This window comes from Zophobas morio, unplaced genomic scaffold (assembly GCF_036711695.1).
Source record: "Zophobas morio isolate AGI-343-1 ecotype UQ-CSIRO unplaced genomic scaffold, CSIRO_AGI_Zmor_V1 ptg000023l, whole genome shotgun sequence".
NCBI lineage: Eukaryota > Metazoa > Arthropoda > Insecta > Coleoptera > Tenebrionidae > Zophobas > Zophobas morio.
In genome coordinates, this window is record NW_026972128.1 from 3,452,709 (window position 1) to 3,574,604 (window position 121,896).

The 121,896-nt window shown below is 34.1% G+C and overlaps 17 protein-coding genes across 18 annotated transcripts; 1 reads left to right on the plus strand and 16 right to left on the minus strand.

The window, feature by feature from the left end:
- Positions 1-3,719: 3,719 nt before the first annotated feature.
- Positions 3,720-4,860, minus strand: LOC135134561 (brachyurin-like). The gene is made up of 6 exons (XM_064063253.1): positions 4,757-4,860; positions 4,553-4,694; positions 4,344-4,498; positions 4,200-4,286; positions 3,991-4,139; positions 3,720-3,943 (listed from the first exon to the last, which is right to left on the minus strand). Exons 1-6 carry the CDS (start codon positions 4,851-4,853, stop codon positions 3,782-3,784), a joined length of 792 nt encoding a protein of 263 aa, XP_063919323.1. The 5' UTR covers positions 4,854-4,860; the 3' UTR covers positions 3,720-3,781.
- A 2,420-nt stretch (positions 4,861-7,280) lies between these two features.
- On the minus strand, positions 7,281-9,748 carry LOC135133986 (brachyurin-like). The gene is made up of 8 exons (XM_064062554.1): positions 9,615-9,748; positions 9,391-9,560; positions 8,247-8,462; positions 8,043-8,184; positions 7,838-7,992; positions 7,694-7,780; positions 7,490-7,638; positions 7,281-7,442 (listed from the first exon to the last, which is right to left on the minus strand). The coding sequence occupies exons 1-8, from the start codon at positions 9,746-9,748 to the stop codon at positions 7,281-7,283; spliced, it is 1,215 nt and encodes a 404-aa protein (XP_063918624.1).
- Positions 9,749-12,591: 2,843 nt separating this feature from the next.
- Positions 12,592-13,716, minus strand: LOC135134324 (brachyurin-like). The gene is made up of 6 exons (XM_064062965.1): positions 13,620-13,716; positions 13,416-13,557; positions 13,211-13,365; positions 13,067-13,153; positions 12,863-13,011; positions 12,592-12,815 (listed from the first exon to the last, which is right to left on the minus strand). Exons 1-6 carry the CDS (start codon positions 13,714-13,716, stop codon positions 12,654-12,656), a joined length of 792 nt encoding a protein of 263 aa, XP_063919035.1. The 3' UTR covers positions 12,592-12,653.
- Positions 13,717-17,876: 4,160 nt separating this feature from the next.
- LOC135134323 (chymotrypsin BI-like) lies at positions 17,877-18,984 on the minus strand. Its single transcript, XM_064062964.1, has 6 exons — positions 18,895-18,984; positions 18,689-18,830; positions 18,480-18,634; positions 18,334-18,420; positions 18,129-18,277; positions 17,877-18,074 (listed from the first exon to the last, which is right to left on the minus strand). The coding sequence occupies exons 1-6, from the start codon at positions 18,917-18,919 to the stop codon at positions 17,913-17,915; spliced, it is 720 nt and encodes a 239-aa protein (XP_063919034.1). The 5' UTR covers positions 18,920-18,984; the 3' UTR covers positions 17,877-17,912.
- Positions 18,985-23,883: 4,899 nt separating this feature from the next.
- Positions 23,884-27,689, minus strand: LOC135133987 (chymotrypsin BII-like). The gene is made up of 6 exons (XM_064062555.1): positions 27,678-27,689; positions 27,571-27,621; positions 24,445-24,598; positions 24,318-24,389; positions 24,108-24,256; positions 23,884-24,045 (listed from the first exon to the last, which is right to left on the minus strand). The coding sequence occupies exons 1-6, from the start codon at positions 27,687-27,689 to the stop codon at positions 23,884-23,886; spliced, it is 600 nt and encodes a 199-aa protein (XP_063918625.1).
- Positions 27,690-42,506: 14,817 nt separating this feature from the next.
- On the minus strand, positions 42,507-43,641 carry LOC135134165 (brachyurin-like). The gene is made up of 6 exons (XM_064062785.1): positions 43,545-43,641; positions 43,338-43,488; positions 43,131-43,285; positions 42,988-43,074; positions 42,786-42,934; positions 42,507-42,727 (listed from the first exon to the last, which is right to left on the minus strand). Exons 1-6 carry the CDS (start codon positions 43,639-43,641, stop codon positions 42,566-42,568), a joined length of 801 nt encoding a protein of 266 aa, XP_063918855.1. The 3' UTR covers positions 42,507-42,565.
- A 13,939-nt stretch (positions 43,642-57,580) lies between these two features.
- Positions 57,581-61,196, minus strand: LOC135133988 (phenoloxidase-activating factor 3-like). Its single transcript, XM_064062556.1, has 13 exons — positions 61,067-61,196; positions 60,838-60,991; positions 60,622-60,779; positions 60,465-60,551; positions 60,265-60,410; positions 60,059-60,211; positions 59,234-59,306; positions 58,580-58,684; positions 58,373-58,523; positions 58,166-58,320; positions 58,024-58,110; positions 57,823-57,965; positions 57,581-57,761 (listed from the first exon to the last, which is right to left on the minus strand). Exons 1-13 carry the CDS (start codon positions 61,155-61,157, stop codon positions 57,600-57,602), a joined length of 1,665 nt encoding a protein of 554 aa, XP_063918626.1. The 5' UTR covers positions 61,158-61,196; the 3' UTR covers positions 57,581-57,599.
- An 861-nt stretch (positions 61,197-62,057) lies between these two features.
- Positions 62,058-64,084, plus strand: LOC135134479 (brachyurin-like). Of its 2 annotated transcripts, XM_064063173.1 has the most exons (7): positions 62,058-62,160; positions 62,209-62,362; positions 62,421-62,578; positions 62,634-62,720; positions 62,773-62,876; positions 63,833-63,897; positions 63,953-64,084. In XM_064063173.1, the coding sequence occupies exons 1-6, from the start codon at positions 62,064-62,066 to the stop codon at positions 63,884-63,886; spliced, it is 654 nt and encodes a 217-aa protein (XP_063919243.1). In that variant the 5' UTR covers positions 62,058-62,063; the 3' UTR covers positions 63,887-63,897; positions 63,953-64,084. The 2 variants fall into 2 exon arrangements, with proteins under 2 accessions (XP_063919243.1, XP_063919242.1); XM_064063172.1 differs by lacking the exons at positions 63,833-63,897; positions 63,953-64,084 and adding an exon at positions 62,978-63,250 and having other exon boundaries at positions 62,773-62,921.
- Positions 64,085-68,881: 4,797 nt separating this feature from the next.
- On the minus strand, positions 68,882-69,657 carry LOC135133989 (chymotrypsin BI-like). The gene is made up of 3 exons (XM_064062557.1): positions 69,576-69,657; positions 69,400-69,521; positions 68,882-69,046 (listed from the first exon to the last, which is right to left on the minus strand). Exons 1-3 carry the CDS (start codon positions 69,655-69,657, stop codon positions 68,882-68,884), a joined length of 369 nt encoding a protein of 122 aa, XP_063918627.1.
- Positions 69,658-71,507: 1,850 nt separating this feature from the next.
- On the minus strand, positions 71,508-72,951 carry LOC135134504 (brachyurin-like). Its single transcript, XM_064063205.1, has 6 exons — positions 72,854-72,951; positions 72,623-72,773; positions 72,413-72,570; positions 72,268-72,354; positions 72,072-72,214; positions 71,508-71,729 (listed from the first exon to the last, which is right to left on the minus strand). The coding sequence occupies exons 1-6, from the start codon at positions 72,948-72,950 to the stop codon at positions 71,568-71,570; spliced, it is 798 nt and encodes a 265-aa protein (XP_063919275.1). The 5' UTR covers position 72,951; the 3' UTR covers positions 71,508-71,567.
- A 2,625-nt stretch (positions 72,952-75,576) lies between these two features.
- On the minus strand, positions 75,577-79,774 carry LOC135133990 (brachyurin-like). The gene is made up of 5 exons (XM_064062558.1): positions 79,536-79,774; positions 79,325-79,482; positions 79,185-79,271; positions 78,975-79,123; positions 75,577-75,738 (listed from the first exon to the last, which is right to left on the minus strand). The coding sequence occupies exons 1-5, from the start codon at positions 79,763-79,765 to the stop codon at positions 75,577-75,579; spliced, it is 786 nt and encodes a 261-aa protein (XP_063918628.1). The 5' UTR covers positions 79,766-79,774.
- A 446-nt stretch (positions 79,775-80,220) lies between these two features.
- Positions 80,221-81,417, minus strand: LOC135133991 (collagenase-like). Its single transcript, XM_064062559.1, has 6 exons — positions 81,318-81,417; positions 81,004-81,154; positions 80,793-80,950; positions 80,643-80,729; positions 80,448-80,593; positions 80,221-80,382 (listed from the first exon to the last, which is right to left on the minus strand). The coding sequence occupies exons 1-6, from the start codon at positions 81,415-81,417 to the stop codon at positions 80,221-80,223; spliced, it is 804 nt and encodes a 267-aa protein (XP_063918629.1).
- A 3,146-nt stretch (positions 81,418-84,563) lies between these two features.
- LOC135133992 (collagenase-like) lies at positions 84,564-85,810 on the minus strand. The gene is made up of 6 exons (XM_064062560.1): positions 85,711-85,810; positions 85,344-85,494; positions 85,136-85,293; positions 84,992-85,078; positions 84,781-84,929; positions 84,564-84,725 (listed from the first exon to the last, which is right to left on the minus strand). Exons 1-6 carry the CDS (start codon positions 85,808-85,810, stop codon positions 84,564-84,566), a joined length of 807 nt encoding a protein of 268 aa, XP_063918630.1.
- Positions 85,811-87,543: 1,733 nt separating this feature from the next.
- LOC135134503 (collagenase-like) lies at positions 87,544-88,917 on the minus strand. The gene is made up of 6 exons (XM_064063204.1): positions 88,780-88,917; positions 88,408-88,558; positions 88,197-88,354; positions 88,044-88,130; positions 87,840-87,985; positions 87,544-87,784 (listed from the first exon to the last, which is right to left on the minus strand). Exons 1-6 carry the CDS (start codon positions 88,877-88,879, stop codon positions 87,623-87,625), a joined length of 804 nt encoding a protein of 267 aa, XP_063919274.1. The 5' UTR covers positions 88,880-88,917; the 3' UTR covers positions 87,544-87,622.
- A 19,574-nt stretch (positions 88,918-108,491) lies between these two features.
- On the minus strand, positions 108,492-110,852 carry LOC135133995 (brachyurin-like). The gene is made up of 6 exons (XM_064062561.1): positions 110,756-110,852; positions 110,533-110,683; positions 110,322-110,479; positions 110,182-110,268; positions 109,974-110,119; positions 108,492-108,653 (listed from the first exon to the last, which is right to left on the minus strand). Exons 1-6 carry the CDS (start codon positions 110,850-110,852, stop codon positions 108,492-108,494), a joined length of 801 nt encoding a protein of 266 aa, XP_063918631.1.
- Positions 110,853-116,671: 5,819 nt separating this feature from the next.
- On the minus strand, positions 116,672-117,943 carry LOC135134201 (collagenase-like). The gene is made up of 7 exons (XM_064062827.1): positions 117,868-117,943; positions 117,700-117,806; positions 117,494-117,644; positions 117,277-117,437; positions 117,144-117,227; positions 116,938-117,092; positions 116,672-116,882 (listed from the first exon to the last, which is right to left on the minus strand). Exons 2-7 carry the CDS (start codon positions 117,782-117,784, stop codon positions 116,721-116,723), a joined length of 798 nt encoding a protein of 265 aa, XP_063918897.1. The 5' UTR covers positions 117,785-117,806; positions 117,868-117,943; the 3' UTR covers positions 116,672-116,720.
- On the minus strand, positions 117,898-119,276 carry LOC135134202 (collagenase-like). The gene is made up of 6 exons (XM_064062828.1): positions 119,095-119,276; positions 118,858-119,011; positions 118,646-118,806; positions 118,410-118,493; positions 118,210-118,358; positions 117,898-118,151 (listed from the first exon to the last, which is right to left on the minus strand). The coding sequence occupies exons 1-6, from the start codon at positions 119,177-119,179 to the stop codon at positions 117,990-117,992; spliced, it is 795 nt and encodes a 264-aa protein (XP_063918898.1). The 5' UTR covers positions 119,180-119,276; the 3' UTR covers positions 117,898-117,989.
- Between the last annotated feature and the right edge of the window lie 2,620 nt (positions 119,277-121,896).

Below are 121,896 nucleotides of genomic sequence, written 5' to 3' on the forward strand. Positions count from 1 at the left end.
AAATGCAAGCTCTCGCAGTTAGAAGAAAAACCTCAGCTATTTCTGTACTATATAAGGTTATACATTGTCTAGTTGATACGCCTGATTTGCTTGCCGATGTTAGAATTCATGTGCCGTCTAAAAATTTCAGAAGGTTCCAAACTTTTTATCTACCCAAATGCAGGACAAACTACATGAAGAAGACGCCGATATTTTTTATGTGCTGCTCTTATAACTCGCTAGAAGTCACCAACGACATCTTTCATGATAGTCACAAAGTCATGATCAACAAATTGCGACAATTAATTTAATTTAATGTTTTTTTTTCTGTCAATATTTTTGTTATTTTCATGTTTATATATATTATTTTTAATATTATTCTGTAACTGGGCATGGTCCCGTTGAATAATAAATTACTATTACTATTACTATTACTATTACAGCTGTGGGAAACTTCGATTTCATTTTAAATCTTGACTGTACATTTTAAGCTTGAAAAGTCTGACTCTTTAAAATAAATGATATATAATGGGCAATTCTGAATCAAACCTGTTAAATTTAAATGGGGTTAAATTGCAAATTTGCATTGTAACGAGTTAAATTCGTAAATCTGGTTCCCGTTTATTTTTTAACAACCTTTAAATTTTAATATGTTTGATTCAGAATTGACCCTATAAAGTGATTGTTGTTTTTTTATGCCTTACCAACTTCCTTCGTCAAGTTGTTGTAATTTCGCATACAATTCCAAAATGCTTTCAAATTTCTACTTCTTTTGAAATTCAGTGTCACGCTCTAATCTGGCAGCAATTGCAACCACCAGAATTTCAATCTTTTTTCAGAATTTTCTAGAAAGGAAGGGGGAGATAGGCCCACTTTGAAAGGAAATATTCCAGAAAATTGATGGATGGGGTAAAGCATATGCATAATAATATTTTATATTATTAAGGGTTGTACCACTGTAAGTTTGGTTAAATACCAGAAACATTCTAAAATTACAGTCTTATAAATATCAAGTTATAAATTAGAGTAAATAATAGATGCCACCTCTATTTACAAGCTCCAAGATTTCGTGTGTAGATAGATGTTGGATGTCGTAAATGTAAACATTATTATGTTATTATTGCAGACAAATATGTATTGCAGCAAAGAAGACTGTAGATCAGTTTATAGAAACTTTATTCATTAAATGTGTGACTAATTGATTAAATTTGCGAACTATTAACCTTAGTGCTGATGGTTTGAAATTTCTTGAACCATGATGTATTATAAATACAGCTTACGTGGTAATAAAATTTAGGGTGAACCTATACAAAAAGGCACCTCGCGATTTTGTACAAAACTCTGCTACAGCACTCACTGATCACGTTTCTCACCTTCAAATGTTGTGCAAATGCTTCCTTATGCCACAAAAAAAAGATTTAAATGTTCGCCCTATGGTTTCCACACTATTAGTTGCGCCAAATGTAGGCAACCAAATACAGATGCAAAATGATCCACGGAGTAAGATAAGAAGTTCCACGTTTAAGGATATGTTTGTATTGGAGTGCAGGGCGCGAAGCGCCCGTATGTCCATTAAAAACCCGACATTACACCCCCACGTGTTGGTGACTATAAAGAGTTAGGTTATGTTGGTATGTTGGTAACAGCTTCCCATTAGAGTGTACAAATGGGAAATTTAATATTTTTTTGTGGCAAAAGGAAGCATTTGCACAACATTTGAAGGTGAGGAACGTGATCAGCTGTGGTGATCAGGGGGTGCTCTAGAAGAGTTGTGTGCAAACAGTTTGTGCGAACCTTTTGTAAAGTTTTAGCAAATTTAGTAGTTTCACTTCTATAAACTGATTCTGTATGTAACAGTTATTGTCACCCTGCTTCAATGGTGGATGAACTAAAGAAACCGTCCAGACATCTCATGAAAATAGCTTGTTTCAAAGTCTGCTTCGCTAAAATGTAATTTGCACAGTGAAAGATAATATGCATTAACTGACAATCTGTATTTTAATAATTATCATCAACTACAATAACTGTAGACAGTGTTGGGCAGTATCTAGATACTTGTATCTAAATAAAGTATCTAGATATATTTTTGGATATCTACTATCTGTATCTAGATAAAATCGAATTTACGCACAAAATATCTGTATCTAGATAAAAAATTAATGGCGCAGATACAGATACATTTTTTTATTTCACTTGTTTTTCAGTAGTTATTAGTTGAATTATACTAGTAGTAATTTTTGATACTTCATGTTGGTGATTTTGGTCACATAAACAAAAATAGAGATAAGAGGTCCCCCAATAGTGTTCTGTCACGGATATTTTCATATTTTAAATACCATCATTTCCTACATTGTAGCCTTCAGTACTTATACTATAAATATAATCCTGAGGGGTAATAAATCTAAGCCATGGTAAGATGGTATTTTAAAAACCATAAACCACAATTTACTATTCACTGCGTTTTATGCTTGTCGGGACAATGTATTTTATCTGTGTACCTGAGCAACCCGGGTCCGGCGAAGCGATGGCCTATTTGCAGGAAAAATGAAAAAATTTTTCAGTCTTGAATAACTATGCTACAGTAAAATGTTTATTTTTTAAATTTAATACCACAATCTCTTCTTCTGCACCTGTGGAACGGATGTTTAGAAGCGGAAACCAAATTCTGACACCAAGAAAAAATAATTTTGGTGACAATACGTTCGAAATGTTGTTAATTTAAAAAAATTCATTAAACAATACATAAAAAAATACATAAACATGTTTTCAGTTATTTTATTCGCCAAAGCTTCAAAAAGTATCTGTTTTCTTGTATCTGTTATCTAGATACATTTCGAAAAAATACTACGACTTAGGAAAAGTAAATGTTAACGTCTTCTTTCTAATCACTACATTCTGTCTATCTAGAAGTAAGGGTAAGTGTCCATTGGAGAGCAACTCTACGAGAGAGTTCTGATTTTGATTTTATACCATCTTTAATCTTAAGTTGTCATTTCAAATTTCAGAGGTCTATTATTGCAATGAATTCAATTATTACGAAAAAAATACACGTAAAACATACTCATCCGAAATCACTGTCACACTTCGAAATGCGTTCGTAACTGTGGGAGTCGCTCACAAACTCGGAGAAACCAGGTAAAAACGATACGCTTACCCACGTTGAGGGCAGGCCCGACCATGGTTTTACGGGCTGATTTTGGAATTATTTCTCGCAAATGCCCTCTGAAGTGGACATGTGGCTTAATGGTTTCGTCTATTTTAAATTTAAATCAAAATTTCCAGTGTTTCCTAATTGCTGTTAACCTATAAATTGACAGGTGATGGTCTAAAATTGACTGACGGTTAACGGGTAAGTGGCGCCAAAGTGGCGAAATTTTGCGTTTTCTCAGAATCAAAAAAACAATGAAATTCAGGTCGAATGAGCAGGCCGTAGTTAATAGAAAAGAGGTCGTGTATAAAATAGTGATGTTGGCAACATCAACGCGTTCCTTGTACAGTTTGACAGTTACGGTCAAACAATTGTCAAATACAGTGTGAAATAGCAAATAGCTGCAAGCCAACATTATTATTTTAAAAATCAATTTGATACCCTACGAAAGACCTTTTTTTCATCATATGGTACTTCTGTTTAAAATACAGAACAAAGAATTCCTGGTATTTCTTTTCTGATGTTCTGAATTTTTGATATCCGAAAACCAAGGGAGGGCTTTTGAAATAGACTTGTAGTATAAGCAAATTAGTTTGAAAACTAAATATGTTTTTATTTATAGAATAACACATCTTTCAAAAATTAGTTTCAAATTTAAACTCCTGTATTTGTTTTGATCCATTCTCTGTAATACGCCGTCCTAGTATACCCAGAAGGAGTACCGGCTTCACACCCTGTGTCACCCACAAAACTGGCAATAGCTACATGAACTGGATCTGAATCGGCATTAATCACCACAGGACCACCACTATCACCCTAAACAACAACATTAGCTGAAAACACAATATGCAAAATGTACTTACACTGCAAGTGCTTTTAACTTGAGATACAGGAGAAGTAGCACAAACCATTTCAGGTCGAATTAAATCTTGTCCATACGTCTCTCCACATTTTTCGTTAGTTATGGTAACCAATTCCACGAAATTCAGGTATTGACTTATAAAAAGTGAATCTAATAAGAAAGCAAAATAATGATTGTGATACTAAAAACTGTCTTTTTGATTTTTCTAACCATCGCTGGTGAAACCCCAACCGCTGACCGTAACATCAACGTCGGCATTAAGTTCTTCAGAAGCCAAGTTGACAGCAGCGATATTTCCTACATCAAAATTTTACATATTAACTGTAGTATACGGTTACATCTTGTGGGTCTTACCACTCAGAGTCAAAGGTTTGTCAAGCTTGATTAATCCAATATCATTCGCGATTAGATCTCCGTCATAATCTTCGTGAAGGATAAATTGAGAGGCTGTTACAATTTCGCCGGCATCTATATCAGTGGATCCAATTACGACTTCAGCCGATTCAGCCCTGATAAATCAAATACATAATTGTTATAGTTTTGGATAATGTGCTCTGAGTTACCCGTCCACGCAATGCCCAGCAGTTAGGATCCATTCTTCACTGATTATACTGCCTCCGCAAAACCAAAAGCCGTTTACGTTCAACCCAACTTGCCAAGGAAATTGTCCTTCCGCGGCTTGCTCTCCGTTAATAATTCTGGGACCTGGGAATAATTTAATTATCATTTAATATCTATCTGCATAACAAAAACTGTAAAAGACTGACCATTAAGTTTAAAGGGCGGCACATTGTAAACACCTGCTGGGGAAGGCAAAGCCCAGACTGATGATGCCCACAAACAAAGAAAGGCAAAGCGAAACATTTTGCTTACTGACTGTTTCTTCATGATAGCCGACTATTTTATAGTAGCATTTTAAATGATTTTTGTACTTATCACATTACACGTTTTTTCTGTAGACATACTTGAGATGTATATCTAAGGGATTGAATTCAATTTAATAGACACACCGCATCCGGCGTGATTTTATTTAAAACGAGATAGTATCTATGATAACAATTTGGACAAATGATTATAAGAATCAAATTAGTTATGCAAGCTGCAAAGTTTATCTGCCTGATCAAGGCACTATATACGCATAAGTGCAGCAGTATTACTGCAAGTGGTTGGAATCTGGCATATTCTGCACGAGTGAAAAATTTGAGACGGTTCTACGAGTTCAGAATAGCCATTCCAACCCCGTTGCATACTATACTTTTTCTACGATTACAATAACTGTAAATTGTAATTACAATGTTGTAAAATCAATAATTATTGACATTAATTTTGCATTTTTTTTTATTATTTCCAAAATTTATTTTTACACTACAGTTTGAAAAAGGGAAATTTGGGGCCCTACACTCTTCAAAAATTTCCTGGAGTGATTTTATTCTAGAAGTACCTTCGTTTTGATTTTCATAAAATACGATTTTGGCTATAAAATAAGTCGTCTATGGCAATATATCTTACAGCAGTTTAAGCTTCTGCATGTTATTCAAGAAAGGTTTTATTCTTTATTTTTAGAATATTTTCACAAGATATTAAAAGTATAGTGTGACCATCTTTGCTCTTTCTGCAAATGATTCTTTTATATAAAACTTCACCACCTTTGACGGTTCCTATCCTCCGTATCGCTTTAATGAAGTAACATGTCCTGCATAAATATAAACGGACTACAAAATACCTGCATTAATCAAAAAAATTGCCGACGTGCGACGAAATGAATAAGGAGTATAACTTTGTTGGATTTTCCAATTTAAATAAGTTGCAATTTTTCTAGAAATTTTTCTGTAGGAGTTAATTCTTACATTTTGACGACTACACTTGCCCTTACGGGTCCGGCGAAGCGATGGCCTATTTGCAGGAAAAAAGAAAAGATTTTTTAGTCGTGAATAACTATGCAACAGTAAAATGTTTATTTTTTAAATTTAATACCACAATCTCTTCTTCGTCACCTGTGGAACGGGTGTTTAGTAGCGGAAACCAAATTCTGACACCAAGAAAAAATAATTTAGGTGACAATACGTTCGAAATATTGTTAATTTTAAAAAATTCATTAAACAATACATAAACATGTTTTCTGTTATTTTATTCGCCAAAGCTTCAAACAATATCTGTTTTCTTGTACCTGTTATCTACATACATTTCGAAAAAATCGAAAACAATCTGTATCTAGATATTTTTAAAAGTATCTGTCCCCAACACAGACTGTAGACCAATGTAGAACTTATGCTTTGGTTAGCAGAAGTTTCAAAAATCATTCTCTTTAGTGTGGCCAACCATTTTCTTTTTAAATAATTTTACGACTTAGGAAAAGTATATGTTAACGTCTTCTTTCTAATCACTACATTCTGTCTCTCTAGAAGTAAGGCTACGTGTCCATTAGAGAGCAACTCTACGAGAGAGTTCTGATTTTGATTTTATACCATCTATAATCTTAAGTTGTCATTTCAAATTTCAGAGGTCTATTATTGCAATGAATTCAATTATTACGAAAAAAATACACGTAAAAACATACTCATCCGAAATCACTGTCACACTTCGAAATGCGTTCGTAACTGTGGGAGTCGCTCACAAACTCGGAGAAACCAGGTAAAAACGATACGCTTACCCACGTTGAGGGCAGGCCCGACAGTGCTTTTACGGGCTGATTTTGGAATTATTTCTCGCAAACGCACTCTGAAGTGGACATGTAGCTTAATGGTTTCATCTATTATAAATTTAAATCAAAATTTCCAGTGTTTTCTAATTGTTGTTAACCTATAAATTGACAGTTGATGGTCTAAAATTGACTCACGGTTAACGGGTAAGTGGCGCCAAAGTGGCGAAATTTTGCGTTTTCTCAGAAAAAAAACAATGAAATTGAAGTCGAATGAGCAGGCCGTAGTTAATAGAGAAGAAGTCGTGTATAAAATAATGATGTTGGTAATATCAACGCGTTCCTTGTACAGTTTGACAGTTACGGTAAAATAATTGTCAAATACAGTGTCAAATAGCTACAAGCCAACATTATTATTTTAAAAAATCAATTTGATACCCTACGAAAGACATTTTTTTCATCATATGGTACTTCTGTTTAAAATACAGAACACAAAGAATTCCTGGTATTTCTTTTCTGATGTTCTGAATTTTTGATAACCGAAAACCAAGAGAGGGCTTTTGAAATAGACTTGTAGTATAAGCAAATTAGTTTGAAAACTAAATATGTTTTTATTTATAGAATAACACATCTTTCAAAAATTTGTTTCAAATTTAAACTCCTGTATTTGTTTTGATCCATTCTCTGTAATACGCCGTCCTAGTATACCCAGAAGGAGTACCGGCTTCACACCCTGTGTCACCCACAAAACTGGCAATAGCTACATGAACTGGATCTGAATCGGCATTAATCACCACAGGACCACCACTATCACCCTAAACAACAACATTAGCTGAAAACGCAATATGCAAAATGTACTTACACTGCAAGTGCTTTTAACTTGAGATACAGGAGAGGTAGCACAAACCATTTCAGGTCGAATTAAGTCTTGTCCATACGTCTCTCCACATTTTTCGTTAGTAATGGTAACCAATTCAACGAAATTCAGGTATTGGCTTATAAAAAGTGAATCTAAGAAAACAAAATAATGATTGTGATCTAAAAACTGTCTTTTTGATTTTCTAACCATCGCTGGTAAGACCCCAACCGCTGACCGTAACATCAACGTCGGCATTAAGTTCTTCAGAAGCCAAGTTGACTGCAGCGATATTTCCTACATCAAAATTTTACATATTAACTGTAGTATACGATTACATCTTGTGGGTCTTACCACTCAGAGTCAAAGGTTTGTCAAGCTTGATTAATCCAATATCATTCGCGATTAGATCTCCATCATAGTCTTCGTGAAGGATAAATTGAGAGGCTGTTACAGTTTCGCCGGCATCTATATCAGTGGATCCAATTACGACTTCAGCCGATTCAGCCCTGATAAATCAAATAATTGTTATAGTTTTGGATAATGTGCTCTGACTTACCCGTCGACGCAATGGCCAGCAGTTAGGATCCATTCTTCACTGATTATACTGCCTCCGCAAAACCAAAAGCCGTTTACGTTCAACCCAACTTGCCAAGGAAATTGTCCTTCCGCGGCTTGCTCTCCGTTAATAATTCTGGGACCTGGGAATAATTTAATTATCATTTGATACCTATCTGTATAACAAAAACTGTAAAAGACTAACCATTAAGTTTAAAGGGCGGCACCTTGTAAATACCTGCTGGGGAAGACAAAGCCCAGACTGATGATGCGCACAAATAAAGAAAGGCAAAGCGAAACATTTTGTTTACTGACTGTTTACTGTCTTCTGGATAGCCGACTCTTTTATAGTAGCATTTAAAGTGATTTTTGTACTTATCACATTTCACGTTTTTTCTGTAGACATACTTGAGATGTATATCTAAGGGATTGAATTCAATTTAATAGACACACCGCATCCGGCGTGATTTTATTTAAAACGAGATAGTATCTGTGATAACATTTTGGACAAATGATTATAAGAATCAAATTAGTTATGCAAGCTGCAAAGTTCATCTGCCTGATCAAGGCACTATATTCGCATAAGTGCGGCAGTATACTGCAAGTGGTTGGAATGTGGCATATTCTGCACGAGTAAAAAATTGGAGTCGGTCCTACGAGTTCAGAATAGCCATGCCAACCCCGTTGCATACTATACTTTTTCTTCGATTACAATAACTGTAAATTGTAATTACAATATTGTAAAATCAATTATTATTATTGACATTATTTTGCATTTTTTTTATTATTACCAAAATTTATTTTTACACTACAGTTTGAAAAAGAGAAATTTGGGGCCCTACACTCTTCAAAAATTTCCTGGAGTGATTTTATTCTAGAAGTACCTTCGTTTTGATTTTCATAAAATACGATTTTAGCTATAAAATAAGTCGTCTATGGCAATGTATTTTATAGCAGTTTAAGGTTCTGCATGTTATTCAAGAAAGGTTTTATTCTTTATTTTTACAATATTTTCACAAAATATTAAAAGTATAGTGTAACCATCTTTACTCTTTCTGCAAATGATTCTTCTATATAAAACTTCACCACCTTTGACGGTTCCTATCCTCCGTATCGCTTTAATGAAGTAACATGTCCTGCATAAATATAAACGCACTACACAATACCTGCATTAATCACAAAAATTGCCGACGTGCGACGAAATGAATATGGAGTATGTAGCGGAGCTTTCAAAGCGCTCCGCTAGTACCCTCTCGAGGGCGCTGTCCTCGGCAGCGCCGGTATCAACCCCACCAAGCTCACCCCCACTGGAACGCACCCCACCTGTAGCTACTTCATTGTGCAGGTACTCCCACGCATCTCAACCCTGCCTATAAAAGGGCCACCGTAACCACTTTTCAGGGAGATGGAACTCCACCAGCTCCACCTTAAGGGTTGCACTGTTTCGGTCCCCTTCTGGTCGTTTCCAGGGCTGCACTGTGTTACGGTCCCCTGCGCTGCTTCGAGATCTTCACCAGGGCTGCACTGTTTTACGGTCCCCTGCGCCGCTTCGATATTATCACCAGGGCTGCACTGTGTTACGGTCCCCTGCGCTGCTTCGAGATCATCACCAGGGCTGCACTGTGTTACGGTCCCCTGTGCCGCTTCGAGATTATCACCAGGGCTGCACTGTTTTACGGTCCCCCTGCGCCGCTTCAACGACGTCATCTCCAGGGTCGCACTCTCTAGGTCCCCTGTGCCGCATCGCCGACGTCGTCAACTCCAGGGTCGCACTCTCTAGGTCCCCTGTGCCGCACCGCCGACGTCGTCATCTCCAGGGTCGCACTCTCTAGGTCCCCTGTGCCGTATCGCCGACGTCGTCATCTCCAGGGTCGCACTGTCCAGGTCCCCTGTGCCGCATCGCCGACGTCGTCATCTCCAGGGTCGCACTTTCCAGGTGCCCTGTGCTACATACATCGCCGCCGTCATCCCCTACGACGCTCTGAGTCTCAGGAGCCACCACCATCCCCGACGAGAATTGCCACCACTCCGAGAACCCATACCCATATTTTGCTTTGTATTGTTTTCTTATTATCAATAAACCGCTGAGCTACCACAATCTGTCGCCCTACCGTGGGGCCTCGAACAAGGAAGGATACCACAAGTATAATTTTGTTGGATTTTCCAGTTTAAATAAGTTGCAATTTTTCTAGAAAGTTTTCCGTAGGAGTTAATTCTTACATTTTGACGACTACACTTGCCCTTACGGGTCCGGCGAAGCGATGGCCTATTTGCAGGAAAAAGGAAAAGATTTTTCAGTCTTGAATAACCATGCTACAGTAAAATGTTTATTTTTTAAATTTAATACCACAATCTTTCCTTCTGCACCTGTGGAACGGGTGTTTAGTAGCGGAAACCAAATTCTGACACCAAGAAAAAATAATTTAGGTGACAATACGTTCGAAATGTTGTTAATTTTAAAAAATTCATTAAACAATACATAAACATGTTTTCTGTTATTTTATTCGCCAAAGCTTCAAAAAATATATGTTTTCTTGTATCTGTTATCTAGATACATTTCGAAAAAATGGAAAACAATCTGTATCTAGATATTTTTAAAAGTATCTGTCCCCAATACAGACTGTAGACTAGGCTGACCCAAAAATTAAAAATGAAAAAATTATCTGTCCTACCTTCGGAACAGTTGCTAAATGAGTTAAAAAAACTCTATATAAAAGCACATGCATATAAAATAAGTTGTAAAGGTTGCTCAAAGAGAATAACCATAGTACGAATACCAAAAATATAGATTACTCTATTTCACATATTACACAGTTTAACAAATTATAAAACGGTATAATAAGTACAACTAAAGCAAACAGTTAATTGAATTATTCATCAATGTGTTTTTGTTGCAATTCGGATAGACTTTTCGATGAGCTTGTACCACTTGTAGTACGTTTTGTTTCTCACTTTCGTTTTTCGATAATGAAGTATTATATTCTTGTACAATCGCCACACCTCGCTCAGCACATTTACTACTTTTAGTTTACTGATACATTCAACATTTTGTTGATATTCATTATCACTTTCCCAATATAAAGGATCTATATTTAAAAAATTAGAACTTAACCCTAGCTTATCGAAGAAGCATTTTGTTTTTTCAGCGACAAAATAGTCAAGCGAAATTTTATTTGCCAGCATTTCAGATTGGTTAACTGTCGCTTTTTTCCTTGAGTTCTTTTGTGGTTTTGTAAGAGCTTTAACCATTAGATTTTTGTGAACCAAAGAAATTTCGCTATCAAATAATGCAAGTTCCACGAGTTCTTCCGCTAAATACATTTAAGATAAAAAAATACTGATAAATTTTTGTCATGTTTTTTATACAAGTTTTTTAATACGTGTTTTATGATTATACATTAATTCAATGGTTTTAAAATTTCAAACAGTTTGAGCGACCTTTTAGTGTTCAACAAATGTGTTACATTTTTTTCTGCAATTACGTATTAATCGAATGCACCCACTGAAGGGGTAGGAGCAATGTATTTTAAAAGTTTCGTTTTATGTCACGTCTGATAGGTCACCCTACTGTAGACCAATGTAGAGCTTATGCTTTGGTTAGCAGAAGTTTCAAAAATCATTCTCTTTAGCGTGGCCAACCATTTACTTTTTAAATAATTTTCCGACTTAGGAAAAATATATGTTAACGTCTTCTTTCTAATCACTACATTCTGTCTCTCTAGAAGTAAGGGTACGTGTCCATTAGAGAGCAACTCTACGAGAGAGTTCTGATTTTGATTTTATACCATCTTTAATCTTAAGTTGTCATTTCAAATTTCAGAGGTCTATTACTGCAATGAATTCAGTTATTACGAAAAAAATACACGTAAAACATACTCATCTGAAATCACTGTCACACTTCGAAATGCGTTCGTAACTGTGGGAGTCGCTCACAAACTCGGAGAAACCAGGTAAAAACGATACGCTTACCCACGTTGAGGGCAGGCCCGACAATGGTTTTACGGGCTGATTTTGGAATTATTTCTCGCAAACGCCCTCTGAAGTGGACATGTAGCTTAATGGTTTCATCTATTATAAATTTAAATCAAAATTTCCAGTGTTTCCTAATTGTTGTTAACCTATAAATTGACAGGTGATGGTCTAAAATTGACTGACGGTTAACGGGTAAGTGGCGCCAAAGTGGCGAAATTTTGCGTTTTCTCAGAATCAAAAAAACAATGAAATTCAGGTCGAATGAGTAGGCCGTAGTTAATAGACAAGAGGTCGTGTATAAAATAATGATGTTGGCAACATCAACGCGTTCCTTGTACAGTTTGACAGTTACGGTCAAACAATTGTCAAATACAGTGTCAAATAGCTACAAGCCAACATTATTATTTTAAAAATCAATTTGATACCCTACGAAAGACATTTTTTTCATCATATGGTACTTCTGTTTAAAATACAGAACATAAAGAATTCCTGGTATTTCTTTTCTGATGTTCTGAATTTTTGATTACCGAAAACCAAGAGAGGACTTTTGAAATAGACTTGTAGTATAAGCAAATTAGTTTGAAAACTAAATATGTTTTTATTTATAGAATAACACATCTTTCAAAAATTAGTTTCAAATTTAAACTCCTGTATTTGTTTTGATCCATTCTCTGTAATACGCCGTCCTAGTATACCCAGAAGGAGTACCGGCTTCACACCCTGAGTCACTCACAAAACTGGCAATAGCTACATGAACTGGATCTGAATCGGCATTAATCACCACAGGACCACCACTATCACCCTAAACAACAACATTAGCTCAAAACGCAATATGCAAAATGTACTTACACTGCAGGTGCTTTTAACTTGAGATACAGGAGAAGTAGCACAAACCATTTCAGGTCGAATTACGTCTTGTCCATACGTCTCTCCACATTTTTCGTTAGTAATGGTAACCAATTCAACGAAATTCAGGTATTGGCTTATAAAAAGTGAATCTAAGAAAACAAAATAATGATTGTGATCTAAAAACTGTCATTTTCATTTTCTAACCATCGCTGGTATGACCCCAACCGCTGACCGTAACATCAACGTCGGCATTAAGTTCTTCAGAGGCCAAGTTGACAGCAGCGATATTTCCTACACCAAAATTTTACATATTAACTATAGTATACGATTAGATCTTGTGGGTCTTACCACTCAGAGTCAAAGGCTTGTCAAGCTTGATTAATCCAATATCATTCGCGATTAGGTCTCCATCATAATCTTCGTGAAGGATAAATTGAGAGGCTGTTACAGTTTCGCCGGCATCTATATCAGTGGATCCAATTACGACTTCAGCCGATTCAGCCCTGATAAATCAAATAATTGTTATAATTTTGGTTAATGTGCTCTGACTTACCCGTCGACGCAATGCCCAGCAGTTAGGATCCATTCTTCGCTGATTATACTGCCTCCGCAAAACCAAAAGTCGTTTACGTTCAACCCAACTTGCCAAGGAAATTGTCCTTCCGCGGCTTGCTCTCCGTTAATAATTCTGGGACCTGGGAATAATTTAATTATCATTTAATACCTATCTGTATAACAAAAACCGTAAAAGACTAACCATTAAGTTTAAAGGGCGGCACCTTGTAAATACCTGCTGGGGAAGGCAAAGCCCAGACTGATGATGCGCACAAATAAAGAAAGGCAAAGCGAAACATTTTGCTTACTGACTGTTTCTTCTGGATAGCCGACTCTTTTATAGTAGCATTTTAAGTGATTTTTGTACTTATCACATTACACGTTTTTTCTGTAGACATACTTGAGATGTATATCTAAGGGCTTGAATTCAATTTAATAGACACACCGCATCCGGCGTGATTTTATTTAAAACGAGATAGTATCTATGATAACATTTTGGACAAATGATTATAAGAATCAAATTAGTTATGCAAGCTGCAAAGTTCATCTGCCTGATCAAGGCACTATATACGCATAAGTGCAGCAGTATACTGCAAGTGGTTGGAATGTGGCATATTCTGCACGAGTGAAAAATTGGAGACGGTCCTACGAGTTCAGAATAGCCATTCCAACCCCGTTGCATACTATACTTTTTCTTCGATTACAATAACTGTAAATTGTAATTACAATATTGTAAAATCAATAATTATGATTGACATTATTTTGCATTTTTTTTATTAGTACCAACATTTATTTTTACACTACAGTTTGAAAAAGAGAAATTTGGGGCCCTACACTCTTCAAAAATTTCCTGGAGTGATTTTATTCTAGAAGTACCTTCGTTTTGATTTTCATAAAATACGATTTTGGCTATAAAATAAGTCGTCTATGGCAATGTATCTTATAGCAGTTTAAGCTTCTGCATATGATTCAAGAAAGGTTTTATTCTTTATTTTTACAATATTTTCGCAAAATATTAAAAGTTTAGTGTGACCATCTTTATTTACTCTTTCTGCAAATGATTCTTCTATATAAAACTTCACCACCTTTGACGGTTCCCATCCTCCGTATTGCTTTAATGAAGTAACATGTCCTGCATAAACGTACTACACAACACCTGCATTAATCAAAAAAATTGCCGAAGTGCGACGAAAATAATAACGAGTATAATTTTGTTGGATTTTCCAGTTTAAGAAAAGTTGTAATTTTCCTAGAAATTTTTCCGAAGGAGTTAATTCTTACATTTTGTCAACTACACTTGCCCTTACGGTAATGTATAAAAAATCTTGAAGGTGAATCTCTTGGGCCTAAAGTTGCATAACGTCGATAGAGTTCGATGGGGTTACACCTTGGTGTAACCCCATCGACCTTAATTATATAGAATCTTCTTTCCTTATGAGTCCTACTATCAGGAATAGCAACATTCAGTACATTGCCACCATCCTTATGTTAATGAATTCCAAAACGCACAATACTATTGTTGCTGCAGGCCGCAGCAATTCCGAAGATTAAAGCAACCCAAACAATTCTATACTTATTACTTTTATTTATTATTTATTTTATAAATAAATATCATTTGCTTGCTCTAGAAATGTTGTTATTTCTTCTTATGACAGGACCTTCGGTTTTTTACAACGATAACCAACACTTAATTTCTTTAAATGGGGCCACAAGGAAGCTGGTGACAAGTTTTACAACCGTAAGCCTGTTATTAATTATCTTTTCAAAGACGTTCTACGTATCTTACTACGAACACTTACTGTCATATCAAGAAAAGCTAAAATGACATCTTCGGTAAGTTCCGCTATGCTTTTTTTATTCTTCCACTCTTGGAACGAAACATACACTTTTGAGATTTCACAGGTAATGAGTTAAGTGGAACATTTTCACGCATTTTTATACTGAAATTTGTTTCTTTTTCAAAAGTTTGTTGACATATTACTACTGCAGTAATCACTTACTTACTATGTACGTAACGTAATATTCACATACATTTACTAAAACTAGAAGCCAACATAATTGCGACAAGCGAAGAAAAAATAAATTATTACCTAAAAAATATGTAGCAATAAAAGCCTTCTATATTTTTCTGGATGCAAATGTTTCAGTATTTTCCCAAAATCGATTAAATCTATCAAAAAATTCATTCAATTTTAAAAAACACGAAAAGTTTATTATTCAATCATACTAACTATTCTGTTGAAAAATTTGTATCGTCTCCGAACTGCAACATTATGTAAATATTGTTAATGTTTGTCCATGTTTTTTATTAGTTACACTATATTTATATTAATTATTTATTTATAATTGAGAAATATTGTTATTATTATTGCTTTTTCTTACCTTGACTTGATAAAATTTGATCATCATAACACTCTGTATATGAAAATTTAATTTTAATTACACCATAACAAAGCGCCTACCTTTATCTATCTCTCACGAAAAACGTAACACAAATTTTAAGAATAAACCTACTGCGATTTTTATCACGCTTTTATTAGCTTGGGTTGTATGTATCTATGTATGTATGTAACGGAATCTTTGAGCTTAATTTTCATCGGTTTCTAAAAGTCTGATCATCTTGAAACTTTGCACACGTCTCAAGGATCGATGACAATGCAATAATTTGATAACAGTTTCCCATTATCCTTATTAGGACCGCCAGGATTTATAAATTCTTTTATGGATCCTGTGTAGTGGAGTAAAAGAGATAAAGCTAGCGCGCGATCTGCGCATGCCTGTAGTATCAGGTTTACTCTTCGTTGTAATTATAGTCTTGATTAAAATACAAATAACGGATATTAAATGAAAAAAACAAGAACGGACTTTTAATTAACTAAACGTGTGCAAAAATGGCTGATCGCATCTTAATTGTGTCAGTATATACCACGGTTATCTCTCTCCGTGTCGATTATACCGATCTATACCGATTATTTCTGTTTCAAGGACAATTTCTGCATAGCTTTGGTTTTACAGTAGGTAAAGAAGGAATTAATTATAATTAAAACATATCTAATCATGAATTCTCACCAACTTAAATAAAGATAACAAATTTTGATTCAGAAATACAAACATGGAGGAAAATTAACTATTTGGGGGGTAAAACTAACCACAATGATGAATTGTGTCCCGTTGGTCCGTGAGGGCGATTGATTTCGAACTCATTCCCGTTGATCGATCATACGGAGACCACTGAGTGGTTCTTTCTAGAAAAATCTAAATAAGTAATTAATTCCCCAATTTATGAATTTGTCGCAGACTAAAAAATGAAAAATAAATAATAGTTTAAAAAACTAAAAAAACACGCTTTTATTGCTAATCGAACTAAAAACGAGAAAATAATTTTTAATGACAGAGTTTAATATTACAGTAGTAGAAGATCAAACAATCAATCATAATAAATCACCTCAAATTAAAATTATAATAAAATTTAAGTTATTAACAGAATAATTCAATTCAGAGTAAAAAGCGTGGGGTGCATTTTACTGCGGTTCATAACTATCCTCTCATAGATAGTTGCCAATAGAATGATTGTAATATTTAAAATATCAAGCACCCCACGCTTTTTACTCTGAATTGAATTATTCTGTTAATAACTTAAATTTTATTATAATTTTAATTTGAGGTGATTTATTATGATTGATTGTTTGATCTTCTACTACTGTAATATTAAACTCTGTCATTAAAAATTATTTTCTAGTTTTTAGTTCGATTAGCAATAAAAGCGTGTTTTTTTAGTTTTTTAAACTATTATTTATTTTTTGTGAATCCTTCCATTCAAGAAAATTGGAGTAACGTGCCAACGTTGCATCAGAATTTCAAAAGTAAACTGTGCTTGCAAAACCTGAGAAAAGGTCAATCAAAATACGTAAAAAATATTAGGTGTTTCATTTAAAAAACTAAGTTGTATGTTACGTCTTTAAAACCGAATTTTGTGTAGTTAAAAATAATTTCCGAGTATAGTCTCGAAAGAAACTATGTATATTATTATTATTAATAACATTTTTATGTTTTAATGTTATTATGGATTGTCTTAAAATAAAAAGTCTTTTCTATAAAAGTTTAAAACAAATTTTTCCGAAATTGAAGACTATTATATCGACTAGCCAAATCGTTTTTACCTCGCCTCATATTTTTCAATAATCGTTATTTACAAACACGTTTTAATAAATGTTTACAAATACTGCAATCATAGAATAACCGGAGCTAATATTTAACAGAAGTTATGCGACTCAGTTCATGCAAAACATAATCACTTGTCAGTTATAATGCCAAAATTTACTAAGTTCCACTATCCTAAAACTGGTGATTGAAATGGAGAAAAACATTTGGATGATAAGTATCAACACCACTGCTTTTGCAATTATAATTATTAAATAGAGGTAGCACAAAAACAAATTATGCATATTAATGTGTTTATTCAGAGAATAGCAAATCTTTTAGAACATTTTTAATTTTAAACTCCAGTATTCGTTTTGATCCAGTCTCTGTAATACGCTGTCCTGGTATACCCAGAAGGACTACCGCTTTCGCATCCTGCATCGCTACCAAAACTGACTATAGCCACATGAACTGGATCTGAATCTGCATTGACAACCACTGGACCACCGCTGTCACCCTAAGCAACAACATTAGATGAAAAGACATTATGAAAAACGCAAAATATTCTTACACTGCAAGTGCTTTTAACTTCAGAAACAGGAGAATTAGCGCAAATCATTTCAGGTCGAATTGTTCCTTTTCCGTAAGTCTCTTCACATTCTTCGTTCGTAATAGTAACCAACTCAACGAAATTCAAATATTGGCTTATGAAAAGTGAATCTAAGAAAAGAAAATAATGATTACGATGATAAAAATTGTGTGTTTGATTTTCTGACCATCGCTGGTTAGACCCCAACCGCTGACCGTAATATCAAAATCGGCTTGAAGTTCGTCAGAAGCCAAGTTGATAGCAGCTACATTTCCTATATCAAAACTTTGCATAGTAAGTAAATAGTAACCGACCAGCTGTTTTAGGTCTTACCGCCCAGAGTCAAAGGTTTGTCAAGCTTGATTAATCCAATATCGTTCGCTGTTAGATCTTCATCATAATCTTCGTGAAGGATAAATTGAGATGCCGTTGAAGATTCACCGGATTGTATGTCAGTGGATCCAGTTATGACTTCAGCGGACCGAGCCCTGACAAAGCAAATAAGTTTTACGGCTTTTGATAATATGTCTACTTTGTGTTACCCGTCGACGCAATGTCCAGCAGTTAGAATCCATTCCTCGCTGATTATACTACCCCCGCAGAACCACATGCCGTCAATGTACAAACCAACTTGCCATGGAAACTGACCTTCTGCGGCTTGTTCTCCGTTAATAATTCTTGGACCTGAATAATTTAAATGTTAGTATTTATTATTACGTGTATAATAAAGATTTTGAATTACTACTACCTTTGACTTTAAAAGCCGACACCATCGAATGGCCTGTTGGGGAAGGCAAAGCCCAAATTGATGATGCCCACAAGCAAAGAAAAACAAATCGAAACATCTTGTTAACTAACTTTTTATTTGTATTGATTGAAGCTTTTATAGTACATTTTTTGTGTTCTTTGTACCTGTCATGTACACGTGTTTCTGTATGTACCTACTTGAGATGTATGTCTAGTGGATTCAATTCAGTTCGATAATCATCTCATATCCGGTGCGGTCAGGTTTGGCACAAAGTATAGATATATATTATAACTCTTTCTTTAAAGTGGTTAAAAAGCGAAAACTGAAATAATTATGATAAAATTGTGATAACAGTTTATCTTTACCCTTTAGTTATAAAATTTCCACTTGGTTCATAATAACTGTTCATAGATAAGTAGTTATTATTAAGGTTAACACAACACAATCGACGTTTCACATACAAGATTTAAGAAAATGTATATTATTATTATTTTTTAAGTGTCTTGTGAATTGCAACTCGAAGCAACTGACAATTTCCTCTCACGTCCATTAATTCGTGGCATTTGGATTCTAACTACTCATTTCAACATTCTCAAATAACTTCCACCACATATGAAATTGTTTAATATTAACTACAAAAATAACCTGTAGATTTATGTTCCCAAACGTAGTTAATAAACAAAATCTTGAATTATTTTTGGCTGCATGAGCAAACAAAACTTAAGAACTTCGTAATGCCGCAACAGAACATTTGGAAGGTTAAAATTAGCACAACCAAATGGCAATCACTAATAATTTAAATTCTAATCAATAAACTAAAGAACAACATAATTTTTCCATCAAGATGCTTCTGGATGTACATCACTGTCGAAAATGATTGAATCTTGTTTAGGTACTAGTTTTTGAGATAATTCTTTGAATTTCTCTTTCTCACTATTCAAAGTAATTTGGTCAGCGTTGCAAATACTATTAGACGTTTTCTTGATGAGTACCAGAGATTCTAGTTTTCCCCGTTTAACCATCAAACATGCGAGGGATAAACAAACTGGAGAGAGACGGAAATCCAAAACCGACATATCTGTATTCTCAACCTGGGAAACGTCAAGAAAACATTCAATCAGAGGTTTGTTTAATTATTTGAATACTCTGTAAGGAAACTAAGCCACACGATGTTATACACACAAAAGAAAAAAAAGGAACATTTTATTTTCTAAGTTACATGGCGTGTTAAAACTATGTGTTAAATCCAAAAACTTACTTAAAAATCACAAGATTTCTTCTCGTCCATTTATCTAATTGTGTACTCCACATCTGTACAAACGTCTGAAACAATATCCTTGAAAAGTCAAGACACGTTAAATTTAGCTAGCCAGTAAAAAAATTGGTCTAAAGAGTTTAGACAGTACTTCCCTCGCTGTCGGAAACTTGACGACTGCATGCCTATTATGTTTTTTTTTCTCATTACATTTTTGTAGTGGGAATTTAAAAAAAAATTGTGATGACGTCATCAACATTTTTGCAAGGACACGTATATCAGTTGGGATAGATGTAGTGTAATACTAAGAATAAAATTATTGTGTTCCCAAATTTTCGGGAAAATGAATTGGGTCGTTTTGAATATTGATTTCTTATAATCAATAAAATAACGAAACAATTTACTCACGTATACGGCGCCGGTGTGTAATATCTAGAGAGCGGATTTCTGTCGGGCTAGGCAAGGCCAAACTCGGTACGGCTCGCACGGGATGCGAATTCATGGCCGTTGCGGACTGCACTTCGTTTATTTGAGATTAGAATAACGTTGTTTCGTTGCACTCTGCTGTTAATTCCCGTTCTCATTTACTTAGCCGTTTGATTAATAAATCGTTAATTATATTTATGGAATCCAGCACGTCCCCCCCTATAATCGTGACGTAGCCCGACAGAAATCCGCTGTCTAGTAATATGAGGGGCAACTGAAAATCGTTTATGTATAAACATTCTTAATTTAAGATAACAAGCGTAACAGCATACGTGAGAGTCAAACAGAGAAACTGTAAACAAAACGACCATCGGTTTTATTGCTTCGACTTCCGCTTATTATATAAAACATTGGGTTTTATTTTAATTCTTGACGGTGAAATTCACAATTGATTGATTATAAACATGTCTATTCCACATTCGCGGAACCTAGTCAACGAACAAAACAAACGCACGTCTGTAATGTTAAAATAGATGTAAATAAGCGTGCTACCCTTATGTTTCAACCGAGTTTTTCCTTTAACAAATTTTGTGTCTACCAAATTGGGTTGGTTGGGGTGTAATACTAATAATAAGTGTTGCCTTTAATTTAATCAATAAAATAAATTGACTTCATTAATTTTTTTAAACCACCTCTTAAGAAAATCTAAAAAATATGAATGGAATGATAAATCACAAGTACAAACTCATCATATTTTTTGCATTTTAGATAGGATTTATTCCACAAACTTTTGAGCTGACGTCATCAAGTTTTTGGAGGGGATAAGCAAATATTTTTTGACTAAAGATTTATGATGCTCTTTATAGCCTTAAAACATCTGCAACATTTCAAAGCATTCTGGTTAGCAGATTAAAAATTAAATTTCAAAATGTTGTTTTATAATTTTGATTTTTTTTCCAAAAATCTGGACGTTTCGGGTGAAAAGTCGATTCGGAGTTGTAAACTACATGTGTAGGACTATGTTATTTTATACAATTGAAAACCCATTTACTATGTACAATTTTGAAGTGACGTCATCGCATTAGTGGTGGGGATGATTAGACAAATTTTGGTTAGCGTTTTACCATCTACATGATATTCTTAATATAAGTACAAAATTTCACAACAATCGGTCGAGTACTTTCGGAGATTATCTGTCTAATAAAAATCCGGGACGGCAGACGGACAGACGGACGGACAGACGGACGGACAGACGGACAGACGGACAGACGGACAGACGGACAGACGGACAGACGGACAGACGGACAGACAGACGGAAATGGGAGACCTATTTCTTCGTCTTCTAGGGGTCATGAAAGATCGAGAAAACGTAAAAGTAGAGAGTCGGCCGACGGACTCGATTACAATACTTCCTTTGCTTACGCTCGGGAAGTAAAAAGGAGTCTAGATAATGTCTTGTTTAAATTTGTTTTAATTCTACCAAGATGAACAAAATGTAATATCTTTGATTAAAAAAATGAAATAGCTCCCATTATTCTTTGGGTTGATATGGTGCAATACTATATTATAGCTACTCATTAATGTTTAAAGCGGGATCGTGCTTGACTCATTCAAGTCTAAAACTTGATACTATTCGGCTTTCTAATATTTCCTAAGTGTATGTATTGAGTTTAAAAAGATATGATCTCACATTTTTTTGACGCTTCATGGGTTATAAAAACATTAGTTTCCTGTTTTCGTCTATGTGTTGTCTACATGCCATCAATCTAGCAATTTAATCAGACAAATAATTTTCGAATCTGGTGACTACTGCATCATCTTCAGTAAACTTCGCGATCATCATTCAGAAGATCGAAATAAGTACATATTTTTACAGATACAATACCGAGTTTTTTCATTAACGGTTTCCAAATTAGTTGCAATTTCATGAAAAAATTAGTCATAGATATTCAAAGGCTTGAAATTTCACACAAAACTTTTGTGTTGTCTTGCTTCAAGACACACCTATAAAATTAAACAAATTCATACACACGATTAAATTTTCAAACAACTTGTATATATAAGGTTACGAAATATACCCATATACCGGCCCAATACGACGGAAGCGGATATCGCGATGGGTAAAACCTCGATCGCGACATATCTAGAAGGCAAGTATGGGTTTAAATAGAGGCCGGGCCGCCTTTGGGAATGACGCATTCAGTTAATGGGTGGAGTCCAGTAAATGTTAGACTAAAACTTCAAAGATTTTTCAGTAGAAACTGTTGTTCTATAATAGGTATACAAAACAAGAATGAGGAAAATCTAGAACACTTTTTTCGATCATTTTTTATATTACTCCGTTTATAGCAATTAATTATGTTGATTTCATGTTTATTGACGACATGATGGAAGAGTGATATAATCTCATTTTTGATAGCACAACAATACTTCCAATTACCAGTTCAGTTTTTTCTTAACATTTGAGGAACAAACGTTAAAATGGCTAGATATATTATTTTAAAGAATCAATTAGACAGTTTATAGTTAGGTAACAAAACTAAAAGTAACTGGATGGAAAATTCCCTAAAATTTAGACGAAGATCATGGAAACAGAAAATGTCATTTAGTTGATTGTAAAAATCCAATTTGTGTGTCGAAACACAAAGCTTTGCATTTGCGCTTGAATGTCAAATAATAATTAATAAAAAAAATCACAGGAAAAGTTCAACGACAAGAAACGATAATCGTCAACTTTATAAAGAAAAGTCTTAAACGATTCAACACATCATTTTTTCCTGTAGCGTTCAACTGACCACGGTTAATTTGAATACATACACAATGATCCTTGGGCACGATAGAGAGAGAAAACAGCATCTTTCGTCTCTCTTTTATTCTGAATACATTTTCTAGATATATGATTTCTAAAGTCCGCAGTTTAGGAGTAATAGATACCTGGGTTCCACTGATTGCGTGCTTCATATTTAAGATTTCCTTCTCTTAAAGAAAAAGTTTTAAACGATCAAAATTATTACTTATAACATTAATAATTTTTACAATTCTTCAATTAAATTTTGTAAACTAATAACTAACATTATTTGTTGTTTAACTCTGATGAATGATAACGCTACAAGTAGGTACCGAAACATGTCAACATGCTTGTAGTAACAAAAATTACAATTTCAGTGCCGTCGACCTTATTTGTCTATCGTTTATATAAATGCTTGCTGTCTAAAAATAAATATATTTGCTGGAAAAATAATGCATACACATATTTACGAGTACTGCTATATTTATAGACTGATACATCTTCGAAATTAGTTATATCTTTAAACTCCGGTTTTTGTTTTGATCCAGTCTCTATAATACGCCGTTCTGACGAACCCGGAAGGTGTCCCGGTTTCGCATACATCGTCGCCCATAAAACTGACAACAGCTACATGAACTGGATCTGAATCTGCATTAATCACCATTGGACCACCACTATCACCCTAAACAAAAAAAAAAAAGAAATCTTTGAAAAGGCAATACCAAAAATTCAAAATATACTTACATTACAAGTGCCTTTAACCTGAGATACAGGAGAAGTAGCACAAACCATTTCAGGCCGAATTACGTCTTGTCCATAGATCTCTCCACATTCTTCGTTCGTAATAGTGACCAGCTCAACGAAATTCAAATATTTTCTTATGAAAATCCCATCTATGATAACAAAAAAATGATAGTAATAAGACTAAAAATTGTGCGTTTGATTTTGTGACACCCCAGCCGCTGACCGTGACATTAACGTCACCATCAAGTTCTTCAGAAGCTAAGTTGACAGTACCGACATTCTCTACACAAAAATTCTACAAAATAGTGACTAGTGGACCAGCTCTTGTGAATTTTACCACCCAGGGTCAAAGGTGTTTCAAGCTTGATTAATCCAATATCATTCGCAAATATATCTTCATCGTAGCCTTCATGAAGGATAAATTGAGACGCCGTCACAGATTCACCAGCTTCAATGTCAGTGGATCCAAATACTACTTCTGCAGACTCAGCCTTGAAAAAAAAAAAGGTTTATGGTTTTAGGTAATGTATATTGTGTTACCCGGTGATGCAATGCCCAGCAGATGATTCTTCGCTGATTATAGTACCTCCGCAGAACCAAAAACCGTTTAGGTACAACCCAACTTGCCAAGGAAATTGACCTTCTGCAGCTTGTTCTCCATTAAAAATGCTGTGACCTGAAGAATTCAATTATTGATATACATAATACCAACGATTCATTTTAAAGGGCAGGACCCTGGAATAGCCTTTTGGCGAAGGCAAAGCCCAGATTGATGATGCGTACAAACAAAGAAAGACAAACCGAAACATTTTGCTTATTGATTGTTTCTTGGTGTTGACCGGCTCTTTTATAGTAGCGTTTAAAGTATTTTTGTACTTATCATATTGTATGTATTTTTGAAATACATATACTTGAGATGTATATCGGCGGGATTCGATTCAATTCAATAAACACATCACATCCGGCGTGATTTTATTTAAAACAAGATAGTTCGTATGATAACACTTTGTACAATTTGTTATGTATAAGAATGTAAACCAAAATAATTATATAAGTTGCAAAGTTCATCTACCTGATCAGAGTACTGTGGCTAATAGCTATACCGAAATAAGCGCAGCAATATCGTACAAATATATTGGTTTGGAGTTAATTTCATTAGTTTTTTTGTATAAATTTGTAATGGAGTTCCAATAAGTACCGAGAATGATGAAGCAAATTTTTGGGTTGACAATTCTGAATTATTGGCAACAATGTTAGCATGTCAGTTCACAGTTCACTTTTGACATAAGCGCGCTGAAAAACCAATGAGAAAGTGGCAGCTACTGAATTAGTCCCAAAATTTTAATTTCACATCAGTTAAGCCTTCGTAAAGTTTTAGATAATATGTCCCCAATGCCCAATCTGTTAAAAAAATCATCAGCATTAGTAGTCACTCGATATATGCTTCGTCAATTCAAAAATATGAAAAAGTTTCTTTTTAAATAATATTGTAAATATATAAACGTTTCTCTCTTTGTTCATAAAAGTTAAAAAAAATTGATTGGTACTAATAATTATTTTGTTCACCATCAAGAGTATTGGTTAATGCTACATGCAAAAATTTTTACAACCGTACTGGATGTTGAAGAACCTTGTTTAGGTGAATTATAACGGGATGGTGCAGCAGCACACACAACAGATTTAACACTGGCTTATTTACAACATTGTTATGTCACTCGAATTAAGCCTGAGGCTTAATCTAGAATAAGTTATACCACATTCACCTAATAGGTACTACAGCATAAGATTTTTCACTATTTGGCTATTTAAGAGATAGAATACATTTAAACAAGAATTTAATCACTTAGGAATACCAAAAACTTTTTTTAATTTTACATTGCTATCCTAACATAATTAAAGAAATATTGCTCAGCATTTTCAAAGTTATCAGATTTTGTACTGTTGGTTTTTAATAAAACTAAGGTTCTCTAAATGAAAAAAAGTTTATTGTCAACTTATGCAAAGAATTTACTGTACCAAGAAATAGGTATATTGCTTTATACATTGTTTGAACAAAATTGTCAGTTTTGAACTCAATGTTTTGCAGTTCATGTAATTAGACAGTTAGACAGAGTGAAAAAGGCTGAATAAAAGATATGCTGAATATGAGTCATGGAAGCTCTATATAAACATTCCGGATTTTGCGCTGTAATTACTAATTAAGGCATAGGTAAGGCGTGGAGTCCAACAGACAAAATTTTCAATCTGAAAGTACGACATCGCCAGGAATCATCAGATTTTTATAAATGATGGATACCAGTGTTTTAAACACTTCCTTCGTTCTTATGGGTCAATGTGAGTGAAAGTGTTAAGATATCATTTAATACAAAAATTTTAATGAAATCGACAAAAACAGAATAATGTCGTCAATGTACAAAGCCATAGCATGGTATAAATAATAAGTTTGCCACAGTAACACCTGACATAATACTTTCTAAAAGTTAAATTATATCTTTTTGGTTGAATTTAGATAATCAATAAATAACAGGAAACCCTGATAACATCGTGATGAAAGTTATTGACAAGTGAAAGAAAGAATGTGATGTACTTATGTGTATAAAAATAACCAGATAGTCTCTAATGCTTGGTAGTGCTAACCTTTATATACCGTGAGGTTTTTTTTTCTCTGAACATAGGATAATTAATGTATGTTGGGTTGCATATTCGTCCTCCAATGGATTGATTTCAACTTTTAAAAAACTGAACATAAGTTCACATAAGATTCGTAATAACTGAGGAGTAGGACATGTCAACGATGACATTTACAGTAACATTTTTGACGAAATTGTTTTAAAAAGGTCAATAATGTAAATTTTGTGTTCTTTAAACTTGTACTTATTACAATACCATCAATACAGTAGTGCCAAATGTCAATGGCAATATCTTTGACATATCCTAAATCTCGATTAGATTTTATGTTCAGTTTTTAAAAGTCCAAGTCAATCCATTATCACAGATTACGGATACCAGATAGTTCACTCAGCTGTCGGCACTTTGAAGTCGGTGTCCCGAGATTTCAAGCGGTATTCACGCTACTACGCACGCTCTACCAAAATTGGTTCGCAAGCTTTGAATTTAAAAGCGCGGCGGTCAGAGAAAAATTACAGCGACGATGCAAGGGATGAGGTTCTAAGTGAAGAAAAAACGAACAAAATACTTTTTTGGTTTACACAAAATGATTTATGATTATTACAAATGCTTAACATTTCACAATTTCCTCTGAAAAGAATTGCGGACACATGCATCGGCATTAAAAAATTTTAGAGCATAAAAAACACGGACTCTCGAATATAGTGCTAACAAGAAAGTGGTGTTAAAATTTTTGCATGGTGAATAAACGTAACCTCTTTAACTATACGGCTTAAAGGGTTACCGAAAGTTAGAAGAATTGGAGGGAATAGTTAATGAAATTTGCTGCGCTTGCCTTTCTGAACTTTGTTGTTAAACAGTTGACAAATAGTTTGTCCGTAAATGACTGAAACGAGTTTAAAGGAAAAGAAGGGAAAATGTTTTACTCTCTTATTCATTTACAAAATCAGGCATTATAGACAAGATATATTTACTAAACGATACTACAATACAGTTTAATGCAGGTAGGTATTTATTTAACTAATTTTCTGATTATTTTAAAACTTTTAAAAAATCCCTTCGTAACCAAAAAACGTAGAAATTAATCCTTGTATGTTATTTATTCCCTGAATTATTACCTAAACTTTTATTCTTATATCTGCTTCATTGTAAATATTATTTTGCGTGTTAATCTGTCGAACCAGTTTCAAAGAGATTTAAAAGTGCTGAACCAATTTTAGTGTCATGCGCACGGAAAAGTTGCGGACAGTTACGCCCACAAGTGAACCATCTGGTATCCGTAATCTGTGCCATTATAAGCAGGTATGCAACCAACTTAACATTAATTATTCTTGTAATGTTGTAATTATAGCCCCTAGAAATACATAGTACCGTCATCCATTGTTGTACGAGTGGAGCAAATGCAGTTGGTAACGCAAAAAATTCGCCTGGTTTGGAACCAAATTGTGTCAGCAGCAGGGAACAGCAGAGAGTTGACAGCGCGTAAACCGTTGTTGTCACGTGGTCTTGGGGTGGTCTTTTTGTTTAAAGTCAATTAATATAACTAATAATTATTAAATAAGATTTTATTGATTAAATTTTATATTTTATTCAAATTAAAACTCCATATTTTGTATATAAACTACAAACTTTAAATCCAACATAAAACCATTTTAAATTTCGCACTCTGTCAAATAGTGTTTATAATTCTTGTTTTTATTAAGTTTCCGCCAGGTTTGCTCCACGATGACGATACTATGTATTTTCTAGGCTATAGTTGTAATGTTCAGAAAAAAAAAACCCACGGTATAAAAGGCAATGTCCCAACTGACCTATCAACGCCCAGCTCAAACCGCTAATGCTAGAAAGTTGAAATTTGGAGAGAATGTTCATTTTATACTGGAGGCGTTGTTTAAGAAGGGATTTCTCGAAATTCAGCACCTAAGGGGGTGAAAAATGGTGGTAAAATTTGTATAGACCAATATTTCTACTGTTATGTTAATTTAAATTTTTACGTGAAACTTGGTATCAATGTTCTTCACACAAATAATGAAAGACGTATTTCAGTATTTTCTTAGATTCAACCCCTAAGAGGGTTAAAAGGGGTGCCTATGGGAAAAATATTTTTATGGTAATGTTTTCTTAAAACCTAGTATTAATGCTCTTCAATACAAACAATCAAACACGTATTTAGGCATTTTCGGAGATTCAGCCCCTAAAGGGGTGAAAAGTGGTGTGTAAGTTTGGGGGGCCAAGTTTGTATAGGAATAATATTTCTACTAAAGATTGGAATTTTTACCTGAAACTTGGCATTAATGCTAATGGCTAACTTTGTATAGGAAAAATATTTCAATTGTAATTTTAAATTTTTACGTGAAACTTGGTATTAATGATCTTCAACACAATTAATGAAACACGTGTTTAAGCATTTTCCGAGATTCAACCCCAAAAGGGGTGAAAAGTGGTGACGAAGTTTGCATGAGAAAATATTTCTACTGTAAATTTTTATTTGGAACTTGGATTAATACTCTTTAACACAAATAATGAATTACGTATTTCAGATTTTTTTAGAGATTCCACCCTTAACGAGATGAAAGGGGTGACAAAGTTTGTGTAAGGAAAAATATTTTTATGTCGAGTTTTACTGAAAACTTTGTATTAATGTCCTTCAACACATTGTTTTACTTGAAGCTTAGTAATAATGCTCTTCAACAAATCATCTACGCGAGTGAAGCCGCGGGCGAAAAGCTAGTTGGTTATATAATCAACAATATTATCTTGTTTTTTTTTTCAGAACAGACATTCATTTGTTATAGTTTTAACCTGACATTATTCGGTTTTTTATTATTAATTCCTAAGTTTAAACTAATATAATAATTATTCTACTAGAATAGTTTTGAGATATGTTTAATTTTATGGTTTGTTTTTCGACGTTCTACAACTTGTTTATGCCAATTTTCATGTATTTATCGTCTAAGTGCTGTCTGCATGTCCAAGCTTATATCCTGACTTTATGATTTAACAATTTCTAAAATTGGAGTGATTTTTGTTAAATTTTCAGATGGTTAAAAGCCAAAATATTTTCCTTCCTTCCTTCATCTTCGTTTGATTATGTACCCACATTTAGATCAATTTGCTAACTATCACAAAATAGCTATTTACGATGTTAGACCAGTAGCAGCATTTTTATGACAGCGCCAAAACTTTACTGTGTGTTTGGCAAGGCCAAAAAATGCTACCGGTCGTATATTGTACAAGATTTTTTTAGGATACTACAATTTCAAAAATTCATGAAAACAAAAATTTTATCGGATACGTCGCGTCGGTTTGGGTGGTGCATAAAGTGAAAATCATCGCATGTGTATTGCTTGTTGCTCAAGCGAAGGCAGCACCTAAACAATCAAATTTCTTCAATTTAATTTTTGCTTTAAAATGGATTTGTCCCAAAATCGCTAGATTGAATTTTCTACCAGGAAAATCTTCGGGAAGATATTTAAAAGAATACAAGACATTTTGTACTTGGCCGGAGAAAAATCACATTGTTGGTGTTGATGAACGGGTAATGCTTGCCTATTTTGAAGATAATTGTAAGAATTCAAGGGTGTGGTCGTACTTTTCCATAATAAGGAGCTACCTACAAATTCATGAAAAGGTGGACATGAAAAGGTAAATATTTATAATTGATTTTTGATAATAAATAACCAAAATTGACCTAGATATGGAGAATTATACCAATACATCAAGAGGAAAATGGTCGATCATACACCAAAAAAATCAAAGGTATTATCTTACAACGATGTAGTAAAATTTTTGAACGAAGCCAACGATGTCAACTACTTATTGATGAAGGTCTTTTCAATTATGGTATTTTTGGGGATGTCGAAGGGAAGAATTGGTTAATTTAACCATCGATGACGTAAGGGATTTACTATGTACATACAATTTTGAAGTGACAATGTGATTAAACAAATTTTGGTTAACGTTTTACCATCTACATGATATGCCTAATATAAATGCAAAATTTGACAGCAATCGGCCCAGTACTTTCGGAGATTATCTGTCTAATGAAAATCCGGAACGGCAGACAGACGGACAAACGAACAGACGGACAGACGGACAGACGGACAGACAGACAGAAACGGGAGACCTATTTCTTCGTCCTCTATGGGTCATGACAGGTCGAGAAAATGCAAAAATAGAGTCGGCCGACAGACTCGATTCCAATGCTTCCTTTGCTTACGGTCGGGAAGTAATACTCATCAGTTTTATTAAACTTAGAATTAAAGTTGTTTTTTAAATTTTAGTGCCTTTTTTCTCTGTGTGCTTTTAAAATATAATCAAAATTTTCGAATAGATAATCGCCTACGTCTCCTAGGATCAACAAATCCCTGAAGAACGCATTCATAATAAAAATTTTGGAGTTGTTGAACCATTTTTTTACAAAATTCTTCGTCATATGGAACGTATGTGATTTAAACCCCTTTGAGTGTCCAAATGGGAAAAATACAAGCTTTCCTTTTCGCTATGTGCAACTGGCCTTGCATTTGGTAATAATATACATGTTCCCTATTTATATATAATTTACCCTTTTTGTCCATTTTATAATAAAACGAGGCATTCTGCTTTAAAAAAACATGATAGTTAATTTTTGCATTTAATTTTGCAATGTGTAGATTTAAATTTTTAAGTTCGATTTTCTAAATATTTTCAACATTTACATCGCTACATAAAAATTGTATGTTGATTGTCTTTTGTTTTAAATTATATTGTCATCGAAATGTTTTTAAATGGCAACTTATTTATTTTTTTTTTCGAAAAATGAAAATTTTTAGAAAGTTTTTCTGTAGCTATTATATATGAACATACATTTTTGATTATGCTAGATTTTTTACCAAATAATGTATTAAATATAATACGAGTGTGGCGATTACAATTAAAAACGTTTTATCCACCAACTATGGAGTTCCTGTTGAAGAAAATGACAATGACCACTCTCAAACAAGAAATCATTTTAAAATTTTTATGTAAAAATTTGTATATCCAAAATACAAAATCTGTTTCTATTTTACTTGAAAGATGTAACGTGTGAGTCATAAAATCTTTCCCCTAAGTTAGCAATAAACATTCCCGAAAATGTGAAAATACAAACATCTTAATTTAATAAGAATTATAATAATGATATTCAGAACATTTTGTCGATTGTAGCTTACTAGTTAATTGTTTTGATCCTCTGTTTTGAGGGGATGAACTCACTCAAATCAAACTAATTTACTACGTGACATTCTTCCGATGTACAAACATAAACACTTCCAAGTTGTTTTTCTTATCGAGGATAACCCAAGGACGATATTTCATATGGCCGTGGCTAGGGGGAGGCTAGTGGATGCTCCCCTAGATCTATACAAGTTATAATTAACCAAATGTGAATTACAGCATCCAAAAACCGAAAAAATGTAGTATTTTATTCAATAAACGGAAGTCAGAGCAATAGAAAAGTCTGGACCGTCGGCATTCCAATTCGTAGAAAACATGTTTTAGTTTAGTTTGTGTTTCACCGTCACGTCTACAGGTAGATAAGTGTTATAGCTATTTGTCTTAAAATACAATTACTATACAGGGTGTTCCTTTTATCTGTTCACGCCTAACAATTTTTGCATAGGCAACATATTATACACCCCACAGACGACTTCGTCCAATTTAATTTTTAATAAGCAATAGGGATGTACCGACTAGTAGCCGATCGGTCGGCTTGTTTTATTATTATTAAAATAGTATATAAAATAATTAAACCCGGTTTACAGAACCTCAATTAAATATTTAATTGCCATTTAATTTTTAACACCGCGTTAAAGTACCATGTGACCGACTCTACGCCAATCAGACGTCGCTAATGGCCTTGTTAAATGCGCGATCAACTTAATCTCAGTTAAAATATTGTATAAACTGGCCCTAAATTGTGTATTCTTTATTTTTGTACTCAGTTACTATAAAAAAATTAAATGTTAATAAAACAAATATTTAAGGTAGTCAGAGAAATAGAAAAAAAAACACACTCTGTCGCATTTATAAACCGGTTTTAGCAAAGCCGAACAATCGGCCGACTAGTCGGTTTTTACTGGCCGAACAATCGCCTAGTCGGTTAGTCGGCCAGACCTACAGTCGGTACATCTCTAATAAGTAATCATAGCAATCACAAAAAAATGACAAAAATGTCAATGCTAAATAATGTCAAAATTGAAAAAATTAATACTCAATTTATTTTAAAATGCCCAGCTGACAAAAATGTAATACGAAAAAAGACATAATAGGCATGGAGCCGTCACGTTTCTAACAGCGAGGGAAATACTGTCTAAACTCTTTAGACCAATTTTTATGTATAATACTTATTTACATGCAGTTACATCCACGGTTATTGCAACGGCTGAAGTGAATAACTACATTATTATTATATTACTGCTAATTTGAGATACTGGAGAACTAGCACAAACCATTTCCAGTCGAATAACACCTTGTCCATAAGTCTGTTCACATTCTTCGATTATAATAATAGCAACTCAACAAAAAAGAATCTCTTAAAAATATTAGTACGTCTAGAAAAAAAAAACATCGTTATTTTGACGAAACAACAGTTTTGACAAACATTTACTAATAATCGTTAGTGAAACCCCAACATGTAAATTTTACAAAGCAGCTAGTAAACGATCAACTTTTATCAATCCATCCACCCAGGGGTAAGGGTTTATCGATAATTAGAAATCCAGGCAAAACTTCCTCTGACTTAGCCATGATACATGAATATTGAATTGTTAAAATTTGTGATGTTTATAATAAAGACTAAGAAATATTGACATGAAAGTTTAAAGAGGAATATCTTGGATAAGACATTGCCCAGACTGAGTGATTAATATGAGTGTAATATGTAATTATCATGATATCGCAACCAAGAAAACTTCAGCGATCCTAAATTTGTCCATCAGACACAAGATTGTATAGCACATTTGATTGTCATATAAATTATTTCTATATCCTACATCTAACTAGATTTCGGCAAATATGACGCACAGCAGTCAGTCCACCCTCCTAGTAGTCACTGTTTCCCTCCGACTACTACCTATTTAGAAAAATAAAAAACCCCCAAGTAGCCAACGATCTTGGTTTAATGATAAGAATTTTATTCAGATAATATTAAGTACGTAGAGAAGAATCATCTTAGCTGTGGTAAGGCAGCAACAGATTATATAGAACATAAAAATTTGATACACATCTTTCGTAAATTATTTCATACTACGTATATTATTAAGTATATCTCAATTGCCTTCGTATCTATTTAATAATATCGTGAGATATTAATTTCTCAGAAAATTTTAGGTTGTATAGTATGTTACTATCCGTCGGTATGAGTTCGCAGTAAAGAAATACGTGGTTGACTTAAATTAGCGTATATATTGAGTCAGTAACAAAACAAGCGTTCTTTACAAGTTATTCCTACGAACTAAAGGCACATATGTCTCGAGTGGCCAGATTGCCCCTCGAGGGTTGAGGGCGGTACGACCCGAGGCGAAACCCGATATCGGTCGAGTCTGCATGAGACGAAACATCCTCCCGCCCGGCCGTACACGTCCAAAAACAAAAAAAACAAAGGGTCTACATGGCTACGATTAATCTTACACGGTCACCGCACTGTCTTCCATGGGTAACACACACAGACGATTGACGGCGCGTTTTGTCACTCCGGTGCCTGTTTTGACAGTCACAACCCGCACAATGTTGTCACTTCCTGGATGCAATTCCACAATACGACCGAGTTTCCATTGTAGCGGTGCGATATTTTCGTTCTTAAGGACAACCATTGCTCCTACCTGAAGAGGGATCGGATTTTCGCGACGCCACTTAGTCCGCGTTTGGAGACTTGTTAGATATTCTCTCGTCCACCTTTCCCAGAAGAGTTGGCGAAGTTGTTCAACCCTTTGCCATCGAGAGAGGCGATTTTCCGGCAGATGTAAAAGGCTTGGCTCCGGTGGTGCCGTCAAGGATGTGCCGATTAGAAAGTGTCCCGGCGTCAGAGGGTCCAGATCGTCGGGGTCATTACTCATGGGAACAAGGGGACGTGAATTAAGTATAGCTTCAATAAGGGTTAGTAAGGTACTCATCTCTTCCACTGTAAGAACTGTGGTGCCCGCTACCCGTTTAAAGTGGTATTTAAATGACTTGACCGCCGCTTCCCATATTCCTCCAACGTATGGAGAATTCGGTGGAATAAACTTCCATGTAACCCCTTCGTCGGCCAAGTTGCTAACGACTCGTTTTTGAAAAACTGTTGATTCAAGTAACCTTTTGAGGTCTTGGGGCTCCCGATATCCGCCGACGAAGTTAGAACCATTGTCCGAATACATATGTGCAACTTTACCGCGTCGTGCCATCATACGTTTTAACGCATTTAAAAAACATTGAGCGGAATAGTCGCGTACGAGTTCTAAATGTATCGCTTTTGTAGCCAGACAGACGAATACGGCGATATAGGCTTTAAAGTTTCGTTTACCTCGCCCCGGACTTTCTTTAATTAATATTGGCCCACAATAATCGATGCCGCAGTTCTGAAAGGGCCTAGCAGGAGCTACTCTGTCGGCTGGCAAATTACCCATTAATTGTTCATAACTAATAGGTTTTACTCTTTGACACCTGATGCAATTATGGATTATTTTTCTTACAATACTTCTGCCAGAAAGTGGCCAAAACAACTGCCTCACCGCCGCCAACGTTGCCTGAGGTCCACCATGGAGAGTGTCCCCATGTGTGTCGCGTATTATTAACTTTGTAATTATGTGGCTTTTTGGTAGTACCACTTGATGTTTGGTCTTAAAGTCTAAGTTCGCGTTTCTTAGGCGGCCTCCCACTCTAAGGATCTCATTTTCGTCTAAAAAGACATTAAGCGGGGTTAATTTGCTGCGTTTGCTTTATACGTGTTTGTTTTTGAGGTCACTAATTTCTTGACCGAATTCTTGCTTCTGTATAAACTTAATGATATATTTTTCGGCAGTTTGAAGTTCATTTAGCTTTAATTCACCCGTTAATTTATCTGTTTTATGAGTGCAATTGTGTATAAATCGATAACAGTAAGCTAATACTCGTTTTAATTTTTTGTAAGTGCTAACTCGATGGAAAACGTTTAAATCTGGTTGTGTTTGAGACACTAGTGTTACATTGCGTCTTTCCGGCGGAAGTTCTGTTACATGATTAGGAGGCTTAGGCCAATGTGATGAATCTTTTAATAGAAAAGCTGGACCATGAAACCATATAATAAATTTTTCCCGATCACTAGGACACGTACCCCTTGTAATTATATCTGCAGGATTTTGTTGACTATTTACATAGTGCCATTGTTCCCTTTTTGTCATTTCTTGAATTGCCGCCACCCGGTGTGCGACAAAGGGCTCCCATCTTTTTGGCTCAGCTGCTATCCAAGATAGGGTTATCATAGAGTCTGACCACAAATAAATCTTCCCAATGCATACATCCAACGTATTAATAATCTTCACTGTAAGTTTTGCGAGAAGAACCGCCGCGCATAGTTCCAGTCGCGGAATTGTTGTTGGTTTAAGTGGAGCAACCCGAGATTTTGAACAAAGTAAATTTATTTGTCGTTGCTTGTTTTCACCAACGGCAACTACATAAATCGCGGCCCCATAAGCTTCTTTACTAGTGTCACAAAATCCATGTAACTCTAGAGTTTGAGGAGAAGAGTAATTAACACATCGCGGAATTACAAATTCGTCGATTCGGTGTAAATTTGCGCAAAAATGGTGAAAGGTTTCGCTTAATTCAGATGGTATCGGTTCATCCCAGTTTAATTTAAGTTGCCACAATTTTTGTAATAAGATCTTTGCTACTATTAACATTGGGCTTAAGAGGCCTAAAGGGTCAAAAATTTTAGCAATAATTGATAAAACGTTGCGTTTCGTGGCCACCTTAGGCAGTTTAATCGCGGCCAATTGGTATTTGAATAAGTCCCTTTGACAATTCCAAGTTAGATCTAGTGCTTTGGTTTCAAAATTACTGTCCAATCTAACAACTGCGGTATTATTTTCACTATCCTGGTTTGGTAAAAGCTTAGTTTCATTCGAGGCCCACTTGTAAAGTTCAAAACCTCCGCCCTTTAAAATATTGTTTAGGTCGTCACGTAACTTGATACCTTCGTCTACGTTATCCACCCCGACTAACAAATCATCCATGTAGAACGAATTCAAAATCGTTTTTGCAGCTTGTGGGTAGTCCGCACTTGCCTCGTATGCCAATTCTCGCAAACAACGCATTGCAAGAAACGGTGCGCAATTTAAACCATATGTTACCGTTTTTAGTCGAAATACTTGTATCGGTTCCGTCTGATCAAATCTATACGCGATACGAAGTAAATCCCGATCTTCAGGTCGTACCCATATTTGTCTAAACATTTTTGAAAGATCAGCTGATAGTACGTATTTGTGTAAGCGACATCTAACTATAATCGAGAACAACTCTGCTTGCAAATTAGGCCCTGTCATTAAGTTGTCGTTTAAGCTCTGCCCATTACTTGTCCGGGAACTAGCATTAAAAACAACTCGAGTTTTGGTGGTAAGACTCGTTTCTTTAATAACGGGATGGTGGGGTAAGTAAACACACTGAATGGAAGGATCGTCCGGAACTGTAACCCTTTCCATGTGATTTAACGCAAGATATTCCCCTAGAAATTTGTTATACTCGTCCCTTAAACCGTGGTTTCGTCCGAATTTACCTTCAAGGCTTTTAAATTGGTTTATTGCGGTTCTTTTTGATTGGCCAATATCCAGAGGTCTTGTTTTAACGGGAAGCGCTACTAAAAACCGACCATCTGGGTCCCTTTTAGTTGTGGTGACGAATGAAATTTCGCAGGCTTCGTCGTCAGTGGTGAAATTTACGTTATTATCCATGCCCTCCAATTCCCAGAATTTTGACATCTGGTGCTCCAGACTGTTGGTGCTTAAGAGGCAGGAATTTTCTCTTGGCCCTTGACACTGCAGACCCACAGCTGTTCTGTACATAAGTAATGTTGTTTTGTAATTTTATACGCCCTTCTCTCAAAATGTCGTAAAATAGTCCGGCTCCGATTAAAAGGTCTATTTCGCCCGATATATAAAATTCAGGATCCGCCAAAGTTAAATTATCCGGTATTCGCAATGGTGTAGGGTCAAATGTTTCGACTGGCAAATTATTGGTGATTTCTGGCAGTACCAAACAGCTGATTGTGTTTGAATAATTGTCACAAATTGATTTAATAAAGACCTTTGCAGCCCGAGTGAGAGTAGTACTAGTTTGCCCTATACCAGCAATAGACACCTGACATTTATTTAAATTTAGTTTTAACAGTCGGCATAATTTATCGGTGATAAAATTACTATCACTACCGATGTCCAAAAGCGCTCTAACTTTGTGAAGCTGGCCATTACCGTCCCTAATTTTAATTACGGCTGTGGAAAGCAACGTGAGTGACTTAAATTCAGTCGAACAGCTATGGTTATTTACACTTTGCGGTTCCCTTTTTTGTAAGTGTAGTAATGTGTGGTGCCTGCCATTACGCGTCGTGGCCCTCGCGTAAACAATTTAAGCAAAGTTTTAGCCTTTTTACTTCGTTAATGCGGTCTTGGATGCTAAGTTGTAAAAAAGCCGTACATTGTTGTACGAAACAATGGGATGATTGTTTACACTTTGGACATATCGTTAATTTACGTTTAACTTCGGGAAACTTAGATTTTGTGAAGTTGTACCGCGGGTTTTCCGAATTTACTTCGAAAGAGTTGCAAAATTCCATTGATTCAAGTGTTTGGCAACGCTGTGATATGAACGTCGTCATTTCCTTCAGCGTTGGCAGTTCATTGTTTTTTAATTTTGATTCCCATTCCCGTTTTGTCGCAAAGTCAAATTTTGTGGACACCAAATAAATAAGAACTGGATCCCAATTAGTTACATTTAAATTTTGAGCTTTTAGCGACTCTAAATTTGCATTTAACTGATCTAAAAGCGTCCGCAATGAATTTGGAGATTTGTTAACTTGTGTTAAATTAAAAAGGCCGTGGATGTGATTGTGAACAATTAAACGCTTACTATGATAACGCTCTTTGAGTAATCGCCAAGCAGTGTCATAACTTTGAGCGGATATAGATAAATTATCAATAATTCGCTTTGGTTCGTCCCCAAGGCAGGAACGCAAATAATGTAATTTTTTGATTTTTTCTAAGTTGGTGTTTTCATGAATAAGGGTACGGAAACTATCGTAAAAGGCCGTCCAACTTGTATATTCCCCGTCAAAATGAGGTAACTCGATAGTGGGCAATTTAATATCGGTAGAACTACTAGATGCCTTAATTGTGAACTTATCGATTAATTCTTCCGCCTTTGAACACAATTCGTAGTAGCGGTTTTCATATTCAAATCGCTCGTTTTCGTCTGGCTCGGCGGGATCGGCATCATTTTCAATTGTTAATAATTCAAGTTGATCTTGTGCTTCAGTAAACTGTTTTAATAGCGGTTTAAAATTGTCATAACGTAAACACAATACCCTAACTTGATCGGCAGATTTGATCGTATTCAAAAATTTATCAAAATTCGTGGTAGTCGTACGTACTTGTCTTTTTTTTGTTTTTAAACTGGCTTCCGTCATTTTGGAAGAGGTGAGTACGTCAAAGGAAATAAATGAAAAAGTAAGAAGACAGGAAGAATAATGACCACCGACCTGTCCTTTGTTGTGGCGTCCTGTGGTTTGGCGCGTGGACGAGGGTGGCTTCAGTGATTATGTGCAGCTTCCGCAGGGATGTCGTCACCACGGGGGGCTCGATCCGTCGGGCGTTCTGGGCGTCGTGGCGTTGAATGCTCGGCACCAGTACTTCTTTTGCTGCCGCGTCCTGGTTGGACGACTGGATGTGGCGGACGTCGATGTCCGTGTAAACTGCTGAAGAGGATGTCGTCACCGCAGAGGGCTCGATCCGTTGAACTTCCTGGGCGTCGTGGCGTCGTAAGCTCGGCACCAGTTGTTCCCTGTTTTGGCGTCCTGGTCTGACGCGTAGATGAGGATAGATCCGATGTCCGTGTGGAGTTCAAATGAGGATGTCGTCACCACCGAGGGCTCGATCCGTCGTATTTCCTGGGCGTCGTCGCGTCGTAAGCTCGGCACCAGTAATTCACTACACACGTCGTCGCGATCCGGCTCGAAGGACCATTTTTTGTTACTATCCGTCGGTATGAGTTCGCAGTAAAGAAATACGCAGTTGACTTAAATTAGCGTATATATTGAGACAGTAACAAAACAAGCGTTCTTTACAAGTTATTCCTACGAACTAAAGGCACATATGTCTCGAGTGGCCAGATTGCCCCTCGAGGGTTGAGGGCGGTACGACCCGAGGCGAAACCCGATATCGGTCGAGTCTGCATGAGACGAAACATAGTATATTATATATAATCTATAACTATCATAGTATATTAAGGGGCAATTCTGAATCAAACCTGTTAGATTTAAAGGGTGCTAAACTGCAAATTGCCATAGTAACGAGTTACACTTGTAAATCTGATTGGCTATTTATTTTTTAACAACCTTTAAATTTTAACATGCTTGATCCAGAATTGGACCTTATTTTAAGTTGTAGATTTTACTTGAACATAAGAGTACTTATGGTGCTTGCATTTAAAAGTGCGTGCTTTGAAATAACATTGATATGACAGTATAATTTCGTGCGCCTCTGATATAAACATCGATATTGTTTTACTACATAAATTAATTGTAGTGACGTTTTTTGGCGCTTCATAACCTAACGAAATGAAAATGTTAGTTTTAGATTCGTTTCCGCCTATCTATCATTAACTTCGACGTTACTCGAGCTAATTTATTGAACAGTTTCGTAGAAACAACCGTCCTTTTTTTCAGTAAAATTGCCGCTGTTGAAGAAAAAACTGGATGTCATTCCATCTTCCTATCGAGCACCTAGATTAAGGGAGATTTCGAGGAGTGATAATTCTGATCAGGTTCGATTACAATGACCGTCGAAAGAACGTAGCTTGTATACTGTGTATTTTTTGTTTAGTGTTTGTAACTCCCTTGCACGGGAAGGATTTTCTATGAAATGAATGGATAATTTCGACCGCTTGCTTCAAATTCAATGCTCTTTTTTAACGAAATTCAGGCAACAAGTTTTTGAAAAGAAATACGCCTAAAAGTAATTGACTGAGAAATTCTGGCAAAAATTTCCTTTACTGTGTCTGTTTTGAAGTACCAACAGTAATTTAAAAACAAATGTATTATATACAGCGTGTTATTAAAAGGTACGTACAAAATAAAATCGGCAATTGGTCTCGAAGTATGGGTGTTAAAAGTTAAAAAAAGTTCAGGTAAAAGTGTTCTCCTTTTAGAGATAAAAATTATTAAAATTTATGTCCAAATTCGTTGTACGCCTCTGATAAAAACATCATATCTCGTTTCTATAGCAACATTTAGTCTTGACAAAAGTTTTATTGTTACAGTTGCTAGGATTTATTAAAATAAATTAATTTTACCTATTTATCTTTCAGTAGCGTCTAAAAAGGTTGGATAAGGGTTAATTTTCCCCTTATAATTTTGATAACACAAAATAAGTTTTTCAGACTTCTTAAGACATCGCGAAGAACTGTCAGTTTTGTTGTACGTACCTTTCAATAACACCCTGTATATACCGGGTGTCTGGAAATTGGGGATCAACTCTTCAGTACGTTATGTACAGGGGTTTCAGGAGTTCCAAAAAAATAATAAAAAAAAACTATAATATAGATTACGAAAAAAACGTAATTTTATAAAAGTAAAATAGGCAACACTGCACTCACCTAATGTATGAATACCTTCGGCTTACTTTCTGATTTCTTAGTAACGATGGTGACTGAAATCCACATTTTATTGTTTTAGGGAAATAGCCATTACAACCAGTAATCATTAATTGTTGTGCATTATTATTAATAAAACAACCTGTCATTTTTTATTAATCAATAAACCAAAAAAAAACATTTAATAAGACATTTATAAATTATAAACACAAATAAAACCGACAAAAGAAAAATCCATTAAAGCATAACCAACTAAGCACTAAAGAAGATGTTCAAAATTTCTCGGTCCACAAAATTTTGGAGGTAAATCGTAATCTACATACACTCCCAACTCTGCCAATATCGCGATCATTCTTTTTCCGATCGTAGGCACAAGATGTAAGACATCTTCTTCTAACTTTGAAGTACGTGTGGTCCTAGAACGACCTCGATCATGAAACTGGGAATAAAAAGCAAGCTGCCTGTTTCCCTCAATCTTGCGTCTAGTTTCCTAATTTCATTTACTGTGGGATGCCTTCTTACCTGATAACACTCAGTATAAACTCGTACTGCAACAGTGGCATTCCCTTCGCATTCGTCAAAAGCCAGGTACACATCAGCATCCTCATTGATTGCGAACATTTTAAACGTAGAGTTTTGAAAACTTTGACAATTTTTGATACGGTGAACATTTTTAACTGCTTACTCGTTTTTTGCTGATTTGTACCTTCGCTTTATATCAGGTAAACATTGTTCTCGTTAGTTATTGTAATAATGAATGTGTAGTTTAGTTGTTAAACGTAGCAGAAGAACCAATTTTAAAATCATTGTAATTCCACCAAAATGTGAGAAGGAATGTTTTTACTGCTTTTCCCAGACTCATCAGGTGATTATTAAGACCGTAGCGGAGAGTGAATTCGCGATTTTCCAGATATCAGGCATAAAGAAAATGCACGTAAATTGTTCATGAATATTTCTGTTTATTGATAAAATAACACATTTTTAAAACTATTTTCACTTTACAATCCAGTATTTTCTTGGATCCAATCTCTGTAAACTGCCGTCCTGGTGTATCCAGAAGGAGCACCGCTTTCGCATCCTGCATCACTAACAAAACTGACTACTGCTACGTGAACTGGATTTGAACCTGCATTAATCACCACTGGGCCGCCACTGTCACCCTAAAAATAATCATTATAATAAAATCAACCTTAAACATTAAAAAATGTATATACTTACGCTACAGGTGCTTTTGACTTGAGATGAGGGAGAATTAGCACAAACCATTTCAGGTCGAATCGAGCCCTGTCCATAATAATTTTCACATTCTGTGCTCGAAATGGTGACTAGTTCAACGTAATTCAACGAGTCGCTGATCGTAGTTCCATCTATGAAAACGGAAAAAATTTTGTTGACAAAAAAAAATGTTTAATGCACTAACCATCGCTTGTGAGACCCCAACCGCTCACCGTAATGTCAACATTATCACCAAGTTCTTCGGAAGACAAACTGACGGCAGCCGTGTTTCCTACATAAGTATTTTATACAACTGCTAAACGAGGAGTTTGTTCTTATAAGTCTTACCACCAAGATTTAAAGGTCTGCTGAGCCTGACAAGTCCAATATCGTTAGCAAGGAGATCTTCGTCATAGTCTTTATGAAGAACAAGTCGAGAGGATTCTGAAATGTCGCCTCCATATGCATCCGTGGATCCACTTACGATTGTTGCCGAGTCAGCCCTGGTATATGAAATAAATTTAATGATTTTGGATAAAGAATTCTATGTATTACCCGTTGACGCAATGGCCAGCAGTTAAGATCCATTCTTCGCTGATTATGCTGCCTCCACAGAACCAACTGCCTTCACGACTATCGAAAAACAAAGCAACTTGCCAAGGAAATTGACCTTGTGCGGCCTGGTCTCCATTAATAATCCTAGCACCTGTATAAAATAATTATAAAATTATAGATGTGGAATAGATGTTAGAAAATACTGACCTGGAAGCTTAGAGGGAAAGACCTTCGAGTGGGCTGGTGAAGAGGGCAAAGCCCAGGTAGCTGTCGCACACAAGCAAAGAAAGGCAAATCGGAACATTTCGCTTACTGATTTTTTTAAAATTCAGATTGGTGTTTTTATAGTTGCATTTTGAGTGTCTTTTGCTAATCGCTGTAATTGTGTTACTTATCGCACAATACGCTTTTACTATACGTACTTGAGATGTATATCTAACCAATTGAATACTATAAAGAATATGGTGTAAAGGAAGTCACGTCCCAATATCTGGGGCAAAAGACGTGATGTGATAAGTCTAAAGAGCAGATTTTAGGCTAAAAAAAAACTAAATAGAGCCTAAAATACGCAACAAAAAATGGCAAAATTAGCGCATTAGGCAAGTTTTAGGAAACATAAATTTTGCATAACAAATTAGATATCAGAATCCCCCACAACATCATACAAAGTTAAGAACAATATTTGAAATTAAAAATTTCAGTAGGTTTCATTTTTAAATATTTTTCTGCATTTTTGCCTCGTAATACTTTGCTGACAAGTTTAAGCTCTTAGTACCTGGCATTTTTTAGTAAAGTATCTTGCAAAATAGACAGAAAACAGTAAAATACGCAGAAAAAATTGGTCGTAAGTTGTTTTCCTTCGCCTCTGAAGTATAATGAAACATATCCAGCATTTTATAAAAACTATAAAATCTGATATTGCAAATTTTATTTTTTATGAGAACCCCTAGAAGTTGAAATAATTATATGTAAATATGTAGTGTTAATGTAAATGTAAAGAAGCGTGCTACGCGTATGTTACACATGAGTTTTCAAAATTTTGTGATGACGTCATCAACATTTTTGCAAGGACACGTATACCTATCAGTTTGAATTTGGATAGATGCAGTGTAATAATCAAAATAACTGTATTGTATTTCAAAATTTTCGGGAAAATGGAGTGGGTCATCTTGAATCGTGATTTATAATCAATAAAATAACGGAACAATGTGCCGTGTGGAATAGCAAAGGTGCAACTGAGGACTGAAATGAAAATTATTTATGGTACTCGTAATTTGAGACACATAGCGATAACGCTTGTCGAGATTGTTTACGTGAGAGTGAAATAGAGAAACTAAACTAAAAAATATGTTCAACGAACTGCAATAACCGGATCACAATTTCGATGAACCGGACTTTTTTATTGCTCTGACTTCCGCTTATTAAATAAAACATTGCTTTTACTTTGATTTTCGATGTTGTAGTTACGACCTTGTCTACGGTCGTTGAGAAAATATGAAAGTAGTCGCCCGATGGACTCCATTACTATACTTTCTTAGCTTACGCTCGATAAGTAAAACAACTTACCTAAAAGAGTTTTTGCTAATTTGAATCACTATGACGACATTTTGTCATCACTTTGAGTGTCAAAACAATACTCATTTTAGCACTAGCGCTAAAGTGGATTTTCATTTTGCAGCTAGTGTCAATATGAAAAGTAATAATTGAAATTTTTATGAAAATTTTAATTATAATTAAAGTAAAACGTACAATTTGTTAAATTAGAAAAACAAACACTATTTGCAGATACACACAATTCATCTGATATATATCATTAACTGACCATTTTTCAATCTTTTGAAGAATGAGCACTTTTCTCCACAGATTTTGTCCAATCAGAACACGATATTTCCTTTTCTCCACAACTCCCCACTATCACCCCTAATAAAAATTGTACTCGTCTATGCGTTACCCTGGTTATGTTTTGTTTACACGTCATCATTAATGTTAATAAAAATAATTCTTGATTTTTTTTTCTTTATTTTCTTGATTATATGAGCAGAAAAAGTATACTGTTAAACTAGTGAGAAATTGGTCATTCCACTCGGATGAGTACCTCCACTCGCCTTTCGCTTGTCCCGGAAACCCTCGTCCTCGTGAAATGACCAACATTCTCACTCGTTGAACAATATACTATCTACCACGATCGGGCGATTTGAGACAACGTTATTAGCAGTGTTAGGCAGTATCTAGATACTTTTATCTAAATAAAGCATCTAGATACCGATTATGTTTAAGTGTAAATCTTGGGTAATAAAATTAATATTTTTACAACCCTCGGTAGAGTAATTTATCGTGATATATTCTCAGAAATCGTGAAACTAGATTAAAATAAAATGAGTTTCAACAAAAATCTGAAAATTTAAAGTTGCACTCTGGTGATTCCGGCCTGCCAGGCAGCCTTTGATCCTATAAGGGGTTTAAGTATCTTTCTAAGAAATTCTACTTATTTTGCCTTAAACGGAACCAGCAATTCTTCCTAAAATGTATATACCTGCCGCACGGGGATAGACGATTACCGGACATGGTCATAAAAACATCGTAAGTCGTTATTGAAGAATAATAATTTATGACAGGTTGCCGACAACAAACCTTCAACACAGAATAATCATTTCCCGTATTCTTTTGAAATATTAATTTTAATGCTGGAGATAATTATTAGACATACTCAAACACTATTTGGACACTGTAGTGTGGGAATAAAAACAAAAAAAAATATTCTTTTTAAGCGTACGTAATAAATATTGCACAATTTGCGACACATCAAACAGCGAAGCGATGACCCATTTGCAGGAAAAAAGTAAAGATTTTTTCAGTCTTGAATAACTATGCTACAGTAAAATGTTTATTTTTTAAATTTAATACCACAATCCAAATATCTATATATGTATATAGATATTTTTAAAAGTATCTGTCCCCAACACTGGTTATTAGTTAGCTATGGTTACGAATCACTGATCGGTAAGTTATTTAATCACCGATCGGGAGGCGGTAAGGCAGTTCTATGATTAAACTATTCTTTATTATTAAAAATTAAACTAAATATACAATTGGAACGATTAATAATAGTTATTGGAGATTTCGCTGCAATAGTTTTCTCCAAAACCACATTTTCAAAGTTTCGATTTTTGGTTAGCGTTTTACTACACGATATTTCTAATCTATATTAATAAAAATGAATCGCCGAAATGTATGTACGCCCATAACTTGAGAACGGCCGCACCGAATCGGACGATTCTTTTTTTCACGTGTTCCTTATCGTCAGGAGAAGGTTTATATGTAAGAATATTTATAAAAAATGAGACCGGTTAAAGATAAAAAAAAAATTAAAAATTTTGCACGGGAATTGCTACTTGGAATGAATTTGGATAGTTGGCCATTCCTGACGGATCTGTCGCCTGACTGACGTGTCACACAAAACTATTTCTTCCGTGCGATTGTGAAAAGTATTATTGCATTTCGAGTCGTTGTTTGCTTTTTCGTAACAAAAAACGTCGTTTATTTCAAGAAAAGTGTTCGTTAAAGTGAATTCAGTTACGCATTGCGAAAGTTTCTTATTAATTTTGATCTGCCATTCTATTTACCTATGTTCACTTTGTTGGTTTCGACAAAACCTCAAACCTTACCGTTATTCGAGGATTTGATTTGAAGTTTTCAGTATTTTAAAATTCTCAAGACAAAATTTACAGATTTGATTGACTGTGAAAATAATTCTGTGTCGTTTTATAAGTTCATTACAATGCCGAGAAGACGACAAGCTGACATAAGTCCACGAAGTCAATCAAATGTGCGACGAACTACCTAAGGTGCAAATCGCGATGATTTATTTCAAGGGTAATTCGGATACGGAAGTTGATCAGCGTTGTGCTCATAATAAACATCATAATCAAACATTGAAGCGAGACATTGGACGGTATGAATAAAACTGAGTAGATACTCATATTCGAAGTACGAAGTACCTACTTCATTATTATTCTTATATACCTGAGCATCTACCCGATGTACTGTGTATCTACTTGCAAACATTGAATCTCCCCGGACACAAATTGAACATTTACGCGTTTTGTGAGCATTTAATCTAAAAATGAGCATCGGCGTGGCAAATGACTATTTGTCCTTATAAATGATAAATTAAATGTAATATATTTTTTTTTTCATTAAGAATATAGAGTTAACAAAGTTAGTTGAGTTACAAAAGTCTCTTTTGCTCCACGTTGGCCACCAACGAGCGATTTTCATGATTTTTGTGAAACTTTGCTGGTTTTGAATTTGAATTTTCTGTCCTCGATAGTTGATGCTCAGCAAGAACCACGGGAAGGTCTGGAGCAGATCTCGCTAGGAAAGGAGAGGGCTAGGAATTTTTAATGAGGGATAGAACGTTATACAATACAATACAACGGAAATACAATACAGCTACCTACAATCTAGCTACAATACAGAATACACTACAGATACAGGATACAGATACAATTCAGATACAATACAAATGCAAAGTTAGTACCCAATACACCACCGGAAGAAATTGCACCAAAAATTGAGAATGTTGCAAAATGAAAACCCAAGCAAGCACACCGATGGAACTCGGGACGAAATCTATTGGTCGCAGCGCTCACACGCCCAAGGGAGAACGCAGCCGCATAAATCCAAGGTCGTCTTACCTCATTCTCAAAGAACGATGCAACCCAGCGTCTAAGGGCCAAAAGAACCCCCCCAGGCCAAAGCGTCTGACGACATGGAGAATTCTAACCCGGAACCAAAGAATGCACTGTTGCAAAATTAAAACCCAAGCAAATGCATCGTGAAAACAAAGCATTTGCACCACTGGAGCTAAATTGGCAAGACCCAAGTTAAGTTAGTAACACATACAATATTCAGTACAAAATGCTTCAATTACAAAAGTTACAATATACAAATTTCTCCACGTTTGCCAACAAAGAGCGATGACTCTGCTCGCTCGTTGCTGTTGCCCAGCAAGAACCAAACAATACGAGGAGGTCTGGAGTGCGTCTTGCCATTAAAAGAGAGGACTAGGGCTTGATAGCATGGGTGAAGGACACCGTATTTTGTAAATTTTAACGCCGTACTTTAAAAATGATGAATACGGTATTTTGTGAATTATGAACGCAGTACTTTGTATATTCTAAAGGCGTACTTTATCAGTCCTGAATGCATGTTATTAACAACATATTTAAAAAAAAAAAATCGGGCATTTTTGGAAAAATATCCACTTTCCTTCGTGTTCACAGCACGTAACACAAAACATTTTCGCTAATATTTATTAACAATAAATTAAAAATTCGCGAACACGTGCTACTTTTAACCCAAAACGAAGCTCCAATGATGCTGCTACCAGACCGGAATCAAAACTGAACAGAAAGGATCGAAAATGTGACCTTTTATCAGGTAGCTCACGTGACAGTGACATCATCGTACGTCAGGGTGAGATTGCAAAAATTATTTTTCATATTTTAGATCAGAAATTGTACATTTTCGGGGTTAATTTAACAACGTTTAAACAAACTAATTTGTTTTTACTAACCTCGTGTTCTTAGGAAAACGGATTTCGGTTTAATTATCATATATTGATAGTTATCATATTTGAACATTATGAATTGTATTAATTATGTTTAAATTTTATTTAATTATATCGCGAAAATGTATAGCTTTGACCCACCAACTTCAATCGTTTCGAAAATTTATTCACAATGTAAACATTGTCGACCAAACGAATCACGGAATCCGATAAATTAAAACTGAAGTCGTACTTACCCTGTTTTCGGTCCTTTTCGGAAAAATATCCATTTTCGTTCGTGTTCACAGCACTAACACAACAATATGTATTAATAATAAACTAGAAATTCGCTAAAACGCTCCACTTTTACGCCGAAATGAAGCGACGATCTTGCCGTCATCAAACAGAAATTAAAACTGAACACAAAGGGCCGAAACACGTGACCTTTATACAAGTAGCTCAGGTGACATTGACGTCATCGTACGTCACGATGAGATTGCAAAATTTATTTTTCACATTTTGGCCGGGAAAATGCACATTTTCGGGGATAATTTAACATTGTTTAAACAAATTGATTTGTTTTTAACAATTTCGGGCTTGTAGGACAACGGGTTTCGGTTTAATTATCATACATTGATGCTTATCATATTTAAACATTATAAATGATATTAATTATGTTTAAAATCTATTTATTTATGTCGTGAAAATGTATAGCTTTGACCAACCGATTTCAATCGTTTCGAAAATTTTCCCAAAATTTAAATATTGTCGAGTGAACGAATTACGGAATCCGATAAATTAAAACTGAACTCGAACTTACCCTGTTTTCGGTCCTTTTCGAAAAAATATCCATTTTCGTTCGTGTTCACAGTACTAATACAACACATTCTCACTAATATTTAAATATATAAATTAGAAATTCGTGAAAAGAGCCCTACTTTTAAGCCAAAACGAACTCTGATGTTGCTGCCACCAAACCGAAATCAAAACTAAACGCAGAGGACCGAAAAATGTGACCTTTTATCAGGTGGCTCACGTGACAGTGGCGTCATCGTACGTCACGATGAGATTGCAAAAATTATTTTTCATATCTTCGCTCAGAAATTGTACATGTTCGGGGTTAATTTAACAATGTTTAAACAAACTAATTTGTTTTTGCTAACCTCGTGTTCTTAGGAAAATGGTTTTCGGTTTAATTATCACATATTAATAGTTATCATATTTAAACATTATGAATTATATTAATTATGTCATTTCTGCAACTCTTGAGTTATTTTCTAAAATAAATTGACTGATCCATACATTTTTTTGTCACTGTAAAAGCAAATCTAAAAAATATGAATGCAATGATAAATTTACGAAAATATACTGATGATATTTTGCACATTTTAGATAGGATTTATTCGGCAAAATCTTGAGATGACGTCATCAAGTTTTTGGGCTTGATAAACAGATATATTTTAATTAAAAACGTACCATGTGAAACAGTAACTTCAAAACGTCTGCAATAAATCTAAAAATTTAGTTTTGCAATTCTTGATTCAATCAATAAAATAAACTGACTCAGTGATTAATTTTTTTGAGACACCTCCTATAAGCAAAACTAAAAAATATGAATGGAATGATAAATCACAAGTATAGTCTCATCCTATTTTGGATATTTTAAAAAGGATTCATTTGGCAAAATTTTGGGCTGACGTCATCAATTTTTTGGAGGAAGTAAGTATTATTTGAATAAAAATTTATTATGCTTATCAGATGTTTAAAACATCTGCAAAATTTCAAAGCATTCGGTTTGCAGATTCAAAATTAAGTTGTAGGTGAAACGAAGTTCACGGGGTCAGCTAGTATACATATAAAATTTGACAACAGTTGGTACAGCAGTTTCGTAGATTATCTGTCTAATAAAACAGACAGACAGCCAGACAGATCCAGAAAACTTAAAAATAGAGTGTCGGTCGACAGACTCGATTACAATAGTTCCTTCGCTTGCGCGCGCGAATTAAAAAGTAAAATAGGTCAAAAAAATGCAAAAAAGGCACTCATGATCAAAAATAGGGGCCCGAATAAAAGGATTCTCTTAGATACACATACAACTTTCATTCAATTGTCTACAATCAAAATGAAAAGGGATTTGCCCTAGAATCCAGTCTTAAGCGATAACATTTAAATTAGGTTGTTACATAAAGGTGAAACTCATACATTGTCATTTTTAAAAAATGTGGTATGATCATTTAAATTTATAAATTCTAAGGGTAAACAAAATTCCTTATCTGTAAATTAATCACACATTCAGTGGTACGCTTAGTAATATTTAACTAAACTAAGAATACAGAAAATACAGGTACTTCATGTACATTTGTCAGTTTTTAAAATAAAATATATTTTGAGACCTTTTCAAAAATTTCATGGAAAATTTTATGTTGTATAATATATAATTCGTCACCTTAGAACTGGTTTGCCGCATATCCAGATCGCGTCCGAGGGATTTTCGCCTCTACTGTTTGGTGCAGATTTGCCGCATGTCGCACTTGGGCGAAGCGAAACATAGTTTAGATTCAGTGCTGATTTGCCCCATGTCCAAGCAGAAATCGATACAGTACCGTTATCCGTTTTTACGTATTTCCTTGCTGTTTTGCTTTTCAGCGTTAGGTTTGAAGTTGGGAAAGAAATCGTATCCAACTTCACGCGCAGAACAATAAGAATAATGTGAAATAAATAAAAAAGAGACTTAACAATTTTGATGAATCTGAAATTAAAAAAAAGCAACTGTAATTTGTGCAACTCTTTTTCTGTTGTCATAGATGTTACAAATATTTTCGATTTTTTTTTTAAGAAAGATTGAGTTTCAAATTATTAGATTCGAAATTTTACAAATTTAAATTTCAAATAGATGTGTTGCTCGTTAAACAAATAATTTAATTTTTTACTTAACAGTAACATTTTTATTTAATGATTTCTCGGACATGATTGAACTTATTTTCTCTAAAATTTTAGTCAACAAAATTCATAATGCTGCATACCTGTATTCTTATTTGTGGAAATGATATTTCCACATCAATAATTACAGATAATGAGGCCTATTCTGTAAATTTTATGTTAAAATTAACACCCCTGTTAAAAGTTAAATTATAACATGAACGTTAAAAAAATAACCGCAATCGATATTCTTTATCACCATTTTTAACATATCTTGTTAAATTTGCAATTTATAACAGGGGTGTTAAAATATACAAGGTTGTCAGATCGAGTTTCAATATCTATCATTTTCTATCGCACTAAATGCTAGACTTCCATCTTTGTTGTTCAATTATTTGAAAACTTGGAAATATTCAGACTATCGAATAAATAATAAATAATTTTTGCAGCTTTAATGGGGTTGTAGTGTAATGTTCTGTCTTTTAAGGTGCATCGAAACCTTCGTTTTAGCCTTCCATCCAGTACTTCCACACAATTTCTGCTCCTACGTAATCTTTAGTTAAATATTCCTCGAGGTTCAATTGGATTAATTTGTCCCGGATATTGTACCATCAGCCAAGGGCTCAATGGATATCCTTCGTCGCCTATAAGATGGTAGTCAATGTTTTCATTTAAATATTTGTTTCTTAGATGCCTGTTTACATTAGACATCATCCATATAGCGGAATCATATACACTTTCCGCATAACGAGCATTCATATTTAAAATTTCTAAATGAGCATCTACTATAATTTGAACATTTATGCTATAAAACCCCTTTCGATTTAAATACGGTGCTGCTGGATGGACAGGATGATTAACTTGAGGGGTAACAATTGCAACGTGCGTGCCATCATTTGCACCTACAGCATCTAAAATCAGGAAGAAATTGTTTTAAGTTGATGGTATAATATTTGTTTTTGAATCAGACCCTTACGAGGAAACTGGTATTTAAAAAAAAAAAATTGCTTCTTGTAATTTATTTCTTGTACGATAACAGGAAACTTTATTCAGGTATTTAAAAGATGTTCATTTATGATATTTATTACTTGCAACAAACAGCGACTTACGGACGGTTGACTAATACTAAAATTTCCTCCATAACCAATATCTAACTACCATGACCATAGAAATGAAGAGAGCATAGAACTTTAAGATAATTTGGGATACCTGTCTGTCGCAAGACATTATTCATATGGGGTGCTAGTGTGTTTGTAAGATATCTTGGTGCGTCTTTACTTAATCTGAAAAGTTTTAGAAAAGAAAAATTTGGAAGGTCGAAAGGATTCGCACCATCTCGTAAGCAACGCCTAGCAAGACGAAATTGTCGTCTAAAATGATTTTCGTAGTTTAAGTAAAAGTATAGTATTAGATATGGTACCTTTGTCTTCTTTCTTCGTTTTGTATTAACAACAACCCTGGTACTGCAGCCATTTTTAAAACTTGACATGACAGTTATATTATGAAGGCATGTCATAACTTCCCTTTAAATTATAACGTTAACAGGAAATTTTAACAGGGGTTACGTTAAAATTTAACAAGATTTGCATTTACAGAATACGATTGCTATTATTAAAGGGGTGTTATCTTTTAACAGACTGTTATAAAATAACATAAAAGTTACAGAATAGGCCTCAATAATAGATAAATTTTTCAGAGATAATTAAGATTAAGATTCCTTAATCAACTTCACGCGCAGAACAAGTACTACGGCAAGGACTACCTAATAATGTGAAATAAATGAAAAATTGAAACGATATTAGAAATCGCGTGGTGAAGTCGTTAACTAAGTATAACGAACTATGAGTGTTAAGTTATTGATGTTTTGATTCGATTTTTTCTAAATATTTTTAAAATAAAGAGACTTATTTTTCTTTATTTTTATATAAAATCTACATTTGATAAAACTCATTGCAGTCATTCATTTTACCTAAAAATTGTAGAATCCAAATATTGCATTGTTAATTTCCATTGTTAAATGGTGAATTGTGAACGAAATACGGAGTACCAAATTTAAATGTGTTTTACAGAAAGGAATTATTTTTACAAAGGATAATAAAATGATATTTTCTTTGCATTGGCGGAGTAATGGCGGCTCGTTGACTCGCTGCAGTCCTACTAAAATTGCAGCTTAATATGTAATTTTTTTATATAAAATATTCAAACTAATTAAGAACACTCGGGTAAAAATAGGTTGTTGTCTCAAACAATTAGATTCCAGTATTTTATTACATTACGTGGATATTGAATACAAGTAGCTATTGTCGGGCAACCCGAGAAAATTAGCAGTGATACTGTTTAAAACTGTAAATCCAGTATATTTGGATTTGGAAATAAATCATTCGTTTCCATGTCTTATGTATCAGTGACAATTATGTTGACTGCAACCCAAATCTATTTGATTACCTCTAACTCCATAATATCTAGTACTTAATATAGTTATACGCTTTTCAGTTGAAAATGAAAGAATTATTTGTACTGGTAGTTGTAAACAATTGTATAAATATTTCCGTTGGATTCCTTTGCGAACTCTTTGTCAATTATTATTTATGATACTATGGTATGATCCCAAACTGTTTAGAGAAGAAAGGGAGGCTGTGGTGTGCGCACGTAAACTTGTCCTATTTCTTTCCAATACATTAGCTCTATATATTAGCTCTCTGTCTATCATCTCCTACGTGCGCTTATCATAGACTTCTTTTATCTAAAAAGTATGCAGTATTTCCCGCGCAAACCAGCAGTCAGATCTTTAGATTGCCTGGCCTCGTGATTTGTCACGTATTTTTAAATAACATACAGTTTTCTAAATTTGCTGAAGTACTACTAAACTACAAAAATAAATAAACGGGCAAATTATATTCTCAAATTATAACTCCGAATTAAACATGCAATGTGAAAAGTTAATGCCGTGAACCCTACTAAGTATAAATTAAACGTCATTGTTTGCTAACTACATAATTGATTAAACTTATTATTTTAATAAGGTAAGGTATTAAACTAGACAGAGACTTGAATACTTTTTTTTACTAATTTTAATAATTCTTGTAAATGAGTAGATATTTAATAATAAAGCAATACATATTATTATACGCAAAAAATGTATTTGCATGCTTTTGCATAAACTTCCTGCACTTATAATTGATGAACAGTATTTTGGACGATGCCCAATTAATTGATAAATAATAGTATGTTGATGTAAAAAGAGTATCATTACATTACTTCAAATTCTTTTAACTTTCTTTATGTAGTATATCCTGTTTCCAAAATCTCAAGAAATTAGGGTTATGGTAATTCAATTCAATCTGGGTGCTTAGGGTAAAAACTCAATAAACAACAAATGAAGAAATATGTTATTTTTTAAAATTTATATAACATTTATTGCTGTAAAAGTTAGAGATGACGTTATATGATGGGGAGGATGATTACAAATGTTGGTCAGCGTTTTATTAACCGGAAACGAGAGACCTATGTTTTCGTATTATAGGAGTCATGAAACGTTGAGAAGCCATAAAAGTAGCCAGTCGCCCGATGAACTTGATTACAATACTTCCTTAGCTTGCGCTCGAGACATAAAAAAAATAAACAATAACATTTGGATTTAATAGCTTTTGACATCTGGTATACCTAAACAGTGAGTGAATTTTATGCGGCTATTATTACCATTACATATAACCATCCACTTAAATTAATTGGTAAAAAATTTACCCATAAATAAGTTATTGTAAAGTTATTTTTATTTACACGCGTATAATTGCACAACAATAATTGTTAGACAAATAGAATGATAAAGAAAGGCAATGTCATATTAAAAAACAAATTACTCGTTTCGATGTAAGGTACCTTATATAAGTTAACAAGATACATCTATTTAGTTATTATAGGTAGGTAAAATTCTAATACGGAATTTATTCTTGAAGTAAGTCGTAAATTGTAAATAGCTATAAATTCGGAAATAATTCTTTTTAAAAGATACAAGTCAAAAATGTATTAGGCATGATTGTCAAGAAACATTCCAATTCTGTTTCAAATTTGCAAGCATTTTATGTCAAAAGCTGATTTTTGTAAACGTTCCAGAATAAATTTCGAAGCAAAATCCACCTAAACAGATTTTGCTTCGACATTTTAATTTTCATATTACTTTTACAAAATTTTAATTTAAAAAATTAAAAATGTGTCTATTATTTGTGATTATTGATGTAGAAATATCGTTTCTACAAATAAGAATACTACAAAAAATTGTGAACTCTTTTACTGGTATGCAGCGTTATAAATCTTGTTCACTAAAACTTTAGAGAAAATAAGTTCAATCATTCCCTAGAAAAAAATTAAAGAAAAATGTTACTGTTTAGTAAAAAATTAAATTATTTGTTTATCGAACAACAAATCTGTTTGAAATTTAAATTTGTAAAATTTCGAATCTAATAATTTGAAAATATTTGTAACATCTATAACAGAAAAAGAGTTGCACAAATTACAGTAGCTTTTTTTTAATTTCAGATTCATCAAAATTGTTAAGTCTCTTTTTTATTTATTTCACATTATTCTTATTGTTCTGCGCGTGAAGTTGAATACGATTTCTTTCCCAACCCCAAACTTAACGCTGAAAAGCAAAACAGCAAGGAAGTACGTAAAAACGGATAACGGTACTGTATCGATTTCTGCTTGGACATGGGGCAAATCAGCACTGAATCTAAACTATGTTTCGCTTCGCCCAAGTGCGACATGCGGCAAATCTGCACCAAACAGTAGAGGCGAAAATCCCTCGGACGCGATTTGGATATGCGGCAAACCAGTTCTAAGGTGACGAATGTTAAAATTTATAGTTATCACATATCTTAAGTTCTGTATTTTACTTGAACTTAAGAGCACTTATCGTGCTTGGATTTACAAGTACGTGCTTCGAAATAATATCAACATAACAGTATAATTTCGTGATACATTTACTACTAGGCATGCACATCTTTCTAGAGATTTCGCGGTCGAGGTTGTTCTGGAGTGCCCATCGCGGGTTCCGGCGAACAGTTTCCAGGCCATTCTTTACTCGAACGCCGCCGTCACCGCTGATGAGTCATCAGTGATGGCGACAATGTATTTACTAGAAAATCCATAGACGTCGCACCGGGGTGGACAATGGGTTACTTCGTAAGAATAAATTATTTGTAACATATTATAAATTCATTGTAATCAGGTTTTTTCGGCGTTTCACAGCTTCAGAAAAAGAAAATGTCAAGTCTTCTGTTGCGGTCTGCCTAGTCTGTCCAACCACGTCTTTCAAGAGATTTTATTGAATAGGGTTAAATATTTGTAACAAAAATATATTACAATCGTGGGGCAATCGTTCTTTTAAGTTTTAAGGAACCAGCTGTCGTTTCGTTCGGTGAATAAACTTGATGTTACTCCACTCCCTGATTTAGCACCCCTGGGATGAGGGAATCAGTAGAGAATGTTTCGAAGAGTGGTAATCTTAATAAAGTTGGACTACAATGCCCATCGAAAGGACAGTACTATTTTTATATTGTCTATTTTGTATTTACTGTTTGTAATTCCATTGTACGAGTAAGGATTTTCTATGAAATGTATTATTTCACCACAGGCACGACCACTTGAGATAGATTTATTGCTCTTTTTTGAGTCAAATTAAGGCAACAGGGTTTTTGTTGACTAGTCAATAGGGGAAAAGATACCGCTTGAGTTATTTTGACAAAAATGTCATCTATTTATAAAATTACACATCTTTAAAACTGTTTACACTTTTAAACTCCAGTATTTTCTTGGATCCAATCTCTGAAAAACGCCGTCCTGGTGTAACCAGAAGGAGCACCGCTTTCACATCCTTCGGTACTAACAAAACTGACTACAGCTACATGAACCGGATTTGAATCTGCATCAATCACTACTGGACCGCCACTGTCACCCTAAGACAATCAATAAGTACGTTAAAAAACAACCTTTAAAATTAAAAATATATACACTTACACTGCAGGTGCTTCTAACTTGAGATGAGGGAGAATTAGCACAAACCATTTCAGGTAAAATCGAGCCATAATAATCTTCACATTCTGTAGTCGAAATGGTGACTAGTTCAACGTAATTCAACGAGTCGCTGATCGTAGTTCCATCTATGGAAATGGAAAAAATTGTGTTGACAAAAAAATAAAGTATGTTTAATGTACTAACCATCGCTGGTTAGACCCCAACCGCTCACCGCAATATCAACGTCATCACCAAGTGCTTCAGTGGACAAAATGACGGCAGCCGTGTTTCCTACATAAGTATTTTATATAACAACTGGTAAACGCGGGGATCTTATAAATCTTACCACCAAGATTTAAAGGTGTGCTGACCTGAACAAGTCCAATATCATTAGCAAGGAAATATTCGTCATAGTCTTCATGAAGGATAAGTTGGGAGGAATTTGAAACGTCTCCTCCATATACATCCGTGGATCCACTTATGATTGTCGCCGAGTCAGCCCTGGAAAATGAAATAAATTCAATGATTTTGCATAAATTACACAATCTATTACCCGCTAACGCAATGCCCAGCAGTTAGGATCCATTCTTCGCTAATTATGCTGCCTCCACAGAACCAGCTGCCGTCGGAACCATCGAAAAATAAGGCAACTTGCCATGGAAATTGACCTTCTGCGGCTTGGTCGCCATTAATAATTCTGGCACCTGTATAAAATAATTATAAAAATATGGATGTGCAATACAAATTAGGAAATACTGACCTGGAAGTTTAAAAGGGAAGACCTTAGAGTGGACTGGTAAAGAGGGCAAAGCCCAGATTGCGGATGCACATAAGCAAAGAACGGCAAAGCGGAACATTTTGCTTACTGAATTTTACTAAGTGCATACTGGTGTTTTTATAGTTGCATTTTGAGTGCCGTTTGCTAATCGAGAATAGTTGTGTTTCTTATCGCACTACTTATCTACTGGAGATGTAATTAGTTGTCTGACTGATTCATTATACTATAAATAATTTATATGAAATAAAGAAGTCATGTTGCTACGGTAAAATCTGGCACAAAGATCCATGTGATAAAACTTAAATTTGATTGTTACATAAGTCTGAAACGGATATATTTTCATGTGTAACAACATCTTTTTAGCATGCACATTCTAAAGGTTGAGAAAATTCCGTATCTCTTCTCTATTTGATACACTTTAATTCATGATCTTGCGAATTACTTAAGTTTAATTATTAGTTACACTTACTCAACTAGTACAGGCCATACAAGTGTCCTATGAACATTTGACAGTTTTTAGACTAAAATAAATTTGCAAAATTATTTAGACGTCTATTTTTATTTTATTGTATTTGTTCCAAAATTTTTAATCAAAATAATTTTTAGTTATTAAACCACAAATTAACTATTTATTACAGAAGTGGTAATGGAAATTAAAGTAGAATCCCAAGGCTATTTTCGCCACAAACATCATCTCTGGGTTTTCAATCTAACAAAAATTAACATGGGATCGAAAAATTAACATAGGAATCCATATGGCCACTTTTAAAAAGATGCACTGTATAGTTTAAGAAAAGTAATAGGTAAGTAAATACATTTTTTAAAAGCTAATATTATTTTTTAAAAGCTAATATTATTTTTAAAATTAAACTTATTTCTTCAACTTCAATATCTTTTTCAAGCTTCTAGTGTTAGATACTTTAAAATAATATCTAAATCTCAAGCTAGTCAAAGAAGCAAGTCATCTCCGTTTCGATCGATATAATCTATAAATAACAGAAACCATGATAACATTTTGTTCAAATTTATTTAAATAATCTAAAACAAAGCAGTTAGGTACTTAGACAAGAAGCAGTTTTTTTGTGTTATTGAGAGAGATAAAGTGCGATCAGCAGAGTAGATATCTCAAAAGTGCTATTCATTTATAAAACTTAATTACTAGCATCCTCGATTAAAAAATGATAATGTTGCAACAAAACATTCTACTCAAGTTTATTTATTTTTAGTGACATCGTCATCTTTTTCCTTCGCTGGGAAGGGATATTCTGACAGGCTTCATTTGACAAATGTTTTTCGGGTGGTTTGTAGTTAGTGGAATAAGATAATGCAGATTTCCATTTAATTTTGTATTTGGTGCAGGCATAACAACAAAAATTTTACAATTTATCACAGATACTAAGTACGTTACGGACCTCTTAGAGAGAAGGCGTACATAGAAATGTAAAATTTCAGTTTTCAAACTCCTGTTTGCTGCTGAATCCACTCCCTATAATACGCAGTTCTCGTGTACCCAGATGGAGCACTCGTGCAACCATTATCACCAACAAAACTTACAATGGCAACATGAAGTGGATCTGTATCAGCATTGATAACAACCGGACCACCACTGTCTCCCTACAATTTTCAAGAATGCATCCACAACAACACAAAAAAATTAACCAATTTACATTGCAAGTACTCTTAAGTGCATCAGTTCCCGACGTTGCACAAACCATCCCATCAAATATCTCCCCTTCTCCATAACTTTCTTCACATAGACTCCCCGGAATAGTAAATAAGTCCACGTAGTTCAAAGTTGGACTGATAGCACCAACTACAACAAAATTATTGAAAAGTGGAACATTTGTCTGTGTTGAAATGGTCTTACTGTCACTGGTTTTTCCCCAACCGCTTACTCTAACTTCAACACCATCCTCCAGAATTTCGCCGGAAAGACTAACAGCTTTTGTATTTTCTGTACGAATAAAAAAAATCTGTATGAATAATTGAATAATATGTCTGGTAAAAGTGCGTTAATGACTTACCATCAAATACCAGTGGTTCGTCAAGCTTAAAAAGACCAATATCATTTTCAAGGGTGGTTGGATCGTAACCTGAGTGAAGAACAGGCTCTGTGGAAATCGTTTCCGTACTATTGTCATTTAGTGATATTAGTCCCGTTTTAATCCGAGCGCTCAGTGCTCTGAAAGTTTAAATTTTTCTTCTGACTGTTATAAGAACTTTAATAATTTAAAAAATACTTGTCCACGCAATGTCCAGCTGTTAAAATCCATTCACTACTAATTACACTGCCTCCACAGAACCAAAGACTGCTGTCTTTTCCTGTAACATATACTGCTGCTTGCCATGGAAACTGACCCAAAGTTGCCGGTATTCCATTAATAATTCGTGGTTCTAAAACATTCGATCACACGTTTTTAACACTAAGAAGACGTTTATAAAGTACCAATAGTAAAATTAAAGACATACCTGTACTATTTAAGAAAGTCTTTTTAATGTGGTTCTGGGGTGCAGCCCAAACTCTGAAAACAAACAAGGAGAAAATAATAAAACGAAACATTGTTAACCCGTTTCTGATAAAGTTTGTTTTCGACTTATTATTGTGAAGACCTGATAATGAAATTGTGAAGTTTTCGTATCAATACGTGATCAATATAAATGTTGCCATGACATAAATAATGCTTTGTAGATAAATTATGATCATCACGACATATTCTATTTATTTCGAATTCTGTTCCTCTTATGTAAACTATTCTAAATTGAACTATAAGTAGAAATGTGTACTGGTATGTGCCCTCTCTATAGCGGCTTCTAACGTCAAGTCGACTATTTGGGAAAAGTGACGATTTTTAACATGTTTTGTAATTCTGAAATACTGAAACTTGGATAAACACAGCTGTGTCTGTTATAAAATGATTTGTGCTTGCAATAAAATTCAAGTAGAAACTTATTATATTATCATCAACGTGAAGGTACGAGATATGATTTTATATTCAGAAAAATCTAAACTTGTGTTCTGTGTACTGTGTCTGTATTGTCAGTTTAGAATATAGCTATCTTCTACCAAATCGATAAGGAAGATACATTTATCTAAAATGTTTTAATTATTTTAAAAAGTACAATATTTATTGTTATTTTGAACTGTTTACCTTAAGATAATTACTAGAATGATAAATTTTGACACACGCATGTTTTACCAGTTGCAGTTGTAAAATAAGATAGGTAATTTTAAAATATGGTAAAGGGAATGCTAAACCTGCTTTGAATTATACCTTGGAACAATCGCATGCATAAATTTTGACGTTAATGTAAAATTTAAAACATGCTATTTCTCAAGCAATAAATTAAGAAAGTAAAATTAAATACCGACCTTCCTAAAATTATCTTAGTTTTCCCTCAAGTAGTGCGTGTAGCACAGTGACAAGATTATTATGTCGTGTTTTATCACAGTTGATAAAGATTCGCAATGACACATTTTGCTATTTTGTTGTGTTCCCTCATTCTCCTTGTAAATTCTGTCCATGTGACAGAAAAATATAAACCAACAACTTTTCATGAAACTGGTAAGTTAACAACTTTCGTACATGTCTTAAATACACCAAAACTTTCAGACGGCAGAATTATCAACGGTGAAAATGCAACTTTAGGTCAATTTCCATGGCAAACAGGTATATACCTCGCCTATAACGACACATATTACTGGTTTTGTGGTGGCAGTATAATCAGCGAAGAGTGGATACTTACTGCCGCACATTGCTTAGACGGGTAATTATTATTTAAAAAAAAATGCCTTTATTTTATAAATAGGTACAACATTTTTAAGGGCAGAAACGGCTTATGCATACATGGCCACAGTAGACCTTTTTTGGGTTGCTGCAGTTACAGTATCAAGTGAATTTATTCTTCATGAAAAGTACAACGCAAGCACTCTTGCCAACGACATCGGACTTATTAAACTTGATGGAAAAATTCGTTTCGATGGCACAAAAACCCATTTGTTCTTTCAAAACACGTTCTTTATTTTGTTTTGTTTTAGATGATGTCGCACCAATTGCCCTTTCTTCTGAACCACTAGAAGCCGGAGACGTAGTCACTGTTAGTGGTTTTGGTATAACTTCTGATGGTAACGACAGACAAAGAAAATGTTTCCTAATGTTGTAAGATGATTGTCGTAGCTGATGAAGAAATTCTAAGCCAGTTTCTAAATTATATTACCGTAACCACTATTACAAACAGCGAATGTGCCGCAGTTTATGGAGATGCTGTCCTTGAGAGTATGGTATGTACTTCAGCAGGAAGCGATCCTGTTAAAGGTGCCTGCATCGTGAGTTTAACTCACAGTTTTATGAAGTCATCTTTTCCGTCTTGATATTGTTACAGGGCGACACTGGGGGTCCTGCAGTTTTGAATGCCGATACTAATCCGGTACATGTTGGTATTGCTAGTTTTATTGGTGGTACAGGGTGTGAACAAGGCAATCCTTCTGGATTTACAAGAACCGCTTATTACAGGAACTGGATTAAGGAGAAAACCGGGATTTAAATTCGTTCTTAAAGGACGGGCAATTTTTTTATTAAACATTTTAATATAAATTGAGAAATTATTGAAAAGTTCGAGTCTGGTAAGCTGATTGTAAACAAAATCATGTACGCTCTGCTGTTTATTAAATAAATGTACCTATAACATTTTTAAGAACATCGTTTTGTAACAAAAGAATTTCTCAAGTGGAATTTCTGTCTCGTCAGGAAATGGTGATCCTGTAGTTGTCTTAAGTTCCTATTTTACTTACGTAAAATGTAGCAAGAAGTCGTTTCATTGTCAAAATTCTGTAAAAGAAAAAATCTTCAAGCCAGAAATAAAATAGTCTTATCTGAAGTTTAATAAAAAAAACAGGTACATATATCGATAACGTAAAAAAAGTCAAAATTATGAGTAAACTTTATTAACCATAAAATTATGTACCTACGTAACAAAAGGTTCAATTAACCGTCGGTTATAATATTATTAATGCTTTGTTATATTAACAGAAATAACTATCAAAATTAGAAATCAGATTTCTCGTTAATGAAATCTCTGTAATAAGATGTTCTTGTAAATCCAGAGGAATTTCCTTGTTCGCACATTTTGCCTGCAAGGAAACTAACAATACCAACATGCATTGGGTCCGTATCGCCATCCAAAATGGCAGAACCTCCACTGTCGCCCAATAAATGCATGATCAAGAATCTGTTTCAGTCTAACATCATTTCTTGGATTTTTACCAGGAACAAACGGTGCTCCGTTGAATAAAAAGATATATCGTAATTTCTTTCATAAAAAGCGGAATTATTTAAAAATTATAGGAATTTTCTGCAGGTTTTTATTGGAGAACTTTAACAAGTACTGCATCAACCCTAAGAACATAACCGAACTTACAATGCAAGCACTTTTAAAAGGATCACTTTCTACTGTAGGACATATCATCCCTTCAACAATGACATTTCCATACTGCCGCACATTCGATATTTGTAATAGTGGTCACTATGATATATTTTAATGACATTATCACCCAAATCTTAAAACTCAAAGTTCTTTAGCTTAATGTACGGTGTGAAACTTACCATCAGAAGTTACACCAAATCCACTAACTGTAACCTCTTCCCCACCCTCTAAAGATTCTAAAACGAGAGCAACTGGTGCGAGAACTTCCTTCATGTGTTGTACAAATTCAGTTGATATCATTCCTTCAGGAGCTGCATACAAATTTACAGTTCATACATAAACGTAAACTATATCTATGCTTTAAAGTATTGAAAGTTTTAGAATGGAGTTAAACAAAATTTGCTTAATATCCCAACAGTCTTGTTTAACAATTAAGCATATTGCAACCCATCAAGGAAATTGTCGTAAAGTAGCATTATCGTCGTTAATAATTCTGAAGATTATACCGGGTGTCCCACGTAACATTTTCGGGCGCAATAACTCAGGTATTTTTAAAGGGATTTTTATGAAATTTAAAACAGGTGTAATATAATAGGTGAAGATTAGGCTGATAACAAAAATAGCTATTTATGTAACAAGTACATAAACCAGGTCTTTATTGACAAGCCGATTTTAGTAGACGAGGGAGCGTAGCGAGCGAGTCGATAAAAAAGGCGCGTCAATAAAGCCGGTTTATCTACGCGTTACATACAAGGCTTTATGTCTGATTGCAACAATTACTATAATTTAAAAAAATAAAAATTAAGGAAAACCAGTTGCAAAAAAAAATTCTGAAAATCTAGTCTACTTTTTCATTGTTACTACAGTAACCCATTGCCTGTTTACACAAGTAAAAAATTGGTCTAAAGAGTTTAGACAGTACTTCCCTCGCTGTCGGAAACTTGACGACTGCATAGCTATTGTGTTTTTTTCTCATTACATTTTTGTAGTGGGAATTTAAAATTGCGATGACGTCATCAACATTTTTGCAAGGACACGGATATCAGTTGGGATAGATGTAGTGTAATACTAAGAATAAAATTATTGTATTCCCAAATTTTCGGGAAAATGAATTGGGTCGTTTTGAATATTGATTTTTTATAATCAATAAAATAACGAAACAATTTACTCACGTATACGGCAACTGAAAATCGTTTATGTATAAACATTCTTAATTTAAAATGACAAGCGTAACGGCATACGTGAGAGCCAAACAGAGAAACTAAACAAAACGACCATCTGTTTTATTGCTTCGACTTCCGCTTATTATATAAAACATTGGGTTTTATTTTAATTCTTGACGGTGAAATTCAGAATTGGTTGATTATAAACATGTCTATTTCACATTCGCGGAACCAAGTGAACAAATGCAGGTCTGTAATGTTAAAGTCGATGTAAATAAGCGTGCTACCCTTATGTTTCAACCGAGTTTTTCCTTTAACAAATTTTGTGTCTACCAAATTGGGTTGGTTGGGGTGTAATACTAATAATAAGTGTTGCCTTTAATTTAATCAATAAAATAAATTGACTTCATTAATTTTTTTTGAACCACCTCTTAAGAAAATCTAAAAAATATGAATGGAATGATAAATCACAAGTACAAACTCATCATATTTTTTGCATTTTAGATAGGATTTATTCAGCAAAATTTAAGGGTGACGTCATCAATTTTTTTAGGAGGGATGAACAAATACATTTTGAACAAAAGTTTACCATGCTTATAATAACTTTAAAATATTCCCAAGATTTCAAAGCATTCGGTTTTCTAATTCCTGATTAAATCGATAAAATAAATTCACGCCTTCATTAATTTTTTTGAGTCACCCTGCATATGCAAATCCAAAAATATGATTGGAATGATAAATCACAAGTACAGACTCATCATATTTTGTACATTTTAGATACGATTTATTCGGCAAACTTTTGAGCTGACGTCATCAGTTTTTTGTAGAAGATAACCAAATATATTTTGACTAAAAATTTATTATGCTCTTTATAACCTTAAAACATCTGCAAGATTTCAAAGCATTCGGTTTTGTAGTTCCTGATTAAATCAATAAAATAAATTTACGCATTCATTAATTTTTTTGAGTCACCCTGTATATGCAAATCCAAAAAATTTGAATGGAGTGATAGATCACAAGTACAGACTCGTCATATTTTGTACATTTTAGATAGGATTTATTCAGCAAAATTTTGTGGTGACGTCATAAATTTTTTAGGGGGGACGACCAAATACATTTTGATCAAAAATTTACCATGCTTATGATAATTTTAAAATATTTTCAAGATTTCGAAGCATTCGGTTTTGTAGTTCCTGAGTAAATCAATAAAATAAATTTACGCATTCATTAATTTTTTTGAGTCACCCTGTATATGCAAATCCAAAAAATTTGAATGGAATGATAAATCACAAGAAGAGACTCACCATATTTTGTACATTTTAGATAGGATTTATTCGGCAAATTTTCGAGCTGACGTCATCAAGTTTTTGGAGGGGATAAGCAAATATATTTTGACTAAACATTTATTATGCTCTTTATAACCTTAAAACATCTGCAAGATGTCAGAGCATTCCGTTTTGTAGTTCCTGATTAAATCAATAAAATATATTTACGCATTCATTAATTTTTTTGAGTCACTCTGTATATGCAAATCCAAAAAATATGAATGGAGTGATAAATGACAAGTACAGTCTCATCATATTTTGTACATTTTAGATATGATTTATTCGGCAAACTTTCGAGCTGACGTCATCAAGTTTTTGGAGGGGATAAGCAAATATTTTTTGACTAAAGATTTATGATGCTCTTTATAGCCTTAAAACATCTGCAACATTTCAAAGCATTCTGGTTAGCAGATTAAAAATTAAATTTCAAAATGTTGTTTTATAATTTTGATTTTTTTTTCAAAAATCTGGACGTTTCGGGTGAAAAGTCGATTCAGAGTTGTAAACTACATGTGTAGGACTATGTTATTTTATACAATTGAAAACCCATTTACTATGTACAATTTTGAAGTGACGTCATCGCATTAGTGGTGGGGATGATTAGACAAATTTTGGTTAGCGTTTTACCATCTACATGATATTCTTAATACAAGTACAAAATTTCACAACAATCGGTCGAGTACTTTCGGAGATTATCTGTCTAATAAAAATCCGGGACAACAGACGGACAGACGGACAGACGGACGGACAGACGGACAGACGGACAGACGGACGGACAGACGGACAGACGGACAGACGGACGGACAGACGGACAGACGGACAGACGGACAGACAGACGGAAATGGGAGACCTATTTCTTCGTCTTCTAGGGGTCATGAAAGATCGAGAAAACGTAAAAGTAGAGAGTCGGCCGACGGACTCGATTACAATACTTCCTTTGCTCGGGAAGTAAAATTATTTTGATTTTTGCTGTTTGCGTTTAAAGTTGAAAAATGCAAGCTAGTACATCGAACCAAGCAGAAAGTGAGATAACAGAGATTGCTAGGAGTGTTAAAGAGTCTTTACTACCATCAAAATCAAGACATTTATACGAAGAAACTTACAACCTTTATCGGAAGTGGTGCTCTAAAAAGAACGTCAAATCAACGTCGGAAGAGAGTATTTTGGCGTATTTCACTACAGATCTTTCCTCGTATGAAAAAACATGGGCGCTGGCCTTCAACTGTAGCGGAGGGGTATATTGATGAAACTGCTGAAATTAACGTTGCGGAAAAAATTCTAAGCAAAAATCTTTCGGAAAAAGATGTTGCTGAAGATATGTTCAGTTGTGGAAAAGCAGAAGCAGTAATAGAAGCAAAAGCAGTAATAGAAATAAATTCAGTGAAATGCGACAAGAAAATATCCAATATACGTTTTCTGGTAGTAGTTATGTTATAAATATTAAACATTGTGATCATGCCTAGATTATTTTAGTTAGTAAGTTTGATTGTATTCACGAAAACTTTAATAAAGCTAGTGTAAAATAAAGTTGTTTTTATTGTACTAGTACCATAAAGTACTACATTACGGCCGCTAAATTATAAAGTAAAGTAACGTTTATAGAGCAATCGGACATAAAACTATTTTATCGTAAAAAAAAAACAAATTTTAACACAGCTTCCTGAAAAAAAATATAAATTCAACAAAAAACTTATTAAGTTAAAGATGCTGAAAAACTCTACAAGATGAGATAACCGGCTCCTTTATGGAGAACCCAAATTTTCTAAACTGACTATGTTTCCAAGAAATGTAAAATATTTTCAGTATAACTCGTCCTTACATTTTTTTAAATACAGTAGAATGGATCAATTAGTGCATTTATTCCGTTTAATTTGTCCTTCAGTAATCATAACACTGAATAAAATAATTCAATTTGAGTTGTTCAGTGATTTCTCAATGAGAATTGAGGAATAATTTCTAAATTCACTTTGATATTTCGATTTTCCGTGGCTAATCCAAAGACGTGAGATGGACCGTTTCGAGCGCTAATTTCAGAATAAGAGCAACGATTTGGGAAAAAAACTGACCGATAGCCCTCCTTTACCTCCACAAATGCATCACTCAATAATTGCTTTAAAGTGATCGGGGGAGATATTAACATTATAAAATAAAAACCAATTCCCTATGTGCAAACTTGGATGCGGCACCCTGTATCTGTAATCCTGAAATATTTTTCTTCAATTTCAAATATTTTTCATGTGACTTTCGTATACTAGTAAAATATTGTTATCGAAAGCTCGATCAACGTCAGTGGATAGAAAATGTCAATACTATAAGTAAACTTTATTTTCTGAAGACGTTATCTCGTATGTTACATATAAACAAGATTCACAAAATTAAACACCACTTTTCTCTTTAATCCAATTTCTGTAATAAGCTATTCTTGTAAATCCTGAGGGATTTCGTTGTTCGCATCCTGTGTCTCCACCGAAACTAACAATACCAACCTGTTGTGGATCACCATCGGCGGCATTCAAAACGGCAGGACCTCCACTGTCGCCCTAAAAGAATTGCATATGTAGATAGTCTTATTGTTATCCCTTTTAAATAGTATGCATTTGAAACACTATTCAGCAGCTAAAATTTACTATAAATTTTACTGGATTTTTGCGCTACAGCGCTCGTCATGATCAGTTGCCACCTAAATTTTTCCCGTACAGTTTTTGATAGAAAATTTCTGTATTAATTTGTTGTATTCGACTTGATTTTGTATAGCAATATTTAAGAGAATGCGCTACACAAAATGAATGGTGATTTTGTTATATTGTATGTTTGAAATTTTTTTGGAAGTTTCTTTACAGAACGTTAACAAGTACTGAAACTAAACCCACTCCAAAACAATATCTACACTTACAGTGCAAATATTTTTAACAGAATCACCGCCTGCGGAAGTATACACCATCCCTTCAACAATAAAATCGCTATTTGTAATAGTTGTCACTGTGATATACTTTAATATGTCATTGTGATCCACATCTGCAAGACCCAAGAAGAAAAAATGTTTTGTATAAATCATTGTGAGAAAATTACCATCCGAAGTGCCACCAACTCCACTCACTGTAACCTCTTCTCCACCCTCTAGTGGTCCAGAAGGAAGAGCAACCGGTGCCATAGTATCTATCTATCTCAGTTCTGGTCTGAGCCTTATAAGACCAATAACATTTGCAGCGGGGGGCGTGTTGAATTCCTCGTGTACGATGAATTCAGTTGATATCATTCCTTCAGCAGCTGAATCCATATTTACAGTTTCTACGTAAACGTAACTTATGTCTACTCTTTGAAGTTTTTAATTTTTAGAATACAATTAAATCTTGCGCAAATATGTAAATAGTTAACCCTCTAGGCAATGTCCAGCGGTTAAAATCCAGTCTTTGCTAATTATGCTGCCACCACAATATCCAACCATGTCGTTGACAATTAAACGTAAACCAACCTGCCAAGTAAATTGTTCTAAAGTGGCATTTTGTCCATTAATAATTCTGTCCTCTGAAATTTATACATGGAGTTGGTACTCAGTATTCGTTATAAATTTTTGAATAAATCTCTGACATAGCGATAACAATTTCCTCTTTTCGAAAGCCTAAGCCTAAAATAATTTCATTGCTCTGATAATATTTCTGAAGAAGATATGAATTCAATAAAGCACCTATTAAGATAAAAGTGCTGAAAAGATGTAAAAGGATGGAATGATTAATTTCCTGTCTTGGTTATAGAGAGTAGGAATTTGTCTGGTGACGATTCCAACCAATGCCCTTCATTATTAGTTTAATATTGAGATTACACAAGTGTCTGGCAATTGGGTCCTTTCTGGGAGCTGTTTAAATTTTCTATGTTCAGAGTTTTTTCAGCAATGATGAAATGAAGAATATGAACAGTTAAAAAAGCTCAAAAATTTGTCGTAATTTTTCTACTTTTAATGAAGTTTTTCCTCGTTTCAATTATTAAATTTTGGGCCGCCGAGTTTAAATGTTGTACGAGCAACCATCTTTAAGTTCAGTCAAATATATACTATACGAAGTTTTGGACACAATTAAATACAGTTGAGTTCTGACAACTTCCATTATCTGTAATTAAATTTGTATGTAGCAGCCTTAAAAATGTCTGCTTTTTGTAGTACAAAATTTCCTGAAGTTAGTTTTCCTTTCTCTCGAGAAATAGCGCTGCTATTGGTGTTTTAAATTCTTGCAAATTACATTCACGAGAAATTTACAATTAAGTTGTTTAATCGTTTTTATAGAGGAATTAGTCGATTTTACGGTCACTTTCTTTGCGACTCTGTTGTTTCGTTTATGAAAAATCAGCATTTTAAAATATCTATTGCTTTGGTTGGGGTCAACTTTGCATATGCTTAGGTGTAAGATATTTCTGGTTAATTTTGATATTATGTTGTCTATTTTAACCTCATTTATTGGCAATGGCTATTTTAACAATTAATTGTAATTATTTTTGTGATTACAAAAAAGCTGTGTATTACTCTTTATCAGCTGTTTTAAAGCTGTGATAGCGCCAGGTAGTAGTAAAATATTGCCATCTGAAGTTTGAACAAAAATAAAAACAACAGTAAAAATTGTTACAACTGTAAAATAGCCTCGTATGTTTTGAAGTCAGTTTATAAAGGGCGAAAGTATTTGAAACTGATTTTTTTTAATAAAATAACGGACAATAAAGAAAGAAGAATTATAAGTATTACGTTATAGTTTAATAAGACATTTTCCGCACGCCTTCATTTGGAGCACTTCCCGTTTCATTCATTGTGTCCCAAACAACTCGTCTTGTTAAACTAATAAAATAATATACAGCGTGATTAAGATAAATACTGTTTCAGTTAATATGAACAAATTTTGCTTGATATTGGGAAAACTCTCGCCCCACCTTCCGTTCTATTGTCAAAATTGGCACTGATGACAGTGACATTTAAGTGTAATAAAAAATTGTTATTGACTACTATTAAAATACTATAACTTAACCTTCTTAACCTTAATTATTGTTATATATTTTTATTAACAAAAACAGCTAACTAAATTATACACCAGTTTTCTCTTTTATCCAATCTCTATAATAAGCTGTTCTTGTAAACCCAAAAGGATATCCTTTTTCGCACCCCGAGTCTCCAAAGAAGCTAGAAATACCAACTTGTAATGGATCCGTATCGGCATTAAGGACGGCAGGACCTCCACTATCACCCTAAAACAGTTGCATATAACATTATTATTATTATTCGTATTAAAACAACGCTGTAGAATCTACTATATATGTGTACTGGAGCTTTGCGCTACTATAACAATTTTTTGGCAGGTATGAACCATATTTCTTTGATGCAAAAAAAAATCGTAATAATCTGTCACTTCCGATGAATTTGTGTAACAACATTCCACAAATACAGTTCTGTAGTGATGAAAACTGATTTAGGTGATTTACTGCACAATATACGAAAACTCGACGAAAACGTTAGGGAATCGATGGCAATTTTCATAGGGTTCTATTGGTCAGTTCTCCACCCACTCCAATAATAATAGCTACACTTACAAAACAAGTACTTTTAAACGGATCACTTCCTGCTGAAGTACACACCATCCCTTCAAGGATGGCATCTACATAAATTACCGCACATTCACTGTTTGTCATAGTTGTCGCTGTGATATATTTTAAAATGTCACTATCATCCGCATCTGTAAGACCCGTATTTTTGACAAAATGTTTAGTATACATTGTTAAAAATTACCATCGGAAGTTGCACCAAATCCACTAACTGTAACCTCTTCCCCACCCTCCAATGGTTCAGAAGGGAGAGCAATTGGGGCGATAGTATCTAAAATGTCATACGTGCAAATATGTAGTTCTACAAACTAAAAATAAATATTACCGACCACTGAAACTCAGTGCGGTGCTGAGCTTTATGAGACCAATATCGTTTGCTAGAGTGATTAAGCTGAATTCCTCGTGTACAATAAATTCCCTTGATACAATTCTTTCAGGTGGTGGATTCAAATTGACAGTTCCTACATAAATGAATGCTACGTCGACGCTTTAAAGTGTTAAATTTTTAAAACGGAAGTAAATTTTGTTTGAATATTTACTGTTGTAGGCATTGCGCAGCGGTCAGAATCCAATCTTTACTAATTATGCTACCACCACAAGTCCAAACCGTTTCGCTAATCATTAAGAATAAAGCAGCATGCCAGGGAAATTGTCCTAAAGTAGCATTTTCTCCATTAATAATTCTACTATCTGAAAATTATGTATGTATTTAGTAATCTCGGTAAAATAACAATTTTACTAAGAGTATTTCTAAAAAATGACTGACTTACTTTGTACTTGTAAGACATCTGACTTGACTTCATTTTCTAGAGGCAAACTATACCCCAAGGTTATGTAGAAACACATAAAAAGAAAAACACGCATCATTTTTGATTAGATACTAAATTAATAGATGTTTTGTACGTTGTTTTATATCACTTCAGTTAGTAACATATCAACAACGTTTCCATTTATCGCACCAAAACTGGGTGATAACGGTTTCCTCTTATCAAAAGCCTAAGGATGAAACAAACTACTGTTCTGAGAATATAATTCATGAATCACATGACCCCATTTCTTCCAATAGAATTTGTTCATGCCCTTAGTTACATGTCTATCACAGCGATAATAATTTTATTGCCTTATTGTGGTCTGTTGCTACCTAAATTTAAAAACTGTCAAATTGACAAATGTTAAAATTTCGTAAATTTTTTTGTCTTTTATGGCTTGCCAACGTTGGGGGCAAGCTCAAAACGACAAAATCAATTCTGTTATCAAAAAATGTGTTCATTTATTATATTCTCATGTTAAATATAACTCGTGATATGATTAATAATCGAAGATATGGCTCGTGAAACCGAAGCAGCACATTCAACTCGTGCTTCGCACTCGTTGAATCTGCAGCTCGGTTTCACTCGAAATATTATCGATAATAATCATATCACTTGTTATATTATAACTGATAATATCTCCGAAAAAATGCGATCTCAACCAAGCCCTCGTTAAAATAAAAGTGTTAAATAATTGTTATATTTCAATGCCACAAGCGACACAAAGGAACACCGATAACAGCAGCAAAACAATAACGATTTCATTTCAAACTGTCAAAACTCAGTTGGGCATATACATAGAAATATAATTAAAAAATGAAAGAAAGAAAAAAAGGGAGAAAGAAAGAAAGGAAGAAAGAAAGGAAGAAAGAAACGAAGAAAGAAAGGAAGAAAGAAAGAAAGAAAGTATTATTTATACAAAATTTGCCGTACAAAATAGATTTACATAATTATACAAAGAGTGGACTGTGAAATATGTCGGCTAAGACTGAAGATTATTATAATTATATGTTGACCGTTGGCGAATGAACATATTGATTATTATGTGCTATGGCGTGTGTGATGATCCGGAAATGTCTTAAATTTGATATAAATATTTGACTCAGTAGATCATTCTCATGAAAAAATGCATATAAAAATATATACAAAAATATCATTGAAACATAGTGTGATTCTACCTAAACCACAGCCTAAACTACATATTATATAAAATCTTCACAAGTGATCCTAATTTTGGAGCTAGAATGATTTCCACTGCTGCCAAGGAATATAAACTCTTTCACAATATCCTGACTAAATCCGTTGTCATTAATTCTACTAAGAATCCTTGCAGTGCTTTTTCGTAAAATTTATAACTCCCCACAATTACGTAGGATTACATTGATATTATTTTCAACACGAGTAAGACATATTGCAAATTCTATTTTCCTGGACTATGTTTTATACTGATCGAATCGGTGTTTCTTATAAAACAAAAAAAAAACAAATAAAAAGGCAGCAATATTACCACTCCTTTGCAACGCTGTATCTCGCGAATCAATCAACTGCATTTAAAAATTCAAACACTTAGAAAGAGAATTAATAGGACTTCCAAACAAGATGCCTTTTGACCCATGGTGCCATTTAAGATTTTTGACTTGATAACCGCCCCTCGTTTCTGGGTGAAGGTACAAGAACAAAAATACTGTTACGAAATAAACCCATACGCCGCCGCGGTACGACGCCTTTGGGTTTTCTAGTGTGTATGGCGATGATGGGTGAGTCATCGTCGGTGACGGAGGCCGGACGGCGTTCGCTAAAGAAGAGCCTGGCAGCGGAAGTCGCGAATGGGTGCTCTAGGCAAATCTAGAAGCGGTGACGGAAACGTTTCGAGAAGGACCGCGTGGCTGTTTAAATGGGAGCCAGCGTCGGGAGCAGTCAGTGCAGTCCACACAATAGGAGAATTAGAGTTTAGTCAAATCCATTCCAGTCGGAATTATTTTGTACTAAGAAATAAATTGTTGAGTTTTACCCACGCCACTATTAAATTACCGATCACGGTAACAATAGCAACGTTTTATACGTCCACATACAATCAAAAATCGACCTGTTCGAGCCTTTTTCACATAGTCAAGTGCAGCGCCTATATCTGTTTCGTTTTAGTTGGGCCAGCCTGTATAATTTAGCGTATAATATCACAAGCTCAGCTGAGATTCTGAGAGAAAGAAAGAGAAAAGTAATAATCTAATTAGTTTCTTGGGGCATCATATACATAATTGTGGCAAGTAGCTTCTCTAAAATAATTACAAGTTGTTGGGTAAGAACTGGTTGAATTCAAGTCACTTTGCAACTTTTGCTACATGCTCGGATTTGTGTTCCTGTTTGACGTCAAAATTTTCGATGTTTGTTGAACTTAATCAGAGCCGTCAGAACTAGAAAACAAAATAACTGATGAATCCAGATATGCTTGTCTCAATATTAGACGAATTTGTATGAAGAAAAACTAAAAAATTGTGTGTGCCATCAAAGCAGAAATAAAATACTGGCATCTGAAATTTGACAATAATAAAATCGTCGGTAAGATAAAAAATGTCGAAATATTTAAAAGCAAACTTCACTACACAAGGAAATTATATTATTCGTTACTAAGTGTTCACATAAAGATTTGATTACATTATTTTCATTAACAAAAATAACCAACTGAATTAGACACCAGTTTTCTCTTGAATCCAATCTCTATAAGGAGCTATTCTTGTAAATCCAGAGGGATTTCCTTCTTCGCACCCTGTGCCCCCAATGAAACTAGCAATAGCAACTTGTAGCGGATCAGTATCGACATTCAAAACCGCTGGACTTCCACTGTCGCCCTGCAACAAATGCATGCAGCATTAATATTACGGCACTTAAAGCATCGACTGTTACAAGGATAAAAAAGCCAAAACTGATTTCAAATCTAATATCCTATCCATCAAATAGCAATCAATTAACTTATCTTCTGCCTTTAACGTATCATCTTCTAATACAAACATCTACAACAAATTCAACATATATTACCAAAATGTCAGAGGTAGTAACACGAAATCCGCAGATATTTTACTCAATTCAGCATCAATGGATCTATATGATATCTTTATTCTAACAGAAACATGGTTGAGTTCTAACTCTTTTAGTGGTGAGTACTTTGATATAAATTTATTTAATGTGTTCAGGAAGGACCGGGATTTCGCTGCTGTAAATAAACAGAGAGGTGGTGGTGTATTAATTGCTAGCAAAAAACAAATGCAGGTTACTATTATTGAACCACAACCTGGTTGCGGAAGTTTTGTAGGTCTGGAACATATTGATATACTAATGGTAAAAATAAATTTGTGGCACAAATACTTATTCATCATTGTGGTATATATTGCACCTTCCTGTAGCGTTCAAGACTATATTTCGCTATTCGAAAACTTAATGTCTATTAACACTCTATATGACTCTCAACTATTAATTGTTGGTGACTTTAATATACCAGAATATCATAATTGTTTTTCTTCTAATATTATACATACCAACATCTACTGTGCTTGTGATAATTTCTGTAAATTTTTCGGTTTACATCAAAAAAATTTTGTCTTTAATTCTTATGAACGTCTCTTGGATCTTGCTTTCAGTAACTTTGACTGTCAAGTAAGTCGTGCAACGGAAATCTTAACTGCCGAAGATAAACTTCATCCTGCTTTAGAAATTAATTCAAGTATGACGAGAAAACGATTAGCTTATATTCCTCCCAAAAACGCTGGCGAGTTCAACTTTAAAAAAGCAGATTTTCCTTCCCTATATCGTAGCATATGCGAAACTGATTTTTCTTTTTTAAATTTTGCAAATGATGTTAATGTTGCAGTAGATTTGTTATACAATAAAGTTAATGATATTTTTAACAATTTTGTTCCAATGAAGAAGCAGCCTACTAGAAACTATCCTCCATGGTTCAATAAAGAAATCATTGTAAACCTCAAACAAAAACAGAAAGCTTGGATAAATCATAAAAATTCACAAACACCTGACTCACTCCAAATTTTTAAAGAGCAACGTACCAAAGTGAAGAATTTAATTAGATCAGCTCACAAACTATATCTAAAACGTATTACAGATGAAATAAGAGACAATCCAAAACAATTTTGGTCATATTTAAAAAACAAAAACAAACAGTCTGGTATACCGAATATAATGAATTATAAGAACACCGAAATTAACACTCCTCAGGAGATAGTTAATGCTTTCGCCGACTTATTTGGCAAATCGTATACACATTGTACTAGTGGTAATTCTATATGTAGCTCTGTAACAGACTTAGACGACCTATATAAAAACACCTTATACCTAAAAAAGTTTGACAAAAGTGAAATCCACGCAGCATGTATGCAACTCAAACCCACGCTAACAGCTGGACCTGATGGTGTTCCCTCTTTTTTCATTCGAGACTGTGCTTCTATTTTATGTGATCCCTTGTTAAAAATATTTAATTTGATTTTAAAAAGATCTGTTTTTCCTGAAAAATGGAAACTTTCTCGAATTACACCTGTCCACAAGAAAGATAGTTCTAGTGATGTTACTAATTATCGTCCAATAACAATCATTAATAATTTCGCAAAAATATTTGAAATAGCATTACATTCTCGGATGTATAGGCACGTGTTTACTCATTTGTCATCTGCCCAACATGGGTTTGTTAAAGGACGATCGACAACCACTAATCTCCTCTTGAAGACCCAATTCATTGCTGACTGTCTTGATGAACGTGGTCAGGTAGATTGTATATACACGGATTATTCCAAGGCGTTTGACTGCATAAACCATACAATCTTGTTACACAAATTACACTCATTTGGTTGCTCTATTGACCTCGTCAATTTATTTTCATCTTACCTGTGTGGAAGGTATCAATATGTGTACTGTCATGGTTTCAAATCTGTTAACTTCCTTCAATCCTCTGGTGTACCGCAGGGCTCTGTGTTGGGACCTCTACTGTTTAACATATATATAAATGACGTGGTGACACAATTTGATGTTAAGCATTTGATATATGCCGATGATCTTAAATTGTTTTGCAGTATTACAACAATAAATGATTGCATCCGTCTGCAAGATAATATCAATAGGTTGTTTAACTGGTCAAACCGTAATGAATTACTGGTTAATAAAAAAAAGTGTTTTGTGAAATCTTTCTATAGAAAGCTAAACCCTATAGCCTATGACTATAACATTGATGGATTTGTACTACAACGGCCTGAGCATATTTGTGATCTTGGGGTCACCTTTGACACAAAGTTAAGATTTGACAAACACATTGAAGTTATCACATCCAAAGCTTATAAATCTCTTGGGCTTGTTATCCGAAATTCCAGTTTTATAAAAGAAAAAGACATTTTGCAACTTCTTTTCTACACCTATGTCCGATCACGTTTGGAATATTCATCACTTGTGTGGTATCCTATCTATCAAGTCGACATATCATCTTTGGAAAAGATTCAACGTAGATTCCTGAAATTTCTATGTTTCACTAATGATGGTGCCTATCCTCCACAAGGGTTCCCAAATGATTTACTATTACGACGTTTCCATATTCAAAGTTTATCTTGCCGCAGATATGTGACTTCTATTATTATGTTATACAATCTAATACACGGACGAGTAAAGTGTGATGATCTATTACTGCTTCTAAATTTTAGAGCACCTACAATAAATTTAAGATGTAATTCTGTATTTCAAATTCCAATACCAAGAACAAATGTTATGAGATCATCGCCTCTGTATCAAATGCTTAACAACTACACAATTATAGAGACCGACGTTGATATCTTTTGCTGCTCTGTTAAAAACATTAGAAGATTTTTTGCATTGTAGTGTTTGTATCTATGCATGTTATTTTCCTGTTTTAAATATATTGTCTTTCATTAATTGGGCCTCAGCCTGTCGAAGGACTATTACTAATAATAATAATAATAATAAAATTTACAATGAAATTTTACGACGGTGTTGCTTTGATAAAAGTTTCTGTATTAACTGATTTTAGTTGAGAATTTTAACAGGTACTAAACCCATTCCAAAAAACTGTACTTACCAAACAGGCACCTTTAACAGGATCACTACCCGCCGAAGTACACACCATGTTTTCAAGAATGGAATCTCCGTAAATTTCAGCACACTCGCTATTGGGAATTGTTGTGACCGTGACGTAATTTAAAAACTGACTCGTTTCGGCATCATCAGCTGGGAAAAATCATACTTTTCAAAAAAAATTCTTTTAGTATTCCTACTGCGTGAAAATTACCATCTGAAGTTAAACCAAATCCACTAACTGTAACTTCTGCTCCATCTTCTATTGGTTCGGAAGAGAGAGTAATTGGTGCGATAATGTCTAAAATAACAAATGTGTTATTATACTTTCATGAATGAAGAAACATTTTTTACCATTGAAACCCAGTCCAATACTGAGCTTTATAACGCCAATATCGTTTGCAAGGGTGCTGGCATTGTATTCTTCGTGAAGAATAAGATCAGTTGAAATCATCATTTCAGGAACTAAAAGCAAGTCTACGGTTCCTACGTAAACATAAGCTATTTCTGATCTTAAAAGCGTTAAATTTTTAAAATGTAACTGAACGTTTGCTTAAACAGTTACCTATCTAGACAATGTGCAGCGGTGAGAATCCAATTTTCGCTAATTATGCTGCCACCACAAAACCAAACCGTATCATCAAAACCTAAGTATAAACCCACCTGCCAAGGAAACTGTCCCAAAGTCGCATTTTCGCCATTAATAATTCTGACATCTGAAGGTCCTGTATTTTCTAGAGGCAACGTATGCCCCAACACTACGTAGAAGCAGAATAAAATAACAATATGGAACATTATTGCTTACTAAATTATTATACATTTTGTACAAAGCTTTATATCACTGTAATTAAAAAAATATTAACAATCTTTCCTTTGTTAGCCTAAAATTTAGTGATAACAAAAAAATTTAAAAGTGGAAGCCTAAAATAATTTCAGTGCTCTGATAATCTTTTTCAAGAAGGTACTATAAACAAAACACTTACTGAGACAAGGTGCTAAAAACTGCCGATTCAAATGTAAACAAAGGGATATAAGATAATATATATGTAGTAAAATTCCATATTTCTGTACACACACTCCAAAATTAAAGGCATTGAGGAAATAATTCATGGAAGAGTATTTTACCCATAAAACATTTTTTTTAAAGTACTTTATTAATAACTTTTCAAAACAGAAGATGTGGTAATTACAATTTTTATTAAAATTACATTTGTAATATAAATCGTGTTTAGATAGTTGTATTTTAAGTTTTATACACCACTATTCTCTTCAATCCAATCTCTGTAATAATCAACTCTTGTATATCCGGCAGGATTTCCGCTTTCACATCCCGTACCACTAATGAAACTATTAACAGCTACAAGAACTGGATCGGAATCAGCATTTATTACCCCAGGTCCACCACTATCGCCCTTTAAAAATATAATGTTTTTTTTATACAAACATTTTATAAAATTAAAATATTGTCCAAACTTACAATGCAAGGACCTTTAACTGGGTCATCTCCAGTTGCAGCACAAACCATTCCCTCAAGTATAGCGTCTCCGTAAGTCTCACTGCATTCGCTGTTTTCAATAGTAGTCAGAGTAACAAAATTTAAAAATTGACCAATTTGAAAATCGTCTAAAATCATTCATAAGAACAAAATTACTTATAAATAATGCTGTTTTACCATCAGAAGTTTGTCCAAAACCAGTCACTGTTATGTCTGCTCCAGCATTAAGGGGATCAGAAGCCAAAGCAATTGGTGCGACAGCATCTAAAGATACGTTTTAGTCAATTGTGTCCTTCATTTAACGCAATACTTGTGCAATATTTATACCGTCAAATTCCAATGGTGTTCTAAGCTGCACGAGACCAATGTCGTTGGCAAGAGTAGTCGCATCAAAGTCTTCGTGTAAAATACGTACATCCGCTAGCACTAGTACAGCAGGTGCTTCAAGATCGATAAGTCCAGCATAGACGTAAGTCACCATTCCTCTAAAAGAAATAATATTTTTGGTAGATTTAATTTTTTAAATTCAGACTTTTACCCATTTATGCACTGAGCGGATGTCAATATCCATTCTTCACTGATAATACTGCCACTACACCATAGTGCAGAGTAGTTGTTAGCTGTAAGTACACCTACATGCCAAGGAAACTGTCCTAGGGTTGCATTTTCTCCATTTAGAATACGCCCATCTGAAAAGTGGCTTTTTTCAAGAATTTTATAACATATAATTTAATAACTTGGTTTGTCAAGTTAGTAAAGAACTACAATCATTTATAGTGACTTGTGTTTAATCTGAAGTTAAAAATTATACAAATAGAACAAAAAAACTCCGTGTTACAAGACAAAACTTACTTATTTTATGGAAGGGTATTTTTTCGGACAAATCACTTTGAAGTGATGAAGTGTCGACCAGCAGAATGTAAAAACATAGATAAAATATATATTTCAACATTTTGGAAGATTACTAAATTTAGGATTGGATCGCATGTGTATTTATTAGCCTGTCAGTGTAATTTTTTCATTTAAAACAATATAATCTACCATTTGTAATACTTATTGTTGCAGATATTTTTTTTTCTATTTTATGTTTAGCTAAAGCCTATATGGGTAAACAACAAAAGCTGTTGCCAACAGGGGTACCTATTGTAAAACGTATGATACTTTTATCTATAACCTTGCTCGTTGAGTATAAGGTAGCAACATTTTTCAGACAAATTTAGACCGTTTCCAAGTGTACGATTGCATGATTTTGCGCATTTGTAACGCATTGTTTCAAGTCTCGCTCCCGCAAATTATTCTCCCGTATATTTATGATATTTTAGTAAAACAAAAACCATTCTAGGAACTGTAAACTCCTGGCATTGAAATTTTAGCAAACGCAAATCTTACTGTTTGACGCAGATTTTAATAAAACACTTAGAAACTGGGTACGTTCGAATTTACTTTTGCAATTTGTGTGATTGTTGCATCATTTTGGGATTTAAAATTTTTAATCGTGTCATACTTTTTAAAGCTGTAATCTAAATTCGGTTTATCGTAAAATATGTATAAATCACGTAAATTTTGAAATATTTTAATAAAACTAAAGTCATTATGCAGATGTGGAGTTTTGTAAGTAAATTATCACAACGTAGTTTAAATGATTGACTTCAAAAATATTATGGTGCCTTTTCATATAATTGCTAAACGAGTTGAATGATATAGAACTTAAACATTAATCAGTGTACGAGAAAATTAACAGTGGTGGATCAGATTTAAAAATTCGCTATTTCGCTGGATCTTCTATTAGTCAAATAAAAGATAAAAGAGATTTAAACAAACTTCGAAACCCAATTGCGACCTTCATTTCCAACTCTTTTATGAAAACGTCCGTGGCTTGCGAAGTAAAGTTAATATTCTTTCCAACAATGTTTCCTCTTTCTCTTTTCCTTTTATAACTCTATCTAAAAGTTCTGTTCTAAAGCAACATCTCGCACAATGAATTATTTCCTAACAATTACACCGTTCCTCGAAATTATGTGTCTGCTGGTGCTCTTAAATGTAACGGAGTACTTCTTTTAGACAAAGCAAACAATCATGGAAACAATGTTTTGGTGATTGGAGACTTTAATATCTGACAATTTATACGAGTAAATAATTCCGTTAAACATTAGTTTATTACATACCGAGGCGGAAAATATTCAATTCCTGTTGAGAGAACTACAAAGCCCTCACACAAAGGCCTGGGGAAGTAGCTCACCTCGAGGTGAGCTACTTCCCCAGACAGAAAAATGGTACTTTTGCCGAGGTTTGTATACTATTTTATTCACAATCATTTAAGAAAACAAGCAACATTATAATAATAAAGAAAACTTACCTCGGTAGTATTATGGTTTATTTAGGTAAAATATTAATACCGGGTAGGCGCTGCAGGATTGACATTTTATTAAATTAGCTCTAGATACTTTAACTTGACATTTATAGTTTAAATCGACCGTGGCGCCCTCACAGGTCGCAAATGGTTTCATTTCTGACCGCTACGTTCATTACTGATCTTTTTCAGGCTTCTTCGACCCATTGAAAAGTGTATAGTGTATTTGTGAATCGCTCACCTTCTGATTGTGAATAAAAGTTTAATTTTATTTAGCGAACAATTTTCACTCGACCATGAATTTCTTCAACACAGTTCTGTGACCAAGACCTAGTAAGTATTTGCAAGTTTTAAATGTGTTTTAATTGGATCTCCGTGCCTGTTGGGAGACGTAATTAAATAAAAAAATAAATAAATAAATAAATAAAACATTTTAACATTTTGAAACATCGGTTCTTAAATATATTCTTCGAAAATGTGTGTATTACTGTTCATGAAGTCATCAATTATATTCGTATCAAAATTAAGTTCCACTATTCTTATAATTTCCTTTTGTTATTTTATTTAAAAAAACAGTTTCCCATTTTTCACCCTGCAACTTAAAGATAGCATTTTTTTAAGTAGAAGCCTAAAATAAGTTCAGTTTTCTGACAACACTTTTGAAAAGGATATAAAATCAACAAAAACTTCTAAGATAAGTGCCAAAAAATCTAAATTCAACCATAAACAAAGAGAATTAAGATAAATGTACCCGAAAATATTCCCAGTTTTTTTAAAGATGAAAGAGATAGCGTATCAGAAACGAACAAGATATATTGTATGTGGTCATATTAAGTTTCTGAAAATTAAATACTTTGACTAATGACAATCCTATACAAAAAGATGTCAAGAATTTGCAAATAACCTTATTAATAACTTTTACCAAGAGAAGCAAATGTGGTAACTTGTGTATTTGTTTATTCTCGTAAGTGTTGTTAGAATATCTTTTCTTGAAGAGGGATTGTGTTTCTTAACAGTATCTTGTCGCTTTGAGCAGAAATTATTATTTTCGAATTAATTTTCGCATTTTTCTCTTGTTAACTTGAAATGAAGATCGTGAATAATAGTAGATTTTTTACATATTCTTCAGAGTCAACAACAGTTTTCTATTTGGACACAAATGTATTATTATTTATTGGGTTGAGTTTTTACCCGAGACATCCAGATTTTTGGGAAAGAAATCGAAACATATAAACGTTTCCCAATTTAACATTAAATCTACAAAACTGAATGATTTGAAATTTTGCAGACGTTTTAAAGTAATCGTAAGCATAGTAAATTTTTAATCAAAATATATCTAATTATGCCCCCAAAAAAATGAAGACGTCATCGTCATTTAGAAATTTAGCCGAATTTTATTAATATTTTCTAGAATTGCTTTTACAAAGTGACTCAAAAAATTAATGAATGGGTCAATTTATTTTACTGATTAAATCAGGAACGCCTCACTCCATTTTCCCCGAAAATTTGGGAATACAATACTGTCGAAATAATCTTCGACCAATTTTTTAACAATAGATACAATAATCTTTAGATATTAAGAAAATTGTTCCGAAAATGTGTGGAAGCAAACGAGAAAATTAACAATCAGCATGCAGCATCAAAAAACTTGCAAATAACTTTATTGGTAACTGTTCCTAACAAAAGAGAGGTACCTAATTATTATCACATTTGAATACATTTTATTTAGACGGTTATATTAGTAAATCTTATACACCGCTGTTTTCTTGAATCCAGTCTCTGAAATGATCAACTCTTGTATATCCAGAAGGATATCCGCTTTCACATCCCGTATCACTACTAAAAATCGTTATAGCTACAAGAAACGGATCAGAATCGAGATTTATTACTCCAGGTGCACCACTATCTCCCTTTAAACATAAAACACATTTTTCGTCATTTTAACAAAAAACTGTTTGCACTTACCGGGCAAGGACTTTTAAAAGGATCAGTTCCGGCTGAGGCACACACCATTTCTTCAAGTATAACAACGTCTTCGTAAATGTCACTGCATTCTGTATTTTCAATAGTAGTGACGGTAATGAAGTGTAAAAACTCAATACTCTCAATATCATCTAAAATCAACCAGTATAAATAAATATTCATAAACGTATACAAGTAGATCTTGTCGCATTACCGTCAGAAGTTTGCCCAAACCCACTGACTGTTATGTTCACTCCAGCGTCGAGGGGATCAGAGGCCAAAGCAATTGGTGCTATGATGTCTAAAAACATTTATTAGTGACTTTTGTATTTCTAGTATAGTCATGTTGGTAATCTACCGCTAAATGCCAATCCTGTTCTAAGCTGCACAAGAGCAATGTCGTTGGCAAGAGTAGAGGCATCGTAGTCTTCATGTACAACAAATTCGTCAGCTAGCACCAATGCGGCTACGTCATCTAGGTCTACACCTCCTACGTAAACGTCAGCAACGATGGCTCTAGAGTATTTAACTTTTAATAAACCTAATTTTTCCTTTTAATTTATTACCCATCAACACAATGTGCGGCCGTTAGTACCCAATCCTCGCTAATCAAACTGCCACTGCACCACGTTGCAGAGTCGTTGGTAGTACTAAGTATGGCTACCTGCCAAGGAAACTGTCCTAATGTTGCATTTTCCCCATTAAGAATTCTGTCATCTGAAATATTATTATTGTCAGGAATTTTGTAATCATTTTGTGGAGAACACTGGAATTTCATAATTTAACAGATCAAATGTTGCTACCAAAAAAGTACTTTTGGCAGAAGAACAACAATCGTGATATAACAGTTTATTTTTTATTGACTTTTGTTGAATTCTAAATTCAAAATTATGGCGACAGAAAATTCAATAAAGTTTACAACATAAAACTTACTTGCTTCATGGAAGACTATTTTTGGTGATACAGCGTTTTGAAGGGATGAAGTATCAGCCAGCAAAACCCAAAAGCAGAGATAAAATGTATATCGCAACATTTTGAAAGTTAACTATATTTTAGATATGATGGTATCATTATTTATAGGCCTGTTACTGCTTTTTTTTGTAATTTAAAACAATATAATCTACATTTTTATATTACTTATTTATACAGATAATTATTATACCTATATTCTATTTCTGGGTGAAGCTAGTTTGGATAAATAAACATAAGTTGTCGTCAACAGAAGGTACTTAATGTAACAAGTATGATACCTTTATCTGTAATTTTTTTCAGTTTAAAAACATGTGATTCACTTAACACTTGCAAAAATTTTGGCTTTGATTAATGCGAGTCATTTTGAATATTAAATTATTATTATATATTTTCTACACTGATTTATATCATTTCATTTATTAAAATAAATATTAATCATTTTCTATCCTTTCCCTTTTCGAATGTGGAAGGTTCAAATAATTTCCTTGTTCTGCTAATAATTTTGAAGATTACTTATATAAAATCAACAAAACACTTGCTAAGATAAATGTGCTAAAAAAGTTTCAAACAAAGAGAATTACGATAAAGTGCTAGAAAATTCGATATTGTATGGTATATCTACACACAAAAAAATCGAAAGTCACTTAAAGCCCTCTCGGTACACATGACATTAGAGACAGAACATGCGCACCAAAATAGGTACATATGTATATTTCTAACTATTTAAAAATTGGACGCATTAAATCGATGACTGGGGTCTGTTGCACAATACTTACAAGTCTAACAATATTAGTCTTGTAAATTGCAATTTGTGTATATATTAGTAGATTTGTAAGTAACTGTGCAACAGGCCCCAGGTGTTATGATATAATATTATATGGAAGAATACTTTTGGGAATAAAACGTTTTGAATGGGTGAAACACATCCTCACTTATAAGCCTATATATGACAATTGTCTCCAATTGTTGTAAAATGTACGATTCCATTTTTATTTCAGTTTAAAAAATGTCTGATTCAAAATTTTTTGCTTGAAGTGATACGAGTCATCGGTTATTAGATTATTATATATTTTTAAGACTGCACTGAGTTATACCATTTCAATTAGTATGTAAATATTATTTTCTGCTTTCCCTCTTTCCAATTATAAAAACTTAAAACAATTTCTACACAAAAAAAAATTCAAAAGTCATACTGTCATGATACACGACATCCGAGCCCATTAAGGCGAGTTAATGTTATCACAATTTTGTTGATTTAGTTTTAATGATATCTCAAATGTCCCTACTTCTATTGTCTTTGACATTTAATATGCGATTACTGTTACAATTGATTTTAGCATTTCTTACAAACTTTTGATGCCTCATCTTTTTGGTATGATATAACCGTTCAACATAAACATCACTTGTATTGATAGATGGGGGGTATAAGCCTCGCAGTTGATCGACAATTGACTAATCTCGTCAATGATCTATGAACATGTGTTACGCTTGTTTCTTAGACATTAACTAAGGAAAAACTGCAGTTCACTAAAAATAAACTGAAACTGACAAAATCGTGGTCTAAAACTGACGACATGTATCGTTCAATTTGTTGTATTGGCCGTACAAACTATTTTTAAGCAATTTTCTAACCTGAACATCTTATGAGAAAAACATTATTTGAATCCAAGATGTCTGCATCTATCATCCAACACACAGTCGACCATAATGACCAGAGCCGTAACTTAATGATATAGGAAAGAGTACTGACATGAGTCAATATCTTAACCAAAATATAATAACTACAACAAAAACTTCAAAATAACCTTTTTTAATAATAATTTTCTCGAACAGATATCCTTTCTAATATACCTTAAGTCTTATATAATAAGTATTATACACCACTGTTTTCTTTAATCCAGTCTCTATAATAATCAACTCTTGTATATCCAGCAGGATGTCCCATTTCACATCCCGTATCACTAATAAATATTGTAAGAGCTACAAGAACTGGATCAGATTCAGGATTTATTACTGCTGGTGCACCACTATCTCCCTTGAAATGTAAATTATTTCCTTCATAATTCAAATAACAAACCGGTTATACTTACAGGACAAGGACCTTTAAATGGGTCGGTACCTGCCGAAGTACACACCATTTCGTCAAGTATAGCATCCCTGTAAATTTGACTACATTCGCTATTTTCAATAGTAGTTAGGGCAGCAAAACGTAAAAATTGAACACTTAGAAAATCATCTAAAATTACTCAGTAACAAAATTAATTATGTCCATACACATAACTCCTTCATTTTACCGTCAGAACTTTGGCCCCAACCACTCACTGTTATATCCACTCCAGCCTCAAGAGGATTAGAAGCCAAAGCAACTGGTGCTATAATATCTAAAAGAACATAATAGTTACCTTGGGGTACAAAGTCCGAGTAAAATAATATGTTTAGTACTTTACCGCTGAATACTAGTCCTATTCTAAGCTGAACAAGAGCAATGTCGTTAGCAAGAGTGGTGGCATTGTAGTCTTCATGTACAATAAATACATCTGCAAACACCATTTCAGCAAGTAGACTAGTATCTACAGCTCCAACATAGACGTAAGTAATCACTGCTCTGAAAGTAGTATTACTTTTGACAAATTTAATTCCTTGTATTTAAAATTTTACCTATCTACGCAATGTGCGACTGTCAGTACCCAATCTTCGCTAATAATAGCACCGCCACACCACGTTGCAGAATCTGTTTGAGTCGTAAGTAGACCTACATTCCAAGGAAACTGTCCTAAAGTTGCATTCTCTCCATTCAGAATCCGGCCATCTGAAAAGTAATTTTTTCAAGAATTTTGTGTTCAGTGTCAACTTTTACAAAACGACTACAAACGCTTTAACATTTATTTTCATTTACACTATAAGAAATGTTTTTAGTCAAAAAAATCAATGTGAAGTGGTTACATATTTCGAATAAATTCTTTCAATCTGAATTTTAAAATTCGCAGTCAGGCCAAATAAACAAAATTCGGTATTACAACCGAAACTTACTTGCTTCATGGAAGGCTATGTTTTGGGACACACCACTTTGAAGGGGTGAAGACTCCACCAGCAAAGCATAAAAAGAGAAGTAAAACATATATTGCAACATTTTGAGCTATTACTAAATTTTTGACATTATCGCGTCCTTATTTACGTTACAAGCTTGTTACTTTTTAAAATTTAAAACAATATAATCTACCTTTTTAGGTTAGTCATTGTTATAGATAATTTTCTCTACATTCTATATTTAGATCAATTGGATGAATAGGAGAAGTTGTTGTCAAAGTGGGTACTTCTCTACGATAACATTTTGTTTGAGTTTAACGAACAGTACTCTTAATTCTAATTTAGAACTACTCCAAGTTACGATTTTATTATTTTACTTGTTTTCATATGTTTGAAGTGACTTAAAAAAATGCATATCTAGACATAAACTGATTTCATTCTCATGTTTTTCGTTATTTTCCATTGCAACTATTTAATTCACTAGGCATTTGCTTTCTTTTTTTAGATATGCTTTATTATTACTAGAAGAGATTCAAATTTATTGGTTAACTAGCTGACCCGGTGAACTTCGTTTCACCTACAATTTAATTTTGAATCTGCAAAACCGAATGCTTTGAAAACTTGCAGATGTTTTAAACATATGATAGGCATAATAAATTTTTATTCAAAATATATTTACTTATCCCCTCCAAAAAATTGATGAAGTCAGCCCAAAATTTTGCCAAATGAATCCTATCTAAAATGTCCAAAATAGGATGAGACTATACTTGTGATTTAGCATTCCATTCATGTTTTTACTTCCCGAGCGTAAGCAAAGGAAGTATTGTAATCGAGACCGTCGGCCGACTCTCTACTTTTACGTTTTCTCGATCTTTCATGACCCCTAGAAGACGAAGAAATAGGTCTCCCATTTCCGTCTGTCTGTCGGTCTGTCCGTCCGTCTGTCCGTCTGTCTGCCGTCCCGGATTTTTATTAGACAGATAATCTCCGAAAGTACTGGACCGATTGTTGTGAAATTTTGTAGTTATATTAGGAATATCATGTAGATGGTAGTAAAACGCTAACCAAAATTTGTCTAATCATCACCACCACTAATGTGATGACGTCACTTCAAAATTGTACATAGTAAATGGGTTTTAAATTGTATAAAATAATATAGTCCTAAACATGTAGTTTACGACTCCGAATTGAGTTTTTACCCGAAACGTCCAGATTTTTGGAAAAAAAATCAAAATTATAAAACAACATTTTTGCAATTTAATTGAATCTGCTAATCCGAATGTTTTGAAATGTTGCAGATGTTTTAAGGCTATAAAGAGCATCATAAATCTTTACTCAAAATATATTTGGTTATCCCCTCCAAAAAATTGATGACGTCAGCTCTAAAGTTTGCCGAATAAATCCTATCTAAACTGTACAAAATATGATGAGTCTGTACTTGTAATTTATCACTCCATTCATATTTTTTGGATTTGCATATACAGGGTGACTCAAAAAAATTAATGAATGCGTAAATTTATTTTATTGATTTACTCAGGAACTACAAAACTGAATGCTTTGAAATCTTGAAGGTGTTTTAAAGTTATCATAAGCATGGTAAGTTTTTGATCAAAATGTATTTGCTCATCCCCCCTAAAAAATTTATAACGTCACCACAAAATTTTGCTAAATAAATCCTATCTAAAATGTATGATGAGTCTTTTCTTGTGATTTATCATTCCATTCATAGTTTTTGACAGGGTGACCCAAAAAAATTAATGAATGGATTTATTACTATTTTTAGTCAAAATATATTTGGTTATCTTCTACAAAAAACTGATGACGTCAGCTCAAAAGTTTGCCGAATAAATCCTATCTAAGATACACAAAATATGATGAGTCTGTACTTGTAATTTATCATTCCATTCATATTTTTAGAATTTGAATATACCGGGTGACTCAAAAAAAAATGAAATCTACTGCGAAAAAAAACATAATAGACATGCAGTCGTCACGTTTCCGACAGCGAGGGAAGTACTGTCTAAGCTCTTTAGGCCAATTTTTTAGTTTTGCTTATAGGGAGTGTCTCAAAAAAATTAATCATTGAGTCAATTTATTTTATTGATTGAATCAAGAATTGCAAAACTGAATTTTGAAATATTGCAGACGTTTGGAAGTTACTGTTTGACATGGTAGATTTTTAATCAAAATATATCTGTTTATCAAGCCCAAAAATTTGATGACGTCATCCCAAGATTTTGCCGAATAAATCCTATCCAAAATGTGCAAAATATCATCAGTATATTTTCGTAATTTATCATTGCATTAATATTTTTTAGATTTGCTTTTACAGTGACTCAAAAAAATGTATGGATCAGTCAATTTATTTTAGAGAATAACTCAAGAGTTGCAGAAATGAATACTTTGAGATCTTGCAGACGTTTTAAAGTTATTGTAAGCATGGTAAATTGTTAAGAATATTTATTTATTCCCCCCAAAAACTTGATCGAATGGCTCACTCGATTTTCGCAGATAATTTTGGGAATACAGTACAGTTATTTTTAGTATCACACTGCACCAATCCAAGATGGTATACGTGTTGATCGTACATGTTGATTAGGTCATCACAAAATTGTGTGAAGAAAAGACTCAACTCGAAAATGCTGAATATGTTTCATTATACTTTTGGTGGGAAGGAAGTTCTGTCGAAACAACGTTCGATCAATTTTTTGACAATGGTTGATATAAATAAAACTCAGTGGATGCTCATACTCGAAATACGAAGTATCTACTCGAATATCAAATCAAAATATTTCTAATTTTTCTAGATGATGCTAATACTTCAGTAGGTAACAGTTGATGCTCAAGTAGCATCTCGATACAACAAAGACGGAAAACAGTGCCAGTCTTCAACCATTAAAACAAAAATCGAGTCACCAAAATATAAGTTAGTATGGGGTAGACACCTTGAGATGTGAATCTCTATGGCCAGTTGTAGAAAGAACGCACTGCACAATAAATAAAAGTTAATTACCTGAAAAGTTTTCGATATTCCCGCTCCTAATGTGTTTTTCAAACTGAATGCACCTTTTGACGACGCTCCACGTTCATGAAAGTTGCCATGTTTAGTCAAAATTCACTCTTACAATGATCTTACTCATTTTCTAAGCTGCTTTACAGACAGCTCAGTTATTTGCCACGGCGATGCTCATTTTGAGATTAAATGCTCACAAAACGCGTAGATGTTCAATGTCCGGGGAGATACAATGTTCCCAAGTAGGTACTCAGTACATAGAGTAGATGCTCAGGTATATAAGAGTAATAATGCAGTAGGTACTTCGTACTTCGAATATGAGTATCTACTCAGTTTTATTCATACCACCCAATGTCTCGCTTCAATGTTTGATTATGTTGATTATGAGCACAACGCTGATCAACTTCCATATCCGAATTACCCATGAAATAAATCATTGCGGTTTGCACCTGAGGTAGTTCGTCGCACATTTGATTGACTTCGTGGACCTATGTCAGCTTGTCGTCTTCTCGGCATTGTAATGAACTTCAATAAACGACACAGAATTATTTTCACATTTTCAATCAAATCTGTAAATTTTGTCTTGAGAATTTTAAAATACTGAAAACTTCAAATCAAATCCTCGAATAACGGTAAAGTTTGAGGTTTTGTCGAAACCAACAAAGTGAACATAGGTAAATAGAATGGCAGATCAAAATTAATAAGAAACTTTCGCAATGCGTAACTGAATTCACTTTAACGAACACTTTTCTTGAAATAAACGACGTTTTTTGTTACGAAAAAACAAACAACGACTTGAAATGCAATAATACTTTTCACAATCGCACGGAAGAAATAGTTTTGTGTGACACGTCAGCAGGCGACAGATCCGTCAGGAATGGCCAACTATTCAAATTCATTTCAAGTGGCGATTCCCGTGCAAAATTTTTAAAATTTTTTTTATCTTTTAGCCGTCTCATTTTTTATAAATATTCTTACATATTGTGGTCACCTACATTTAAAATTTCAAATTTGGCGCTACAACTAGATGGCAGCAGTGAGGAGGAAGCAGTACGGGACACGACGGTATCTAAACAGAATTTTAATAAAACCGCTCGTTCGAAGATTAAAAATTAGTTTTACTAAAAAACCGACTACAATTTCAGGAGTGGGATGAACGACCTTAACATCGGAATGACCAATGTCCGATTTGTGTTTGTGAAGTGCTGATTCATGGAATAGTTACACGGATAAATGGTAGAAGAGTCAAGCACGTGGGAAATGTGAGGTTATGTCAACTCATCACGTTTTTCATAAAAGGAGAAGATGGCAAGAACCCTCCAAGAAGTGGAGTTGTGTGACGACGCTATTAAGAATGGTCCTTATGCATCGGTACGTACGCTATACGGCCTTGCCTTTGACGACGGTAGTCGGTTGAACAGAAAGAAGCTGTGTCAATGGACGGGTTTCCCTTTTGAGATCGCATCAAATGACTGCAATGAGAAAGTGGATGAGGTAGTGCAGAATTTTACGATCGCAGAACTTTGTGGAGTCGGCCTTCTACTGGGGTTGAATTGTGCAGGTACTCACCAAGAAGTGGCCGAGAGAATTTGTTCAGTGTTGACTGATTTTGATCTGTTTACACAAGAAAGAGTTGTTCAAGAACAAGAGAGTGAAGACGAGGACGACGAAGATGATCCGGTAGACAGTGATGATGGTCGAGCAGGCGCGGCAGCAGTCCCTACGTTCACCATGTCTTTCAGAGACATCGAAGATTCCGTACGCACTTTTAGTGGTGATGACAATTATGCAATCGAGACTTGGGTCGCAGACTTTGAAGACATCGCTAAACTTATGAAGTGGTCGGAACTGCAACGACTAGTTTTTGCGAAGAAATCATTAACTGGGCTTGCTAAGTTATTTATCCAAAGTCAGAGGAATTTGGGTACATGGAAGGACTTGAAACGCAGGTTATTGAGTGAATTTTCCAAGAAGGTGAGCACTTCTGAACTGCATCGCATGCTGAATAATAGAAAAATGAAAAAAGAAGAATCTCTCCAGGAATACTTGTTGAAGATGCGTGAACTCGCTTCAAAGGGTCAAATTGAAGAGGAGTCAGTAATCGAATATGTCATTCAAGGTATCAACGATGATCCTGAACACAAATTTTTGTTGTATGAAGCTAAAACTTATGTCGACTTAAAGAAAAAAATTGAAGTTTATGAGAAGATTAGAAAGACCCGTACACCTTCGACTCAATCTGTTGGTCAACGTTTCCGAAAGCATAACGAAAACAAAGGAACTTATTCTCCGGGGTCTGTAGGAGCGAAGGGCAGTAGTAAACCCCCTCCAAATCAGAACATAATTAGAAGATGCTATAATTGTAATGGTGTGGGCCATTTCGCCTCAAATTGTCCAATTCCGGTGAGGGAAAAGGGTTCCTGTTACAATTGCGATTCAAAGGAACATCAGAAGAGGAATTGTCCAGGGAAGAAAAAGGAAGACAACACCACCAATGTGATATCAACCGAGACACAAGATCCCTATATGGTAAACGTTAAGATTAATGTTAAAGATGATTGTCAAACCGAACGTAGCTATAATTTGAATTCATTAATCGATACAGGTAGCCCAATTTCAGTTGTAAAAGTTCGGTATGTCACCGAAAATAATTTCAATGAAGGTCTAAATCCAAATTTAAATTTCGTGGGTGTGAATGGATCGAAGCTTGATATTTTGGGTATTTTTAACACGGAAGTATTTGTTAATGAAACTGTTTTACCCATAAAATTCTATGTAGTTCCTAATAGCACCATGTCCTTTAACGCTATATTAGGTAGAGATTTTCTCAATACCAAGGGTTTCACGTTTACGTTAGGAGATCATTTAAAAATTATTTCAAACGAATTTGAGAAAGTAAATAACTTTGACGAAATTTTACATGTCGATTTTAAGGTAGGTGAAGAAATAAAAAGTAACAAAGAAGTACAGATCAATCCTTGTTTAGATTATGATAAAAAAGTGGAAGTTTTGGAATTGTATGATAATTTTTATTTATGTAATGACTCGCCAAAGATTGATTGTAATTACGAAATGAACATTCGTGTTAAGAATAATCAACCAATCTCTTTTAGACCACGGCGTTTATCCTTTTCTGAAAAAGAAAAATTACAAAACATGTTAGATGATCTATTAGAACGAGGCATTATTAGACCTAGTAGCTCTGATTACTGTAGTCCAATTGTACTGGTAAGAAAAAAGACAGGTGATTTAAGGCTTTGCGTTGATTATCGCGAATTAAACAAAATTACTATTAAAGACAACTTTCCTACTCCTTTGATAGAAGACAATCTGGATCGACTTCGAAACAAAAGATATTTTACGACCCTTGATCTTAAGGATGATTTCCATCGTGTTCGTGTAGCAGAATCGTCGATTAAATTTACTAGTTTTATCACACCTTCAGGGCAATTTGAATATCTTAGAATGCCTTTTGGGTTAACTAATGCCCCAAGAGTTTTTAACAGATTTATTAATTTAGTTTTCAATAAATTAATTCGAGCAAACAAAATTATTTTGTACTTAGACGACATTCTAATAGCGACCAACAGTTACGAAGAACATTTAGATATTTTGAAAGAAGTATTTGGTGCAGCCTCCCAACACAATTTGCTTTTTCGAATTGATAAATGTGCTTTTCTTATGTTTGAAATTTCTTATTTAGGATATCTAGTAAACAATGATGGCATCAGACCTGATCCGAAAAATGTCGAAGCAATTTTGCAGTATCCAATTCCTACAAATGCTAAGGAAGTTCATAGGTTTGTTGGTATTGCTAGTTATTTTCGAAAATTTATAAATGGGTTTTCCGTCCTTACAAAACCTTTATATGACTTGTTAAAAAAGAATGTTGAGTTTCGGTTTGGTGAAAAAGAACTTGAATCCTTTGAACAAGTAAAAAATCAATTAGCTTCTTATCCTCTTTTAGCTGTGTATGATCCGCATACCCAAACAGAGTTGCACTGCGATGCATGCACATCTGGGTTTGGAGCTATTTTACTTCAAAAACAGTCGTCGGGAAAGTTTCATCCTGTTTTTTATTTCAGTCGTAGGACGACCGAAACCGAATCTAAATATCACAGCTTTGAATTGGAATGTTTAGCCGCTATTTATGCTATTAAACGATTTCATATATATCTCTTCGGTATACATTTTACGATTGTCACAGACTGTGATAGTTTTAGGCTTACTCTGAATAAAAAAGATATTAATGTTCGAATTTCTAGGTGGGCACTATTCTTACAAAATTATGACTAAGAATTGCAACATCGTCCGGGAACACGGATGATCCATGTTGATGCTTTAAGTCGAGCCAACAATATTTTAGTACTAGAGGAAAATACACTGGAACAAAATTTAGCTATTTCTCAAAATTTAGATTCGAGTATTCAAAAGGTTAAGTCTGAACTCGAAATCCGCGAAAGTACAAAATTTGAACTTAGGAATGGACTAGTGTATAGAAAGAGCAAAGGAAAGCTTTTATTTTACGTTCCTTCGTTGATGGAAAGTCAGATCTTAACTATGTGTCATGATAATTTCGGTCACGTTGGCGTGGACAAAACTATGGAGTATCTAAAACGCAGCTATTGGTTTCCTGGTATTAAAGAAAAAGTGAAAAATCATGTTCGAAATTGTTTGAAATGTATCACCTTTTCACCAATTGGTGGCGCTGTGCCGAGTGAGTAACACAATATCCCTAAGGGAAATAAACCCTTTGTCACCATACATATTGACCATTATGGTCCATTAGAAAAAACTTTGACAGGTAAAAGATATATTTTTGAGATCATTGATTGTTTCCCTAAATTCGTAAAACTGTATGCAGTCAAGAGCACCAAAACTTGTGAAGTAATCAATCAGTTAGAAAATTATTTTAGGCACTATAGTGTACCATTACGTATTGTATCCGATCGGGGATCCTGTTTTACCTCTAATGAGTTCGAAAAGTTTGTTCAAGAACATATGACTCAGCATATTAAAGTCGCGACGGGGTCACCAAAATCAAACGGTCAGATCGAAAGAATCAATCGAGACTTAACACCAATGTTGTCAAAATTGGCTATTTTAACAAATAAGTGGGAGAAAGCTTTGGGAACAGTTGAATTTGCTATTAACAATTCGTTTTGTAGATCCACTGGTAATTCTCCATCCGTTTTATTGTTCGGTATTAGTCAAAACGATCCTAGCGATCCTTTAAGAAATTCATTGGGCGCTGAAGCTGAAAAAGAAGATGACTTAGCCGAGGTTCGAGAAAAGGCTCAGTCTCAGAATGAAAAGTTACAAGCATACAATAAGCGCATGTATGACCAAAAACATAGACCTCCTAAACCGTACAATGTCGGTGATTATGTGATGATAAAAAACATAGATGTTACACCAGGTATTAATAAAAAACTTTTACCTAGGTATCGTGGTCCCTACGAAATCAAGAAGTCATTAGGCAATGATCGTTATTGGATTACAGACGTTGAAGGTTTCCAAGTAACGCAAATCCCATTTGAGGGAGTATGTTGTTCTGAGAATATGAAGCTTTGGCTTCAATAAGTTACAAAGAGATTAGTTTCATTTGTTCATTATTTCATAATGTTGTGTTTCTAAGTTTTGTTTCCACCTCGTTCTAGTTTTGACGCTAACATGTTCGTCTTTTAAGCCGTCTTTTAAGCGATTGGGTTTTCTAATCCATCTCTAATACCCTTATGATTTTTATGTGTCCTAATTACTTATGTGATTTATGTACTTTAGATACTTATGTGCGTCTTATCATTATGTTATTTAGGCGTTATATTATGTATTGGATTTATGTGACTTATGTTTTTAACATTTTATGTTTCACTAACTTATGATGTTTGTGTGACTGAAGTTTTAAGCACCTTATGTTTTCTGTCACTTATTATGTTACGTACCTTATGTTTTACTTTGTGTAACTTATGATGTTTGTGTGACTGAAGTTTAAGCACCTTATGTTTTCTGTCACTTATTATGTTATGTACCTTATGTTTTACTTTGTGTATATGATCGGGACGATCATAATGTCAGGATTGGCCGAATTGTGGTCACCTACATTTAAAATTTCAAATTTGGCGCTACAACTAGATGGCAGCAGTGAGGAGGAAGCAGTACGGGACACGACGGTATCTAAACAGAATTTTAATAAAACCGCTCGTTCGAAGATTAAAAATTGGTTTTACTAAAAAACCGACTACAGTATAAACCTTCTCCTGACGATAAGGAACACGTAAAAAAAAGAATCGTCCAATTCGGTGCAGTCGTTCTGAAGTTATGGGCGTACATACATTTCGGCGATTCATTTTTATTAATATAGATTAATGAAAAACATATGTAGAGCTATTTGTTGGATTGCTTTTGGCAAGGTCTTACAAAGTTCGTCGTTCGATATAGGCGGAAACTGTTTCCACTATACCAAGAAAGTATTGAAATGCATCATACAATGAGAGATAATTTTATTTATACAGTGGCTGTTGTTAACATCAATGATTAACAATTAATTTTTATAGAGCAATTAATATATATTATCTAACTTACTGCCCAAAGTTACTTAGTCCTGGGGACTTAATATGCTATTACCGTTCAATCCACTTCATCTTTATTGATTTGATACCTACTCGTATAATCATTCATATAAAGGGTGTTTCAAAATGATTTTCATCTAGTTAGCTTTGAAATCGCTTCGACCCCTATCTTTCCCTTAATGAAAATCTGCAGTCATAGCGGACTAGATGAAAATCATTTTGAAACACGTTGCATAAGTAACTATAGAATTCACAGTTGATCGACAGTTGAGTTATTTCATCAGTTATACGTGAAGATACGTTAATTCGTTTTCTGTCAGAGTTGGCTAGAACATTTTTCAGTAAGCAAAAACTGCAATTAAAGTGTTCATTAAAAATAACTCTGAAACTGGCAGTTAATACCGAAGATACGGATCGTTCGACTTAGTGTACTGAGAATATAATTCATGTATCACATGACCCCATTTCTTCCAATAGAATTTGTTCAAGCCCTTAGTTACATGTCTATCACAGCGATAATAATTTTATTGCCTTATTGTGGTCTGTTGCTACCTAAATTTAAAAACTGTCAAATTGACAAATTTTAGAATTTCATAATTTTTTTTGTCTTTTATGGCTTGCCAACGTTGGGGGCAAGCTCAAAACGACGAAATCAATTCTATTATCAAAAAATGTGTTCATTTATTATATTCTCATGTTGAATATAACTCGTGATATGATTAATAATCGAAGATATGGCTCGTGAAACCGAAGCAGCAGATTCAACTCGTGCTTCGCACTCGTTGAATCTGCAGCTCGGTTTCACTCGAAATATTATCGATAATAATCATATCACTTGTTATATTATAATTGAAAATATTTATGAATTTAGAGCGATCTATTAATCTACATAGCGTGTAGAAGCAAACCGTGTTTGATTCCATATTGTCTCAATGGCTTTAGGAGTAGCCTTTTCCAGATTACTGAAGATACTGTTAAGGAAGGATACACAATAACCATTGTAAAAGACAAAACCTATTCTCAGAAATAAATAAGGTCAGAACAACTTGAATGACTATTTTTATCCAGGTTTTCTAAGTAAACTGAGTCACTAAAACTAAAAATCGATCTGAGGTGTACTGTGTATAACATTGTACACAACTTTTTCAAATATTTATCAAAGCTACCTGATGTATCTATTGGACGATAATTTTTTTTCTTCCTCTAGTAGTATTTACAATGGCTAATTGTCGACTTGTCTAGAGGTCTGCAATTTGAAAAATTGTGATCACCCTGGTCAATAATGTAAACGTAAAGTGGGCCACCTAATGTGGGAACTGTCAGAAAAATTGAGACATAACCTGAAAACGATCATTTTGGAAAATTTGCTTTAAATTATACCGTGAAATGATTTCCAAACCCTGAATTGATTATTCTGGGTCTAGTTAAGAATAAATTAGTGATACTAAAATAATGTATTCACTAAAATATTACAACAATATTAACAATAAGGAAAAACGTAATTCTTATTAAAATAATAATTAATGGTGCAATTGTGGCACGTCATATTGATACCAGCAGTCCCTGTATTTGTATTTGAATTAGAAAAACTGGTTGCAGGTGTGTCTACCGTGGAGCTATTAAAAAATTCGTGCTCTGGATCGCGAGAAGTGGACGGAATGAAACTGAAGTTGATGGGAGTGAAAATGAAGTTGACGGGAGTGAAACTGCCTCATAGTTTGGTTTGACTTGATTCGTCGTAGATGAGCTTGGACCATTTTAGCGATTTTTTATTGGAAATCGAGTCGTCGATGTATCGTTCTGCTACGTTCGAGGATTTCCATCCCCCGTGTCGCTTTAACGATAAAGGTCGATACCTTTTTCAATCAAAATTGTCGCGAAAGTACGGCGGAATGAGTGCCCTGTGTATTGCTCTGGGTTTTTTAATACAAGGAATTTCGCTATAGTATTTGTAGTTTTGCTGATTGTATTATGACCAATATTTTGTCTTTTAGGTTTATCCCCACGAAAACCAATCTAATAATTTTGGCATGTCAGGGGTAGACCTTTTTGAAATGTACTTTCGAATTATCTCAGTCCACAGAGGTTCCATCACAACAAATTTTCACGACGCTCCATTTTTGCTGGTTGGTATATTCACAATGATAATATCCTCCTTGTGTTAGTGAAATGATAGTGTGGCGACCTATGTGTTTACCCCGCTTGCCGAAAGGTCGTACTTTCGCGCTATTTGGGGGAAACCAACCAGTGCACTGCAGTGGACGGAAACAAGATCGAAACTGCAGTCTACAGCTTTCCCAACGGGTTGTGTCTAGCCTTCGGTGTGATTAAACACTTTGCAAAATCCTCCTTAACTATAATGTCTCCCATAACACAAATTACCTATGAAATGATTTGTAAATATTGATGACAATTATAAGCAAGAAGTGCCTTTTTTGATACAAAATCTTTATCAGGAGCTTCAGTTAAAAATCGAGTGATTTCTTCTTGTGAAAACATAAAAGATCTTTTAGCTTTGTAACCTGCATTTTCCGCTTGAGAAATGGCATAAGTCTAGGATAATTTTCGATCATATATGTTTTCTTCTAGAGAAATTGTGGATTTGACCATTGAATACGTTGCCCATAATGTGGATGTCTTTTTTGCCTTGGTCTATTTTTGGAAATAGACTATAAGCATATTTTCAGACGTTGCTCCATTTTTTTTCCAAGCACCAGTCTTTAAATTCTGAATATACCTTCAGGTACAGATTTTTTTTTATTTTTCTGGAAGTAGCTGTTCTTCCATGCTTGGTGCAGCCTCTTTTATTTCAGGAGGGGTACATGACGATTCACTTTCAGAAATTTTTCAAACATAATATAACAAGCGGTCTGACTTTTTCCGACAAAATTTGTGACACAAATTACCGAGTAGCTGTTGCGATGAAAATCACACGAGTTGTATTCGGCTTGACAATCCAAAGAGAAAATTTTAATTACTTTTTAGGGACAATAATTCACATAATTTATAGTTAGCGTAGTAGTTGAGTAACCATACCTACCTAGTCTAAATAGTAACAAAACAACAAGGCAAAACGTAAATAAATTTCTAAACATCAAATTTTGTGTGCGCTGCTGGTTGATTTTCTTAATCATGGGAGCAAGATTTGGTAACAAGACTGTGTTTGAAATTCGAAATGCAGTGAAAGAAAGTCAGTACCGAAACACTGCAAGAACGCAAGATTCAATTTGGAAGCAGTTTACAGAATTTTGTGAAATACGGAAGTTTCCTCTAAATAAAGCAGTCGGAATGAACGAGGTGGCCAGTATTTTGGAAGATTATGCCTTTAACGCCAACAGAAAAAATGGATCTGAGGGGTGGGATTTTATTTCTATAACGATAAAATATCGGTACCGATAAAATGTGGTCGTCTTTTTCTTTCACATCTGAAATTTATATTTTCGTCCTTGTCATTTATCGCTTCGTTATCGTTTCGTATCTTATCGGTAGAAACAAAATCCCATCCCTGAGTACAAAGAAGCTACTCCTAAAACAATTTGGAATTGTATTTCAAAAAGTTTAATATAACGATGAATCCTCTCATGGATATCAACTTTGAGAGTGCACGTAAAGCCAGAGACTCCAGAAAAAAAAAAGCTGTAGACTATCCCGGAAAAAGGAAAATAAGTTCATGTGCTATTGACGAAGTAAATTACAGGAAAATGATTCATCATTGGGACGAAGATACTGTCTCGGAGTTACAGAAAAAAAGTTATGTAACTGCTGCAAAGGAATTAGCATGGCGCGGGGGTGAAGGAGCGCATTGTCTTCTTCACTATTTTAAACCCGACGTTGATAGTTCTGGTAATCTAACTGGACGTTATGAATACAATCAATTTTTTTCCAAGGGGGTGCAAGTCTGACATGTGAAAGTAAATGGTTAATACCAAATAGATAAAATCCAGATTTATGCCCTGTCAGGTACAATAAGAGCATTTTTATTTTATTTTTCTAGAAGTATCTGTTTTAGACTTTTAGAGAAGATGTTGGCAAGGAGAGGCAAGACCATTAAAACGGATCGTTTATTTTTGACAGAAAATCCTTCATGGAAGACATCGTCTTGGTACAAAAATTCAACAGTTGGTGTAACCGAATTCACTAAATAGCTTAAAACTAGTGCTGAAAAAGTGGGATTGGATACAAAACGCCAAAAAATCACAAATCACTCTGCACGCTCAACAGCTGTTAGTCAACTTGCAAAAGCTGGAATTGGCGAACAGCAATTAATTAAAATTACAGGACACTCTTCGGCAGGCTCTATCCGTCCTTATTTACAGCTAGACAGTTCTCACCACAATAAAATTGGAACAACATTTAGACAAGATATTACAGCTGTCGAAAGTGGCAATAAAATCATTGAGAAAAAAGAAGATCAAAACGAAAATAAGATTTACAACAATTGGACCTTTAATTGTTATTATTCTAATCAGTAATCAGTAATTTCAGTTTAAAATGTAATTTTGCATAGTGGACCAAGAGCTATAAGGTTATATGGCCATCATAAAATCATCCCATTGCATCCAAGTTAAGTTGTTTACAATAGAAAAGGTTTTAGGGTCGTAAATAACGGCTGTTGTGGTTTCGTTCAAGGGCGGCTTTCACTAAATATGAAAATCCACCACTCCACTATTTCTTAACTACCTGCAGCCGCTGAGGGTTCCGAAATAACCACTCGCTTTGAAAGCTGGCCCTGTTAAATGTGAGCAAGAAATGTTTAGAAGACGATTTATTGGCAACCGGTAAGCTTAGTGCGAACCACACAAAGGAGGTATTTATTTGCGGTCAACTACTTTTATGATGGTCATATAACCTTATACTTTTGGATAAGCGTATGTTTCATTATCATTTTTTATTAAAGTTCATTTGACAAATTTGACAAATTAATTTAACATAAATTTTTTCACTGAAAAACAGTGTTGTTGCCTGCCATTTTATTGGTTAAGAATTTTCAAGTTGGATTGTCACAAAAAAATTATTAAAAAAAGGGAAATATGGAGGAAATTAAAACAAAAATTTTGGACTACCAAAACATAACAAATTTCCAAAGCTTACTAAAATGACGTGGGTACACGTTTTTATTGATGCAGTTCAAAAAAAATATTTTAAAAATCCGCAAACCTCAAATGGGCTACTAGTGGAAAAAATAGTATATTAATCACTCGTTCTCAGGTTCTAATTTGCGCTTGTTCTGGAATGATTGTCTTCACAATCTTGGTTAATAATATACTACAATACGACTTATCGTCTTTTTATAACCTGGAATTGCATTTTCAGACATATCTTACGTTTAAAAAAAAACAAACGAAATACATGGTCACCATGTCCTGTTTCTTAACGTGACAATGTTGCCGTAAGTCTTATTAACTCCCCAATCCAAACTTCAAACAGTTTAAAATAACTTAACCGTTTTTCCATACATAGGTAATGGAAAATACAATGTTTACTAAAATTACAATTTTAATATAGTAACGTTGATCGTAGTTAAAAAATCGACGTGGGTAAAACTCAACAATTTATTTCTTAATAACTCGAATTTATACGACTGATTACACAGCGATTACTCATTAACTGAATAATTCCGACCTGATTGGAATGGATTTGACTAGACTCTACTTCTCCCATTGTCCGGACTTCACTGACTGCTCCCGACGGTGGTTCTCATTTAAAGAACCACGCGGTTCTTCTCGAAACGCCTCCGTCACCGCTTCTAGACTTGTCTGCGGCACTCATCGCGACTTCCGCTTCCAGGCTCTTCTTCATCATCATCGCACATACTAGAAAACCCATAGGCCTCCTACCGAGGCGGCGTATGGGTTTATTTCGTAACGATACTATTTATATATTTTATACACAATCAACTTATAATAGGATTTTAATACACACTTCTAAACCGTTTTAACTAACACTTTATCCTCTAGTGGGATAAAGTTAGTTTATTCCACTCTTACACAACTCAATCAAATTTATTGAATAATTACTTATTTACATTAACATTTATATTTAAAGTAACACATGCCTTTGATATTTTGACTTCGGTGTCATTGATGCCCATCTTTTTCTCGATATTTTTGGACTGGCACAGTTTTTGACAAATTTATACAAAATGTGAATTTGTCTTTTTGGTCGAAAAAAAGCCGCGCAATTTTTCTTGAGATTCAAAAAATATAACAGCATGACTTCCTCATTGATTGTCCTTACTTGGCGTTTTTCTCTCTACATGTTATTAAATTCAGCAAATTCTTTTTCGTAATATTTTTTAGACTTGCCTGGTAATAAACGTAGAATTGCTTCTTGGGCCTCTTCAAAGATTTCTGAAGGAATAATTCAATTTCTTCCATTTTCGCCAGTTTTTCGAGCAAAACGAAAAAACAATAAACAATAGGTAACTAATCTAACGAATGCGGCGCGCCATAGCTTTCTCAGTTTCACCAAATTCTAGAAGGTGTGATGTGTCGGGATATTCTTTTATTAAATTAGATGAATTTCAATTTGTGCTTGTGATAATGGATAAAATGTTGTATTGCATTCGTGTTTTAGCCACGTTTTATCTTTGTCCACTTAAGAAAATTAAACGCTCGGACTGCGTTCTCGCGTTTAAACATTCTTGCGCTGTCTAAAACACTCTTACAACCAATTACCCGACCCGTTTTTTTTTTAAGAATGTGAAATCCCCTCGGAGGTCCCAACTATCTTTCTTTTTTTACTTCCCGAGCGTAAGCAAAGGAAGCATTGTAATCGAGTCCGTCGGCCGACTCTCTACGTTTACGTTTTCTCGATCTTTCATGACCCCTAGAAGACGAAGAAATAGGTCTCCCATTTCCGTCTGTCTGTCCGTCTGTCCGTCTGTCCGTCCGTCTGTCCGTCTGCCGTCCCGGATTTTTATTAGACAGATAATCTCCGAAAGTACTCGACCGATTGTTGTGAAATTTTGTACTTATATTAAGAATATCATGTAGATGGTAAAACGCTAACCAAAATTTGTCTAATCATCCCCACCACTAATGCGATGACGTCACTTCAAAATTGTACGTAGTAAATGGGTTTTCAATTGTATAAAATAACATAGTCCTACACATGTAGTTTACAACTCTGAATCGACTTTTCACCCGAAACGTCCAGATTTTTGGAAAAAAAATCAAAATTATAAAACAACATTTTGAAATTTAATTTTTAATCTGCTAACCAGAATGCTTTGAAATGTTGCAGATGTTTTAAGGCTATAAAGAGCATCATAAATCTTTAGTCAAAAAATATTTGCTTATCCCCTCCAAAAACTTGATGACGTCAGCTCAAAAGTTTGTGGAATAAATCATATCTAAAATGTACAAAATATGATGAGTCTGTACTTGTGATCTATCACTCCATTCATATTTTTTGGATTTGCATATACAGGGTGACTCAAAAAAATTAATGAATGCGTAAATATATTTTATTGATTTAATCAGGAACTACAAAACCGAATGCTCTGAAATCTTGCAGATGTTTTAAGGTCATAAAGAGCATAATAAATGTTTAGTCAAAATATATTTGCTTATCCCCTCCAAAAACTTGATGACGTCAGCTCGAAAGTTTGCCGAATAAATCATATCTAAAATGTACAAAATATGATGAGCCTGTACTTGTCATTTATCACTCCATTCATATTTTTTGAATTTGCATATACAGAGTGACTCAAAAAAATTAATGAATGCGTAAATATATTTTATTGATTTAATCAGGAACTACAAAATGGAATGCTCTGACATCTTGCAGATGTTTTAAGGTTATAAAGGGCATAATAAATGTTTAGTCAAAATATATTTGCTTATCCCCTCCAAAAACTTGATGACGTCAGCTCGAAAATTTGCCGAATAAATCATATCTAAAATGTACAAAATATGATCAGTCTGTACTTGTGATCTATCACTCCATTCATATTTTTTGGATTTGCATATACAGGGTGATTCAAGAAAATAAATGAAAGCGTAAATTTATTTTACTGATTTACTCAGGAACTACAAAACCGAATGCTTCGAAATCTTGAAGATATTTTAAAATTATCATAAGCATGGTAAATTTTTGATCAAAACGTATTTGGTCGTCCCCCCTAAAAAATTTATGACGTCACCACAAAATTTTGCTGAATAAATCCTATCTAAAATGTACAAAATATGGTGAGTCTCTTCTTGTGATTTATCATTCCATTCAAATTTTTTCGATTTGCATATACAGGGTGACTCAAAAAAATTAATGAATGCGTAAATTTATTTTATTGATTTAATCAGGAACTACAAAACCGAATGCTTTGAAATCTTGAAGATGTTTTAAGGTTATAAAGAGCATAATAAATTTTTAGTCAAAATATATTTGGTTATCTTCTACAAAAAACTGATGACGTCAGCTCAAAAGTTTGCCGAATAAATCGTATCTAAAATGTACAAAATATGATGAGTCTGTACTTGTGATTTATCATTCCATTCATATTTTTGGATTTGCATATGCAGGGTGACTCAAAAAAATTAATGAAGGCGTGAATTTATTTTATCGATTTAATCAGGAATTACAAAACCGAATGCTTTGAAATCTTGGGAATATTTTAAAGTTATTATAAGCATGGTAAACTTTTGTTCAAAATGTATTTGTTCATCCCTCCTAAAAAAATTGATGACGTCACCCTTAAATTTTGCTGAATAAATCCTATCTAAAATGCAAAAAATATGTGGAGTTTGTACTTGTGATTTATCATTCCATTCATATTTTTTAGATTTTCTTAAGAGGTGGTTCAAAAAAATTAATGAAGTCAGTTTATTTTATTGATTAAATTAAAGGCAACACTTATTATTAGCATTACACCCCAACCAACCCAATTTGGTATACACAAAATTTGTTAAAGGAAAAACTCGGTTGAAACATAAGGGTAGCACGCTTATTTACATCGACTTTAACATTACAGACCTGCATTTGTTTTATGCGCTCACTTGGTTCCGTGAATGTGAAATAGACATGTTTATAATCAACCAATTGTGAATTTCACCGTCAAGAATTAAAATAAAACCCAATGTTTTATATAATAAGCGGAAGTCGAAGCAATAAAACCGATGGTCGTTTTGTTTACAGTTTCTCTGTTTGACTCTCACGTATGCTGTTACGCCTGTCATCTTAAATTAAGAATGTTTATACATACACGATTTTCAGTTGCCTCTGATACGTATACGTGAGTAAATTGTTTCGTTATTTTATTGATTATTACAAATCAATATTCAAAACGACCCAATTCATTTTCCCGAAAATTTGAGAATATAATAATTTTATTCTTAGTATTACACTACATCTATCCCAACTGATATACGTGTCCTTGCAAAAATGTTGATGACGTCATCTCGATTTTTTTTTTAAATTCCCACTACAAAAATGTAATGAGAAAAAAAACACAATAGGCATGCAGTCGTCAAGTTTCCGACAGCGAGGGAAGTACTGTCTAAACTCTTTAGACCAATTTTTTTTAAATGTGAAACCTCGAGACCTCCTGTCTTTTTTATAGAATGTGTAACCTTCTCAGGAGTCCCAACTGTCTTTTTTTCAAAGAAGGTGAAACCTTCTCGGGGGTCTAACTGTCTTTTTTTAAAGAATGTTATACTTTCTCGAAACCCTAACTGTCTTTTTTTTTAATAATGTGAAAGCTTTTTTTTCTTTTAGACTGTGACTAGTCCTTTCTATATTGTTTTTATTCCATAGAGGTTATCACAAAAAAATGGAATTTCGCCAAGTAAAATTTTATAATTTTCCATGTTCTTGTCCATTCATTGCAATAAATTTTTCTATTACCATACTTTTTCATCATTATTAAGAAAACAAATTCAAAATTTTCTAGTTGAGTATCGAGAATATGAAAGTTGTGAACTGGGTACATTCACGTAACTTTTGCATTTTGTGTAATTGTATTGCTTTTACAAAATTGCACAAATTTAGTTAAAAATTTAACCAACGATTTCTGAGTCTGTTTCTGAAAAAACACACATGTGACAGTGTTAAAAGATCAATCAAGATCATTTAAAATTTCTTTTTTACTGGTTAGTTGTAACATGATTATTTATTAACAAAAATAAGTAATCACATTAAACACCAGTGTTTTCTTTAATCCATTCTCTGTAATAAGCTGTTCTTGTAAATCCAGAAGGATTTCCATTTTTACACCCCGTCTGACCAACGAAGCTAGCAATACCAACATGTAGAGGATCAGTATCAGCATTCAAAACTGCAGGGCCTTCAGTGTCGCCCTACAAAAATTGCATACACTATTTTTATCCCTTTGCACGTACACAAGATTATTCAAACCGCAACAGTGAACCGATATTTACATGAACTTTATTGCTGCCTACTGCATTTAATATTTTGAATAGTTTATGGTGTGAAAGTATCAATCAAAACAAGAGTGTTTTTATTGAAAGCCTCAAGGAAGTAGTATACCTACGCATGAACTAATTGTAAATTTTTTCAGCTTTTTGTGCAAATTGATGATGTCATGTTGCTAATTCTGTACACTTTTCTCTGATTCAGTTTTTAATTAGTATTTCTTTGATAAATCTCATTTCTTTACCAAATTTCCTTTGTCGTTCATTCTTTTTTCTTGTTCTGAGTTTTTTATTTCAAGTATTGTGTAATCGTAATTGCTTCTTGGTCGCTTTCCAACTCGTTTCAATCTTTTGTGTATTGTTTGTATTGTATTAGTTACTTCCTTAATTAGTGTTCCCTTTACAAGATTTTTTTGTTCTGTTAACTGCAGATACTATTTTCGAATCTCTGGTTGTATCCACTTCTTTCTACTTCTAAAATCATCCAAATGAGACTGTGAACCAGTTCTTTTAAGATTCAACCAGTTTTCTGTGTAGTCTATCCAATTATTTCTTCTTTAGCATCAATAATATCTCGTCAATCAAAGAAAATGAATTATACAGATTAAATAAATTGGATCTTTGATAAGCAGGAGGGGAGTGATCATAGCTGGAGTAGTGGAGTGCTCTCAAGTCTGAATAGAACTAGCATTTGAGACTAAACAAGGATGAGGACCATCAAGTTTACTATATCTTTATGGTTTAAGCCATTAAGTGCAGAAAAAAATAAACATTAAATACTTAGGATGTTGCTCTTAATCCGTAAGCACCTTCAACTATTTCAGGAAATTAACATTATTTTCACATTATAATTGGTATCTTGTAGTAATTTCTAGGTATATTGTCTGCGTGATGGAAATCTGAACCACGTGTTTGTAATTACCACTGCCTTTTCCTGACAGAATTCAATTAGTCTTTCACCTCTTCCGTTTCTTCGCCCCAGACCGTAACCGTACTCTCCCTTCGCCTACCTTGGCGGATCCCCCATAGATGTTAATATCATGTGGTCTCGCATTTTTATAAAATCACTTATTTCCTGATATCAACTTTCTGATTATTCCAAAAATATTTTCAGATATAGAAACAGAAATATTAAACGACCGGAAAAGTTAAATATGATACGAAACAGTAAAGTTTCATACAAATATTTGTGTACTGTACATTGATTTTTTTGAAGCAATGAACAAAAATATTATCTCTACTTACAATGCAAGCACCTTTAACAGGATCAGCACCTGCCGAAGTACACACCATGTTGTCAAGAATCGCATTTCCATAAATTTCCATACACTCGCTGTTAGTAATAGTGGTAACCGTGATATAATTTAAAAACGGATTTACACCATCTTCGCCTATAAAAAACACAACATTAAAAAATAGGTATATATTTCTTCTCATGCAGTGCCAAGTTTACCATCAGCAGTTACACCAAATCCACTAACTACAACCTCTTCCCCACCTTCTAGTGGTTCAGAAGCAAGAGCAATCGGCGCAATAATAGCTAAAATAATCAATGTATTAAATAGTTCTGTCAACCAAAAATTTATTCCCTACTATTAAAACTCAAATTTACTCTGAGCTTTATGAGGCCAATATCGTTTGCAAGAGTATTAGCGTTGTATTCTTCATGAAGAATAAATTCACTCGATAATATTACTTCAGGAACCATTACCAAATCTACGGTTCCTACATAAACATAGGCCAACTCTGCTCTTCAAAGTGTTAAATTTTCAGAATGGAAGCAATTTTTTGCTTGAACAGTTACCTATCTAGACAATGTGCAGCGGTGAGGATCCAGTATTCACTAATTATACTACCACCACAAAACCAAATCGTATCGTTAAAACCGAGGTCCACACCAACCTGCCACGGAAATTGTCCCAAAGTCGCATTTTCTCCATTAATAATTCTACCATCTGAAGTTTATAAACACAATTAGTAGTTGGTGAAAAAACTTTAATTGTCTGTGAAAACAACATCTCACTTACATGTTACTTGTAAAATTCCTGGTTTGACTTCTTCTTCTAGAGGAAAAACATGGCTTAATAAAATACAGAAACATAAGGAAATAACTACAGGAATCATTTTGGTTATTTTTTATACACCTATTTATACTATTTCAGTTAACAAATGTCAATAATCTTTCAATTTGTTACGCTACAACTTAGAGATAGCATTTTTCTTTTTTTAAGTGGAAGCATAAGATAAGTTCAGTGACTGATAATATTTTTGACAAAAACACAAAATAAACAAAACACTTATTAATATAAAAAACAAACTAAAGACCTGGTATTCAAACGTCTACTGTGCGTTAATAATAGGCAAACATTTCAAATAAAAAAAACTTTATTGATGTTTTTTCAGAGCAGTAATTGTAAACATTATGATTTATACTAAAGTGGCACTGTAATATAAATACAATTTTGGTAATTAGCTGGCTGATGTTATGCACCACTCTTTTCTTTAATCCATTCTCTGTAATAATCAATTCTTGTATATCCAGATGGATCTCCGCCTTCACATCCTGCACGACTAACAAAAATGTTAACAGCCACAAGAACTGCATTAGAATTGAGATTTGTTACCGCAGGCCAACCACTGTCGCCCTTTAAGATTCAAAATTTCTCTTAACTATTATTGGAGTAATTTGTTTAAACTTACAGAGCAAGGACTCTTAACTGGAGCACTTCCAGCTGAAGCACACACCATTTCTTCAAGTATAACATCTCCATAAATTTGCCTGCACTCAGTATTTTCAATGGTAGTTACAGTAACAAACTGTAACACAGTACTATAGTCACTGTCTAAAATCATTCAATAGGAAGAAAAATGTGTGAATCCTGTTCCTTTACAGTCAGAAGTTTGGCCGAAACCACTCACTGTTATATCCACTCCAGCATCAAAAGGACTAGAAGCCAAAGCAATTGGTGCTATAATATCTTAAAGTAATTATTAGTTTATGTAATCCGGGTAAAAGAGCATATTTTTAAATGCCAATCCGATTCTAAGCCTTGCAAGACCAATGCCGTTTGCCAAAGAAGTTTCGTCGTAATTTTCATGGACAATAAATACATCCGCGTACACTATTTCAGAAACTAGATCAAAGTCTACAGTACCTACATACATCGTAGCAATTATTCCCCTTAAAAGTATTATACATTTAACAAATCTATTATTTCTCCCAGTTTGGTTTATTACTCATCTACACAATGCGCTGCTGTTAGTACCCAATTCTCGTTGATAATACTGCTCCCACAACACCTTGCATAGCCAATGGTGGTTACACATACGGCTACTTGCCAAGGAAACTGTCCTAAAGTTGCATTTTCTCCGGTAACAATTCTGCCGCCTAAAACGTCTTCAATTTTATTAAATTATATACAAATAACATTAACAATTATTCTTTGTACTGATTTCTGTTAAAATGTATAATATAATCTCAGTTTTTCAAATTGTAACTGTGATAACACAAATTTGCTGAAAAAATTTCATCGAAAAAACAAAGCAATAAAATTTCGTAAATTAATTCAAAATTTACTAAAAGTGCAAAATCTGAAGTTAATTCTATGTACCTTTAACTTACTCGTCTCACGCATGACTACATTTTGAGATAAGCCATTTTCAGTGGGTGAAGCGTCACTCAGTAAAGTGTAAAAACACACATAAAAAATGTACTGCAACATTTTAAAAATACGCTATTTCCAAACTTGTTAATAAATTGGTCGCTGCTTTTTTTTAAATAAATAATCTACCTTTATACTTTATTTGTATGTACATACTTATTTATTTTTAGTCTATGAGATAGACAGAAATTTATATCGATGGTACTTAAATTAATGCTCTTATCTATACCTAGTACTTGTCCAAGTTGTAAAACAATGCGCCCAAATTTTGAACCACTCATGTAATACGACTATATTGTGAATATTGTTTTCATTTCCGTTCCATTGGAAAAAAATATAACCTAATAATTGTTGATGTTCGAATTTCATCATGATTAATTTTTTAAGTAAAATAAGGAAGAAGATATAGCTGTCTCCTTTTTTAAATTTTAAACCCAGTTCTATTTAAAAGATCAAACCTAAGTTGCGATGATATTGGTACCACCAGTCATAGAAAATAAATGTAAAAAATCTTAAGACCCAGTACAAAGCGCACTTCATTAAGAATGAAAATTGTTATATGATACATCTTGCCACTCAACCTTGAAAGGTATTTAGAAATTTGCAGGGAACTGCAAATCACAACCAATAGCAGCTCCATATTGTGACTTTAACGACGCTTGCCTTATTTTTAAAATTAGTGCTGCACTCTAAAATTTTTCGTGAAAATTAAACGTCCTTTAGAAATTCAGATAAAATTTAGCAGAAGTGACACGATAAATTTCACATTACAAAATAAAAAAAAATATTTACGTGCACACACAATTTTTGGAATAAACTTTTTTAAAGCGGTACAAAAGGAGCAAAAACACACGTACAATATATGTGGCAGCTTCTTGAAATATTACTAAATTTTCTATATCATCGCACTTTTATTTATGAGCTTGTCACAGCATTTTTTATTTAAAACAAATATAATGTGCTTTTTTTTACAAGCGTAAAACAAGCCAGATGTACGATTCTATTGTTGCAGTTGCAACAATAGAATCGTATCAAAACTGATAAAAAATAGTTGTTTTTATCAGTTTTGATTTTTATTATTTCATAACATCACGAATTTGTACGTTTTTGAAAAAAATCTGTGGTCTAATATCTAAGCTGAACTATAAAATTTGTTGGTGAAAAGTCCCTTTTTTGTGTAGTTTTAGTATGACTTTAATATGACATTTTAATAGTTCTCAAACAAAACATGAAGATGTACAATGTTTTTACTTCCTGAGCGTAAGCTAATTGCCACTTTAATATGTTCTCAACCTCTAGAGTATGAAAAGAGTGGTCTCCCGTTTCCATCTGACGTCGGTATCCATTTTTATTACACGTAATCTCCAAAACTACCGAACTGATGGTTGTCACATTTTGGACTAAATGGGATATAATAAATGGTATGACGTCATGTCCAAAATTTAGAATAGTAAGTTTTTTAATTTTACAAAATAAGATACTCCTGCACTTGTGATGTGTGAATCCGTGTCGAATTTTCACCCTAGATATTCAGCTTTTGGAAAAAAATTCAAAATTGTATAACAATATTTTGCATTTTAACTTTGAAACTGCAAAACCAACTGCTCTGAAATCTTGTAAATAGTTTAAAGTTATCGTAATCATGGTAAATCGTTAAGCAGAATTTAGTGGTTTACCCTTCCCAAAAAATTGATGACGTCATCTCAAAATTTTGCCGATTAAATCCTCCCTGAAATATGCAAAATGTTATGACTTTATACTTGTGGTTTATCAACACACTCACAGATTTCAGAATTACTTATACATGTCACTCAAAAAATTAATGAAAGATTTAATTTATTTTGTTGATTAAATCAGAAACTGCACGACCGAATGCTTTGAAATCTAGCAAACGTTTTAAACTTATCGCATGGTAATTTTTTAATCAAAAGATATCTGTTTATCCCCCTTAATAAATTGATGACGACATCTTAAAATTTTGCTGAATAAATCCTACCAAAATGTATAAAATATGGTGAATCTATACTTGTGATTTATTATTGCATTTTCCCGAAAATTTATTAATTCAATATCATTGTCAGTAGTATTACACTGCACCTATCCAAAGTGATATATGTATGTGTCTTTGCAAAAATATTGTTCGCCTCTTCACAAAATTTTGGTAAGGGTAAAATCGTTTGGAACGTACGTGTAGCACTTTACTGTACTTACACTTTAACGTTACATACATATCTTTATTTTAACTTATATTTAAGTGTTTTGTGGAAAAGAGATTTAGTCACTTGCAAACTTTAATATCCATTTTACGTTCACTGCTTACTTTTTGGACAGTGGAATGTCCAACGCTTGAGACTACTTCTGTTTGTTTTACTTATTAATCATGTTAATGTCTCATATATCCCAATAATATTAAAATTTCAAATTACAAGGAATGTTTGGAAATACAAGAGTTTCATGACAGACAGACAACTAAATATAAGATTGTGACATTTTCTACAACGAAGAATATTATAAACTTTTTTATACTTTTAATGGCTGTTCAGCACAGAGATGCCTAGAAACTAATAATGACGTATCTGTTACTGTGAATGCTCAATTACGTTAGTTAATCACATTGATAAAATACGCTTGTCAGCAATGAAATGACGTAATTTCACGAATAGATTCAAAACCATATATTACAAAGTCCAACACAATGTATATCTTCTAAATATCGTATTAACCAGAATCATCAAAGCCAGCCAACCAATATTATATTATAAATGTAGGGAGGCGTATTAGATTTGTCTTAACTATCTTTTCAGTACTGTAACGAAGCGAATTTTCGCGAAAGCCGGGGGTAAATTGGCGATCTCCGCGCCGCCGCGGCGGAAGAAAGAGGACTCTTGCCTGCAACTTCAAGGAGTGCGGAAGTGCTGGGGCTGTTTGAGTGATTTTGGGTGTTTTTGAGAAGTTTCGTTTGAGAAGCCTGCAGTTGACCCTCCGACCCACCGTAAGTACCTTTTTGGGTCGTCTGCCCGTCTTAGTACCGGTTTTGGAATCGCCGCCCCCAAGCGAGAAACCGTGTCACCGTCACCGCGTTCTTTTTGTCACCGTCGAAAGTCGACACCGTCGTGCACGCGTCGTTACCATCACCGCGCTCCCCTCCCGGGTCGCCGTACCGTCTTCGCGCGATTTCCAGGTTCAAGGTCGCCGCCCCCAGAGCCCGGAGGAGCCCGGCCTGAAGGAAGTCGCCGCCCAGGAGGAACGACCGTGCCGGACGTTTGATTCTTTTTGTTTGTAAAACCGTTTTGTTAGATACTTAAGTTGCTTAGCCGTAAGATTTATTATTTTAGACCGTGTAGCTGGTGGCAGGGAATAAACCCTATTTTTGTTATCACACATCCTCGCCGTTTTATTTATTATTCTCTAGTTTTCGCGGCGGCTCATCACCTGAATTCCGTGTCTCCGGCTTTAGAGCACCCCGGCGCTCCCTCCCCCGGAGAGGGAGCTGGCGCCCGAGCGACCGTCGCTCCTGACCGAAGGCGCCACCCCCGGCGGCGTGAAGGTAGCCGCATAAGCTTGGTCGACCAGACGTGTTTCTGACATCAGCGATACTAGTCGACCCAAAGCTTGGCACTCAAGTACGCCGCCACCCCATACGTTATCGGCGAGATTCCGGACCGTCACCGGACCGTCCGTCCCATCATCATCCGGAATTTCGTCGCAGTACTGTTATTATAATTCCCCATTAATTCCTTTTTTTGTATCCAGTGTGGACATTAAATGGCTTCCCGACAAATAAATTTTTTATTGTTATTAGACAATTTGGAGCAATTATATATGAATTCTGTACAGAACGTACATTTATGCTTAGATGACAATAAATAATACACAGAAAGATTTGGATAGCTGGATAACGAAATGTATAACTCTAGCAGTATTTTTTCAAATTATGTATAGAGTCAAACTAAATTTAAATTTATAAGCTTTATATACCCCTATTTTCCTTAATCCAATTTGTGTAATAATCTAGTCTTGTATACCCTGAAGGATTTCCACTTTCGCATCCTGCATCACTAATAGAAATAATAATTAATGGCTGCGAGAACTGAGTTATAATCAACGTTTGTTATTCAAGGGTCACCACTGTCTCCCTTTAAATGAAAAATATTTTCCTTATTAATGATGAGGTCCTTAAAACATGGTGTTAACCTTGTAGCACAAGGACTCTTAAAAGGGTCACTTGTTGATGCGCACACCATTTATCTTATCAAGTATAGCGCGTACGTAAAGACTGAATTGCTATTTTAAAATTGCATTTATTAATAAATATATATTTAGCTCCAAGCTAAAGACCAGTAGTGTCCCGGATCCACTCTTCAAAATTTCCAATTCTCGTAAACCCTGAAGGATCGCCACTTTCACACCCTCTGTCGCTTACAAAACTGGCAATACCAACAAGCACAGGTTTACCATCAGTGTAAACTATAGCGGGACCACCATTATCTCCCTAGATAAATTTTCAATGCGTACAAAAGCACGTGCGACAAAATTAACATTCTTACAAAGCAAGTGGCTTGAAGAACATTTCCTGTCGAAACAGCACAAACCATCTCATCACGGATTGTATCCTCTCCATATGTTTTCTTACACTCAGTATTATCAATAGTAGACAAAGTAATGTAAAACAAAGAGGAAGATGGACCGGCACCACCATATTCTACAATAAACGTCAAAAAATGAAACACCCAAGATATTGTATGAAGCTTACCATTAGTGGCCCCCCACCCACTCACTGTAATATTGAGATTAGGACCTAACGGTTCCCAGCTCAGATCTATGGGTTTTACGTTATCTATAAACCAATATTAGCAGTCAATGTGGTCTCGTGCTTTCAAGTGTACCGTTAATTTCAAGAGGTTCTTCCAAATGAAGGAGTCCAATATCGTCTACCAGAGGATGGGATGAGTAACCACTGGGGTGTCCCATATCGTACGCAAATGACCGTAAGTCGCCCCTGCTATCATTGACAGATCCTACGAATGCATCAACGCTGACGAACTCACTTAAAACATTGAAATAAAATCAACTGTGTAAACGTTCTTCACTGATTATAAGTACAAAGCTCCGCAATGTCCCGCAGTGAGGACCCAATCTTCTTTAATAAGTACACCACTGCACTCCCATTGTGAAGTCAAACCATAGAAAGATAAAGCCACTTGCCAAGGAAACTGACCCAAGTATGCTTGGTTACCGTTTAAAATTTGAGGTTCTAGATTAAAAAAAAAATTCTAGTAATGTAAGTGATCTAACAAGGTTTAACTTACGTATGGATTTATAAGGTAATGATTTGGTTGCAGTAGTTTCAAAAAATATAAGGGTAAGTAGCATATACAAAGTTCCTGATGACATCGTTCTATATTGATACTTTATACTAAAATGGTGTCAGTTTTTATTTTTCGCTTTGATTTGTTTAGTGAGATTAGATTACCTACCTATGTACAATAATAAAGTGCTCAAGATAGTAATATTTTAGGTATTTACTAATTTTAGAGTAAAAATTTTTTTTAAGCTGTCAGAAACAATCCCTGAAATTAGAATGTAAATTCAGTGTCTTCTAAACTCCAGTGACTGATCTAATCCATTCCCTAAAGTTCGCAATTCTTGTAAATCCTGAAGGATCACCTTTCTCGCAGCCTCTGTCACTTATAAAGCTAGATATACCAACAAGAGTAGGACTTCCATTTTGGTACACTACAGCCGGACCACCACTATCACCCTAAGCATGTCAGAATAGAATTATTGTTACTTATACTATCATTTGTGCGAAATCTTACGAAACAGGTAGCTTGAATTACGTTTCCTATAGGCAGAGCACAAAACATTTCGTCTCGGATGGTGCCTTTCCCATAAATTTGGTCACACTCAGAATTGTCAATGGTGGATAGAATAATGTAATTTAAAAATGGAGCTAAATCAGCATCATCTAAAATAAAGACTTATAGCACATCTGTTGGAACACAAAGATAGAAATTACCAGTAGTTTGTCCCCACCCACTTACTGTAACATTTACGTCAGAACCGAGTACTTCTGAATCCAAATCTATTGCTTTCACATTATCTGAAATTACATTCATTTAAAATCGCGTGTATTCTTTATTATTACCCACAGAAAACGTATAGCGGCGATTATTCCTTCTGAGGATTTACCACACTCGTTATCTTCATAAGTAATAGCCCCCATCACACACTTGTTGGGTAATATATACCTACCGTTAAATTCTAGAGGAAATATGATTTCTATAAGTGCAATATCATTTGCCATGGTCTGAGGATTAAAATCGTTGTATGTAATAAAGTTAACACCAAACGTAGAATCGCCACGATTCTCCCAGTCTATAAAACCAGAATATACGTCGCTGCTGAGAACTTCCCTGCAAAATATTGGTGACAATAAGGTAACTTTCATGTAAAATATTAGCTACCAAGTCATTCCACAATGTGCAGCAGTTAGAATAAACTGTTCGCTAATTATAACACCACCACACCACCATGTTTCCACTTCTCCAAAAAAATTAATAGCTACCTGCCAAGGAAACTGTCCCAAGGAGGCTTGGTCACCATTAACGATTTTCGGCTCTAAAGTAAATAAGTTTCGTTATTACTTATTAGCTTATTACCTACTTAAACTCATATCATTTTAAAAATGACACACTACGCACTTATATTTTTATTAGAAACTAATGCAGCTATACTATTTTCCCATAACAAAAGAGTAAACGGGAGCCAAAATCTTAGACTGAACATTGTTTTGTTGTTAAAATACTCGTAGCATAAATGTATTTTGGATTGTTCTAACTGTTTTTAAATCATCGTTTTTCTTCAAAACACTACACCGATATATACGTCTTAATTCTAATTCGCTATCAGAGATTGTATAGCACTTCAAATGATACGTAGACGAATTCTAGTCGGAAATTCACTATCTCGAGTCATGGATCTTTTTCCTGGTAACGATAAAAAATGTAGAAATTATTCGGTTTTTTTTTAAACGCAAGACCTCTTGACAGTTACTCTCAAGCGCTTGCCCATTTGAGACAATATTTCAGCAACTTTAGCTCTCCGAGCTCTAGAACATACTATTAGACAATACTCTCAGAACTAGGTCCACTGCATAATAGCTGCATTTGTAAGGAAACGAGCCACCTTTACTCCACTAACAAATAATTAATTTATAATTGTATGCGATTTTACCTAATGTATAACAAATTTATCACTCCATATGAAATCGCGGTATGTTTTTTAAAGTACTATTTTTTTATCTGCATTCTTAACGTTTCTGCAAGTAAATATGTTCAATTCAAGTTTAACAAAGTCATTTTTATGATTTACCTTATAAAAAGTAAAAGTAGTTTAGTTGTTCCATGGTTTAAATTAGTGTAATGATTTATTAGGTAGAGATTTGTTTTATAAAAATAACAAACGGAAATCGAAACATGGAGGTTTAATAAAATGAGTAATATGAAGCTAATTAATGCTTAGGACCACGTTTAACCCTTTGTTCATTCAAGCTTTGCCATAATAAAATGTTTACTCTAAGAGAGCACTAACGCACTGCGAAACTTGTCCATGTCCATATTGTGAAAGTCTCTCTCAAGTAGGCGGAGAGATCATTCAACTCTCCGAGAGTTGCTCTCACAGGTGTCGGCTTTAGAGAACAACTTTCGAGCGCTCATCTCCAATGTATTTCGCTGAAACTTCATGAACAAAACTACGATGGTGTAATTGTACAAATCAAAATATTAAAAGTTTTCTCTAAAACATGTATACATATTGAGCCATTCATGATTTAAATTTAATACTCAACGTTAAAAGAGTGGCTTGTTTTCAATCTGAATAATATTTAATAAGCGAACACTTGTCGCAAAATGAGTATTTCGAAGATATTTCTTTTCATCACTTTTTCAAAAATAAGATCTTAAAAATTAATTCCGTAATGGAATTAACTAAATGTGGTTATGTAATAAAAAATGTTCTTCTTGCACTAGCTTCAACGAAATTATTATAACATGTGTTTCACTCACAATACCTGTTTCAGTGGCTTCACGGAAAATATTTTTTCAAAATGAAAAATTATGACTTAAATATATTTTTTAAGAAACACAATAAGATGAACACAGATTACCTCGCCATATATTATATCGATTGAAAAGGAAATGGCCAGAATATGAAATTCCATTCAAAAGGATTTTCATTTCCCCGATACGAAATCGGTTTTAGATAGAGTATGTAATAGTAATTTGCACAACAGGTCGTATCGTTGCAATAAAAAAGTAGTCGGCGTGCATCCAATACCTACCATAAATTATTTATACACCTCATTAAACGTTGCCGTAATGCTAAAATTGGTGTGATTATGTTCAATGATGTTACATTGAATCTCGTTTTCCTGACAACTTAATTGTAGTTACTATATATTAAAACAGGAAAAAACTAGCATATCACGAGCTGATTCACAGATGATAACACCCACATAAACGTACCATACAGACGATAAAACAGAACCGCAACTAACAAAACTGTACTTTATTTCCGGTATTTCAGGTTAATGCGAAATAAACACCCGTGAATCTTCTAAACGTGTCTTGTTTTTCCAAGAAATATAAGATCCTTAGCAATTATGTCCGACTTGTTCGTTTCTTGAACTTTACTTTAAAGAATGTATTTACGGGCATTCCGTACTTTTGTTATATTCCAGCAAGGCTGTTAATTGAGTTCCTCAAATTTCTGTTACCTTTTAACCTTTGGTGTTTGTATTTAAAAGTCCGTGACTTGTTCGTCGAAGGTTGTAACTGGATAAGGAAATGAGAAATAAAACTTTGAAATATTAAAAGGGAATGAAACACATCATGAAAGTTAATAATTAAATAATAATTAATTGTAATAAGCGGAAAACTCTTGGAATTTTTTCCTAGTAGTACTTTACTTTTAGAAAAATTAAGACTTTTAGGATACTTGTATTTACACATTTAAAAATTAATATAGTGTAAATTAGTGTATAAATGAATCAGAAAGTAAACAAAAAATCTTGAAAACGCTTCATTTTCTTTGTGAATGTAACACAGTTGCCTTTAAGGTGTCAACTGAATTGAATGTTGAAATAACCTTTTGTTCGCGACCTATAAATTCTGAAAAATTAGAATTTAAACTGATTACGTGTGTTGGTGTCGTAGTGCATATTAATATCAACATTGTACAATAATTGTCGAGAATGAACGAATGGTAAGCATTGGATAATTTATTTAAACACGGCCCTATAAGGGTACGCAGTTTATAAAAGCCACTCGGCTGTCATTTCTATGGGAAAGACGTTCCAGGAAGCTCTATATACGTTCTTTGGAATGCAAACGTTTGGCAAACGTGCAGAATCGACTCATAAAACAATTCCACAGCTTTAAAATGCTTTCATGTAGGTATGACAAACGGTTAGCTGAGATTTTTGAGATGCGGTATCGCATAAAGGT

Excerpts from the sequence above, each read along its gene's own strand:
- LOC135134561 (XM_064063253.1), bottom strand. The coding sequence starts at position 4,853 with ATGTTTCGCTTTGCCTTTCTTTGTTTGTGGGCATCATCAGTCTGGGCT. Across the intron at positions 4,287-4,343 it reads CAAACCTTTGACTCTGAGTG|GAAATATCGCTGCTGTCAAC; the intron begins GTAAGACCCACA and ends ATTTTGATGTAG. Across the intron at positions 3,944-3,990 it reads AAGTTAAAAGCACTTGCAGT|GGTGATAGTGGTGGTCCTGT; the intron begins GTAAGTACATTT and ends GTTGTTGTTTAG.
- LOC135133986 (XM_064062554.1), bottom strand. The coding sequence starts at position 9,748 with ATGACGTCGTTGAAGCGGCGCAGGGGGACCGTAAAACAGTGCAGCCCT. Across the intron at positions 8,463-9,390 it reads CAGGGTTGAGATGCGTGGGA|ATATACATCTCAAGTATGTC; the intron begins GTACCTGCACAA and ends TCAATCCCTTAG. Across the intron at positions 7,781-7,837 it reads CAAACCTTTGACTCTGAGTG|GAAATATCGCTGCAGTCAAC; the intron begins GTAAGACCCACA and ends ATTTTGATGTAG.
- LOC135134324 (XM_064062965.1), bottom strand. The coding sequence starts at position 13,716 with ATGTTTCGCTTTGCCTTTCTTTATTTGTGCGCATCATCAGTCTGGGCT. Across the intron at positions 13,366-13,415 it reads GCTGGGCATTGCGTCGACGG|GGCTGAATCGGCTGAAGTCG; the intron begins GTAAGTCAGAGC and ends TTGATTTATCAG. Across the intron at positions 13,154-13,210 it reads CAAGCCTTTGACTCTGAGTG|GAAATATCGCTGCTGTCAAC; the intron begins GTAAGACCCACA and ends ATTTTGGTGTAG.
- LOC135134323 (XM_064062964.1), bottom strand. The coding sequence starts at position 18,919 with ATGGTGTCGGCTTTTAAAGTCAAAG. Across the intron at positions 18,635-18,688 it reads GCTGGACATTGCGTCGACGG|GGCTCGGTCCGCTGAAGTCA; the intron begins GTAACACAAAGT and ends TTGCTTTGTCAG. Across the intron at positions 18,421-18,479 it reads CAAACCTTTGACTCTGGGCG|GAAATGTAGCTGCTATCAAC; the intron begins GTAAGACCTAAA and ends GTTTTGATATAG.
- LOC135133987 (XM_064062555.1), bottom strand. Across the intron at positions 24,599-27,570 it reads TAACAACAAAGTTCAGAAAG|GCTGAGTCTGCAGAAGTAGT; the intron begins GCAAGCGCAGCA and ends TTTTTTTTCAAG. Across the intron at positions 24,046-24,107 it reads AGGTTAAAGGCACTTGTAAT|GGTGATAGTGGTGGTCCAAT; the intron begins GTAAGTATATTT and ends TTTTTTGTTTAG.
- LOC135134165 (XM_064062785.1), bottom strand. The coding sequence starts at position 43,641 with ATGTTCCGATTTGCCTTTCTTTGCTTGTGTGCGACAGCTACCTGGGCT. Across the intron at positions 43,489-43,544 it reads CTTTCCCTCTAAGCTTCCAG|GTGCTAGGATTATTAATGGA; the intron begins GTCAGTATTTTC and ends TATTTTATACAG. Across the intron at positions 42,935-42,987 it reads TTGGGGTCTCACAAGCGATG|ATGGAACTACGATCAGCGAC; the intron begins GTTAGTGCATTA and ends CCGTTTTCATAG.
- LOC135133988 (XM_064062556.1), bottom strand. The coding sequence starts at position 61,157 with ATGTTTCGTTTTATTATTTTCTCCTTGTTTGTTTTCAGAGTTTGGGCT. Across the intron at positions 60,780-60,837 it reads GCTGGACATTGCGTGGACAA|AGCACTGAGCGCTCGGATTA; the intron begins GTATTTTTTAAA and ends TTAAACTTTCAG. Across the intron at positions 60,552-60,621 it reads CGAACCACTGGTATTTGATG|AAAATACAAAAGCTGTTAGT; the intron begins GTAAGTCATTAA and ends TTATTCGTACAG.
- LOC135134479 (XM_064063172.1), top strand. The coding sequence starts at position 62,064 with ATGACACATTTTGCTATTTTGTTGTGTTCCCTCATTCTCCTTGTAAAT. Across the intron at positions 62,363-62,420 it reads GCCGCACATTGCTTAGACGG|GGCAGAAACGGCTTATGCAT; the intron begins GTAATTATTATT and ends AACATTTTTAAG. Across the intron at positions 62,721-62,772 it reads TTTTGGTATAACTTCTGATG|CTGATGAAGAAATTCTAAGC; the intron begins GTAACGACAGAC and ends TGATTGTCGTAG.
- LOC135133989 (XM_064062557.1), bottom strand. The coding sequence starts at position 69,657 with ATGGCACCGGTTGCTCTTCCTTCTGGACCACTAGAGGGTGGAGAAGAG. Across the intron at positions 69,522-69,575 it reads AGTTGGTGGCACTTCGGATG|ATGTGGATCACAATGACATA; the intron begins GTAATTTTCTCA and ends TGGGTCTTGCAG. Across the intron at positions 69,047-69,399 it reads CTGTTAAAAATATTTGCACT|GGCGACAGTGGAGGTCCTGC; the intron begins GTAAGTGTAGAT and ends CAATTCTTTTAG.
- LOC135134504 (XM_064063205.1), bottom strand. The coding sequence starts at position 72,950 with ATGATGCGTGTTTTTCTTTTTATGTGTTTCTACATAACCTTGGGGTAT. Across the intron at positions 72,355-72,412 it reads CACCGCACTGAGTTTCAGTG|ATACTATCGCCCCAATTGCT; the intron begins GTCGGTAATATT and ends ATGACATTTTAG. Across the intron at positions 71,730-72,071 it reads CGTTTAAAAGTACTTGTTTT|GGTGATAGTGGAGGTCCTGC; the intron begins GTAAGTGTAGCT and ends CAACTGTTTTAG.
- LOC135133990 (XM_064062558.1), bottom strand. The coding sequence starts at position 79,765 with ATGTTCCATATTGTTATTTTATTCTGCTTCTACGTAGTGTTGGGGCAT. Across the intron at positions 79,483-79,535 it reads GCTGCACATTGTCTAGATAG|ATCAGAAATAGCTTATGTTT; the intron begins GTAACTGTTTAA and ends AACGCTTTTAAG. Across the intron at positions 79,124-79,184 it reads ATTTGGTTTAACTTCAGATG|CTGATGATGCCGAAACGAGT; the intron begins GTAATTTTCACG and ends GATTTTTCCCAG.
- LOC135133991 (XM_064062559.1), bottom strand. The coding sequence starts at position 81,417 with ATGTTGAAATATATATTTTATCTATGTTTTTACATTCTGCTGGTCGAC. Across the intron at positions 81,155-81,317 it reads AATACCCTTCCATAAAATAA|ATGGGCGTATTCTAAATGGA; the intron begins GTAAGTTTTGTC and ends GCCACTTTTCAG. Across the intron at positions 80,951-81,003 it reads TCCGCTCAGTGCATAAATGG|AGGAATGGTGACTTACGTCT; the intron begins GTAAAAGTCTGA and ends TATTTCTTTTAG.
- LOC135133992 (XM_064062560.1), bottom strand. The coding sequence starts at position 85,810 with ATGTTGCGATATACATTTTATCTCTGCTTTTGGGTTTTGCTGGCTGAT. Across the intron at positions 85,495-85,710 it reads AATAGTCTTCCATGAAGCAA|ATGACAGAATTCTTAATGGG; the intron begins GTAAGTTTTATG and ends ATAATATTTCAG. Across the intron at positions 85,294-85,343 it reads GCCGCACATTGTGTTGATGG|AGCCATCGTTGCTGACGTTT; the intron begins GTAATAAATTAA and ends TAAATACTCTAG.
- LOC135134503 (XM_064063204.1), bottom strand. The coding sequence starts at position 88,879 with ATGTTGCAATATATGTTTTACTTCTCTTTTTATGCTTTGCTGGTGGAG. Across the intron at positions 88,559-88,779 it reads CATAGCCTTCCATGAAGCAA|ATGGCCGGATTCTGAATGGA; the intron begins GTAAGTTTCGGT and ends ATTACTTTTCAG. Across the intron at positions 88,131-88,196 it reads AATAGGACTAGTATTCAGCG|ATATTATAGCACCAGTTGCT; the intron begins GTAAAGTACTAA and ends ATGTTCTTTTAG.
- LOC135133995 (XM_064062561.1), bottom strand. The coding sequence starts at position 110,852 with ATGATTCCTGTAGTTATTTCCTTATGTTTCTGTATTTTATTAAGCCAT. Across the intron at positions 110,480-110,532 it reads GCTGCACATTGTCTAGATAG|AGCAGAGTTGGCCTATGTTT; the intron begins GTAACTGTTCAA and ends AACACTTTGAAG. Across the intron at positions 110,120-110,181 it reads ATTTGGTGTAACTGCTGATG|GCGAAGATGGTGTAAATCCG; the intron begins GTAAACTTGGCA and ends TGTTTTTTATAG.
- LOC135134201 (XM_064062827.1), bottom strand. The coding sequence starts at position 117,784 with ATGTCATCAGGAACTTTGTATATGCTACTTACCCTTATATTTTTTGAA. Across the intron at positions 117,438-117,493 it reads GCGGGACATTGCGGAGCTTT|TGAGTTCGTCAGCGTTGATG; the intron begins GTACTTATAATC and ends CAATGTTTTAAG. Across the intron at positions 116,883-116,937 it reads TTCTTCAAGCCACTTGCTTT|GGAGATAATGGTGGTCCCGC; the intron begins GTAAGAATGTTA and ends AAATTTATCTAG.
- LOC135134202 (XM_064062828.1), bottom strand. The coding sequence starts at position 119,179 with ATGTTCAGTCTAAGATTTTGGCTCCCGTTTACTCTTTTGTTATGGGAA. Across the intron at positions 118,359-118,409 it reads TGGGTGGGGACAAACTACTG|ATGATGCTGATTTAGCTCCA; the intron begins GTAATTTCTATC and ends TCTTTATTTTAG. Across the intron at positions 118,152-118,209 it reads TAATTCAAGCTACCTGTTTC|GGTGATAGTGGTGGTCCGGC; the intron begins GTAAGATTTCGC and ends TGACATGCTTAG.